This window comes from Pelobates fuscus, chromosome 3, assembly GCF_036172605.1.
Source record: "Pelobates fuscus isolate aPelFus1 chromosome 3, aPelFus1.pri, whole genome shotgun sequence".
In the NCBI taxonomy this organism is placed as follows: domain Eukaryota; kingdom Metazoa; phylum Chordata; class Amphibia; order Anura; family Pelobatidae; genus Pelobates; species Pelobates fuscus.
In genome coordinates this window covers 88984670-89128848 of record NC_086319.1, presented here as the reverse complement: position 1 = coordinate 89128848, position 144179 = coordinate 88984670, and the positions used below count along the sequence as shown (strand labels likewise).

The following is a 144179-nucleotide window of genomic DNA, read 5'->3' as shown; positions in this document are numbered from 1 at the left end:
AATTGTATGCCCTCCGGTCTTAAAGGGTTAAAAAAATGTGCAAGTTCTATCAAATGTCCTATATGTGTTTATGTGCTTTGTAAGCTCTCCTGCTTGTTACCTGCTTTTGGGGCATGACAAGCGTGTCTGAAACAATATGCACAGCTAAATAAAAAAAAATAAAAAGTAATGTACTTTTGTTGAATGTATTTAACGACATTCCATATATTTTCTGTGCTTTTGCCAGTAAATAATTCCTGCCAGTTAATTTGTTGTAAAGATGCCCTTATCCTGTTGAATGTAGCCTTTTTAAATGAAGTACATTTGTACAGCATATATAAAAAAAATAGTTTTAGTTAATCTCTAATTATATCATATTATGGTCACTGTTTCCCAAGAGCTCTCTTACTTGTATATTTAAAAATAAGTCAACATTATTACCTTGGTAAACTTATCAGCTCCTTTGGCTTCCGTTATCATTTTTATGAGGATGACACTCAAATCTACCTGTCCTCTCCTGATCTCTCTCCGCCCATCTTGACTCGTGTCTCTGACTGCCTCTCTTCGATTTCCAAATAGATGGCCGCTCACTTCCTTAAACTCAACCTGTCCAAAACAGAACTTCTGGTCTTTTCTCCCTCAAGTGTTAACACTCTCGTGTCTGTCTCCCTCCAAGTTAACGGCACTACCATCACCTCTACCTTGTAGGCTCGCTGCCTGGGTGTTCTTTTTGACTCCAACCTTCATGTCCAATCAATCGCCAAATCCTGTCGCTTCCATCTCAAAAACATAGCGCGCATCCGCCCCTATTTAACCCCGGATGCCGCTAAGGTGCTGGTCCATGCTCTTGTTCTCTCTCGCCTGGACTACTGCAATACCCTTCTCAGTGGTCTTATGTGTTCCCAGATTGTATCGTTGCAATCTATAATGAATGCAGCGGCGAGGCTCATTTTCCTATCCGCTCGCACCTCCCCGCTCTGTCAGACCCTATATTGGTTTCCAGTTAGATATAGGGCTCAATTTAAAATTCTGGTGCTTGCTAACAAGTCCCTACATAATGCTGCTCAAACCTACCTATCCTCCTTAATACACAAGTATGTCCCGTCGAGGCCCCTACGCTCTGCCAAAGACCTACGTATATCCTCTGTCTGTACTCCCACCTGGCCTCCAAGATTTCTCCAGGGCTGCACCCCTTCTGTGGAACTCCCTTCCCTTCTCCGTAAGAATTTAACCCAGTCTCCACTCATTCACTAAATCATTGAAAACTCACTTCTTCAAGAAAGCATATCAATTAAACTGTTAGCAGGTTTTTATCCCCCACTGATGGCGCTATATAAATAATAAAATAATAATAATAATAATAGTATGACAAGATCCAGACAAGCATCTATTCAAGTTAGCTCTTCTGCTAATCAAGACATTATTTATCATTTATCAGGTCCTAAACCCTGTTTCCCTTAACTGTGCTGCTGGTCCTTCTGGCGCAATCAATGTCTGGATAATTAAAATCTCCCACGATTAACAAATTACCCAGTTGTGCAGCCTTATTCATTTTAGGTAGCAATTGTTCTTTCCCATCAGGGTTAATGTTTGGGGGCTTGTAACATATTCCTTCTATTAATGGGTATCCCAGGTTTCCCCCATGCATATTTCTACCAGTAAGTCTTCCACATCCTTGCCTGTATCATCACAATTTCGTTAGCAATTAACTTCAAATCAGGTTTAATTAAAGAGATGTTGCGTAAATGCTCTTTGCTGCCATCTAAAGGGCATTAACAGTAAGGTACATATAACTGCACTAAATCCTAATCGCCTGTTACTTTAGCAGACGATAGTGGAATAACTCTGAAAACAACAATTATACATAGATATCTATGTCCAAGCACAGTAATTATTGTTTATAGTTTAGAAAAGTGTTTATTTTTGAGACATAGAGATTTGAGCCCCTTAATGAAGAAGCCAAGTATCACAAAGGGATTTAAATGATAAACCATGGCATGTATAATTTTAAAAAAAGCAAAAACTAAATTAGTTACAAAGATTTTCTAGTACTTTTTTTTTTTTTTAATATTAACCCTTTATAGATAACACTATGATATAAGAATACCATGATATAACAGCATGTGCCTAACTGTATGAAGAGGTTTATTTATCGCTACCCTTTTTCTTGGCAGAAAAAAAAAATCGAAGAAAGTAAATGAAAGTAAGAAAATAAGAAATTGGTAATGTGGAAGCAGCTGTAATCTATCGCAAAAATATAAAGTACATTGGCATATTCTTTTATATCATTGAATTGCCAAGAAGATTTCGTCTAAGGCAAAGGAAAGGTTTTTTTACTGTAATAACAATCAGGATGTGGAATTCTCTGCCTGAAGAAGTGGTTTTATCAGAGTCCATACATATGTTCAAACAGCTACTAAATGCATACTTGCAAAAACAGAACAAGGATATAATCTTTCAATGTAGGGTAATAGCTGCTTGATCCATGGATAAAGCTGACTGCCATTCTGGGGTCAAGAAGGAATTTTTTTCCTAGCTTGTTGCAAAATTGGAAGTGCTTCAAACTAGGTTTTTTGCCTTCTTTTGGATCAACAGAAAAAAACAAATGTAAAAAGGGCTGAACTTGATGGACACAAGTCTCTTTTCAGCTATGTAACTATGTAACTGTAACTATGTAATAATACATTGACATCTTCTGTATGAGGACTTATTTTAAACACAATGAATTGTTAAATAAGTTATTTTAAGGAGACATTTATCCATATTGTAAAATGTCTGAAATGTGTTATTTGTATTTGTTGCAAAGCCGGGAACATCAATCTGTAAGTAAAAGCTGGGGACATGCACTTAGAGCTTCTAAATGCCGCTATAAATTCCTACATCCAAATATAACACACACGCATAATGGTCATCTTTTTGGACCAGACCAAGTTATTTTTTCCACAGCACATTACAATTATACATTTATCATAACGACTACAAGTAACACTCAAGGATAAGCTTATTATCTATATATACTTGATTGTTGCTTACACAGTTATCTTGATAGAAAGCCAGTGTGGTTAGAAACATCATTTGTCATGTCTGTGTGTTATTCTTAGATGTTGCTAAATTTATATTGATGCTGAAACAGGGGTTAAAGCAACAACGAGACATAATAGAGAGGTCTAATCAAGGCAGGCAATGAAAATGCGGAAAGGAAAAACACACAGACGCCATTCTTTCAGAGGGTCGTAAATATATTTATAAAGAATGGTAGTCTGAGAAAAACAAGAGTCAGTGGAAGAGAGAGCAGTTTAAAATGCACAATGAATAAGCATGTGTGTTCACATAATGAAACGTATAAGCATATGAATGGGTTCATTTTGTTTAGAAATGTCTAAGACTTGATAAAGGGAGAACACTGGAAAACACCATCATAGTTATTTGCTATCAATAAAGACTTGTTGGAAAATTTCAGACCATAATAGCTGGCTTGGAATAGTTTTCCAACTTAGAACTTCTCCAACTTTTCCAACCCATTTCTTTAGGACTAAAACGTGCAGTTGTGTGGACAATTTTTAGGAATTCCTGATTTAGCAAATATGCTTGTGAGAATTTAATCCCAATAGAAAATGTCTAAAGGGTTTATTCACAAAACAGTAAATTGGAGTGAATTAAAAACAGACAAGGTAATTCACTAAACTTTTACTGGCACAATATCAAATGGGGTAAAACGAGCTAGTGCTGTCCATTGTTGATTTTATCTAATGATGTCCAGATTTTGAAGAGAATGTTCTAAATTGTCTGATTTTTAGCTCCCGTACTCCCGTACTCCGACTGAGGACCTCTGCAAGGCAGCTTCCTTGCTGCCACCAGGGAACTTTGGAGCACTTCAGACCCAGTCACTGAAGCTTGACTGGGGTCTCTGAGGACCACTTTCACCGGACCAGGATGCAGCTCTCTCACTCCAGGCAGGTATTGTTGCCTCTGCCTTTGCCTCTTCTGTTCCACTGCAAAGACAGGTATCGACACCTCTGCCTGCCCTGCCTCCAACTATTGCCTTTACAAAGGCACTTGTGACTCTCAGACCTAGCTCTTTCTTAACTCATCCCAGGGATCAGGGACCAGTGCAGCTAGCTAGGAGGTCCAAAAACTCTATGTAATGGAACTCCCCGTACCTTCCGTTGATGGACACTTCCTAGCTTGCGCCAAGGGCCACAAGCACCGCACCGGACACCACAACCACCTCAGACTCCACAACCGCCGTAGCTCAACTGGAGTCCTGCCGTCTTCTGTCCACCCTGGATAAGCGTCTGTCCTCCAGGATCGTGTGGGGAAGACTTCTCCTCCAGGAGAGCGTATCAGGAACAAGCTCTTGAAAGAGCTAAGTGATTAAAGCTCAGGGGAGCATAGCAATCCCCCGTGTGAGTATAGCTGTCCCCTCCAATCACTAGACAAGACTATGTGCTGAGGTTCAAGGAGAACTGTTGTACTTGGCACCAAAGGGCCTTCTTTTATGCAGGTTTTACAGATACAGTACCGCCCACAGGGTTTTGTAAAATAACCAATAAAGCAAGTAACATACAGTAAAACCACACCCATTCACTCCCACAAAATCCCCCCCTCTGGCAGGAAAAATATACTTTTTACACATACACTGTGACTTTAAAAATATACATCACAAAACATAAATTTTCAGAACCAGCATACTTTAAATATAAACACTTTCAAAAATCATACAAATCCCTCCAGTACTTAAAAAGTTAGCTGGAAGTCCTTTATGACCGACCGCAAGCACATTTTCCTGCCCAAAACAGTTCCATAGATTTGGGCTGTGCGGTCGGTCTATTTTACACAGAAAAATGACTAGGTCCCATTCGAATGCACGAATGGGGCCGCTTGTGCATTTAGCTTAGTATAGCAGTGAGTTCACAGGACCTAGTCTCTGTAGCTGAAAATTGAGTGTAGGAGAAGGTAGGGGTCAGCTGTGTTCATTGAAATGTATAGCCGATTTCAGTTCCATAGATTTGGCTACACATACCGCTGACCTCGTTCGAATGAACAAAGATGGCCGCCACCACGTTTTCGTTTGCACGAACTGCGGCCACCCAGCGGTCGGCAATTTACCTACAGCAGGCTCCCAGCCTGGAAGGTAAATTGCCTGCACACTTCCATTTCTGGGTGGTCCGCCTGTGTGGTACTTGGTTCAGTAAGCCCCATCTACTGAACCAAGTGTAAAGAAGCCAAGAATAAAGTACTTTAACCAAGTCTGGGGACACTGGGGACACAGGCTTAAAGGGGCAGTGTCCCAAACACGTCTGGGGACACCGTCTTAAAGGGGCATTGTCCCAATTTTCCCCATGACCCAAAAATGTTCTTAAAGGGCCATACACAGTCCAATACAATTCCATAGGGCCAAATAGCATTCTTAAAGGGCCATACACCCCAGGGCCATAGTCACAGGGGAGAAGGCTGGCAAGCAAGCTTCTCCAGGACCAAGTGGCGAAGGGCACTTCGTCACACTCTGCTACTTAGATCTCTGAACAAATGGACTCCAACTGAGTGCCCCCACCAAATCAGCTTACTCGCTGCCACCAGGGAACTCTGGAGTGCTTGAGACCCAGAAGGGCAGAACTTATATAGTCCCAGTGATGGTGTGACTACTGCCACAGGGACATAAAGGAGGTCAACAATCTCCTTTACAGTAGTGAAGTGAAGGTAGGGAAGGCTTGTCCATAGTAGTGTTTGAGGCAGTGTGCAACCAGTTTTCATGTGGGGAAACAAAATATTAGCAGTATTTTAGAAACACTTTAATACAATTATCATAGCAGTTTACATTTTGTAAGGGAGAGCTAAGAGAGGGCTAGGGAGAGAGAAAAAGAGAGAGAGAGAACACGAAAGAGAGAATTAAAGCATTTTACAGAGATGTACTGTGTGGGAATCTCTGTATTGCAGCTCTGTGCAATCCATCTCTGTGATTCTGGCTGTGTGGGATATTATTATTATTGCCATTTATATAGCGTCAACAGATTCCATAGCGCTTTACAATATTATGAGAAGGGGGGATTTAACTATAAATAGGCCAATTAGAAGAAAACTTACAGGAACCATAGGGTGAAGAGGACCCTGCTCAAACAAGCTTACCGTCTATAGGAGGTGTGTATAAAACACATTAGGACAGGAAATAGCAATCATATAAGGTGGGAGTGAAGCAGAGCTGGAGGAGAGAGTAAAGTGCTGCCTTTAGGACAGAGCAAGAGACAGGTATGTGAGGTAGCGGTTACTCTGGGAGGGCATAAGCTTTCCTAAAGAGATGGGTTTTAAGGCACTTCTTAAACGATTGAAGACTAGGGGAGAATCTGATGCTGGTAAGCAGGCTATTCCATAGGGAGGGAGTCGCACGCGAGAAGTCCTGCAAGCGTGAGTTGGCCATACAGGAGCGAGCAGTGGACAGGAGGAGTTCACGGGCAGAGCGGAGAGACTGAGAAGGGGCATACCTATGGATCTGTGAAGAGATATAAAAGGGGTTCAAATTGTTCAGTGCTTTATAGGTATGGGCTAGTACTATGATAGTTAAAGGATAGTTATGAATGTCTCCTTATTGTGCCCAGCTATGCATTTACTCAACTCTACTTGTTGCATGGGTATCTCTGTAGTCTAACCACCTCTATATATTGTATACTATTGTACTCAGCTCTATGCATATTGCAGATATCATTATGTTGTGTCCAGCTTGTTTTATTGTAGAAACTCTTCTGTATTATAACATAGAAACAAATCTGTGCAGTGAGAACGTTTATATAGATACAGTGTATCAAGTTGTTATTAAAAATCAAGCTGCTTCCACACTGAATGTGTAATTCTCCCCAAACACACAAATCCGTGAAATATAAAGTTTGAAACAGTGGAGCGCTTATATATTAACCCAGTGTTATATTGTGCACCAAAATGTAATATTATAGCACTTAGCTGGGATTTTTTCGGTAATTATATTGGTATCTTCTGTACCTTTAAAAACAAGATTGCATATAGTGTGATATTGTTATTTTTGTAAAGGTATAATGGAGAAAAATTGGAAAACTCACATATTCCAGAGCTAATATGACCTGGCTCTGGTATGGACTGCTTTTAGGTCCAAAAAACAATAAAGGTATAAAAATACAAATACCAAATGTAGAAAAAAGTCTATCAATAAAGAAACGCGTTTCACCGTTCAATTCGGCCTCCTCAGTCTTCTAATTATGACTTTGTTGGTCTCCGCTTTTTAAATATTTTCTCTGTCCGTTTATCAGCAGCTGTCGCTCGTTTGTTTCTTTTTTCGCGCTGTATTTGCGGTCCACGCCTCAATTCCGGCATGAGTACGTGAGCCGCATGATGTCATTACGTAGAGGTGAAAGTTCGTGGGGCACCTGATATGTTGCGAGAGGACGTGTTATATCGCTCCTCCCTCCTTCCTGAAATCTGCGTTCCATTATGCGTAATAAAGATAATTTATAAAGATTATATAAGATCAATTCATTATTTAAAACGTTTTTATGATGAAAAAAGAAAGAGTATCCCTCTTATAAAGTGCATTATATGCAAGAAAAGAGAAAAGAAAATAAATACTGTTATATACATTGTATAATCAATCAAACATCACTATACTTAATATTATATTTTCTTATTACAACATATATTTCATAAAGATTTGATTCACGTATTCTTTTATCTATATTTTAACCAAATGGGTAGATTTAACACATTACCTAGAGTACATTTTTTCTCTCTTATATTATTTAGGCATAGTAAGTGTCCTTTATATTCTAATTTATGTGATTTGTAGGACATAACTTCGATTAAATAAATATCGATATCAAATCAATACTTATTTAATTTCCTAAAGTTAAGAATTGAAAATTACAGTAGGAGATAAACTCAATAAAAAATAAAATTTTTCCATACTTCTTCATTCATTGGAAGATCTGTAGTTAAGTTAAAAAGTCTAATATTTAATCATTCCTAAAAAATTGATTATAATCTTTTTCATTTTAGGAAATGGCAGATCTCGAAATCATTATTTAGTCCATATGGGATCATTGTGTTTAGCGTAAGGATCGATTCCATCTCTGCTTTCCCTATAGTCTCATTAAAATCCCCTCCTTTCCAATCTGTCCGAACTTTTTTTATGCCTACAAATTTCATACCTATAGGATTTTTTTGATGACAAATTCCAAAGTGAGACGAAACACTGTGGTTCTCGTAACCCTTTAAAATGTTCCTAGAATGTTCCTCTATACGTGTATGTAGTGCTCTTGTTGTTCTCCCTACATACTTAAGCCCACACGGGCATTCTAGTAGATATATTATGTTCTTTGTATAGCATGTAATGAATTCTTTGATTTTGTAGGTTTTCTTATCTGAGTTAAATTCTTTAATTATTCTTCTATGGTTACCCGTTCTCTTACACGCCATACATTGTCCACAACCATAGAATCCTATGCTGTTGTCTAACCTAGATGGAATTTTAGTTTCTCTTAAATGGCTTCTTACTAGACTACTTTTAATATTCCTAACACCCCTATGGACTATTCTTGGTTTTTCTGTCAAGATTTCTTTCAGAGTGGGATCTTGCAACAGGATATGCCAATTTCTCTGTATTATGTTTCTCACTTTCCTATTTTGATTACTAAAGTTGCATATGAAGGGGATACTGCTTGGATATGCATTTTTTATTAGTTTTTATTTGCTTTTGATTTATACTTTAATATATCCTCTCTATTTCTTGATTTTATTTCTGTTCTCGCCTGTTCCAATTTGTCTTCCTCGTATCCTTTTTGTAAAAAATCATTTTTTATCCTAAGAGATTGTTATTCATATATTTTCTGATCTGTACAATTCCTCCTTATGCGGAGAAATTGTCCTTTAGGGGCATTCTCCAGCCACGGGGAATAGTGCCAACTATCCCTCTCAATGAAACTGTTAGTATCTACTGGCTTGAAGTGGTTTTTTGTTTTGATCTTACCTTCCTCTATGTAAATAACCAAATCTAGAAAAATTATATCTGTCTTACTCCAAACACTGTTTAATTCTATGCCCCATGTGTTATTGTTAAGGAATGTTAGGAAAGTTGACAACTTTTCCTCCGTACCCTTCCATATGAAAAAAATATCATCTATATAACGGCCATATGATACCAAGTCTGCCTCCCAGTCATGCTGCCCATATATAAAAATCTTCTGTATTATGTTCAGCTCTGTATATCGTATTAGTATTTCTGTAATGTATAGGGAGGGGTAAAATTCTGGTGAAGGAGTCTGGTGCACCACCATCTTAAAACTTCACCATCCACCACTTAAAATATTTTTAATGGGGCAGCCAGCTGCCACATAGTTAATCCTTGAGCTGTCATTGTTTTTTTTTTTCAAACTCTTTAACAGCTTCCAGTGCTGCTAGCAAATAGTACTTCAAATTATAGCTCATTTGCAAAACGCAAGTGAACGATAATTTGCGAATATGCTTTTGATCCTAATTTGTTTTTTAGATAGGTGCTTTGAAAATATTTAGAATTCTATACTTTGTATAGGGTTTGGATGTGAAAAGCATTTTTTTTTTTAATTGGGACATTGAATGCACTCATTGGTGCAGTTTTGGTCGGGCTGGCCGAATTACGTGCTTTAGTATTTATGAGAATCACCATTCTGGTCTGAATTTGGCCATTTTTGTCTGATTTTGTTAGAATGTTTAGTTGTGTTAGGGGTAAAAGAAGGCCGTACAAAGAGATAACGAGCATGCAAAGAGTAGCATAATATAGGAAGAGAAAAAATCGGTTTTGGTGTGTCCCGGAACCGACGATGCAGTCATCCTGTAAATAAAAGGCAGTTAGTCCATGATCAGACTCTGAAACGTAGGGGCGGAAGTGGCTATAAGAGAGGCCATAGGCAAAGCTTGGTGGAATGCCTGTAATTTAAACCAAGACAATCTGTCAGCAGCATTATTAGTAACACCTGGTACATGAATACAGATCAGAAAAAATTGATTACTAGCTGCCAACCAGGTTAACCTCCTAAGGAACCTCATAATAACTAGTGATGAAGAACGCCCTTTATTAATGATGTGGCACGTGACTTGGTTGTCAGAGAACCTGCGTACCGGACAACCTGACCAAGAACGACCCAAGGCCACAGCAGCTGCTACAATTGGGTAATTTTCGAAAAGAGCAGAGGTAGTGGAAAAACCTTAAATGCTCAGGACTTCGGCAGGCCAATCGCCCCATAGCCATTCGTTGCCGTAAATGGCTGCAAAGCCGGCAATAGCTGCTGCATCTGTCCATATCGTGGGTGAATTTGCTGAGATTTCCGGAAGGAACATACTTTTCCCATTCCATGAGAGTAAAAACCTGTGCCACATGAGCAGATCTGCTGTGGCCTGGTCATCCAGTGTGATACGGCTGTGATCGTTAGGATGGTCGGGAAAAAGGCATAGTAACCTTGATAGAAAAACCCGGCCTTGAGAAATTATCCTCATAGCAAAATTCAAGGACCCCAACAAAGATTGTAATTCCTTCTGACAGCATGACCTGTTTTGTATATATAGATCAATGCATGAGAGAATGTGATCTATTTTACCTCTGGGCAGACTGGCCTGCATGGTAAGAGAATCGAGCTGTATACCCAAAAAAGTAATAAAGGTATCTGGACCCTCCGTCTTTTAGGGTGACACTGGTACTCCTATTAATTGGAAAAGATCAAAACCTTCTTTAAGGCTACGTGGGGGAAAGGTGTTATCTTCAATTATAAGGAAATCGTCTAAATAATGTATGACCGTGGGACATCTATTAATATTAAGGAACAACCAGCACAATGTCTCTGCAAAATTATTAAACTGTTTTGGGCTACTTTTAGAACCAGAGGTAAGTCGGGAGAAGAAATAATATAGGCCCTTCCATTTAATACCATGCAGATGCCAGAGTGTAGAGTGTATCGGTAATAGCTTGAAGGCATTAACAATATCCGTTTTACTAAGCCAAGCACCTACACCAGCTTTAATGACAGCTGTGATGGCGTTGCCAATTGTGGAATATTGCAGCAAAAATTCCTTGGATAGAATCAGGGAATTCAAACTAGGAATTTCCGACAAATGAGGGGCAGATAGGTCGATAATCAACTTCAGTTTCATGGAGCTTTTTCCGGGGACAATACCAATAGGGTTTGTCCTCCATGACGTGAAAGGTGGAGCTGTAAAAGAACCTAAAAGAAAACTTTCAGTGACCTTCTGTTGTACGAGAGTGTCAACCAAGCAAGTTATTATACTCTAAGGTACCTGTCGGCATATGTATAAAGCCTGCATGAAAACCCTCAGAAAAACTAGGAAATCAATCAAACATTAACAGAGGTTAAGTACGGTTTGGGAAACATTTTATTGGGGCACATAGTTATAGCATGTGCACGGAAACACTTTGAACAAACGTGTAAGAGCCTGCATGCGCTAAATCTGCAGGTACCAGTATTAAAATTATTACAGACCTGGGACTTCCCCAGAAAGAGTATAGGGCAACCCAATTTATCCTTGATGACCTTGTCAGGCTGCGATGGAGGGGAGGGAACAACAAGGCCGGAGAAACCCACGGCTGTGTTGGGATAAAGATTTGTAGAACTGCACAAGCCGGAGTTCTTAGACCCGCAAGGTTCCTGCAGAATAGTTCCGTGTCCAGTTTACTCCAATTTAACTAAACACTGAACTGAGTGAGTGCTGCAGAAACCTTAGCAGAGAAGGACTGGTGGTAATCGTAAAAAGATGTACTGCAGTATTTGTGTCCCAAGTCCACCAGCTTGTGCATGTACAGGGCCAACTCCTGCTTCCTGGCAGTATAGACCGAGCACAAAACATCCCTGTATAACCCAAATGCCAGGACAAACTCCAGGATGGAGAGTTTCCTGTTAAGTCTAGGTTCCCTAGCCTTGATCACAACCGACAAGTCACCATTGGTGTAATTTTTATTATCAACAATATCCTGAAAGGCGAAACCAGGTTTACGTCCTTGCCCTCCAGGATATCCTTTCTAATATTAGCCGGGACCATATGGGCCAGACCGATATCATGCGGTGTATCTATGCTGGACAACAAATTACCCAGTAGAGCCACAGCAGGAATTCCTTGAATGAGAGCGGGAAGTCTGGCTGGTGACTTAGCCAGAGTGGCAGTTTCCAATTTCTCCAACCTCTGATTGATCTGCCCCATAGAGGCCATGAGTGAAGACAACATGGAGTGAACATTGGAGGAGTTAGAACCACTCAGCGTTATGCGTGGAGGTATGCAGTAACATGAGGAGTTCAGCTTTCCTGGCGGCTGCAGGGAACAGAATTTGTCGCCTCCTGAGTATCTTACAAGTCAGAAGAACACCCCTGTTCCGTAGAGCCGGAACAGGCTGGAGCATCAATGACAACAGGAAAGCCGACTTCAAACCCAAAAATGACTGCAGACAAGTGGAACAGCGGCAGACAGCAGGCCAGGTAGTGAGACCATGAGGAGACCAGGTAAATTTGCAACTGGACCGGAACTAGCAACATGCAAATTGTTAAAGCACAAACAAGACAGTGGAAGGTGAGTAGTTGATTTAAATTGAGAAACATGCCCTGCCACAACTGCAGGCATTTAATAAATTCTGAAAATGATAAGACTTAGGCGAAAATAGTTAATTTGGGGGGGAAATCTCCATCGCCATAATTACAGCTTGATTAAGTTTTGGATTCACATTTTTCTAAATTGACCTTAATTCACAAGATGGGTGGATGTACCAGCGCTAATTTGGAGAATCACAATATACACCAATTGGTTACAATATCATACAATTGTAGCTGCTTAAACACCAAAATCTTATCTTAACATCAAGGAATACAATCTAGGGAAATGGTGAAGCGCTATATTTATATATAAGATAAGGAAAATACAGAGAATCTTTGGGAATAAGTGGATATACCTTAAATATCCTTTTTCTCTCTCTTTTGAGATCTTAACCTTGATATACGGTTCCTTAAAAGTATAAACACAAAGAATATATCATAGTATAACACTGTAAGGTATATTTTCAAGTATGTATATAAGATTATTCCCACTCACACTTTAAAGAGCCAAAATGTTTTAGCTCAGTTCATGCGCTTATAGGGTCCGTAAAGGCGACCCTCTCCCTTCTTGGGCGGCTTTTGTTCTTCCTTTTTCCAATCTAGGAAATAAAGTGCATATAGTGTAGTACCTTTGGTAAATGGCTTATATAAGTGTAATTCAGAATGGGGTACTCACAAAACCAGAGCCTTCAACTAGGCTCAATGGTACAGCATATGTGGTTAAGGACCACAATCCTTCTTTTTGGTAGCAGGAACGAGATTTTGCCAGATAGTGTCTCAGTAAAAATAGTATTTTATTATCGCTTTTTAAAAAATATATCAGTATAAAAGTATCAAACAGTAAATATAAAAACACACTATAAAGGCAAAAAATAAAAAGTCCAATAGTTACAGTCTTTTCCAGGACGCGTTTCGCCAAATAGGCTTCCTCAGCTGGATAAAAAGTCTTTGCAATATTCTTTGGACAGGTTCCTGCTTTATATACCTTCTTCTTACTTGAATAATTGGTGTGCGGGCTTTTTAATTCTCGCGGGCTATTGCCATGGTAACGGCAATGCTCTGCGTGTCAAGCCTCTTTCGTAGTTGTACTTCCGTGTACGTCACTTCCGGTTTTGCTTATATCCGGTTTTCATGCGTTCCACTTGCGGTTCAGCTCGTGGATGCATCCGAATCGGCACAAATATAGAGGAAGAGAGGGAGAATACATCCCATCAAAGTTCGATCGTGTTTTTCTTTTTATGCCTTATAACTTTATACACATAAAACTTTGCTCTAAATTCGTAACATAACCAGATACTGGAGTTTTTATTCCACTTAAGGATCTGTCCGGTTGGTACTTAAGTGTGTGCTGTATAAATAAAATATAAGTTTTCTAATATTGTGTATCTTCTTTATAACTCATAAGAGACCAGATTATGTATATTAAGGGGATTACAATCAATCGCTTTCATTGCTTAGAATTAATATGATATGATATAAAAATTAGTGTAGAAAACAAAGAGGAAATGCTTTAAGGTGCTGAAAGAAAGTTCCTTCTATGTATACAGAGTTATCAATATCCTTATAAAAACGAATCAATTAGGTGCTAGGTATTAGGTCTGATGCTACAAGAGAATCAGTCGTAGGCATAGAGGTGGTCAAAAATCCATATAAGTCAAAAAAGGTAAAAATCTTAAAAAGGTAAATATAGAACATGTATAAAATCAACCACTATAAAGTGCTAAAGTAATATGTATTAGATAAAATAAACCACTTAAGGTGCTGTGTGTAAATATAATGTAGCAAGGGACTAGTATGAGGCATAAAATGAGTTAGAAATAAAAGGATAAAATAAACCACTTAAGGTGCTGAATTTGTGATGCTTTAGGGCAGGTAGGTGTGACACATATATGAGATAAAATAAACCACTTAAGGTGCTAGGTGTAAGGGAAAAATGCTGACATACAATAAAGTCAGAGGATGGATAAGATTCCTATCTAAAAACTGAATTTATAATAGGAATCTCTATGTATAGGTAATAAGAAGTCTAGAAGGTTATACCACGCTTGAAATATAAGTTCATCTATGTATATTTCCATAAAAAAACGTCTATAAAGAATAGGGTCAAGACACCTAGATTCTATATGTGTAGCGCAGGGAAAGGAGGGGGAGCGGAACAATGTTTAATCTATTTAAGAAAGTGAGGTAATTTTGATGCAAAAATGAGTAAACAAGAAATGGAGTGGATTTTTAAATTAAATACTCTTATTCCGAATGGGCTGAACGCAGATTTCGAGATGTGTCACTTTCTTAAATAGATTAAACATTGCTCCGCTCCCCCTCCTTTCCCTGCGCTACACATATAGAATCTAGGTGTCTTGACCCTATTCTTTATAGACGTTTTTTTATGGAAATATACATAGATGAACTTATATTTCAAGCGTGGTATAACCTTCTAGACTTCTTATATAAATATGGATTTTTGACCACCTCTATGCCTACGACTGATTCTCTTGTAGCCTCAGACCTAATACCTAGCACCTAATTGATTCGTTTTTATAAGGATATTGATAACTCTGTATACATAGAAGGAACTTTCTTTCAGCACCTTAAAGCATTTCCTCTTTGTTTTCTACACTAATTTTTATATCATATCATATTAATTCTAAGCAATGAAAGCGATTGATTGTAATCCCCTTAATATACATAATCTGGTCTCTTATGGGTTATAAAGAAGATACACAATATTAGAAAACTTATATTTTATTTATACAGCACACACTTAAGTACCAACCGGACAGATCCTTAAGTGGAATAAAAACTCCAGTATCTGGTTATGTTACGAATTTAGAGCAAAGTTTTATGTGTATAAAGTTATAAGGCATAAAAAGAAAAACACGATCGAACTTTGATGGGATGTATTCTCCCTCTCTTCCTCTATATTTGTGCCGATTCGGATGCATCCACGAGCTGAACCGCAAGTGGAACGCATGAAAACCGGATATAAGCAAAACCGGAAGTGACGTACACGGAAGTACAACTACGAAAGAGGCTTGACACGCAGAGCATTGCCGTTACCATGGCAATAGCCCGCGAGAATTAAAAAGCCCGCACACCAATTATTCAAGTAAGAAGAAGGTATATAAAGCAGGAACCTGTCCAAAGAATATTGCAAAGACTTTTTATCCAGCTGAGGAAGCCTATTTGGCGAAACGCGTCCTGGAAAAGACTGTAACTATTGGACTTTTTATTTTTTGCCTTTATAGTGTGTTTTTATATTTACTGTTTGATACTTTTATACTGATATATTTTTTAAAAAGCGATAATAAAATACTATTTTTACTGAGACACTATCTGGCAAAATCTCGTTCCTGCTACCAAAAAGAAGGATTGTGGTCCTTAACCACATATGCTGTACCATTGAGCCTAGTTGAAGGCTCTGGTTTTGTGAGTACCCCATTCTGAATTACACTTATATAAGCCATTTACCAAAGGTACTACACTATATGCACTTTATGTCCTAGATTGGAAAAAGGAAGAACAAAAGCCGCCCAAGAAGGGAGAGGGTCGCCTTTACGGACCCTATAAGCGCATGAACTGAGCTAAAACATTTTGGCTCTTTAAAGTGTGAGTGGGAATGACCTTAATTCACGCCTAATACATTAATAAACATACCAATTATGTAATTTGTTTCTAGAAGCAAGACTGTAGATAATTTGGCAGTGAAGAGATATATAATATTTTTGTGATCAATAGTATTGGTGAGTATTAGTATTAGTTAGATATTAGAAAGGGACTCACAGCTCCATCAACAATGTACATATGGTTTTGTACATAATTAAAAAAAAATGCAATTAACTCAATGTATATTAATGGTAACAACATATTGATAGATACAATTCTTAAGTTAAACGTTGACACAGCAACACTATATTTAAAAAAAAGATAGCATGCTGTCAAAAAAGGATAATTAATATATTCATGTGTAGCTCATACTTAGCCTAAAACATCATTATCTTCAGTCAAATCTTTATTTTCTGTAGATAATGATAATTTTAGTTGGTTTTCTGTGTACAAATTGCACTGACTGTCATGGAGAGAACATTGAAGCAAATACATGAAGAATGCCAATCTTAAAAACACATTCCATCCTATCAGTGGACACTTGGCTATCACTTCTTCCTATATATTACAATCTGATGTACTCAAACAAAAACTACTGTATGAGAAGAGGTCAAATATATTTTACAAAAAACAACAAAACAAAAAAAAAATGTAATTACTTAAAGGGACACTCTATGGCCCAAATACAAAATATATACAAATCACTGTTTAGTAGATAGACCCCAAATTAAAACTTGTATGCATTTGATTATTATTGGATATATCCAAAACAGGTTGCAAAACCTGTAGTTCTCTCGTCTACTGCCTTTGCAAGTCCTCCCATTCTAATCCTGCCCAGGCTTCCTGTAGCTGTCCGATCACAGACTTCTCAATGCAGCTCACTGAGAAGTCTGTGCAACGCAGATGCTCTGGGCAATTGCTGATTCTTTAGTGTAGCCCCACTGAGCTAAACAAACCAGAAAGCAACAAGACCTGCTGTCTGCTTGAAAGACAGGTGGCGTAACCAGGCTAATTTGTAAAAGTGTCAATTTTATAACATGACAGGAGGCTTCGTATTTGCTTAAGACTTTCTGTACTTAAGCTTCACAGCAGCACTTTTTTACTTAGTAACAAGGTAACCAATCAGAAAAAAGGGATAACAAGGTATATAAGTCCCTCCCAGGGATGTCATTTCCTCTTTCTTTGCTGCTTCACACCAGTACAGGTCAGAGTGCGACTGTCTCCTACTCCTGTGGGTTTCTGTGGTTTATCTATTATTTTATCTGTCATCTGCTTTCTTCATATTTTTACTGTTATTTATTTACATATTCTACTTATGCTTTGAGCTTACTACCTACTTTCCTAAACTCATCTTTTATTTATATATATTTCTTTCCTTAAATATTATTTCGTTAGTATTTCCTTATTTATTCTGTAAAGTTTGTTACTGTTATTCCATTTAATTTCGTTTCACCTTCACTCCAGCCCGGTTTTATTCGGCGGCATTCTCGCCCCGTTTTCCCGGGCTTTTCGGACTGTGGAGAACGCCCCCAACGGTCCTCAGTGCGCATGGCGGCCATCTTGGATCTTGCGCTCCCCCGCGGGATCCAAACGGCTTCCTCTCTAGTGCGCACGCGCGAGGTCGCGGCGGCCATTTTCTTGGAGCCGCGATCTGCTTTTTCCTCTGGCCGTGCGGCGCCCATTATACCGCTTTACACAGCAGTCAGATTCTATTATACAAGTATAAATGCATCATATTATTAATCTATATTATTAAGGTCATATATTTTTTCCCTGTATATATTACCCTCACTAAAGAAGGAAGTTTATCATTACTAATACTAGTACATCTTTACCTCTGTCTACCTCCCCCTAGAGGAGAAATTTATACTGCATCTGTTTTACTTGGATTTAAACCCATTATATTCCTATATATAACTGGAATCATATTTCTCCAATATTTATTTTGAACAATTCCACATATATAATTTATGATTGATACATCTCAAATTTACACAATTCATGTGTATAAGGTTGATGAACTAATTAAATATGATTGCTGTCATTTTATACAGCCCATGATTGGCCCGCTTTGTCTGTGCCACTATACCTCTATACGGGTGTGAAAAAGTATTCCCTGAGGTGATTTATACTGGGTGACCCCCAATTTCAGCTTGCAATGTGGAATTATAACAAACTGTAATATTCAGTGACGGCCTTAAAATACATTCTAACACTGGCCTATTTTGCCCCATAGGTTTCAACACTGTTGCTATGGAGGCTTCAAATCAAGACCAAAATTTGCAAGCAATTATTAATGCAGCTGTAGCTGCTTCACTAGAAAAGGCCCTGGCTCGGGTGCTGCCCGTGGATTAAAAAGAGCCAAAAATTTCAGAAACCCCGCATTCTGATGAAGATGCGGAGGATTCCGACTCCATAAATAGAAACCCTTCCAAACCCAGTAAACGTTATTGGAAAGGGAATGGGCCTGAACCACTCAAACGTAAGGGGAAAGAGCCGGCAAAACGCCCTAAACAGGCAGATGTTAGAGAGAAACACTCCATCCAGCCTACTCTGTCGGAAGAGGAGGAAGACTCTTTCGACTTACACCCCTTAGCCATCTTGGATGAATGGCAGGCTGACCACTCCTCAGACGAAGAGGAAGACTGGCCCGAGGCATCCTTTAAAGGAGCACCTCTCCCTCAATCTATCATGGGAGATCTCCCAACTGAAAGTGCGATGCCCGGATCGAATCCATCTGGGGACACTGAATCTTTTCTGGATGCGCTTGGCCAACCTCTGTTTGACCCGAATTAGATATCCCCGATCATCTGAATGGTCACTACCAGACCATCTTGCCCAGTATATTCATTTCTGGATCAGAAGACCCCTAGAGCGGGATATCCGTAAAAAACTACGAGCAGAATGCCCTAGACCCACTCTACCGGATAGAGTCGCGGTGACCCCGGAGTTTGATACGCTGCTCTACACATATCTGGCCAGATCGGGCCGTGATCCAAAGAAGGGCATTGAGCGCAGCCTACGCCTGACCCAAGATAAAATGCTAGATATCCTAGGACCACTAGCTAAAATTCTTCTACTGGCTGATGAAGCCCTATCTAATGAAGGCCCTCTAGACCCATCTGTGATTAGAGAATGGGCACTACGCTCTATTTGCCTGCTGGACAATGCTAATACATCTCTCTGTACTGAGCGTAGAAAAGCAGTGCTGCTGCGTATGGATGCCAAGCTGGCTGACTTGGGAACCAAAGAATTGGGCCCCAAAGCAAAGGGTCTATTGTTTGGAGAACCATATATTAAAGAACTACATAAGCATGTAAACCTATACGCCACGCTAAACAAGGCGCAGTCATCCATGAAAAGGGTATTTCATTATCAACCCTCACGGGTTTTTGGCAGGGCTGGCCGTACAAGGGGTCGTACAGTCAGCCATTTCTGGACCACAAACCAACGCCAGAGAACCCCAACTTCATCATCATTTTTCCCCAACTATCAAACAAGAGGCTCTTACACCCTAAGGGCAGATAGAGGAAGAGGATACAGATCCCGTGGACGCAACAGATACCCAACAGGTGAGATTTCCTACCCTTCACCTTTTTACTGTTTATCATGTGGGCAGGTTGCCACACTGTGTAGACATGTGGAAGACTCTGTCTTCAGATACCTGGGTCCTGAACACAGTTCAAGGTTATTCCTCCATTTGCGATGATTCCCAGAACCCTCCTCCAGATTCGCAGACAACAGATCACTCTTGTATTACTCACACCGCTCTGGCGGGGCCAAGCATGGTTTCCGGATCTTCTGGACCTCTCCTGCCAAGATCCCCTCCTTCTGCCTCCATGGCCCAATCTCCTAGAAGACCCTCAAGGGAACCCTCATCCAATGATAACGCAAGGCCACCTCCACCTTGTAGCCTGGACTCTTTCAGGGGTACCTGGCACTTCGGAGAACTATCACAGAGATCTAAGGAACTCCTCTGGGATTCATGGGCCCCTGGAACTAGAAGATGCTATCTTTCTTCCTGGAACACTTGGTGCAATTGGTGCCTGGAACGGAATACCGATCCCCTTACGGCCCCTAGACAGTACATTTTGAACTTCCTCTCTCATCTATTCGATCTAGGCCGCTCCTACAGATCCATCAACGTTTCTCGTTCAGCCATCTCGGCAGCCCATGTTCCTCTAGACGGAGTTCCAGTGGGCCAGGACCACCTGGTTTGTAGACTATTGCGGGGCATCAAACTAGCTCGCCCCCCTAAACCGAAATACTCCCATCTGTGGGACGTTAATGTCATGATCAGTTTCCTTGAGACTTGGCCGGACAACGAAGATCTATCCCTCCGTCAACTCTCGGCAAAACTCACCCTATTACTTTGCTTAGTGTCCTTCCGACGAATATCGGATGTTCGAGCATTTGACCATGACGCTATCAATTTCTCCCCAGAGGGTGTCACATTCTCCGTGTCCAGACGGACAAAATCGAACTCCTCTTCTATATTTTACCCTTACTTTCCTAACCACCCAAAACTGTGTGTGGTGTCTCTTCTTTCTCGTTATTTATTACTCACCTCCTCGCTTCGTTCTACGTCTTCCAGCCAACTATTGGTCTCATACGTCCAGCCACATAATCCAGTGTCATCCACAACTCTGGCCTGATGGGTTAGGTGGTTACTCTCCCTAGCCGGGATTGAAGCCTCCTTCGGAGCCCACTCCATCAGAGGGGCGGCGGCATCGGGGGCATTCAACGCGGGAGCCTCGCTTCGAGACATTCTTCAATCCGCAGACTGGTCCCGAGAACAGACGTTCCGCAACTTCTACTTTCGTCCGGCTGTGCACGCTTCCTTGGCCCTCCTTGGGGAGTGTTAAAACAGCAAATACGAAGCCTCCCTTCATGTTATAAAATTGTAGATTATGCTAGCTTTAGTGTACCTATAATCTTAATTTTATTAATGACAGGAGGCGAGTATTTCCCACCACTTTTCACCACTTTTACCTTCGGTCTTTTCCCACCCTAGGGTCGCCCCTGTAGGTAAGTTTCTAAGGCAAGAACGAACACACTATACCTTACTACCAGGGGGTCAGCTATTATTTTCTATGATGTATAGCTTAACTGTTCTAGCAAATTATAACATATGTTGCATAACAACATGATTTCCAAGTCCAATTCACGGATTAATCCTTGGTTTCGACTCTGCTCTCTTGTTTCAGCGTAAAACTCCCTTAAGAGGTCAAGGCTAGTTGCTGTTCCTTCACAAGCTTCACTTCTACTCTTCAAGAACGCAAGTCTACGTTCCTGTTTCCCTCTCAAGCATCTCTCTTTTCGTCTGACATCATGAATTCCTCATCTGGTTCCTTCAGTTCCGGTTCCTATTTGTTCGCAGCAAGAAAGAGGAAATTACATCACTGGGAGGGACTTATATACCTTGTTATCCCTTTTTTCTGATTGGTTACCTTGTTACTAAGTAAAAAAGTGCTGCTTTGAAGCTTAAGTAAAGAAAGTCTTAAGCAAATACTCGCCTCCTGTCATTAATGAAATTAACATTATAGGTACACTAAAGCTGGCATAAACTACAATTTCTATCTACAATTCTAGACATCTACAATTTAGCAAAATGGGAAAAATAGGGCACTCTAGGGCTTTAAAATTATATACTGATTCTTAGTTCTATAACCAGTCAACCTATAACAGCAATACTATAGTGTGTAACAAACATTACATAATATAAATGTTTTTAACAAGCCATAAATTATTTAGTATAACAAGTTGATGTTAAAATCCATGTATATTGTAATTAGATCCTTCCTGTGAATAAATGAGGTAGCAATTGAATTACAAACCTTTTTTTAACAATCAACCCTAGTTCATTGTTTTTTGTGAAACCAAGTAAGTTAAAACAATGCACATAATCAGATAAAACTAGTTAATTGCAATGGTTAGGTTGGACAAATCAGTTTGTGTTGCTCTCAGTGCATCTGAATGTAAACTACATATTGAACTGTCCCTGGTGCTTTCATACATTGGCGAAGTGGAGGAATAAAATAAGTCACATATTGCTTACAAAGATAACTTATACGTGTTACATAATACATTTACTCAAGCTGTATAGTACATGCTCATACATGCTCATACAGGCACACACAGGCACACACTGTATAGTACATGCTCATCATGTTAGATTCTTGCTTGTAACAGTAACAGAAGTGGACAATTGCAGATTTCCTAAACTGGGATGTAATTTGTACAGTTCTATGAAGCTGATTTCCCGTCATCTGATACCAGAATACATTATGAGTCATGGGACTTGGTGGTGTAACATTAAAGGTTACAGGGTAATTTGTAGCTGTGATATCCTTGTATCCCCTGTCTTTAATTATTGTGTGTGAGTTCCAGTGAGATTTCTTTTAACCTCTATGGAGATTATATACTTAACTTTGATATAAAAAATAAATAAAATACAAACAAACTGGTGTCAGTTGGCTATTTAGACTTCACTTCAAGTCTCATCTATATTTCCTAAACTTTGAATTGTAATGCGAAAACGAAATGACAACATTTAGACAAAAAAAAGGCAATTTGTCACAATAACTGCACCGGAGAATGTTTCCATTATATCACATACATTTGCCCAAATTTTGGATTTTAATTCGCTATAATTTGTAGTCCACAGAATAAACTTGTTGTCTCTCTTTCAATGAAATAGTCAGAAGTGTTGGTGATTTAGTAGATGGTTTTCCTCACCCAGCACAAATCATCAATCGCATTTCCTGTCATTTGATACCATAATGCATTGTGTGTCATGTGATTTAGTGGTTTAACATTCAAGATTACATAGGGCTTTGTAGCTGTAACAACCATATATCCCTTTTCTCTGGTGATCACGTGTGAAGGTACACTTGTATCTATTTCCACCCTTGCTGGATGCACAAAGTAAATGTAGATGTAATAGATTGGTGTGAAACAACGTTCTAGACCAGAGGTTGGCAAACTTTGGCACTACCGAAGTTGTTGACTACATCTCCCTTAAAGGGACACCTGCCCCCTCCTCTTAGCCCTGTTAGTCAAAACACTGCGGTTTCAGAGAAACCGCAGTGTTTTGATTACAGGGCTAATCCAACTTCTAGTTGCTGTCTCTCAGATAGCTGCTAGATGTTGTATCCATGTTCTTAGAGCACGAAAAGTGTTTTAAATGATGTGCGACATCCCCATGCTCTGCCATTGCCGCACATGCACATTAGGTCTCCTTCAGTGCCGCGGGAGGGGGCCTTGACAAAAGGGGAAGCTATAGTGCCAGGAAAACGAGTGGCACTTTAGTTTCCCTTTAATGTTTTTACAGCCATCATAGCAAATGTAGTCCACAGCATCTGTAGTGCCAAAGGTTGCCTACCACTGCGTCTAGATCTATCTGTAATCAACTATCCTGCTGCTGCCACAAGAACAACACATTGAAATTGTTAATAAGCAGGGGAGTCCAGATGCAGTCTTAGGTTGAGAGGTAGAACAGTTTCCTAATGTGGGGCTCTTGTCTTACCCTCCAGATTTTTGAGCAAGAAGCAGGGATGTTAGAGGGGGGTTTAAAATAGCCTATATATTAGGGGAGTAAGGCATGGGGGGCAGCCTATATATTAGGGGAGAAAGGCATGGGGGGGCAGCCTATATATTAGGAGAGTAAGGCATGGGGGGGGCAGCCTATATATTAGGGGAGTAAGGCATGGGGGGGCAGCCTATAGATTAGGGGAGTAAGGCATGGGGGGCAGCCTATATATTAGGGGAGTAAGGCATGGGGGGGCAGCCTATAGATTAGGGGAGTAAGGCATGGGGGGCAGCCTATATATTAGGGGAGTAAGGCATGGGGGGCAGCCTATATATTAGGAGAGTAAGGCATGGGGGCAGCCTATATATTAGGGGAGTAAGGCATGGGGGGCAGCCTATATATTAGGGGAGTAAAGCATGGGGGCAGCCTATATATTAGGAGAGTAAGGCATGGGGGGCAGCCTATAGATTAGGCCAGTGAGGCATGGGGGGCAGCCTATAGATTAGGCAAGTGAGGCATGGGGGGGCAGCCTATAGATTAGGCAAGTGAGGCGTGGGGGGGCAGCCTATAGATTAGGCAAGTGAGGCATAGGGGGTGCCTAAATGAAGAGTCAGCAAGGAGCAGGAAAGGTCTGCAAGGAGCAGGAAGGGTCTGCAAGGAGCAGGGGCAGCAAGGAGCAGGAAGGGTCTTTAAGGAGCAGAAAGGGACAGAAGGAGCACAAAGGTAAAGGAGCAGAAAGAATCAGAAGGAGCACAAAGCTAAAGTAGGAGAAGGGGCAGAAAGGGTCTGCAAGAAGCAGAAAGGAATCAGAATGAGAAAGGAGCAGAAGGGCGCAAAATAAGCAGAAAGGAGCAGAAAGGTGAAGGAGCCAAATATAGAAGACAGTGTCAGAAGAAAAAGAAGACTGTCAAATAAAGGAGAAGAAAAGGAGATTGGAGCAGGAAGGACAAATGAAGTGAACCCTCCACTTTATTCTGTACACCACATCATAAGGCTTTGGTACCTGGGCCTGGCAGGGAAACTCTGGACCTTCTCATCTCCACAGGTAAAAAAAAATATCAGTGTTAATGTGTTCACTTTTATTTACTGAGTGTCAGGAAGCACAGAGTGCCTCTGGGTAGGGGTGTTGCTGATTGGCTAGAGCGGTCAGCTGGCACTCTAAGCCAATCAGTAGCTCCCCATTCATAAAAAAGTTTTAAAAAATTATGAAGCGGGAAGGATTTGCTTAGAGCGTCAACTGTCAACTCTAGCCAATCAGCTGCACCCATGCCTGACGTCAATCTGCACTTCCTGACACTCCATTTCAGATGCCAAATACCACTGAGGGACCTGGAGCTGGAGGAAGCCTTTGGGGTTAAACCATTTGAGAGTGGTTTAACCCCTTAAAGGAAAGAGCACCCAGGGGCTTCCTGGCATCATAGCATTTTCATTTAGATGAAGTTGTTATGGTGACCAGAATGTTCCTTTAATTTGCTTAAAGGAACACTACAATGTCAGGAATACAAACATGGATTCCTGACACCATAGTTGTGAAAACGCTATTCACCCTCCCTTTATGTGATAATGACTATGCTCCTCCCCTTCATGACACTGTCAAAAAGGGGCCAAGCATAGATGTCATTACAATTATGCCCCCCCCCCCTGGAAAAATTCCTGCGGACGCCCATGTATACAGGATAGTTTAGGGTATGTAAGGACAAAACTGTGATAACAACAAAATGTACCATTTGCTGCTTTAGGAGGTTAAGGTTGTCCAGTGTCTAAGTCACTGCACTTAATGACGTTACACCCATCAAATAAAGAACATAGGAAACAATGTCTGGCTCAAAATGTATAACAACTAATAACTTATTTTACAGCTAAATGTACTCTAATCTAGTTTGTAATCGAGCAAATAAGCAACTCAGCACCACCCTTTTTTATGATTATCATTAAAAGTTATATTTTATTTGTCATTTTGTGATAGTTTACAGAGTTTATTCCCTAAAGAGAAGATCATTTACTAATTAGTATCAGACATCTGTTCTCCCCCTTTTTAATTAGTACAGACTAAGAGAAATGCATTTAATTTAAAATACTTCTATAAGGTATTGGGTAAATCTACCCTCTTTGCTAAATTACATGTTACTCTGGTGTATAAATTATTCAAATCAAATAAATTAAAAATCACTGACTGTGTTAATCTCTGCACGGCATCTGCTAACATATAGTCTACTGGCTATAAAAACAACCTATTCATAACATACAATACCTCCAAAACTCTTACATTTTGCACCTTAGAAATACAATAAAAGAGAATGGGTTGTAACCTACTTCCAGCAACTGTTTATACAATATTTAGGGCATTTGACTGAAAGGAAGCTCATTGCAGTTGTTATGGTGAGTATAGTCAGACCCTGCAAGCATTTTCATGCAAACACTTTTCAGAGAAAGGCAGTGTTTACATTGCAGCCTGGGGACACCTCCAGTGGCCACTCCTCAGATACAAGAGGCTACTAGAGGTCAGTGGCGTACACACAAACCATGGGGCCCCGGTGCGAAAACTGATCCGTGGGCCCCCCCCGCGCTCACTCTGTGCGGGCTGGGGCCGCAAGACATGGCGACGGGCACCTGGTCGCAGGGCTGCGACCCCTGCAACTGCGGTATGTACGCCAGTGCATGCAGATACACATACACTTAACCCCTTAAGGACATATGACATGTGTGACATGTCATGATCCCCTTTTATTCCAGAAGTTTGGTCCTTAAGGGGTTAAATGACTACTACAGACACCCAGATCACATCAGCTCAATGAAGTAGTCTGGGTGCCTGGTCCCTCTAGTTTTAACCCTGCAGCTGAAAACATAGCAGTTTCAGAGAAGGAAATACAACCATTGAGCAAAAGGTTAAGATGTGTTAACACAAAATTGGGAATTTCAGCTGGGCTATTTCTTCTCTTCTCTTCCACTAATTCAGAGAACAATCAGGAAAATCTGGAAGGAGAGAGTAGGAGCTAGAAAAAGGATTGCGTCTTAGCTCCCTGGAGGTTCAATTATCTGCCTTCTCAGTCATATCTAATGTCCGATGGGCTCTAGACCCTACAATCAAGTGTGGGTCATCATCCCTGTGACGGACCGCCATCACTGAGTACCATGTACTTTTTATTCATGTGTTTTCCCCTGTGTAATGTATGGTTCCACATGTATTTAGTGTATTTTGTGTTATATACTCCATTGACCGTTCTGGAGCGCTCAAGCGAACAGAACCCGTTTTTGTCTCCTGAACGCGGACCACCCTGGTACCCCATTAGAATGTTTACTCTAATCAATCAGAATATTCGTGTCGAAAACATAAGTGTAAAACTGCAAGGGAAGTAATTAATAAGTTCTCCCCTGGGTGGCCGCCATTCATAAAGGCGAACGCCACCCAGGGTGAGAACTTATTAATTACTTCCCTTGTGGTTTTACACTTATGTTTTCGGATTTCAGATTTTTTTCATTTTTCATGTTTTTAATATTTTTTCAGGACTGTCATTGAACGAAAAAAAAAAGTTTTCCTGCAACATTTAATCATTTTTGTATTTTTCTAGAGACTGCTATCATTTTAGGCAGGACCATCTATATTCTTCATAAATAGTACAGAGTATGGTTATTATTATTATTATTATTATTATTATTTTATTATTTATATAGCGCCAACAAATTCCGTAGTGCTGTACAATGGGTGGACTAACAGACACATAATTGAGATCAGACCACAGGTTGGACGTATCTCAAGCATATTTCACTAAGCTTTGATCTGTGATATGCCTACGGTTCAGGTCTTATGAACTTTTTATCATTAAAAAAAATGTTGATTTTTTTCTGATTTATGTATATGATTTTTTCTTGATCAAGTTTTCCTGATTAATTATTATTGTTTTTTTTATTTATGTATATGATGTACAGAATATGAATTCAATTTGTACAGTAATAGTGTACATAACATGAATTCAGGTTTCCTACTAATGAAATATTTGTGTAAATAGATGAATTTCCATGTAAAGTGATGCACTAATTGAGTACCTTTATTTTTTTTTGTTTACACTATTAAATACCTTTTTGATTTTTTGAGCAACAATTTGGAGTTTTTTGTATATATTCATGTTGGGGTTAATATAGGTGGGTAACCCCAATACCAGCACCCATTTATATTTTATGTTAGTTTAATCCAATAGTTTTGCAGTCAAAGTACAATACATGCTCAGCTCCTTTTATATTAAAGCAAGTCAGCTTTTCTTCTTGATAATTACAACTTAAGCATGGTGATTTTTCTATTTTAGATGTTACAGGGTCAATAGGTAGATGAGGACCCTGCTCAAATGAGCTTACAGTCTAGAGGAGGTGGGGTATAAAACACAATAGGAAGGGTATTGAGGCAGACAGCAAATAAACATGGGAGAGTAGCAGAACTGGAGGTGAGAGTGGAGTGTGGCCCTATAGGAGAGAGCAAGAGGCAGGTGTGTGAGATAAAATTTACTGTGTAAGGGTAAGTAAGGGTAAGTAAGGGTCCCGGCTTGAGCCTGCTCCAGTCTGCTCCTGATGCGCACCAAGGTCCCCCGCTTCCGTCACTCCTCCTAGGCCAACCCCGCCGACCGCAGGGGCCTGCGATCCGAGCGCAGCTCCCCCAGTTTCCAGGGCCGCGCTGTCTGTCAGTGATGAGCCTGCCACTGCACCAGAGCTCCGCCCCCACCGCCGAGCTCCAACGGATGCCGGTAAATCATGCGCACCATCACCTGCACTGGCACCCGCTAGGCCGACCGCGGCCACACCCGACCCGGTCCCGGCACTCCCCACATCCACGGGTCCCGGGCTCAAACGTTGCAGCGGTCTCCTCTGCCGTACCGGACGGCGGCCCCCCACGGCCATCTTGACCCGCCGTCTCCAGCACTGCACCGAGTTGCTCACGCAGCCAGTCCATCCCTCTGTCCCTGGCAGCATCCTGGATCCCTGCCATCAGCTCCTCCAGTGTCTGCTCAGCCATCTGCAAAAGAAAAAAAAAAACTTACCAGGCCCAGATACAAAAGCACCAATTCAGCCTGGTAAGTCAATTAGTAATGAGGTGTTATAAAATGGCCGACATTTATATCAGCCTACCCAGAATCCTGATCTGTCAATCACGACCTAAGCCCGCCTCCTAGCCCTGTCAAGGCCCCCTTTGCTAAGCTGCGCTTTTTTCTTGAGGATACATTTAAGATGAAAATGATCACACATTTCAACACCAGAAATTAAGGACTTAATGTAGATTCTGGCTTTCTCACACACTACCAACATTTCTATAGACACACATCTTAATGTCTTATATAGTTCCTTTCAATATTCTCGCTTCACCTTTATTGGATCAATTTATATACATACATATATGCAACTCTATACGTGCATGCCCTGCACTGCTGTTTTCTTGTTTGTTTTTTTTTCAACTGGCTTATTGACTCTCCTCTGTTTATTTACTTTTTTTTCTGGCCATTCTCAGCCAACCTCCACCTTTCACTTTCAGGCACATCTTCTGCTATTTATGACATAGATGCAGGGCCGGACTGGCCCACCGGGATACCGGGAAATTTCCCGGTGGGCCACGACACCTGGGGGCTGCATTGAGCATGTATGTGCCACCGGGTGGCCGGTCCGGTGGCACACACTCTGAGGGGGCCGGCCGGCGGCCGCATTCCACACTGGAGCCGCCGGACCGGGTGGCAGCCTCGCCGATCCCGCGGCACTCCTGTCACTAATGCTGACTTGCTGGGGGCTGAAGGAGGAGGGAGGAGCATGTCTCTGTACCATGCTCCCTCGCGGTTCCCACAATTCCCAGCACAGGATTCGCGAGGGAGCATGGTACAGAGACATGCTCCTCCCTCCTTCTTCAGCCCCCAGTGACAGCCTGACAGGAGTGCCGCCGGACCGGCGAGGCTGCCACCCGGTCTGGCGGCTCCAACGTGGAATGCGGCCTGCCCCACTCACTACTCGCAGGTAAATGGGAGGGGGGAAATAAAACAGGGGCACAGGGAAAGGATGGGGGAAAGAGACAGAGGGGGGAGAGGGAGAAAAAGGAGGAATAGAGATATGGTGGAGGGAGGGAAAAGACAGAGGGGGAGAGAGAGAGGAAGAGGGAGGGAGAGAGAGAGGAAGGGGGAGGGAGAGAGAGAGGAAGGGGGAGGGAGAGAGAGACAGAGGGAACGGAGAGATGTGGGGAGAGAGACAGAGGGGACGAGAGATGTGTGGAGAGAGACAGAGGGGACGAGAGATGTGGGGAGAGAGACAGAGGGGACGAGAGATGTGGGGAGAGAGACAGAGGGGACGAGAGATGTGGGGAGAGAGACAGAGTTGAAGAGAGATGTGGGAAGAGAGACACAGGGAAAGGGGGGAGAAAGAGACAGAGGGGAAGAGAGATGTGGGGGAGAAAGAGACAGAGGGGAAGAGAGATGTGGGGGACAGAGAGACACAGGGAAAGGGGGGAGAAAGAGACAGAGGGGAAGAGAGAGACAGAGGGAGAAAGGAGAGAGACACACAAGGGGAGGGGAAGAAAGAGGCAGAGGGGGAAGAGAGAGACTGGAAAGGAGAGCCGATCTCCCTCCCCGTTCCACAGGCACCGTGCGGGCAGCCGGCAGGGGAGGGAGGAAGAGAGGACCCGGGAGCTCAGCATGCAGCTCCTCTGCGTCCTTCTCGCACGAGCACAGAGCGTTGCCGTGGTTACCACAGCAATGCTCCGGCTCTCACGAGAGTGAACTCTAGCCCTGGAGCTATGGGCTAGAGTTCACTCTCACCACTGCGACCACCATGAATTCCTGGTGGTCGCAGTGTTGAGAGTGAACTCTAGCCCCATAGACACACTGCCCCCACACACACACCACATGTGTGTATATATATATATATATATGTATGCCTATTATATTTACACATATATTAATGTACATTTATATATGCATAATACACAGAGAAATGTCATTAATATGTACCATATGTAATGAGCAGATATTGTCCGAGTCTTGTTGCTAGGTGCATACTCCAGCACAATAACATATTTAAAGTGAAGAGCGCACCCACAGGACTTCAAAATAAACAAGATAACGTTATTTTTTACAGTTGTGCCCTACATACATTCACCATTTCAGTCCCATTACAAAGCTTTCCTTAATATGTCATGGTAGTTGGACTGAAACATTGATTACATGCAAAGGCACGTCTGCTTAAAATAAATCAGCACTTTTGTTTATTTTGAAGCCTACGAGTGCTTTTTTTACGTTGGAGTAATAATTTTTAAGTTTAAGTTCTCTTTTCTAACTGTATCTGCACACTATGCTGGCGCGATGCATTATGGGGCTGGTAAATATTTTTTTCCAGGGCTGCTTTTAACCTCTTAAGACCGCAGGACGTACTATGCCGTCCTTATTTTGGTGGCTCTAAAAGCCGCAGGACGGCATAGTACGTCCTGCGATCTTATGTACTTACCCGGTCGCCGGCGATCCCACGCCGGCGATCGCGGTATGGAGGACTTACCTGGGAGCCCAGGGAGTCCCCCTGCGTCCTCTTCAGCCGCCCAGGGCCATGTGATCGCGAGGTCCTTGCGAGGACCCCGCGATCACATGGACGGCATAGCCGTCCAAGGCATTGCCAGCAGGGGGAGTGCCTGTAATGACAGGTACTCCCCCTGCTGTCTGAAAAAAAAATAAAAAATGTTAAAACAGTGTAAAAATAAATTATATATACTTAGATCATATATATATTTATTATATATATGATCTAAGTATATATATACACACATATACACACATACACATAAATATGCATACACTGTCTACGTGTATTTTAATATTAATATATACATAATTATATATATATATATTAATATCAAAATACACGTACAATGATATTGATTAAATATATATATAATTTTCATTATATATATATTTATATATAATAAAAAATAAATAAATATATAAATACGTTAAAAAAATAAATAAAAAAATAATAAAAAAATAATAAAAAAAAAGATAAAAAATATATAAACATGCGTAATTTCGTTCTAACTGTATTTTAAAATTAATATATATATATTGATATCAAAATACATGTAGAACGAAATAATATATATATCTATATACATAAGCATATACGTATATATCACTATGTATATACCTATATATAAATAAAAATAATTAAAAAAAATTATATACATATATATACACACATATATATATACACACATATATATATATAATAATTCTACGCATATATTTATGTAATAATTTTACATAATTAGGTCATTTTATTAATTACAATTTGCAGGACCTGCCTGCCAACCCAGGCCAAAAGTTCAGGGAATTACATTGTCTAGCACTATATTTAACTCTGTAACTTTCCAAGACACCATGAAACCTGTACATGGGGGGTACTGTTTTACTCGGAAGACTTCGCTGAACACAAATATTAGTGTTTCAAAACAGTAAAATATATTACAACGACGATATCGTCAGTGACAGTGACATTTTTTGCATTTTTCACACACAAATGGCACTTACACTGACGATATAATTGTTGTGATACGTTTTACTGTTTTGAAACACTAATATTTGTGTTCAGCGAAGTCTCCTGAGTATAACAGTACCCCTCATGTACAGGTTTTATGGTGTTTTCAAAAGTTACAGAGTCAAATATAAGGTTTGCGTTTCAGTTTTTTCACATTAAAATTCGCCAGGTTGCCTTTGAGACCGTATGGTAGCCCAGGAATGAAAATTATCCCCATGATGGCATACCATTTGCAATAGTAGACAACCCAGGGTATTGCAAATAGGGTATGTTCAGTTTTTTTAGTAGCCACTTAGTCACAAACACTGGCCAAAATTTGCGTTCAAATTAGTTTTTTGCATTTTCAAATATTAACACTAACTTTGGCCAGTGTTTGTGACCAAGTGGCTACTAAAAAAGACTGGACATACTCAATTTGCAATACCTTAGGTTGTCTACTTTTGCAAATGGCATGCCATCATGGGGGTAATTCTTATTTCTGGGCTACCATATGGTCTCAAAGGCAACGTAACCAATCTGGCGAATTTCAATGTAAAAAAACTGAAATATGTAACACGCTATATTTGACCCTGTAACTTCCCAAAACACCATAAAACCTGTACATAGGGGGTACTGTTTTACACGCGAGACATCGCTGAATACAAATATGTGTATTGTATTGCAGTAAAAGCAAACAGTATTATGACATTCACAGTTAGAATGTCACGTAGAACTAAAAAAATTTAAAAAATTCTTATTTTCTCCCATTTTTAAAATATTTTTTTCATATTAAATTATGTTCCATACCTAAATATTTGATGTTAAACGAAAGCCCCGTTTCCCCTGAATAAAATGATATATAATAATGGGGGGTGCATTTAATATGAAAGAGGTGAATTATGGTTGGACAGACATTTAGCGCAAATGCCAGGTTTTGTTTACGTTTTTTTGGATCACAACTTGTACATTTGGCTGCGGTCTTAAGGGGTTAATTCCCAGTCCGGCCCTGTATAGATGTAAACAACTGATAACATTTGTATCTTGTAATACCTTTTTTATTGGACTAACAGAATTTTTTAATGACAAGCTTTCGGGAGAACCTCTCTTTCTCAAGTCTGACTTTCTCAAGTCACTGGACTAATACGGCTACAATCTCTACATATATATATATATACACTAACTTGTTAAAAACATTCCCATTTGAGTGTACAATAAAACTTTTAGTTATGAAAAAGCATCCATGCCCTCTTGGCTTCCAGCACATCTTTCATATATTATTTTTTTAAAATACCGTTAAGCAGGAACTATAATATACTGTCCTGCACGAGTTTACAGGATATGCTGAAGAGCAGACTTCTACAGAAAGTTATAGCAGCATATTGATGGCTGAGCTATTTCCTGGTTTGGTCAATGGTCAAATGCTAGGGAACTTTGTTTTTTTTGTTTCATTACTGTTTTTTGTCAATCTTTCTTTTATTAAAGGCATATGAGATGGGGTACAGAAGAAAAACAAGGGGAGAGTACGAGAGATTTACAGCATAGGGTGGATACATCGTTTAGCAATAGTAAGGTACATTTCCAGAGTAGCGATGCCTCATTTTAAAAAAATATTATGGTTGTTAAACTATACGTTGAAGATACAAGCTATGGATCATAAGGTCCTGTTAATTAAAGGCACATCAAGCGGAGAAACTGATTGTTAAACAAGCAGAGGTACCTACTGTGTATGTTAATAGATTTAAACAATATGCTATACCAAAGGGATCTGTATATTAACATGCTAGGCTCGAACAATATTCTAAATATGTAGAAGAAGGGCATACAGTCATGTGTAGCAACCTCAAGCCAGAGCTGTCTATGCACAGAGTAGGTTAAACATCAAGGTTCAAGATATACTGAAACAGTTTCCTAGTCTGATGTGTATCTTGACTCATTAGTTTGAAAATACAAGCTATGGATCACATGATCCAGTTGGTAACATGCTAGCTAAGTAACGCAGCCAAAAAACAAAAATAAAAATATTATTGCATAGTTGTAAGCTTATACAGTTAAACGTATTACAGGCTGATTTAGCATGTCAGAGGTGGTAAGGCACGTTAGAACATCAGGCTTGTGTCAGTAAACATACATGCCCACTCAAGTGCAGTAAGGCAAGTTGTCACGTTATAAGGTATATCAATGATCAGGCCTTGCATAGATACTTAAGTTGCATTTCAGGCTATTTGCCACCATGGGACTCATAAAGTGTGCTGTGGATTTCCGCAGGTATGAGAGTCTCTGGCCGGTGCTGGATTGAGTCATACAGCGTTAGTTCTGTGGTAGTGTCCATTTATGCGGGTCTAACAGTGTTCAGCAGCGGCGGCTCGATTCTCCTCAGGTGCCGGTCCGGGTGGAAGGCACATTCCCAGACCCCTTCTTGAGTCATGGCCAGTGTCTTCAGCCGATCCCCTCTCATGGCAATGTAGTGGCTGGTACCTGGATGGTCTTTGGAGTGTGGGTACGCTGCGAGGACAGTGAGGCTTTCCTTTGGCCCCGTGCCTTGTGTGGGGTCTGCATCCTGATGCCACAAGCTCGGGTACTCATGGAGGACGAGCTTTTCCCTGCTGGGGTGCCGTGATGGGCCCTGGTGGTCTGCCGCCGCCCGCGGCGGTTGGGCATCCGGCGGTGTGGTCGATGCTGCGGAGTTGATCTCCTGACGACCCTCGGCCCGGGTGGGCAGGCGGTGCGTTGTGCTGGCGCTGGAGGGCGTGCCTCAAAATGTCAAGGAGGGCCTTGTGAGGAGTCATTCCAGCTTATCCCAAAATTGCTGGAATATAAGGTCCAGGCTTGTGGGTTGCAGTTGTGAGGGTTTAGGTCCTGCGGACCGTGATGTCCCCGCCATGTGGCTGGGCCCGGAGCATCCGGAGTCCAGTCTTGGGTGGGGAGCTGCAATCCCTGCTTTTACGTTTGTCCAGTTGGTGGGAACCGGGATAAGCCCCGCCGGTCCATAGGGGGGGGAATGGAGGCACAAACTTTGTCTCGTAGCTTGCTGCAGCGGCGGGAGAGCGGCCGTATCCCCCACCGCCGCCATGCTTGTAGACCGCAACCTCGGGCGGGTCGGAACCGGTGCAAAGATCGCCCTGCTTGGTGTCTACACGTAGTTCTCGGTAGCCCCAGTCGTTTGGGAGGCACAAGAAGGTGGTTTACAGCCTCAGTTTGTCGATAATCGGCAGTGTGCACGTTTAAAAGCTGGAGCAGCAGCGACATGCGACTGCTCCGCTCTGTGGTCAAGCCCCGCCCTTATTTACTGTTTTATGCATTGCAGGGGAGCGACTTGTCAAGCCCACCTTGGAGTGTTCCTATAAAAAATATTTTCACAGTTCAGTCGTACTACAAGTATCAAGTTTCACCTATTCTATTTAATAATGGGTAGGTGCTCTTATCTGCACAATACTCTGTTTCCTGCTTTGTCATGGTTACATGCCTGATGGAATACAGCATTAACCTGTACTGTTCCATGTTCTTGCTATTTTGTTTGTCATGATGATGTTTCTATAACATGGATTATTTTTTGTAGAACACATATTTAGGGTTATCTATACAAACTGAGGTATTCAAGTTTTCTCCAGGTTTTAGTGCATGTGCCATTTTCTCATGTAAAAATTGTTACTTCATACATTGTTAAAAGAAAATTATGCAATTTCTCTAATATGCCACCATTTTCCTCCACTTTTTATTCCTCTTTCAGATTTTTTTATTCCTTTTTTTTCCTGATTAATTAAGGCACTCTTACATCTCTTCTTTTATTCAATGACAGCCGCGCTATTTCTGTCCGATTAAAATTACAAAAAAATAGACAGAGTAGGAACAGCAACATGATCCAGGAACTCAAGGCTGACAAGTTGGCAGATTTATTAAAGAATCAGAGTATGACGTTACAACAGCAACGTTTCGACCTCAAATGAGGTCTTCATCAAGCCGTTATCAATTAGACAACATGAAAACAAGTGCTCCACTTTTTATAAATCATTAACCCTGCATCACCATTACCTGGAAGCCACAGTAATAATTGAGGAGTTTATATAGGTAATAGAAGATGATATATCTCTGGTAACTGTATAACAAACTTCCATTAGATGTCAATGGGAGTACTGCTATTTAGTTCCCAGAGTTAATTTTATCTCTTGTAATATAATCCAGTCCTATATTTGGACTTCTCTGTTTACCAACATTCTTCTCACCATTACTAAGGGAAATGTCACCTTTAACAACTCATGACTTCTCTGCAGTTTTTTCTGTATATATAGACTGCATATATTGACTGCCTCTAACAATATACCTGTTATATCCATGTATTTACCTGTTCCGAAAGCTAGTTCTTTGCATAATGTGAATGCTTGGAGGGTGTCTTGCACACATGCTTTTCTCATCTTTGTGACAGTATACTGACCCATTCTTTAAAGCGACACTGTCATGCTGAACTTAACTTTCTCTAATCACTTCCTCTTCTCTCCCTCTCTCAGGATCTATTCTTTTTTTCCTGTCTAATCTAGTTTTCTTTACAACATAAGACAAAGTAGGGATTACTTTGTCATATGTATTTTTCCTATGCTTGACTAGCTTGACCCACTTGACTAGCTTGACCTGCCAATCATGAGTGAGGGCTGGGGGAGGACAATAGATCATCCCCCCATTGTCTTTTAGGGCCTCCATCCACCTCTCATAAGTGGGGGCCGGTGGGGACAACAGGTCCCCCCCTATTGTCATTTAGGGCCCCCACCCACCTCTCATGGGTGGGGGCTGGGGTACTAGGTCACCCCTTATTGTCATTTAGGGCACCCATGACCACTCATGGGTGGGGGTTAAGGGAGACAAAAGGTCCCCCTATTGTCATTTAGGGCCTCCACCTGCTGCTCGTGGGTAGGGGTGGGGGTGGCACTAGGTCTCCTTCTTATTGTAATTTAGGGCCCCTACCCGCCATTCATGGGTGGGGGCCAGGGGGAACCTTATGTCCCCTCTTTAGTTGAATAGCCCCTTGTGGGGCACGGGTGGATGCTCGAGGGAGAACACTATGTCCCACCTGCTAGTTAATAGATGCCCCACCATAGGGTCATTTATTAGAAGGGGGCGGGGTTTACAGGCCACAGGCTGCTCACTCTTTAGTAGACATGCCCCTACTCACGGCAAAGAAGATTTAAATCTCCCTTATGCTAATATGGGGGTCATATTCTATTTTTACATATTACATATATTTACATAAATTACATATTTTTACATATCAGAAGGACGTACCTGCGAGCTAAACAGAACAAACGAACAACGACATTCGGTGTTTATTTGTTCGTCTAAAATTTCTATTCATTCATTCGTCTTTCTGACGATTTCATAACGCTATCTAGTGTGGGCAGATGACATGTCCCCCCTGGCCTGAGGTTACTTTTTAATTATTTCTGGACCAAAAGGCAAACATAGTATTTTAAAGTAACGATCAAAGGTCTTCTTCATCATTTCCATTTTATGCCCTAGTTCATTTTTCAAACCGACATTTCATGTGAAAGGGAGTGGAGAGATAAAGATAATTAATCACCATCTTGTATGCCCAGCCCTAATAAAACAATTAGTTAAAATAAAGAGGTGTATAATAAGGTCCACGGATTTCAATGTGCAAGAGAGACTTGTGCACGGTGAGTAAATTGGGTTTGTCTAAATCGATTTTTCTGACAAATTATTTGTGCAAACTGAAATCTGTTAATGGGGCATTTATGCACAAACCAAAACACCTCAGTGCCATGAGGTTAATCTTGTGGGTTGTTACAAAAACTGTTACAAAAACCTTATTGCACTGTGTACCTTTAAATGCTATTTTCGCCTTTCTGACTTATGTGCAGTCGTTGGTATGGTTCAGCACGAATCCTTTGTGTAAGCGTATAGGTGGCCGCCATTTCGGGACTTTGCACGTGTTCGCGGCCATCTTACGTACGAACAGCGGTGTTTGCCAGCAATCGTCTGGAACTAAAAACGGAAACGCACCCAGGCGAACACCGCTGAGACCTCCAGGATAGCATAACTTCGTGCTGGACCTACCGAACAGTCCACCGTTCGGTAGGACGATTACTCTCCGCATGGGGAGTACAGCGACCTCCAGGATAACTATGGATGACCATGGGTTCGTGGAGTTTTCCCGTACGAACGGAGACCGACCGCAAGGCCTAAACGTGTGGAACTATTTTCGGCCAGAAAGTCTGTGCGGTCGGTCAAAACTTTGAAAACCCCTAACTCCTGAACCGTTCATCCGAACGGGTTGGTTTTCGGATATGTTGCTCCCCTGAACAAGACCTGTACAGCGGTGTAGGATTTAAAGGGGTACCCCCTGGTTTCGGGGTACATCCAGAACTTGGTTGAAAATATGTACTGTATAATTGGGTTAACTGTTTATCTGAGGGGAGGAGATGTGTGGGAGGTACCCAATATGTGATTGGTGATTTTATGCCTCCCCCTGGGAGTATCCTGTTTACATGTAACCACAATAAAAAGCAGGCTGGTCAACCCAGTCCTCAGTTCTTACTTGACCCTCAAATCGCTGCTTTGACTCGTTTTGTGGGTAGAAAAGGTATCCTAGCTATGCTATAGCTAGTGGGATGATTCCACACTTACAGGACTCGTATGGAATACTATGGAACTCGGCTCTCCCCTCTTCAGCAACTAGGAATCCAGACAACTAAACGGTCCAGCTCTCAGCTAGCCTAAGGGTAACCGTAACATTTGGTGGCAGCGGTGGGATGATTCTGGATATCCTAGGAGAGGCACGGAACGGATGGAGAGCACCTACGCAAAATTGAAACGTACAACCCTGAAAGATTTATTGGAAAGCAGAGGAAGGCACGCCAGCAACCGGCCAAAGAGGGAACTGAACGCAGAATTGACAGAACTGGATCAAAGCTCCACAATGGCGGAAACACCAATCACGGATGATGATGCAAAGGCAAGAATTGTTCGGGGGAGGCTTCCCTTATACGGGCCAAACCCATCTATAGAACTGATACAACAATTGATGGTGGAGGCAGACGCGGATTTACAAAAGACCCGAGCCTACAACGTTGAAATGGCCAACGCACAACGCACTGCTGAAGCCCCACAAGTAATCGTTCCTGTTGAAACTGCTGGGAAGCCTAAAATACCCTTTGCGGCATTCCGATCCTTCCTGGAGAGCGAGACAGGAATTGATGAGTACTTGGCAGACTTCGAAAGGCAATGCGCCCTGCACCAGATTCCCACCAGAGAGTGGCCCACGATCTTGTCTGGGAAGCTATCCGGGCGAGCCCTGGAAGCTTTTCGTACCTTGGGTGCTGAGGAAGTGACACAGTATGAACGAGTTAAAGAGACTCTGCTAAAAAGATACGCGGTGACTCCAGACACGTATCGCCGGCAGTTTCGGGGCACGAAAAAGAAGCCTAACGATACACATATGGAATGGGCGCACCGAATGCGGAGAGCGGTAAATCACTGGATGAGCGGAAGTAAAGCTGTGACTGGTGAGGAAATTTTACAATTATTCCTCTTAGAACATTTTTACGATGGCATGGAACAAAAAGGGAAGGAGTGGCTGCGAGACAGGCGACCTTCCACTCTAGAAGAAGCGGCCAAATTAGCTGATGAACATTATGATTCACGTCTTCACGAGTCCACAAACTACCGGGCTCCAGCACGGGTTGAGCCCAGAGAGGTTTACCGTGCACCTCCTCGTACGGAGTTCCGGGCCCCAGTACCCGCCGGACCCCCCAGACACTCAGGGTCATCCAATAACAATTTTGATCGTCCTAGGCCCACTTGCCACCGATGCAAGCAACCAGGACATTTCATGGCCAACTGCCCGCTTGGCACACACCAGACGCCCAGGAATTACAATTACCCCTCTGGGCCCTACCGTCCTGCCCGAGCCCTCTGTGTTAACCAGGAGACCCCTATGGAGGAATATTTGGGGCCGCTTCACGAGGCAGACCCGGTATATGCGGCTTCGGATAACCGACAGCACCATCGGCAGAAGGTATGGCTCGAAGGGCGATCTACCGAGGGGTTGAGAGACACAGGGGCTACCATAACACTGGTACAAAGTCATTTGGTGCCAGAACACAAGCGGTCAGGGCAGACCGTAGCCGTTAGAGTGGCGGGAGGGGATGTGTACAAAGTCCCGACCGCTAAAGTACATCTTGATTGGGGAGCGGGGAAAGGAGCTGTGAACGTGGGTATAATGGACCATTTACCTGCTGAAGTACTACTGGGCAACGATTTGGGCCCCATGACTTCTGCCTATGCACCAGTATATAACAATGAAGCGAACCCAGTGACTACACGAGCACAAGCCCGGACGGACCGAGAACCCTCACCAGTGCGGGAGACCCAGGTAAGACCAACCCCGACTTCTCTTGACCTGTTAGACCCCATACCCTGGGACACCCCAGTTACCTTTGAGACCGAGTCTAGGACTGACCCGACCTTACAAAAATACCGGGAACGAGCAGAGACAGGGGGGAGCGGGGCAGATAACGAAACTTTTCTATGGGAAAAAGGGAAACTATACCGCTTGACAGAGAAAAAGGGACAACGTAGGCGACAGCTGGTAGTACCCCACAAATACCGTCGGGAAATCCTCAAAATAGGACACGACATCCCCTTGGCAGGTCACTTAGCTATAACACGTACGCTACACCGCATTACCCACACATTCTTTTGGCCAGGAGTACACGCTGACGTTAAGAATTACTGTAATACTTGCGATGTATGTCAACGAGTGGGAAGGCGAGGCGATCACCCTAAAGCGCATCTAGTCAATATGCCCATTGTAGAGGAACCCTTTAGCAGGGTTGCTATTGACCTAGTAGGACCACTGGCCACCCCTAGTCCCTCCGGTAAGCGCTACATCCTTACCGTAGTAGACTACGCTACCCGGTACCCCGAGGTAGTCGCCCTGTCCAACATCCAAGCGGATACGGTAGCGACTGCCCTGGTACAAGTGTTCTCCCGGGTAGGATTTCCAAAAGAAATTCTATCCGACCGGGGCACCCAATTCACAGCAGAATTGACCCAACAACTCTGGCAGGTGTGCAAAATTAAATCCCTCCTGAGTTCACCCTATCACCCCCAAACGAACGGACTTTGTGAGAGGTTTAACGGAACCCTCAAGCAAATGCTCAAAACGTTCACACAGGAGTACCGAGATTGGGAACGCTTTCTGCCGCATCTCCTATTTGCGTATCGGGAGGTGCCCCAGGAAACGACAGGGTTCTCTCCCTTTGAGTTGCTCTACGGACGAAAGGTACGGGGCCCCCTAAACCTGATCCGAGAACACTGGGAAGGAGAGACGGAAACGGACGGTGTCCCTATTGTGCCATACGTATTGGAACTCAGGGACCGCATGGAGCAGCTAGCCAAATCAGTGCAGGCTAACCTCCAGTCGGCCCAGAAAAGACAGAAGGTATGGTACGATAGGGGGGCCCGAAGGAGAATCTTCACCGTAGGACAAAAGGTGTTAGTACTTAAGCCGGTAAAGACCGACAAGTTACAAGCATCATGGCAGGGCCCATACCAGATCGTAGAAAAAAGGGGCGACACCACTTATGTTATAGCCAGTTGTCACGACAACAACCTCAGGAAGACATTCCATGTAAACATGCTCAAGGAATACTTGGAGCGACCCGAGAACGTGACCGCCGTATGTTGTCCTCCCCAGGAAGACCCCGACAGTCTACCCATTCCCGACTTACTGGAAAAGAGTCCACCCACAGGGGTAGTGACCCAGGTTCAGATAGGAGACCGACTTAGCCCCACTGAAAGGGAGCAGCTCAATACACTCCTCCAGGCCAAGCACCTCACGTTCTCCCAGAAACCAGGGTACACCACCTTAACTACCCACCAGGTCGATACCCCCGGACAAACACCCTTACGCCAACCCCCGTATCGCATCCCCGAGGCAGTTAGAGCCGGAATGAAGAAGGAGATAGATGAGATGCTCCAACTCAGGGTGATTGAGCCCTCTGATAGTCCCTGGGCCTCCCCGGTTGTCCTGGTACCCAAGAAAGATGGGACAACCCGGTTCTGTGTAGACTATAGGAGACTCAATGAAAAAACAGTAACAGACGCCTACCCTATGCCCAGGGTAGACGAGCTACTTGATCGCATAGCCAGGGGAAATTACCTGACCACTATCGACCTCTGTAAGGGTTACTGGCAGATTCCCCTGGCCCCGGAGGCTATCCCCAAGTCGGCCTTCGTCACCCCCTTCGGCCTATACCAGTTTAAGGTAATGCCGTTTGGGATGAAGAACGCCCCCGCTACATTCCAGCGCTTGGTGGATAGACTCCTGGATGGCTTCCAGGGTTTTGCCTGTGCATACCTGGACGACATAGCGATTCACAGTGAGTCCTGGGAGGACCACTTAGCTCACGTAGGAATGGTTCTGGATCAGATCCGGGCGGCTGGCCTGACTCTGAAACCAGAAAAATGTCACTTTGGGATGGCCGAGGTACAGTACCTGGGTCATCGGGTGGGGTGCGGAAAACAGCGACCAGAGCCGGCCAAGATAGAAGCTGTTGCCAACTGGCCCACCCCCATCACAAAAACCCAGGTTTTAGCCTTTCTGGGCACAGCAGGGTACTATAGACGATTTGTACCCGACTACAGCACACTTGCCAAACCCTTGACTGACTTGACCAAGAAAAACTTACCTCGACAGGTCTTGTGGTCTCCCCACTGTGAAACGGCTTTTCAGGCCCTCAAAAATGCTTTGGTTAATGCTCCTGTCTTGGCGGCCCCAGCCCTTAACAAACGTTTTATCGTCCATACAGACGCTTCCATGTTCGGGCTGGGAGCCGTCCTTAGCCAAGTAGGTGAAGATGGAGGGGAGCACCCAGTGGCCTACATCAGCCGGAAGCTCCTGCCCCGCGAAGTCAGCTATGCAGCGATTGAAAAGGAGTGTTTGGCCTTGGTGTGGGCATTAAAGAAATTGACTCCCTATTTATATGGACAAGAGTTCACTCTGGTCACCGACCATAACCCGTTGGTGTGGCTAAACCGGGTCTCTGGAGATAACGGCAGGTTATTACGTTGGAGCTTATCATTACAACCCTTCAATTTCACCATTTCCTACCGACCCGGGAAACAGAATGGCAATGCGGACGGGTTGTCCAGACAAACGGACCTCAGCCCAGCATAACCAGCGGTCTGGACAGCCTTAGTCTGCCCCGAAAAGGGGTCAGACGGTGTCTGCCAGAGTGTTCCACAAAAAGGGAGCACTGTTACAAAAACTGTTACAAAAACCTTATTGCACTGTGTACCTTTAAATGCTATTTTCGCCTTTCTGACTTATGTGCAGTCGTTGGTATGGTTCAGCACGAATCCTTTGTGTAAGCGTATAGGTGGCCGCCATTTCGGGACTTTGCACGTGTTCGCGGCCATCTTACGTACGAACAGCGGTGTTTGCCAGCAATCGTCTGGAACTAAAAACGGAAACGCACCCAGGCGAACACCGCTGAGACCTCCAGGATAGCATAACTTCGTGCTGGACCTACCGAACAGTCCACCGTTCGGTAGGACGATTACTCTCCGCATGGGGAGTACAGCGACCTCCAGGATAACTATGGATGACCATGGGTTCGTGGAGTTTTCCCGTACGAACGGAGACCGACCGCAAGGCCTAAACGTGTGGAACTATTTTCGGCCAGAAAGTCTGTGCGGTCGGTCAAAACTTTGAAAACCCCTAACTCCTGAACCGTTCATCCGAACGGGTTGGTTTTCGGATATGTTGCTCCCCTGAACAAGACCTGTACAGCGGTGTAGGATTTAAAGGGGTACCCCCTGGTTTCGGGGTACATCCAGAACTTGGTTGAAAATATGTACTGTATAATTGGGTTAACTGTTTATCTGAGGGGAGGAGATGTGTGGGAGGTACCCAATATGTGATTGGTGATTTTATGCCTCCCCCTGGGAGTATCCTGTTTACATGTAACCACAATAAAAAGCAGGCTGGTCAACCCAGTCCTCAGTTCTTACTTGACCCTCAAATCGCTGCTTTGACTCGTTTTGTGGGTAGAAAAGGTATCCTAGCTATGCTATAGCTAGTGGGATGATTCCACACTTACAGGACTCGTATGGAATACTATGGAACTCGGCTCTCCCCTCTTCAGCAACTAGGAATCCAGACAACTAAACGGTCCAGCTCTCAGCTAGCCTAAGGGTAACCGTAACATGGGTGCTGGTCAGTAACTGCTAGTTAGCTGCCACGTGAAAATATAAAAAAAAAAAAAAACCCTGTGGAGGTCAACATGACCCCTATATTTGTATAAAAGATCGTTGACAAAAAGTCACTTTTTTCAAGTCTAATATTTTCATCTTTTTATATATGTCTTTATATATATATATATATATATTTAACTATTTGCCCACTGACTGCTAGTACTTCCAGTGGACAAATAGTTCGGATTTTTAACTCCAAATCACGAAACAAACAAAATGTTTTGTCCATTGATCGTTTCATGTGTTTTATGATATGTCCACATAGCATTTTGGGGTTCAGTATTTTGGATTAATTGCTGATCGCCCAAAATTCATATGAATTGCAATGCATCTGAAACTGAATGCAGAAGGCTAAATATATAAATAATGTATTGTGCTTAATTGGTCTAGTGTTTAACCTCTTAAGGAACAGATTGTTTTGGCCATGTTGTACGTTAAGGACCAGGGCTGTTTTAACACTTTTGTGATGCTTTATAGTCCCTATTACATGTTAGACAATACTTGGCTACACTGTAGATCTTTAAGCATAAACTAAAGGGTGGAAGGAAATGGAATCTTCTCGTGAGCTGGAAACCTGTCTAATTGTATTCAAGACATTTTTATTACCAAAACCATGGCTGCATTAAACATGCAAGCAATACATATTCTGGCACTATACAAATATTAATCATACAGAAGCCAGATAAAATAACCTTAGAGGAAGAGTTATTGAGGAAACACCATACTCTACAGCATATAGGCACACCTCTCAACTGGTCCTATTTGGGAGGAACAGCTACTGTTTTGGGCCCACATCCCTCTGTCCCTCTTTTATAACCTCATGTCCTTGTTTTCTAGGAGCTCCCTATTGTTGATGTATCTACATGTATAAGAGTTCCACAGCAATAATATTCCAAGTAATGAGACTCTAAACTACAATAAATGTGTTTAGAACTCACTCTGTGTAAATACGATACATTGCTCTTGTTCTACATTACATTTTAGTTGCATAAATTATTAGTAAGTAATTTATCAGAACAGCCCTGCCCCTTGCCTACTCACAGCCTTAAAATGAATTAAAGTGTCCCTCTTTGTCCATTTCAAATGTTATGAGATATGTAATAGCAGCTTTATTGACATACGTGAGGCAGACACAAGGAACTGCACCACAGGTGGTGCTAAAAACCAACAACTTAGAAGTCCTTACTCATTTGTATATTGCTAAAATTATACTAAAATATGTTTTGAAAAATATACATTTTAGATTTGAGCTTAAAGGGGATATGTCAATTTACACCATTGAATAAAACATTAAAAAATGAACGTGATAATCTCTTTTAATAAGAGGCTCCGTTTTATTTTACATTTACGTTAAAGGAACACAGGAATACAAACACTATAGCTATAATAAATATATTTAGGTCCTCAGCCAGGGGTCAGCAAGGTAAAAGGTGAGTTTTGCACCTTTTTTCCAGCAACTTGCGGGTCTCCTTGTGGCTGGCCCCTCCACCGTTTTGCTTCCTTGGTTGAGATCTGTAAACACGACGATCTTAGCCAATCCAATTCTTTCCCATAGGAAAGCATTGGGAAGCTGTTGCGCATGTGTGGCAAAACGCTGCGCTGTGTCAATCAACATCTCTTCATAGAGATGCATTGAATCAATCAATCATGGAGATGCTCAACATCAGTGCTGCAAATTGTGCATTAATGACCCAGGAAACACCTCTAGTATTATGGTGTAGTTGTTCTGGTGACTATAGTTCACTTTGAAGATTTGGTAACATCATAATCCAGTTCAAACAAGTGACAGCAATAGCAAACACTGCAAATGAAGAGGAGAAAGACAAACATTGTAAAATGTATCCCTTTCTCTGTATATTTTCTCTATGCTGACTGCCAGCTGCAGTGTGCTAAAATGCCATCTCCATTTTAAAATGGTGTGGATTTCTACATTAAATTTAATTTGTAATACTTCACAAATGCATATTTTTTTTAACTATATGGATAAGTAAACATATTATTGAAAAACCTAATAAGTGACAGTTCCATTTTAAGTTTACAAAGGAGAAGAATAACTATACCATTCTAGCAAGCATAAACTATACAATACACATATATTCCATCTTCTACATAATGCATTAAATACATGATTTTATACAATCAAAGATTCACATGAGTAACAAGAAAATAAATGTATTTTTCCATTTTTTTTTCTTTCTTTCTTTTTTTTTTTTTAAATCCCCTTCACCTGTCATCCACACCTCCTTTTTCTGAAATGTCTGCTTTTTCATGGTTCAATCCAGACTGATGATAAAAATAAACAAGATCTTGCAGAAAATAACCAGTACTAAGGGAACTAAACTAAATACAATGTATATGTATCATACTTATAAACAATAAAATGGGAAGGACAAAGTACAGCCCTGAAACATATAGACAGCCTAAACAGATAATTAACATTTGGCAATTGGCATTTGGCAAAGGAGTAAAACTTTCATTTCATTTTCCAGACAGATTGCTTTTAAGTATTACAAACAAACATGGTGTCATTGTGCTTTTTCCACACAATTCTTGTCCCATTTCAGTACTTATTTGATTATAATCCTAAACTATGAAGTATATTCACTAAACAAAGAACTGGGGTAAACAGAGGTCAGACAGGAAGATATATGGAGAAACACTGACCAGACAAGCCCCCCTCCCCCCTCCAAATTATAATTTGAAAAAAAGAAATATTTTCAGTTCTGTTGTTTTTTTGGACTAAATGTGCAATTCCATGCAATGTCTGCACAATATGTAGTTTAACAAATAAACTACAAACATATCTACAAAAACATTGTAAATAAAAGTAAAATAGGTAGCTGTAGGCGTGTTATATTTGTATGAAATACATATTACCAGATTAGAACTTTATAATAAGGAGCATGGTACAACAAATATTTTATCAGTACACACATATGCTGTAAAGATAAACTTTGTAAATATAGATCCTGACAGTGAGAGATTATTTAGATTGGGTGGGGTGTACCAAAATCATCTGTGTTAAAGCCACAGAGTATTCCAATTAGAGCTAGCTTTCGAAAACCATGTTTGAAAATGTTGTATTTAGTGATATTGAAATCTGGCAACATCTTAAATATGTTAATACGAAAAACCTTCAAATGTAGGGTAACACCAAAAGTAGACTGCTAAATACCAAAAGGTAGTAGGAGAAAATTAGTAACATACATTTTACTCATTCACTATGTTAAAAAAAAGTTTTCAAAATGCATTAAAGAAGAAGTATGTTTTGTATGCGTATGTATGTCAAATATCAAAGACAGGGACAATGCTCCTAGCTATATTTCTATCTAGTAAAAGTATGCAAAGCTAAATCTGAGCTGTACCCCAACGCATATTTCGCAAAGCTCCTCAGGGGTTGTTGATGAAAATGGTGAAACGCGCATTAGGAGCTTTGTCTTTTTCTAGTCTAAGCTTGATCTATTTCCTTTACTTAATTTTGAAGTCTTTCCAACTGTCTATATTTCCACTACAACATTATCCCTTAGATAAAGACTCAGATTTGATGACGGGGTATTTATTATTATAACTCACTTAAGAGTTTCATGTATTTAGAACTTAACGCACATTTTTGGGATCCTTGCGTTCTGATAAGCAGTTATCTCTCATGTGCATAGATTATATGATATGCACTGATCGTTTAGTATATATTTAATGGGATTAAACAATTTTGATTCACAGTTAAATCATCATTATTGCAGCTCCCCAGTACCACGTTAAAATACTCCCTCTTTCATGCATTTTGGAAACTTTAACATAGAGCATGATTAAAGATTATGTTTACTTATTTTCTCCTCTGACCTTTTGGTATTTAGCATGACCACTTCTAGAAGCAGAAGTGGTCATGGTGGTTAAAGAGGTAACCCTTTAAAAGACTGCATCCAATTTAGCTATTTTGGTCTAAACTATTAAATTCCCTTCTGAATTTCTCTTCAATTGCCATTTCAAAAAACATTCTTACCTGTTTCCAGCCATTGAATTAAAAACTAGAATTGTGATTTTTTTTCAACATTTGTGTTTTTGCAGTGCCTAATGGTACATACAAGTTAGCATTTTCCCAACAGTAAAAGCAGCCATATCAAAGTACACAGTAGTACCGCTGTGTGGCATTCATGAGTAAAACACTGTTTTTAAAATTTAACATATTCCGGATAATGTAAAACTAATGCTATTAGATGGATGGAACGTTCAGATACAATAGTATAGTTGTTTGAGGAAAGAAAATAAAAAAACAGGCTTCTCGTCTATATACGGATGATGCAGCCTGCTAGAATGAAATACAGTTTATAGAGATCCTTTCCTAATCACTACTCCACCTCCTCCCTCTTTCCTGGTTGCATGAAAACAGCCTTACTTTATGTGCCTCCCATCAGATTTTGTACAGCACAGGAAGAAGTTGCTGAGATACTGAACTTAATCTTGGTGGAGTAACCCTTTATCCCCAGGTATGGACTAGCTTTGGATCAGAGAAATAAAAGTGAGTTATTTTATGTGGATATCATTTAGCATTGCTTTGCAATGAAAACATAAACTTAACTCAGAATACACATGGTTGAAAGGGGGGCGTTTTAAATATAAAACATTTGCACAGTTTTGATTGGCTGGCATTTCTTTATTTAAAGGAACACTATAGACACCCAGATTACTTTACCTCAATGAAGTGGTCTGTGTGCAGTGTCCCTGTCCTTTTTAAGAAAGAGTTTTTGAGAAACTGCAAGGACAGTAATACTCAGTCACGTGAAGTGGAAGCTTTACTATGAGGATTTAATGCTTTCCTATGGGGGAAGTTTGCATGTGTGCACTTCTCTATGAGAAGCATTGGATTGGCCATGCCTCCTTCATGACATTGTGGGACTTGGCGAGGTGAGCAGGGCTGAGGGAGCATTATTGCTGGAAAAGGAAAGTAAATCTTTAATATTTTTGAAATGTTACTGCACCTGGTGGTGTTTCTTAAAGATATAAACTTTCATATGAGAATTGTGCTTATGCATTTCATTATCAAGTACATTTGAAGAAAGGTATTAATGTAATCAGTATACAAATGTATTGATTTTTATTCTATACTAATTTAGTATTTTGCTTGATTCATCTAGTGAAAGAAATGGCAAATTCATGTATGTACTCATGTTAAAGGAACTTTATACAATGCAGTATTTGCAACACTATAGTGTCCCTCTTCCCCCGCGGCACTCATTGTGTTAAAAAACTCTTAAAAACACTCACCCAATGTTTTCATTGCAGTGTTAAGACTATCCCTAGTGGCTGTCTTCGAGATAGCCACTAGATGAGCATGTCTCCCAGTTTCCCCATACCATTAATATTTATTGTATCTGTTGAAATATATAATTTTGGGTAAGGTCAACGGCCACAACTTTATTATTAACTTCAAAAGGCCAGCAACCTAACTCTGTCAGCTGTTGGGATGTTTCACCAACAGACTGCTCTATCAGTATAAACCAATTGTCCAGAGCAGCTTGCCCCGGCATCAGCACTCAGCTGGCTGCAACTTCCCAAGCTGACTCGGCACCTTCTTCCACTTCTACCTGCGCTGGCCAGGAATACCACCACCAAGTTGACAACCTAATTGTCTACCCTGCTTGGTACTGCACTCTCCGCATACAGCGCAACCTCAATGCCAGCCTGAAGACCTGTTTGAAGATATCCAACCCTATCAACGACAGATGAACCCCATTGTTCCGCATGAGATTAGAGTTGTCCCCTTCTAACTCTGAAGTGGCGAGCAAATTTCCCTATCGTAACATTAAGCTTGCGCCGACTACGTTCAATACCCCGTAAATGCGGAAAATCGCGCCAACAAGGTCTGGGGACTATTTTGGAATAGATGAAGGTCAACTCTCGAAACAAAGCAAAACAGCGGACCAAATTGTGTCTAATAAGGTCCACTGAACTAACTTGCCCTATGTTGTTCCCACCTGCATGAATTATCAGAGTTACCGGGCTTAACACAAACCTATGTAATGCCACACACTCCGGATAAATGTGCTGCCATAGAAGGCACCTAATGCCCCTTCATCTAACCCTGGCTACCTCATATGGGAAACTCAAATTCCTTCCGTATGTGCGCTCCTCTGCACAGCCCAATAAACAAATAAGTTCCCCAAAATCCAGATACAGCAAGGACCTGAACCTATGAGGAAACACACTATACAACAAGTGAGGCCTCACATATGACTGGTAATGACTAGAGCCACACCTACCCAGGCACCTAATCGCTCCTGCAGAGTAACCCAACATACTAGCCTGAGTAGCTGCTCCAACGCGAAAAGAATGAGCTGAGTATTCCCGAGCACCCCAACCACATGCCACCAGTGCCCTACAAAACATTGTAGTGAACTGGTAATGTGTAAGAGGAGACCTGTCCCTATGAACACAACTTAAATAGTTGCTTGTATGCCTAACTAGCTACTCACACACTTGCCATATTGCTTTTTCAAGGGATTACTTGAAGTTAAAAGCACAGAACATCTTTTAGAAGAAAAATTGGGAATATGTTGTCAGCCCTTGCATCATCCAGGGAGTATCTCATAACATTTTTAATTTTAACACATTGTGACCAAGACCTAGAGACAATTGAATTTATTCCAGGACAGGATAAATTGTAGTTTAGCAAATGCTTGTGGGCTACTTGTTAGTTTCACCTCCAGTGTAGGGATTATGTAATGTAACTCTCTCATTGTATATTTCTAGTATTTCTAGTATATTTTCTAGTGGATCTGACATGAATATGCCATTTATTTCAGGAGCAAGCAGCTCTTCTTAGGATCTATCATTGGCCTGCAAGAGGTTTATTTGAGTTGATCTCTGTGTGTGAATCTGTGTATGTGTAATCTGTTTGTGAATCTGTGAGTGTATGTGTATCTGTGTCAGGGCTGTCTTTAACGTGGGGCAAAAGTGACAGCTGCCTCGGGCCCAGTTATTCCTAGGGGGCCCAAAACAGCTGCCCCTTGAGCCCACCGGCTGCTGTGTGGCTGCATGATTAGGGCCACCCGATGGCAATGAGTCTGTTGGGGCCCGGTCAGCGCTGCAGCACTTTAACAGCGTGAACGGGCCCCCTGTTAGGAGGAAGTGCAGTCACTTCCTCCTAGCTAACACAGAGAGTGCTGTGTGGGAGGGAGAAATGGAGGGGGAGCGTGGACTGGTAGAGAGCCTGACTCCCAACAACCTCGGCCAGCCACTGGACCCCAGGGAAGTAAAATTTATATTTTCCATTTGTGTCTGTTTGTGTGTGTATATCTGTCTGTATGTGTATCTTTCTTGTGTCTGTATGTGCGTATCTGTCTGTATGTGTATCTGTGTGTCTGTATGTGTGTTTCTGTGTGTATATCTTTCTGTGTGTATATGCATGTGTGTCTGTGTATCTGTGTGTGTATCTGTCTATATGCGTATCTGTGGGTCTGTCTGTGTCTCTGTCTTTATGTGTATCTGTGTGTGTGTATCTGTCTGTGTGTCAGTGTTTGCCCCTCTGTATCTGTGTGTGTATCTCTTGGTATGTGTGCCTGTGTATCTGCATGTGTGTCAGTGTGTGCCCTGTGTATCTGTGTGTCTGTGTACCTGTATGTGTGTCTGTGCATCTGTATGTGTTTGTGTGTGTCTGTGTAACTGCATGTGTGTCTGTGTATGTATCTGCATGTGTGATATTGTGTATATCTGCCTATATTTCAGGTTGTCTTTGTCTGTTTATCTGTATGTGTGTTTGTCTGTGTCTGCATGTTTGTCAATGAGTGTATCTGTGCCTGTACGTGTGCCAGTGTGTATCTGTTTATGAACATATGTATCTGTCTCTGTATGTCTGTGTATTTGGATGTCTGTAGCTGTGCATGTCTAAACCTGTGTATGTGTGCATCTGTATTTGTGTCAGTTTTTGCATCTGTATGTGTGTCAGTGTGTGTATCTTCTCTAGGTGAAAAATAAGTGTGGCTAAGTCTACGATGTATGTGTGTGGTTTTTTTGTGTTTTCATTATGTCTCTCTTTGGGTGGAAGGCGTGATTGCATGCTAGAAGGTGGGAAGGAGGGGATCAGGGGGCCTAAGCAAATGCTTAACCAGTGTCCAATCAACATTAAAGACGGCCCTGATCTGTGTGAGATTGTGTGTGAATCGAGAATGTGAGCGAATCTGTGTGTGGATCTGTAAGCAGAGCCAGACTTTGAAAGAAAATCAGCCCACTGGGAAGGGGCAGGGTCAGAGGGAGGGTGTTGTGTCACAACCATGCACAGATCCATGCTGTAGAGCTCTTGCATGAATAAAAGGCAATGTATTTGTCTCTGAGGTCTCCGTGAGTGGGATAACAGTAGACAAAAAGACCATGAAAGTGGATTGTGCATATGTTTGGAGGCTTCTTGTGGGATTGTGTGTGTCCAGAGTGAGCCTGATTGTGGTGGGGTGTTTAGAGTAAATAGGTGTGTGTGTGGAGGGGTGGAGTATGTGTCAAAAGGTAAAGTGTGTGAAGGGTGCAGTGAGTGTGAATTCCTGCCCAGTGAATTCCTCTGTATACTGAGGAATTCAGTATATATAAGAATATGTGTTTGCAGAGTGAGCTGATTGTGGTGGTGTGTTTAGTGTACATAGATGTGTGTAAAGAGGTACAGTGTGTGTGAAGGATGCAGTGTGAGTGTGTAGGGTGTAGTGTGGGTAGGGGTGCAGTGTGTGAGTGGTGCACTATGTGTAGGGGTGCCCTGTGTGAGGGGTGCAGTGTGTGTAGTGGTGCAGTCTTTGTGAGGGGTGCTGTCTATGTGAGGGGTGCAGTCTGTAGTGGAGAAGTGTAAGGGTGCAAAGCATGAGGGGTGCAGTTTGGTGGTATAAGGCCTATGTTGTGTGCAAATATATAGATTTTTTTAAATTTAAAAATCCTCCTGGGTCCTTCTCTCCCCTTGCTCTCCAGTAGTAAAGAGGCAGTAAGCCGGTGAGGGAGACTGTTGCTCTTCCCACTAGCCCTTGAAGGCACAGAGCAAAGATGATGGTTCGATAGTGAATTCCTGCCCAGTGAATTCCTCTGTATAATTTTGTTTTTCCCTATGGCACAGCAGTCAATGGAACTCATTGGGTGGAATTTGTCAATCGTGATTACTGTGTATTTTTGTAAAATAAAAATAAAGAAATTGAAAGGATTATTCACTAAACATTATGTTTTACCAAAGTAGATATGAATGGCAAAATTAAAGGAACACTATAGTCATCTAAATGACTTTAGCTAAATAAAGCAGTGTTAGTGTATAGATCATCCCCTTGCAATTTCACTGCTCAATTCACTGTCATTTAGGAGTTAAATCACTTTGTTTCTGTTTATGCAGCCCTAGCCAGACCTCCCCTGGCTATGATTGACAGAGCCTGCATGAAAAAAACAAACTGGTTTCACTTTCAAACAGATGTAATTTACCTTAAATAATTGTATCTCAATCTCTAAATTGAACTTTAATCACATACAGGAGGCTCTTGCAGGGTCTAGCAAGCTATTAACATAGCAGGGGATAAGAAAATCGTAATTAAACAGAACTTGCAATAAAGAAAGCCTAAATAGGGCTCTCTTTACAGGAAGTGTTTATGGAAGGCTGTGCAAGTCACATGCAGGGAGGTGTGACTAGGGTTCATAAACAAAGGGATTTAACTCCTAAATGGCAGAGGATTGAGCAGTGAGGCTGCAGGGGCATGTTCTATACACCAAAACTGCTTCATTAAGCTAAAGTTGTTCAGGTGACTATAGTGTCCCTTTAAGTATAACATGGAAAAAAGAAATGACCAACTCAGCTATGGTAAAAGCTTGGCTATTTTAACCTCAGATTCGCTATTTGGATGTTGCTCACTAAAGTTTTGTGTTTAGTTAATAATCCTCTTGCTCACAATCAATCTTTATCATAGGCATTTCTAATGTCGGGGCAAATTGTCTTCCGTGTATCCTGTTTAGGTCTCTTGGCCAATTTGTATGAATTTGGGCTACCTTGCTATTTTTTTAACATTTGTGTTTTGTACTTTTTAATTAATTAATTTTTTACAAATAAATATTTAAGTACAGTTTAGATAGTATCTTACTTTATATGCACACCCTACAGACGCCTAAGATCAAGCTTGTGCATGTATTGCTTTTAATCAAATGACTACTATAATTATAGTCTAATTCTAGTTTTAATATTGTATATTTTGAACCCCTTTGTCACTGCATAGTTATGCCAGAGGGAACATATATTATCAGTATTTTTATTGATATACTGATATATGTAAAATGAGCTTCTGCTATAACTTAAAAATAAATTAAAAATATTCAAGTGTTAGAAGTAAACCTATGTGGCATTAGTAACTTGGAGTTTTACTTGACTACTTACCCCCAAAAAACTCATATGCCTGATACCCAATAAGCACAGGAGACCTAGATGCATTGGGTAAGGGCAACTACCACATCTTTATTTAGAATAATAAATATTTTGAACCTCTCGGCAGCTGGGATGTTTCTCAAACAGACAGATCTAATCTGGAATCCAAGAGTCCAGGGCAGCCTGCCTACCACCATCAACTCTTAGCAGGCTGCGACTCCCCAAGCCGATTTGGTACTTTCTTCCACAATTTCTGCGCTGGCCAGGAATACCACGAGCTATGACAAAACAAGAACACAAACAGAGACACATAACCACAACTCCAAAAACAACCTGACCTACAAATATGGGCAGGAGGGCAGGAAAGGTGTGGAAACGTCCCATCCCTACTCATCCCTTTTTATCTTGTCCCCAATTTGAAACAAATGTATCCCCTAAGGATCAATCGGCTAGCTCGGGCAGCAGTCATGTTCTTCCTTCCTTATAGTCCAGTGAGACCCTTGTAGACAAATTTGAGTTACTTCTTACACTGATACAGTATCATAACAATTTAAAAAAAAACCAAATGTATTCTTTATTTATGAGTAGACAGGCACGTAGCGACACAGTCACTTTGTAAGGTCAGATGTTATACATCATCTATTATATGCAAAGTCACATACATGCACTTATAACATGGTATTGGAGTCTTATCACAGTTTCTGGTAATACAGTATATCAATTGGTAAGCTCTGCATCAGGAAATATTCAGAATCATCCAATCATAACCTCTGTGTTCTCTATTCTAGTCAGTTTTAATATTTAAGTGAAAAAAGATTGTGTAGACTAATGAACTAGAGAGGATATAAAGTAAGAGTAAAGGATAAGACTGTTCAGTCTCCTGTAATACAGGGTGTAGGACAGGCCCGGACTGGCCATCGGGCACACCGGGCAAATGCAGGGTCCCATGATCTCCCCTGCCGGTCTATGCAGGGCCGGCACTATCTGAGCGCCGGGCCCGCTGTTTTCCATGACGGGCCGGTGGGGAGATCAAAGATCTCCCTCACCGGCCCATTTAAATAGACCTGCGGCTGGGGAGGGAGGGAGAGGACCCGGCGGAGCTCTATCTTGCAGCTCCGCCGGGTTCCTCTCGCGAGATTGGGGGCGTTGCCATGGCAACGACCGGATCTCGCAAGAGTGAACTCTAGCCCCACAGGCTAGAGTTCACTCACCGCTGGACCACCAGGGATGGTGTGCGACTGCGAGTGCCGGTCCCCCCAGCACTCTCACACAGCACTCTCACACACAGCACACACAGCACTCTCACACACAGCACTCACACACAGCACTCACACACAGCACACACAGCACTCTCACACACATCACACACAGCACTCTCACACACATCACACACAGCTCTCACACACAGCACTCTCACACACAGCACACACAGCACTCTCACACACATCACACACAGCTGTCACACAGCACACTCACACACAGCACTCACACACAGCACACACTGCACTCGCACACACTGCACTCGCACACACAGCACTCTCACACACAGCACTCTCACACACAGCACTCTCACCCACATCACACACAGCACTCTCACCCACATCACACACAGCACTCTCACCCACAGCACACACAGCACTCTCACACACATCACCCACAGCACTCTCACCCACAGCACTCTCACACACATCACACACAGACCTCTCACCCACAGCACTCTCACCCACAGCACTCTCACACACACATACTGCACCCTTCACATACACACTACACCCCTCACACATACACACAGAACCCCAACACACTGCACCAAACACACACACACACACACACACAATACTTCCAAACATAATTATATTATATATATATATATATATATATATATATATATATATATATATATATACACATACATATACACACACACTACAGCACCCCTCACACACATACTACACCCCTAAACACATTACATTCCAGACACACACTAGATCGCTTACCCAACTCTGGATCATATACACACACTAGATCCCTATATACACTCTGATTCCATTATATACACACACTCACTAAATCTCCTACACATTCTGGGTCCTTCAAACACACACACACACACACACTACATTCCTAACATACACACTCTGGATCCCTTATACATACACTAGATTAATTGTAAACAAACACATGCTACACCCCTAAACACACACTCTCTACAACCCCTACAAACACTACATCACCTATATATATATACACACACACACACACACACACACACACTATAGCCTGTATGCACACACTTACTACATCCCCTATACACACATTCTCTACAGCCCCTAGCCACATATGCATTACATTACACCACAAACACAACACAACTAAAACCGACCTTATTACACAATACCACACCACAATCAGCTCACTCTACACACACGCAATACCACAAGCAGGCTCCAAACACACGCACAATACTCTTTCCTGGCCCTTTTGTCTCCTGGTATCCATTTATAGAGACACCAGAGACAAGTTGCAAGGAAACACAGTGCAAGCATGTTATTAAACTTGCTTGCACTGTGCAGAACAAATACAGGACATTTTTTCTCATGCTAGAGCTCTTTAGCAGAGCTCTGCCCTGGAAGAGCATTGACCCAACGCTCACTTTGAGACGGGGAGTGTTTGTCATTGGTGATAACGAAACACACCCTCTCTGCCCCGCCCCCTTCTTAGTGGGCCGCTGTGCTCAAAAAATGCCCGGGCCGAATTTTTCTCCCAGTCCGGCCCTGGTGTAGGATGTTCTGCAATTCATATGCATGTTATCAGGAGGTAATGCTGATCTGCACCGCTGGGATTGACTAATATACACTGTGACAAGAGGTGCCGCATCCTCTTACTGGGGGTTCTAGAGTTAAATCAATAGATATCCAAGGATATAGTAGACTGGAGGAAAAATAACCAAAGAGAAAAAAGAAGAAATGTGCATAGTGAAAATTAGTTTCGTGCCATAAGTAAACTTTCTTACTCTCCCCTCCAAACTCCTTCAGGCGTAGCAGGTGGTTAGCTATCTATGGCTCCCATAGATCCAAAACTTTAGCTAAGTTGGCCATTGTGTTTCATACCTGTGCCGTTAGTTTGTCCATAAGGTAGTTATCTCACAATTTAGTCAATATTAAGGAAATTGTAGGCGTCTCCTGGCTTAACCATTTCTGAGCTAGTGCCCTCTGGGCAGCTAAGTATATTATATTTAAACATTTTTGTTCGTGTTTAGTCAGTCCATCTGTGGGTCTTGATAGCAGACAGGCCCATGAGTCTAGGTCTAGTTTCTGCTTTAGGATCTGCAAGCTAAGATCTATTAACTTGTGCCAGAAGTCAGCCACTACAGGTCACAACCGCCACATGTGAATGTAAGTAACTTTGTCCCCGCACATGTGCCAACACATGCTAGTAGAATTCAGTTTCATGTAATATTGTTTTACAGGGGTCATATACCACCAATATAATGTTTTGTAGGACTGCTCTTGTTGAAATCAAAAGTGGTTATAAAGTAATGCAATTAATTTAGTCTGAGATGTGTCATTGGAACTCATTTTTAAAAAATAAAGTAATTTGTTTGTTTGGGAACTCTGACTCCCATCAGGCTGAGCCATTGGACCCCAGGGAAAGGTATGTGTGTCTGTATGAATCTCTGTATGTGTGTGTATGTCTGTCTGTGTGTATGTATGTCTGTGTGCCTGTATGTATGTATGTGTGTGTGTGTGTGTGTGTGTGTGTGTGTATGTATGTATGTGTGTATCTGTCTGTGTGTCTGTATGTATGTATGTCCTTCTATTCAGCATTTTTTTAGTTTTTATGCTAAAGAAAAGTGCCCATGAGTCCATCTCCTCTGTGCTGTTTGTGTGTATGTCTGTATGTATGTGTTTGTGTGTGTGTGTATGTCTGTATGTGTGTCTGTATGTATGTGTATGTCTGTCTGTCTATCTGTATGTATGTGTGTGTATGTCTGGCTTTGTCTGTATGTATGTGTCTCTGTGTGTGTATGTATGTGTGTGTGTTTGTATGTAGGTGTGTGTATGTGTGTGTCTCTGTATATGTATGTGTCTGCATGTGTATCTGTATGTGTGAGGGAAGGGGGGAACGTATGGGAGGGGGACGGTAGATGTATGGGGGGAGGGTGGTGGGTGGGGTAGACGTACTAGCGGGGGTGGTGTGTGGGGGGGGGGGGGAGCAATTTTTGCTGTGGTTTCTAGTTACGCCTCTGCCTGTAAACAATATTCCCTGTTCACCAGAGCAATGTAATGTGAAAAAATTTAATGCAGCTGTAGATAATTTAGGTATGCATTTTATTTTAATTTAGATCCCATTGTGCTGTCCACTTTGCTGCATATCACAACAATATGGTACGCTTACTGCTTTGGACATGCAGAAACACAATAATTCATCTGAGCCATAAATGTAACATTATCAAACAAATTAAGCCTGTAATAACAAAATCTTATCTTATGATGAAGTCATGTTTTGTTTTTGTTTATTTTTTTACAAACCTTTTTTTTTTTTTTAATCATTCAGCAGTAATGGTAAATTTAGGGCTGCCCTTTCTGAGTGACTATAAGCTAAATGTTATTTAAGGTCAGGAATTTGTTATAATTTTCCTTTCAATGTGCAATCAAAGCTTGTTTTTGTAAAGTCAATAAGCATCATTTACACACCTATCATTGGCATATTATGCCATATTAATTGTGCCATAACCTTGCTTATGCAGCAGCCTTGATTATATTATCCAGTGCTGGTCTTCATTTAATTTGGAAACCGGAAACACCCAGCCCATTTACCTTTAGAAACAATAAGCTGTACAGTGTAAATATTTTAGGTTAATATTGCATAACCATAGCAAGATTCCTTAGTGAGCAATGCCGATCCTACTAAACCAGAACATCCTGTACAGATGTAATATGCTGGCCCAACAATGTGTAATTATAGCATTGTTAGACTCCTGAAATTCAATATCCTTATTTAAATATCCAATTCAGATCACCTAAATTTAAACTTTAAACAGTTTACAAGAGCCTCTGGACATCGCCACTTATTCCTTGTGCCCTTAGCTTTTTACTGATGTCCGGGTTCAATAAAATTTAAATTGATCATTTGGAAATGCAAAGTTCAGTTGAAGAGGTGTCTGTGGTTGACCAAGACAGCTCTTGTTTTGTCGAACTACTACCAAATGATTTGAAAAAGTATTGTGAGAGTGCTCATAGTTATATTGCTTAGAGTGCCTCTTGAAACTAAAAAAAACATTTGGATTAATTTCTTGTGTTAATGATAACTCCTATTTTTTCTAAAATTGTCTTCAAAGTTTCAAATTGCTACTTTCTCTGTTAAGTTTTAAAAGTATAATTTTGGGCCGTTAGAATATCACCTATAGACAAACGGTCGCACTCTTCTAGAGCTCCGAGGCCCAAGCGAGCAAAAACTGACAAAAATCCACTCAAACGGCTACAGAACCACGGCAACTGCCCCAGGCCCACATCGTAACAAGATGGGTCGCAAAACCGCCAAAAAAAACCCGGGGAAAAACAACCCTGGACTCACCATCGGAGACATGTGGCGGCAGGCCCGAGGCGCAACCGAAGCTAACATGGCGGCGCTCCACGGAGGTTGTTCGGACTTCTCCGACGACCTCTCAGGGGAGGAATATCTACCAAACCACACAGCTAGACGACCCTCACCGCCGCCTAACGCCACCCAGGACTCCGCACCGGTAACAGTGGCAATCCTCAGGCAGATGCTGTCGGATCACCACAACGATATCCACAAGGAGATCACAGCGCTGAGGGGGGACCTTAGGGGAGTTACAAGCCGCCTAACTACAGTGGAGACCCTCACCAACACGAATATTGAGGACATTAGAGAACTTAAAAGCACTGTCCTAGAGCTCCAACTACAGCAACGTTCTCAAGAACACCGCATGGCCGAGAACGAAGACGCCAGACGGCGTAACAACCTGAAGCTAAGGGGGCTCCCAGAGAACACAACGGAGGCAGACCTCCCACAGGTCGTCAACCGCTTACTCAAAACGATATTACCGCCGACACAGGCAGAGACCATCCACCCGGAAACCATATTCAGGGTCCCCAAGTCTCCTAAGGCACCTGCCGGGTCCACCAGGGACACCATACTCGTTTTCCGGAACAGCACTGACAAAAAGGCGCTACTGGACGCCCTAAGGGGCAAAACGCCCCCGCAGTTCGACGGAAGGGCTCTGAGCTTCTATGCGGACCTCTCCAACGGCACCCTGGCCTGGAGAAGATCCCTTCAGCCACTGACCACTCTCATCCGTCAAAGAGGCCTTAGTTACCGCTGGCGGCCATCCCACACCCTAATGGTCCAACAAGGTACTGACTTACACCAGATACGAGAACCGAGCGACGCAGTCCCACTCTTACAATCTCTAGGCCTAACGCTGGACTCCCTCACGCCACAAAGCCAGACGAGCCAAGTTTCCCCGCGACACGGGTGGGACCCAACCAGGACTGTCCCATTTGTCCCACAAGGCCTCACACCAGACCCTTACGCTACTATCACCACCTGAACTGACCCGCGACTGGCGGCCGCATGACTCACCGGTCCCGAAGGCAGGCATGGACATGCGGAACTCCCAGCATATCAAACCACTGCTGCAGTCGGGTCAGTCACTAAACAGCCTATCACAACCTACCTGAACTGTGTTTTATGCTCCCAACGTCTGGGGCCACATCGCAAGTTACACGAGGATGTCATGTCTAACTCCGAACACCGCTATTGACCAGCGCTCACTGCTGCAACTCCCCAATCCCTGGAAATGTATTTAACCAGTCCTCTGGACTGCAGGCAGCTCCCCACTCGGGACGACGGCTGTACAGCCCACATGAACGACACTTACCAACTGCCAGGCGACCTCCGATCACCACACGGACAAAGCATCAGACGACCGGGTAAGAGGCCTTGGACTGTCGCTGGGCATTGACATAGGGGACACCGCTGCCCCGGCCTCACCTAACGGACAATGCCAGAGCCAGCTACGGCTAAAGCGTCAAAGAACTAGACAGACTGGCCTAGAATAACCCTCAACTGTTTTCACCTTGTACAGCACAATTATGTTTTCATTATGTGCAGTTTACGTTACGCGAGCCATCATGGGCCCCCGCCGAGGTCATATCACCCTGTAACTCAGGGATGGGACTGCACTTCATCTTTATTTTCAGTTATGATTATTGCCCTGATTTATAATGTGACTATGGTAACTGTGAATCTAACGTCCCTCAGTCCCCCTGCTTTACTTTAAGTGCCTCTGTAGATGATCTATGGGTATGCCTGAGGTTATCTTTTCTTTTCACATCTACATAGGTCCCACGAGTTAAATGTGGGATTAATCCCTAATAGTTAATTTTTTATTTTTATTTGTTCTTATCCTATGATCTAATTTTATGCATTGTGCCAGCCGTCAAGCGACTATTACCTGCTCCTCCTAGTATTAACACAGATAGATACTCTTGTTTATTATATTTCATTGTTGTGTCTTGCAATCTTACTAAGCAAAGTTCATTATCACTGTTTAGCTACTATAACATTAATCAAAGCGACCACCTAATTTTGATAATATGACAGTTAATTTGCGCTCGAGAGTACATGTAACCACTTTATGTGATAACGATGCTTAACATATACCTACATTATTAGCCTGTTTATAGCTACTGAAGTTATAACGCTGCTTGATTTACCACTTAAGTCTAACCACTTTCTTTTACTACTACGCTACACTTACCAGAACTACTATACTCTTCTTAATATAAAATGAGGCTGAAAGTTACTCAGAGATGATATGATCTGCTTTGTACTATACCCGTTATGTATGAACCTTTATCGCCTCCCCTCTTTTATTCTGTATCCCATATAATTTTCTGCCTCAATAAAAAAGAGATTGACAAAAAAAAAAAAAAAAAAAAAAAAAAAAAAGTATAATTTTGGAATCATTCATATGAGTATAGCATAAAAAAAATACATATACTGTATTTATATATGTTCTACCACCTAACACAATACTATACTTTTCCTCTGTAACTTCACTGGATGTTTGATGTGAATAGTTTTCTACTGTACAAACTTAAATATCAGTTTGTGTTATAGATGTGTACTGGGTTAATGGACAGAGTATATGTGAGAAGATGGATATCTCACAAACATTTCATCCCATACCTTATATTTAGGATCAGTTTCCAAAATGGGAAAAATAGGCAACTGGCCACTATTGTAACATTGTAACTTCTTCGACTCATTTCATGTGTTTGTAGCGTCTGGAGTCTCTCGGCGCTGTCCTATTCAGCATTTTTTTTTATGTTTTCATGCTAAAGAAAAGTGCCCATAAGTCCATCTCCTCTGAGCTGTTTGTGCTAGGAAGGAATCATTAGCCTCAATAGTGGTGGTGGTTGTAATTGTCTGTTAGTGTCAGCTGAATGGTTTTAGCCTATTACAGTGTACGTTGCTGGTATGGTATTAGTGATGTCATGAACATAAAATGTTCGGTTTGCGAACGGCGAACGCAAACTTCCGCAAATATTCGCGAACGGGCGAACCGGGCAAACCGCCATAGACTTCAATGGGCAGCCGAATTTTAAAACCCACAGGGACTCTTTTTTTTTTTTTAATTCTTTATTTTATTGAGGCATGTGATTATGGTGGTACAGAAAAAAAAGGGGAGACTTGCAAGAGTTGTACATATTAGGGTCACTATAACAGATTACAGAGATCTCCTATGATTATCAACCTCATTTTATATTATATCAACAAGCGTAGACCATAGATGGTTAACAGGTATAGTATTTGCTAGGCAATGCATGTTTCCTGGCAAATTAGGCTTATAGTTAAAATTACGTGCAGGTAACATTCTGTTCACTGTTTATGTGATGCATGCTTTAAGTACTTGCACTAATGGCATGTTTAAGCAATAGTGATAGCAGGTTCAACGTTTTAGGCAGATAAGCTAGTGTAAACAGTATTGTCTTGAAAGGCATAACAGGGCCTTCGTGTGGAACTGACATTGTTTAAGATTTAAACATACAATTATGTAGCGCATATAAACTGGATCGATAGATTATCATGTCTTAGCTATATATCTGACATTTATTGAGTATACTTGTTAGCAATGGCAATAAGAGTGTCCCAAGTCCTGTTGTGTATCCAGGCTGGTAGCTGGGCAACGGGTATTTGTAAGTCCTCACCCGATGCCGCTGGTGTGCTTCAGGGGATAATCCTGCATGATGGTTCGCGGTGGGCACCGACCCTTCCGTTCCTCACCATGTGGTTTGCGCCAGGCTGGGGTGAGGGCTGAGGTCTTGCTGTTCCGGCGGTTGGCGCGGCTGCGAACGATAGACCGCTCTGAGCTTGCCGTGGCTTGGAGGCTGCGGTGTTCGGAGGATGCTAGTGCTGCTGAGTGGTAAGTGGGTCGGGTTTGCCTGGCGGTCCCGCTTAGTTGTGTGCGAGGGTGAGTGATGGTGCTTGTGGAGTTTGCCTCCTCTTCCCGCCATCCGGCTCTCCGGCACAGTCTCCGTCTGGCTGCTGCTCTGGGGGCGCGATTTGAGTGTCTACACAAGCGGCGCCGGGTGGCAGGGCAGATCCATGCCGCCATCTCCTTCACTACTAGTTGGAATGACGACCCTTGTTGCGATATTGTGCCCATAGGTGGGTGCAGAGCCTCTGATAAAATTCTTGGACATGTTTAGGTGGCTTTGTGAGGATGCTTTGTGTCGCGGGTCTCGTTCGGGCCGCCATCTTGCTTGGGCCCTGACAGGCTTGGTTGACCGCTGGTTTCGTTGCTTGGTTAAGCCGAGTGGCTGGGGTAGTTGTCCCCAGCGAGGACCGGGATATCCCCCGCCGGTCCAGAGGGGGGGGGGTTGCGGGGCAGTGTCTGCTTCTTGTCTGCTAGCAGTACCCACGCTGGGAGATCGGCCGCCTCCCCCATGCTCCAGGCTCTGCACCTGTGTAGGCCGCATGGCCGGTTCGGACGTTCGCTTTGTTTGTCGGTGCTTGACCGGCATTAATCCGTTCCTCATGTTGTTCTGCCTCATTCTCTGGCCTCCGTGTGCTGCTGGCTGCATTTGATCGTACAGAATCGTTGTTTCTGTGCCCGCTGGTGTGGGAGCTCTCAGAGAGTGCCCCGCCCCCCCCACAGGGACTCTTTCTGGCCACAATAGTGATGGAAAAGTTGTTTCAAGGGGACTAACACCTGGACTGTGGCATGCCGGAGGGGGATCCATGGCAAAACTCCCATGGAAAATTACATGGTTGATGCAGAGTCTGGTTTTAATCCATAAAGGGCATAAATCACCTAACATTCCTAAATTGTTTGGAATAACGTGCTTTAAAACATCAGGTATGATATTGTATCGATCAGGTAGTGTTACGCCCGCTTTACAGTGACAAACCAAACTCCCCGTTTAACGCACCGCAAACAACCTCAAACAGTCCATTTGCACAACTGCAAACTCCCCATTTGCACAAGGTTGGATACCAAGCTAGCCATGTCCCATTCCTTGTCCTCACTGATGTCATTGAAGGTCTCTTCCTCCACCCAGCCATGTACAACACCAAGGGTCCCCGAAAGGTGACAACAAGCCCCCTGGGACGCCTGCTGTGTTTGGTCTTCCACCTCCTCAAAGCCACCTTCCTCCTCTGACTCCTCTTCTTCAGACTCCTCTCTCTGCGTTGCCTCTCTCTGCGTTATTATAAGGTGTGTTAAGTAGTACTATTCCTATCAGTTTAATCCCTGTTATGTCCCCTATCAGGGGACGTGTATATAAGGCATTGATTTTAGGAAGCGGGAGATGGAAAAAGATGCTTGGTCGGTCCTCCTACCTTAAATTTGGGGCACTGCGCGTGCAATCTAATGTGCCACCAGATAGGAGTGGTGTGTTAAGTAGTACTGTTCCTATCAGTTTAATCCCTGTTACGTCCCCTATCAGGGGACGTGTATATAAGGCATCGATTTTAGGAAGCGGGATATGGAAAAACATGCTTGGTCGGTCCTCCTACTTCAAATTTGGGGCACTGCGCGTGCAATCTAATGTGCCACCAGATAGGAGTGGTGTGTTAAGTAGTCCCCCTCATCAGGCCTTTTTTAGTCGAATGTATCGCCCACTGTCAGTCCCTTCAGGATCCATCCCTCATTCATCTTAATAAAGGTGAGGTAATCTAGACTTTTTTGACCTAGGCGACTTCTCTTCTCAGTGACAATACCTCCTGCTGCACTGAAGGTCCTTTATGACAGGACACTTGAAGCGGGGCAGGCCAGAAGTTCTATTGCAAATTGGGATAGCTCAGGTCACAGGTCAAGCCTGCACACCCAGTAGTCAAGGGGTTCATCGCTCCTCAGAGTGTCGATATCTGCAGTTAAGCGAGGTAGTCTGCTACCTGTCGGTCGAGTCGTTCTCTGAGGGTGGACCCCGAAGGGCTGTGGCGATGCGTAGGACTTAAAAAGCTCTGCATGTCCTCCATCAACAACACGTCTTTAAAGCGTCCTGTCCTTGCCGGCGTGGTCGTGGGAGGAGGAGGATTACTTTCACCTCTTCCCCTGTTAGATTCCCGTTGTGCTGTGACATCACCCTTATACGCTGTGTAAAGCATACTTTTTAATTGATTTTGGAACTGCTGCATCCTTTCCGACTTGCCATAATTCGGTAACATTTCAGGCACTTTCTGCTTATACCTGGGGTCTAGTAGCGTGGACACCCAGTACAGGTCGTTCTCCTTCAGCCTTTTTATACGAGGGTCCCTCAACAGGCACGACAGCATGAAAGACCCCATTTGCACAAGGTTGGATGCTGAGCTACTTATGTCCCGTTACTCGTCCTCAGTGATCTCTCTGAAGGTATGTTCTTCCCCGCAGCCATGTACAACACCACGGGTACCAGATAGGTGACAACGAGCACCCTGGGATGCCTGTTGTGGTTGGTCTTCCTCCTCCTCCTCCTCAAAGCCACATTCCTCCTCTGACTCCTCTTCCTCACAATCCTCTTCCAGCGTTGCCGCAGGTCCAACAAGCGATGCTGATAAGGCTGTTTCTGGTGGTGATGGTGACCACAACTCTTCCTCTTCACGCTCATCTATGGCCTGATCCAGCACTCTTCGCAGGGCACGCTCCAGGAAGAAAACAAATGGTATGATGTCGCTGATGGTGCCTTAGGTGCAACTGACTAGGTTTGTCACCTCCTCAAAAGGACGCATGAGCCTACAGGCATTGCGCATGAGCGTCCAGTAACGTGGCAAAAAAAATCCCAGCTCCGCAGAGGCTGTCCTAGCACCCCGGTCATACAAATACTCGTTAATGGCTTTTTCTTGTTGGAGCAGGCGGTCGAACATTAGGAGTGTTGAATTCCAACGTGTCGGGCTTTCACAAATCAAGCGCCTCACTGGCATGTTGTTTCGCCGCTGGATATCGGAAAAGTGCGCCATGGCCGTGTAGGAACGCCTGAAATGGCCACACACCTTCCTGGCCTGCTTAAGGACGTCCTGTAAGCCTGGGTACTTATGCACAAAGCGTTGTACGATCAGATTACACACATGTGCCATGCACGCCACATGTGTCAACTTGCCGAAATGCAATGCCGCCAACAAATTTCTTCCGTTGTCACAAACCACTTTGCCGATCTCCAGTTGGTGCGGAGTCAGCCACTGGTCCACCTGTGTGTTCAGGGCAGACAGGAGTGCTGGTCCGGTGTGACTCTCTGCTTTCAGGCAAGTCAACCCCAAGACGGCGTGACACTGCCGTATCCGGGATGTGGAATAGTACCTGGGGAGCTGGGGGGGTGCCGTTGATGTGGAGCAAGACGCAACAGCAGAAGAGGACTCAGCCGAGGAGGTTATGGAAGAGGATGGAGTAGGAGGAGTAGAGGAGGTGGCAGCAGGCCTGCCTGGAATTCGTGGCGGTGTCACCAACTCCTCTGCAGAGCCACGCATTCCATGCTTGGCAGCCGTCAGCAGGTTTACCCAATGTGCAGTGTAGGTGATATACCTACCCTGACCATGCTTTGGAGACCAGGTATCAGTGGTCAGATGGACCCTTGCCCCAACACTGTGTGCCAGACATGCCATTACTTCCTTTTGCACAATCGAGTACAGGTTGGGGATTGCCTTTTGTGCAAAGAAATTTCATCCTGGTACCTTCCACTGCGGTGTCCCAAGAGCTACAAATTTTTTGAACGCCTCAGACTCCACCAGCTTGTATGGTAAAAGCTGGCGGGCTAAGAGTTCAGTCAAGCCAGCTGTCAGACGCCGGGCAAGGGGGTGACTTTGTGACATTGGCTTCTTACGCTCAAACATGTCCTTGACAGACACCTGACTGTGGGCAGATGAGCAGGAACTGCTCAAGGCGAGAGACGGAGGGGCAGATGGTTGGGAGGGGGCAAGGAGGAAAGCAGTGGTTAACGTGGATGAAGATGGTGGACCAGGAGGAGGATGGCGGCTTTGAGTTTGTGTGCTGCTTGTACTCATGTGTTGATCCCATAGGCGTTTGTGATGTGTGATCATGTGCCTCCGCAAAGCAGTTGTACCTAGGTGGGTGTTGTACTTCCCACGACTCAGTTTCTTTTGGCACAGGTTGCAAATGGCATCGCTGTTGTCAGAGGCAGACACACAAAAAAAATGCCACACTGCTGAGCTCTGCAATGACGGCATTCTGGTGGTGGCAACAGCATGCGTTGATTGGCGTGCTGTCTGGCTGACCCCGAGTGCCGATGCATGCTGTCTGACTGTGCCACTAGCTCCTTGCGACGACCTCCCCCTGCTTCCAACTCGTCTCCTCCTCCTCCTCTCTGTCTCCCAATCTGAACTTTCCCCCTGTTCTTCTTCTCTTCTAGCGGGCACCCACGTGACATCCACGGACGCATCGTCATCATCAACTGCTTCACTTGTATCTGACAACTCAGCAAAGGAAGCAGCAGTGGGTACAACATCATCATCATCACAGCGTACATGTGTAATGCTGCCTAACTGAGACATATCCCTGTTATCTACATCCTCTGGCAATAATGGTTGCGCATCACTCATTTCTTCCAACTGATGTGTAAATAACTCCTCTGACATACCAAGTGAAGCGGCTGTGGTGGTAGTGTTGGTGGTGGCGGCAGGTGGGCGAGTGGTAACTTGAGAGGTGCCCGAAGCTAAGCTGGAGGAGGATGGTGCGTCGAGGTTCCGAGCGGAAGCTGTAGAAGATTGGGTTCCTGTGTTAGCCAGTCAACTATGTCCTCAGAACTTTTCAAGTTCAGGGTACGTGGCCTCTGAACACTGGGCATTATTCTAGGGCAAAAGGGAATCACAGAACCACGACCATGATGGCCCCTGCGGGGTGGCCTGCCTCTGCCTGTCATTTTTTTTTTCGATTAGTGGTACTATGCGTGCAAGCTACTGTGACAACAGGTATGAGTGGCACTGGTGTGACACTGTGCCCTGGCAGGCCCTGAAACGCACACTGGTGAAGGAAACTGACTGCTCTTATATTACAGTCCAAAAATTTTATTTTTTATTCAATGCAAGCTATTGGGACACCAGATATGAGTGAGTAGTGGCACTGGGCAGGCCCTGAAACGCACACTTGTGAAGGAAACTGACTGCTATTATATTACAGTCCAAAAAGTTTTTTTTTGTTAAATGCAAGCTATTGTGACACCAGTGAGTGAGTGGTGGCACTGGGCAAGTGGGCACAGTATACGCTGTGAGCCTGACACACACGCTGGCAGACAACTAACTGCTATTCAATCTATTACAGTCAAAATTGTATTTGTTTTTTTTAAATGTACACTACTGTTACACCAGATATGAGTTGCACTGGTGTGACACTGTGCCCTGGCATGCCCTGAAGCGCACACTCGTGAAGGAAACTGACTGCTATTATATAACAGTCCAAAAAGCTCAGTTTTTATAAATGCAAGCTATTGGGACACCAGATATAAGTGAGTGGTGGCACTGGGCAGGCTCTGAAACGCACACTCGTGAAGGAAACTGACTGCTATTATATTACAGTCCAAAAAGTTTTTTTTTGTTAAATGCAAGCTATTGTGACACCAGTGAGTGAGTGGTGGCACTGGGCAAGTGGGCACAGTATACGCTGTGAGCCTGACACACACGCTGGCAGACAACTAACTGCTATTCAATCTATTACAGTCAAAATTGTATTCGTTTTTTAAAAATGTACACTACTGTTACACCAGATATGAGTTGCACTGGTGTGACACTGTGCCCTGGCAGGCCCTGAAATGCACACGCGTGAAGGAAACCGACTGTTATTATTTCACAGTCAAAAAAGTGTTGTTTTTTTTAAATGCAAGCTATTGTGACACCAGTGAGTGAGTGGTGGCACTGGGCAAGTGGGAACAGTATATGCTGTGAGCCTGACACACAGGCTGGCTGGCAGGCAGGCAGGCAACTGCAATTACATTACACAGAAAAAAAAAAAGCAGACTGATGTTCTAGCCCTAAAACGGGCTTTTTTGGGGTGCTGTCCTTACAGCAGAGATCAGATGAGTCCTTCAGGACTGTAGTGGACACTGAGTACACTAGCCTAGCTATCAATTTCCCTATCAAATCAGCAGCAGCTACACTGTCCCTACTCTCACTAAGAATGCAGCTTGACAATGAATGTAAAATGGATGCTGTCCAGGAGGTGGGAGGGTCTGCTGCTGAATGGCTGGAATGTGTCTGCTGACTGTGAGGTACAGGCCAGGGTCAAAGTTTGCTCAATGATGACGAATAGGGGGCGGACCGAACAGCGCATGTGTTCGCCATATGTGGCGAACGCAAACAAGCGATGTTCGCCAGGAACTATTCGCCAGCGAACAGTTCGGAACATCACTATTTGGTATGGCTAAAAAGATGTATGTACTCTTTGCCTAAGCCATACCTCCAGTAGGAGCCAGGCATAAATAATAATAATTAAAAAAAAAACTCACATACAGCTATTTGTTATAGTCATACTCAATGTTTCTCAAGTTTAGTGAATATATCCTGTCAGCTGAGTTCTTTAACTAAAGTCTGCTAGATTCTAAGCATCTCTGAGCAGGGCCCAATTCAAATCTTGTTTATGTTTGCATACTTTGCCCGCAATATGCTATTTTATGTTCCACATTAATGTATGTATTCAAGGGGTGTGCCCTAATGACAGATCAAATTGTCCTTCATGGCACCAATTTGGATTAGCTTGTTCTGTTTTTGAAGACAGAATTGTGACTATGTCTGTATACATTTATTATCTTTAGAGCCAACATATGTTTTGCATCCTAACTTAAAAATAAATTAGGATTTTTGTAAGTAAAGCTTACATGGTAAAAACATACAACATTAAACCCTGTGCTTAAACTCCCACTACTCCTGGGCAGCAGCAATTCGCCCCAATACTGTACATACATTAGCCCCAATTTATACAATAAAAAACAAAGAAAAAAAGTTACTTCACATTATCTCTGTCTTATTAGAGATGTTACCTTATTGCCGAAGACAGCAAGGTGACTTGATAACATAGGACCTAAGGGGTTTGCCTTGACGTGGCAGATAAGCTTACACTTAAATGGCTACTGGAGTGATGCTAAAACAACTCCAGTTATTTAAATGTGCACAGGGATTTGGGATAGCGCGAGAGTAACTTCTTTCTTTGTTTTTTAAAGTTTATATTGTATTTTATATAGTAATTTTTTCCTTACTGTGCACCCAAATTCAGCGTGCTTTGTCCTTTTACACAAAATCAAACTGCAACACACTTCAGAATATGTGCTCTATAAATAATATTAGTAATAATAATAATAATAAAATACACAGATATGGTATTTCATTAAAATTTAAATCTTTACGGCTTTGGTGAATATGTTGGTATTAAATAATAATAATAATGTAAATTTTCCTTCTAGTTATAGTTTATAGCCAGCACAGCCCCAAGCGTCATTTCAGTGTCAGTAACCGGTTTAAATGTCAGCATTGTCACAGTATGCAGGGTGAGAAGAGTCCCAAATTTTCATGTCAATGACTCCTAGCACCTTAGCCCACGTACACAGCCCTGGCAGCTCCCATGCTGCTCCTCCCATAGAGGGTGCCTGCCAAAACGTCACCAGCTGGGGGAATTCTCCGCCTCATTAGTGGGCGGTGGATTCATAACTCTAGCTACCTCCTTGCCAGTTAGACTCTGTAAGGAGTGAAAGGGAGAGGTTTGGCTGCAGAAAGTCCTGAAAGGTCAATAAACCATCCCTGCTTATCTCTCTTGCATGTAAAATATTTCTTCTGAAAAAAGCAGGACGTTTCTTTATTGTCCCTTGCAATTCTAAAACTAACAAATGTGGATTTTTTTTTCATTCGTTTTTCCCTACGCATATTTTCTCATTATATCAAGTGTGTCGATTAACCCTTTTAGTCCCCCAGAAATCACCAGGAGTATTACTCTAAAAGAGTTAATGTATACATATGGTAGTGAAAACATGAATATTCTAACCCTCGCTGATCCAGAGATGTCATGTGTAATGTTATATATTAAAGGGTTACTATAAGCTTCATAACCACTACGATCTACTGTAGTGGTTATTATATCAGGAGTACCGAGCTTGGTTTAGTAATGGATTAGTAATGTTTTGCCTTCTTACCTGAATACCCCGCCATAATCTGAGGCGATTTTCTTCTAGATAATGCAACCCAGTTGCCATTCATTGGCCGAGAGCGTCAGCTGATCCACACAAAAGTGACATTACACCTTCAGCAACAAAGGGATTAAACTGGACATGCGCAGCATTTTACAGAACAACTCTACAAAATCCAAGTTCCATGACCGCTATAAATCACTGAAGTGATCATGGTGCTTGGAGTAAGCCGCTATACTTTCCAGTCCTATGGGGATGATACATTATGATGATTCATGTGGGACTCAAAAGATACACATCAGGGCATATATCATTAGTATCAGATCCAGAGTTGTTTAAATGTGGAACCAGAGATGGCATGTGAATTGGTCATATATAGTAAACCTTTCAGTCCTATGGGGATGATAAACTATGATTATTTATGTGGGACTCGAGAGATACACATCAGTGCATATATTATTAGTTTCAATTCTAAAGTTGTTAAAATGTGGTAACTCTTAACCCTTTCAGTTCCAGAGATGGCATGTGAATTGGTCATATATAGTAAACCTTCCGGTCCTATGGGGATAATAAACAGTGATGATCCATGTGGGACTGAAAGGTTTAATGAAGATACCCATAAGTGAAAGCGTGTGTGTAACCCTTTCAGTCCCATGGGGAGGGGGGCGGTAGAAGGCGGTGATATATGCGGGACTGAAAGCGTAATATGTGAGGTAGGGAAATGTTTTTTGCAGGTGTTTATAAAAGGAGAGCATAATAAAGCAGACTGATCCCTATATGTTCTTAAAGAAAAAGCGGACTTTTTTATATAATTAATTGTAAGAGGCATGTGTGACATGTCATGATTCCCTTTTATTCCTGAAGTTTGGTCCTCAAGGGGTTAAAGGGATTGCCTGCTTTCTACAAGAGAACATATTATGAAAATTAAAATGTAATTCTATCTGCAGGGTAAATAAAGAGGTATGGATGGTTTATGGCCCTTTCAGGACAGCGTGCCTCCTTCTCTCCTCCCTCCTCACACAGCCTGCATGCAAGTTGACAGAGATGTGGTAACACATCTTTACAAGGAACCAAGTTGAGCACCACAGGTGTCACCTACAGAGAAAGGGACCAGTCTGCTGCAGGGAGCCTAGTGAGTACCCAGGTCTGTACCAGAGACTGCTGCCTGGCAGAGGGCATGCGTTTCAGATTGAAAGTGGCACGGCTAGTCTCACACACCCACCGGTGACACACGGATTGGGCTGGTAGTGCATGTGACATGTAACAGTGGGGTCTTTGTCACATACCTTTTCGCAGCATCTTTACCAACACTTTATAGAATCATGCTGCTTGTGAGGACATGAACCTCTTGTCTCCAGGAGGCTTGCGGCATGTGTCAACAGAGCAGCTGGAAAGTAAATACAAAGTTGCTCTGAGAATGCAGAACTTATCTTACCGACAGATCACTAAGAACATGTGACAGCAGACCATGCGCATGCAATTTAAAACGTATTTATTTTTTCCTTTCTGTTTTTAACAGCACTGTTTGATACAGTATAATTGTTACAGATTGTCTGATTGATGGGTTGCTGTTAATGTTTCTGTCCAAATTAATATTATTATTATTATTGGTTTTTATATAGCGCCAACTTACTACGCAGCGAATTACAATATTATAAAAGGTGGAAATTTTACAATAAATGAGACAATTACAAAATGTTGATGAGGACTCTGCTCAAATGAGCTTGCAGTCTAGCGTGTAAGCCAAAACGTGTAGCCTTCAGACCCGTTTTTGTGACGTTGACTGTTAGGGTGAAGGAGCACTATCTGTGTGCACACATTTTTAAAGATTTTAAGTTGAATGAACTGAAGAATTGTTTGCTTTGCTCTTGAACCAACTGTACTTGTGAACTACAGGAATTACAATAGTCATTATTAACCTTTATTTCTAAATATATCAATAGAGATGAACACAGCTGCAGACAGGGCTGTCTGCGGATATTGGTCATGTCACTTCTACTCTGTCACATTGTCAGTGACAGAGTGCCACATAGGGCAGCCCTTCACCCCACACAGAAATTAATTTCTCCAACAGGCTTCTCATATTTCCTTTCTGTGTTAATCCTTCTGTTACACCTAATCCCTGCCTCCAAATTGAATGCCAGCTATATTGTACATTTTATTCTGAACTATTATATGCAACACCTTAAAGGGCTCTGTTGCTTTATATGCATCATTCAAATGTATTCCTATTATTCTGCATGATTACACAATACTCCTTTAATTCTAATGCCAAACAGGTACCACCCATTCCATATGTGTATGTATTAGTTATATGTATCCATATATAAGGTGGATTGCTGTGCAAGCTGCATGTGTCCTCATCAGTGCTTCTTTAGAAGGAGCAACAGAATGCACAGAACTCATCACAACTAATCATCTCACAGACATGGATAAGGATGCAGGGAGCAGATTAACGTGGTTAATTTTTATTGCTGTTTTATTTTTTTTAATGAGGGAAAGTAATCTAAACTTATTGAAGAACAAATCTGACTTTAAAAAAAATATATATATATATTTGTTCAGGTCGTAAAATTTCAAGTTCTTCAATGCCAGCCTGGTAGGGCCAAGACACACTTACCAGGGGTGACTTTCTACATACCAGGACAGAATTTTCACTTGCCAATGGCTGAGATATTTATTTTCAAAGTTAGAGTGTTACTTTAATCTTGAATATAATCACAGCTGCGATATTATTGACAATTTTTGTCCACAAGGCAATTACAACTTGCTTATCTACTGTAGAGGTTTTTAGGAGTGAACTATCAATCAGGCAGTATGGTTGGAAAAGGTACTGACACTTCTGGTCCTTTAGATTGTGAGCTCATTTGGGCAGGTGCCCCTTCACCTCCTGTTCCGTATACTCGTTTTCTTAGAATTAAATGTTTGTCCCATTTTCTATTGTACAGCACTGTGGTATACGTTGGTGCAATCTAAATACGTCATTGTAATTGAATTTGTGAGTGTACTGGCCACCACCAAGCCCAATATTTATTTCTCTCATTTTCAAAAGGCTGCCATGTAAATGTTAGCGCTTGTGACATCTAAATAGCCACGGCGGTGCTCAGTTGAAAAGGAAAAGGCAGTCTAGTCAAACTGAAATTTTGGAAACTCATAAGTGACTCATGACAACACTAAATAATCAAGTAGGGCAAACAGTGTGTACTGCAGACCTTGAACTAAGATTCATTAATAAGCCTTGTTTTCACAACCAGGAAAGTCATAACAGTAATTTTAGAGAATTGTAGCCTAACTCGTTTTTTTTTTTACTCTCAGCTGCTTTGGAAAAAAAAATTAAAATTGCATAAATAATCCAAAAAAATTCCAATTTAGTGAGTAAACATTTTCGTTTTATTCTTAACCCAAATAGATTAGTAAATTGAATACACAGTGTTTATTCTACATCTGTATGTGTGTAACTGATAAATAAAATTCATGTTACGTCAATGCTGACATCATATGTTGAACTCAGCCTTTACGCACAAACGGAGCGCAATGGCTATATACGTGCTTAGTAAATGTCCTTATATTTGACTAGTTATAACTTTCTAGCAGGGGTGGTATCAGAGAGGTAGGAAGAGAAAATATGTGTGATATATAGGTATTGTCATGTGATGTCAGTAGGCTTTCTGTATATGTTTTTGGAGAGGGTTGCCCATGTGATTTACACTGCCTTCCTTCACCTGTCATTTTAAAGATTGGGAGTGTGCTTGACCATATATATAACTAAAGTAGACTGGAAGCTCAGTGATTAGTCCATCAAGAAAACAAAAAACACAATGCAGAGGATTGTAAATCTTTCAAATGTCATCTTTTCCATTGAACTACCTAGAAACGTCATGTTGGAATCTTTGATGGATCATGCGAGAACATTTTTAATAGCTGTATAATTTCTTGCTTAATACCTGATTTTTCCCAGTTTAATAAATAACTCTAACCTCCATATTTCAATAAATACACAGTATACACAAATGCATACCTGTTCATCAATATCCGCATTTTTTTAAAATCAAATATAAAACCCCATGTGTTGGTTTGGTAGCGCCTCTAGTGGCTGTCAGGAAGGCAGCCACTAGTGGCGTGCTTAACCCTTTAAATGTAGTTATTGTTTTACATTAAAGGAACACTATAGTCACCTAAATTACTTTAGCTAAATAAAGCAGTTTTAGTCTATAGATCATTCCCCTGCAATTTTACTGCTCAATTCACTGTCATTTAGGAGTTAAATCACTTTGTTTCTGTTTATGCAACCCTAGCCACACCTCCCCTGGCTATGATTGACAGAGCCTGCATGAAAAACAGATGAATTTACCTTAAATAATTGTATCTCAATCTCTAAATTGAACTTTAATCACATACAGGAGGCTCTTTCAGGGTCTAGCAAGCTATTAACATAGCAGGGGATAAGAAAATCTTAATTAAACAGAACTTGAAATAAAGAAAGCCTAAATATGGCTCTCTTTACAGGAAGTGTTTATGGAAGGCTGTGCAAGTCACATGCTGGGAGGTGTGACTAGGGTTCATAAACAAAGGGATTTAACTCCTAAATGGCAGAGGATTGAGCAGTGAGGCTGCAGGGGCATGTTCTATACACCAAAACTGCTTAATTAAGCTAAAGTTGTTCAGGTGACTATAGTGTCCCTTTAAACGTTTAAAAATACAGGACCCCTGAACCCAAAACACTTCAATGAGCCAAAACACTTCAATGAGATGGAGTGGTCTAGGACAACATGACTTAAGTGGCCCATTAACAATTAAGTTTTAAAATGTCCTTATTTGCTAAGTGTTCTCTGATTATTTAAGTATTGTATCTGTAGTCACAAAATCACGTTTTGTTTTCAATTTTAGATTGTTTTCTTCAGCACATTGCGTAAGCTTAGGGAGCACCGTTTCCTTCTGGCAAACATCCAAAAATACAGCTAATACTTATTTTGTAGTATTTTGTAGTATTTTGTAATAGCTGGAAAAATAATTTGGAACAACTCATTTTCAAATGTTTCCTAAATTTGTGTTAGCATATTTATTGCATAATTTTCAAGTGTCCAAAATGTTAGGATTTTATATTTTGGGCCCAATCCCTCTGTCCCTCTTTTCTATCTAAGTGTCCAGTTTTTCTAGGAGCTCCCTATTGCTCGTGTGTCTGAATGTATAACAGAGCTCCACAGCAATAATAATGATATTAATGTGTCGTTGAAATACAATAAACGTTTTTAGAAATCGGTCTTTGTAAATAAGATGCATTGTATTGTAATATACCTTTTTATTATATTCAATTATTATAAAATTTCTCAGAATAGCCCCACCCACACATTTAAAGGGGCACTATAGCCACCAAAACCACTGCATCTTTATGTAGTGCTTCTGGTGTCCATAGCCTGTCCTTGTGCGTTTTTTAATGTAAACACTGCCTTTTCAGAGAAAAAAAAGTTTACATTGCTGCCTAGGAGGACCACTGGTGGCAGTAACTCAGACGGCCACTAGAGGTGCTTCCTGAGTCAGTGCTGCACAATGTGCAGCACTGGCATTCAACGTCTCTACACTCTGCATGCAGGCACTGAGCTTTCCCTAGAGATGCAGTGTTTGATGCGTAATAGCCTCCCAATGCTTTCCTATGGAAAAGCATTGGATTGGCTGAGATCATCATGTTTGATGACCTCAGCCATGGAGACAGATGTAGCTGCAGTGCGGGAAAAAAGGTAAGTTTAAACACCTTTTTACAGCAAATAGAGGGGGATGGAAATCTAAATAATTAGTTTAACACTATACTGTCATGAAGACATGACACTATATTTATGTATTAGGAGCCGTATACACTTGAGCATAAGTTTTTCGGCACATTTTTTGTGCTGAAAAAGCCCCACTCGAGTCAGTGTCTGTATTATGGCAACTTACATTGCCATAATACAGACCTGGACCGCCAGGCTCATTACGAGCCCGGCAGTCCTGTTGGGGGCTGGCAGCAATCTGTTACTTACCTTTGTAGCAGCTCCGGTCAGCTCCCTTCACCTCCGCTCCGTTCAGCTCACTGTCTAAATCTCGCGAGACCCACGGCCATCAGAGCGCTGTCATGGGTTACCGTGGCAACGCTCCGCGCGGCACGCAGACCGCGAGATTTAGACAGTGAGCTGAATGGAGCGGAAGTGTAGGGAGCAGACCGGAGCTGACAGTGAGCGGAAGGGAACAGAGGTGAAGGGAGCTGACCGGAGCTGACCGGAGCTGCTACAAAGGTAAGTAACAGATTGCTGCCAGCCCCCCCAAAATATTAAAGTAATTATATTAAAATCTAAAAAATAATATTACAATAAAAAAATATTAAAAATAATACGAATGCCCTCCCCCCACCCAGTTTACACACACCCTACACAAACACACACACACTCTGCATCATATACACACAGAGTGTGTGTGTATATAAGGCAGAGTGTGTGTGTATAATGCAGAAATACAAACAGTATATATATATATGTATGATACCTTAGAGTGAGTAACAATGGTATCTAAATATACTTATACTTATCTGATAAAGTCAAAACAGCCTCTCAAGGTCGTGGCCCAGTTCCCGACCTTTTACAACATATACATAGGCACAGAAGAGAAATGAGATACGGCTGTATATAATCTAGAACAGGAACAGAAAAAGATACATAGTGTGATACAGTAAAACACAAAGTAATGCGCCAATATAATAATGCACTCACGAGATCAAAGTGAATAATGCGCCTGAACAGGTGCCTGCCCCGATAAATTTGGGCGGCTGAGCGTCTCCACTTTCCTCTGGAACTCCAAGCGGACCAAAAAATGGACTGAGACTTCAGTAGAGGTAGGTAAAATAAATATGCAGATTTATTGTAGAAAAAAAGGGCTACAGATGATAGCCGCATTCAATAGAAAGTAAAAACAAAGGGAAGGTCCTACGCGTTTCGTTCCTGTGCAAAGGAACTTCCTCAGGGACCAAAATTCAAATAAAATCAATAGAAAGTAAAAACAAAGGGAAGGTCCTACGCGTTTCGTTCCTGTGCAAAGGAACTTCCTCAGGGACCAAAATTCAAATAAAATCAAATGATTGATTTTATTTGAATTTTGGTCCCTGAGGAAGTTCCTTTGCACAGGAACGAAACGCGTAGGACCTTCACTTTGTTTTTACTTTCTATTGAATGCGGCTATCATCTGTAGCCCTTTTTTTCTACAATAAATCTGCATATTTATTTTACCTACCTCTACTGAAGTCTCAGTCCATTTTTTGGTCCGCTTGGAGTTCCAGTGGAAAGTGGAGACGCTCAGCCGCCCAAATTTATCGGGGCAGGCACCTGTTCAGGCGCATTATTCACTTTGATCTCGTGAGTGCATTATTATATTGGCGCATTACTTTGTGTTTTACTGTATCACACTATGTATCTTTTTCTGTTCCTGTTCTAGATTATATACAGCCGTATCTCATTTCTCTTCTGTGCCTATGTGTGTGTATAATGCAGTGTGTGTTTGTATAAATGCAGTGTGTATATAATGCACACACTCTGCATTATATACACACACTGCATTCACACAAACACACACATTCTGCATTCATTATATACACACACTACACACAAACACACTCTGCATTCATTATATACACACTCTGTAAATAAATATTCAATTAATGTAATTTTATTGGGAACTCATTTTATTTAGAAATCTACCAGTAGCTGCTGCATTTCCCACCCTAGGCTTGTTCTCGAGTCAATAAGTTTTCCCAGTTTTTTTGTGGTAAAATTAGGTGCCTCGGCTTATATTCAGGTCGACTTATACTCGAGTACCGTATTTTTCGCTCCATAAGACGCACTTTTTTTCCCCTCAAAAGTGAGGGGAAATGTCTGTGCGACTTATCGAGCGAATATGAAGCTTTACTTACCTGTCTTGCAGCGTTGGCCGGCAGCACAGGGCGCACCGCGGTAGTGGAACTTGAATTTCATGTTCCGGTTTCCGGCGGGACTGAAAGGAAGTGTGCACAAGCTGAGTGCGCACTTCCTTTCAGTCCCGCCGGAAACCGGAACATGAAATTCAAGTTCCACTACCGCGGTGCGCCCTGTGCTGCCGGCCAACGCTACAAGACAGGTAAGTAATTATGGGACAAGGGGAGGGGGACAGTATGGGAGAGAAGAATATGGGGAGGGGGTTGAAGTCTATGGGGAGGGGGGGGATGAAGTCTATGGGGAGGGGGGGATGAAGTCTATGGGGAGGGGGGGAGATGAAGTCTATGGGGAGGGGGGGGAGATGAAGTCTATGGGGAGGGGGGGGAGATGAAGTCTATGGGGAGGGGGGAGATGAAGTCTATGGGGAGGGGGGAGATGAAGTCTATGGGGAGGGGGGGGAGATGAAGTCTGTGGGGAGGGGGGGGAGATGAAGTCTGTGGGGAGGGGGGGAGATGAAGTCTGTGGGGAGGGGGGGAGATGAAGTCTGTGGGGAGGGGGGGGAGATGAAGTCTGTGGGGAGGGGGGGGAGATGAAGTCTGTGGGGAGGGGGGAGATGAAGTCTGTGGGGAGGGGGTGAGTGAAGACTATGGGAGGGGGGGACACCATGGGACAGGGGAGAAAAAAATGTTCTGTACAAACTGTCCCATAGTAAGAAACACTATGGGTCAGTTTGTTCAGAATGTTTTTTTTCTGTGTTTCTTCCTCTAAAAACTAGGTGCGTCTTATGGTGAGGTGCGTCTTATGGAGCTAAAAATACGGTATATACGGTACTCTGTTTAAACTGTTCTGTTTTTTTCTGGATTAAGTATTCTGATGTATGTAATAGCTGTTTGAGCTTTTGGGTAACTTAATTTTGTGTAATTTTTATATTTAGTTATTTGGATGGTCCTTTCATTACCAATATGAGTACTTATATATTTTCTAATAATTTGTGTATATTTTGTACATTGGTGAGCTCCTGTGTGATATTGTGTTGTACTGGTTTTCTCTTGTAGGAAACATGGTGGTTATAGTGAGCACCTCTTACCTTTAGTTCACGTATACTCATGGTGTGTGCCATCCAGTATATCAGTTGTCACCTATCATGCACTTTAACATATACACTTTTTCCATACCATGACTCATCTTATTAAGAGGTAATTAACATTTATATCCAGATGATCCATTCATACCCGGTAACATCAGAATATGGAATAAGCCAGCACCCACACTAAATACTTGAAAGATATCAGTTGCTGGCTAGTCTTTTCCACTGCAATCCAGATAAAATTTACAAAATACCGAGACACGATTAAAGAGTGGTTAGCTAACTGAAGATTTGTTATGTGAATAATAGCCATAGATCAGTTATGTATACAAAATGCAAAGTGTACAAACCAAAATAAGGGAATTATGTTTTATTTGTGAGGTTTTTTTAGCGTGTTCCCTTGATTGGTTTTGTAGCATTGTGAGGTAAAATTTTGCTCATATGCTCATTTTTCTAGAACATATTCAAATTAGTTTGAGCGTCACCATAACTACACCTTTGTTTATTTATTTATTTTTGGGGGTATACACATACACTGATCAGCCACAACATTAAACCCACAGACAGGTAAAGTTAATTACCGTATATAATCGAGTATAAGCCGACCCGAATATAAGCCGAGGCCCCTAATTTTAACCCAAAAAACTGGGAAAACTTAATGACTCGAGTATAAGACTAGGGTGAGAAATGCAGCAGCTACTGGTAAATTTCTAAATAAAATTAGATCCCCAAAAAATTATATTAATTGAATATTTATTTACAGTGTGTGTATATAATGAATGCAGTGTGTGTGTATGAATGCAGTGTGTGTGTGCATGAATGCAGTGTGTGTGTATGAATGCAGTGTGTATATGTATGAGTGCAGTGTGTGTGTATGAATGCAGTGTGTGTGTGTATGAATGCAGTGATTGTGTATGAGTGCAGTGTGTATGAATGCAGTGTATGTATGAATGCAGTGTGTGTATGTATGAGTGCAGTGTGTGTGTATGAATGCAGTGTGTGTATGTATGAGTGCAGTGTGTGTGTATGAGTGCAGTGTGTGTATGAGTGCAATGTGTGTATGTATGAATGCAGTGTATGTATGAGTGCAGTGTGTGTGTATGAGTGCAGTGTGTGTGTATGAATGCAGTGTGTGTGTGTGTGTGTGTGTGTGTATGAATACAGTGTGTATATGAATGCAGTGTGTGTGTGTGTATGAATGCAGTGTGTATATGAATGCAGTGTGTGTGTATGAGTGCAGTGTGTGTTTGTGTATGTGTTGCAGAGCCTTGGTGGGGGGTGGGCATTTTTATTATTATTTTTTTATTATTATTTTAATAAATTGTTTTGTTATATTAATATTTTTTATTTTATTATTATTTAAATATTATTATTTTATTATTATGTATATATATATATATATTATTTTTTTCGTCCCCCCTCCCTGCTTGATACATGGCAGGGAGGGGGGCTCTCACTCCCTGGTGGTCCAGTGGCATTGGCAGTTCAGTGGAGGGGGCTGGCAAGAAGCACTTACCTCTCCTGCAGCTTTTGTCAGCTCCCTCCTCCTCCGCGCCGGTCCGGTCAGCTCCCTCTGCAAGTCCCACTGTAAGTCTCGCGAGAGCCGCGCTGTGACCCCGCGGCTCTCGCGAGACTTACACTGGGAGCTGACAGAGGAGCTGACCGGACCGGGGCGGAGGAGAAGGGGGCTGACAAAAGCTGCAGGAGAGGTAAGTAACAGATAGCTGCCAGCCCCCACAGCCCCCTGTCTGTATTATGGCAATGTAAATTGCCATAATACACACTAAATTGCCATAATACAGACAGTGACTCGAGTATAAGCCGAGTTGGGGTTTTTCAGCACAAAAAATGTGCTGAAAAACTCGACTTATACTCGAGTGTATACGGTACATTGGTTATATAATTACAATGGCACCTGTCAATGGGTGGGATATATTTGGCAACTTGAACATTTAGTTCTGAAATTTCATGTGTTGGATGTAAGGAAAATGGGCAAGCAAAAATATCTGAGTGACTTTGACAAGAGCAAAATAGTTATGGCTAGACAGGGGATCCAGTCGCTTCTCTTTGCTCCAGCAGAGATGCCAGCGGGGAGATCGGCCGCTTCTAACTCACCTGCCTCCGCAAGTAGACCGCAACTGGTATTGTGGGCCAAGGTCACAGTTTGTGTGGCAGAATGCTTCCAGGTGCGTTGCAGTATGCTCTACAATGTCTCCTGCATAAGCAGGTCTGATATATTCAGCTGGAAGGTCACTATAATTTCCCTTTTCTGGCTTTCCTTGTCAGAGCTCACATGAAATGCGGCTTTCCAGTATGGCGATCAGGCCCCGGCCCCCATGAAATTCACTTTGAATTCTCTTTGAATTCCTGAAATTCTCCCTTTAGTGATTACCCTGAATATATTATTATCATTATTTATCTATTTTTTGTTTCACTTTATGTCATGACTGTTAATCTGCATTCTTGAAGGGCTTAAAGCAGTGTTATGCTCCAAGCAAGTGTAAATGCTTTAGTTGTGTTTCAGAAGCAGACATATGTTTAACTCTACAATGGCATGACCCACTTGGAATGTTGTCAAACATTTACGTCAATATTAATAAAGGCTCATCAATATATCAAACAGGCCAGCATCTTCCAGCCAGAGAACAAATAAATTAACCTAACTGAACTTTGTCTCAGGAGGAAAAGTATTTTAAAAATGCAGAAACGTTGTGACATTTTGCTGTATGACATATTAAAATTAAGTTCTAGTTAGATCTGAGGTTTCTGCTTCAGAATTTGAAAACATATTTATTAACCCCTTAAGGACTAATGACAGAATCATTCCATCATAGCAGGCCGTGCCAAAAAGACCCATGATGGAATAATTCTGTCATGTACTAAAATGAATAGCGACGATCATGGGGTTAATGCTATTGCTGAGTGCCTTGATGCCCGTGGCAGATCAGCAACAGCAAATGACGCTGTCTCAGCACACGCTGTCTCAGCCAGTTGGATCGGACAGTTATTTTGTGTGCTGCTAGTTATTAAATTATATCAATAAAATTAAAACTCCTTTAAGCCATCTAAACCCAAATGTAACCATTTCCCTGCCCTTTTCTCACTGTGTGCAGCGATCAGAATACAGATCACAGTACTTTACTGTGATCTGTTTTTTGTTGTTTTTTTAATGGAAATATCTGGAGAAACCACCTACCACACGTATCCCAGGAGTGGGGATCATTACACTTCACACTATACACACCAGAGCTGGATATAGCTCTGGTAAATGTGAGTAGAATAGAACCTATACAATTTCATATACATATCTCATTATTTACTGCACCATTGGAGTCTTTTTTCTTGTGTCTTGCATGTACTTCTGGAACGACAAGAACCCAACCCTCCAATTTGGTTACAGTCATAGTTCAGCTGTGTTTGCTTAAACTTTGGAATTTGGTTTTCAACTCACTGCAATTCAGAGTTTAGTGAATCAATCTCTGTGAGATTGTATTTGCTTACATGAGGGGGCGGCAAAATGGATCTTTGCCTAGGGTGGCAGCGGCCCTGACCTCTCCACAGTGCTGGACTGTGCTCTGCCCATGTATGTACGTAGCGGGGAATGTGGTGCGACTAAAAGAAAGAGACTACCCACTCATCCCCCCAATAACGACAGACAATGCATATTGGATGAAACAGGCCACGGCATTTATTAAAACTTACAACTGTAGGACTCATCCAAATTTAATTATTTTCCTTGAATTCAAATATAAATAAACACACATATATATATATATATATATATATATATATATATATATATAAATACCATAATTAACATATAAATTAACACTTATTGCCCTACAGCCTTCAACTCAAATAACCGTCCTTGCCAACGAACCTAACCAGGTGCCTATGCACCAACAACTTTACCCACTGATGTCTCGCCTCCCCCCTCGTCCAAACCAAATTCCCATCATCTTAAATGCTCTAACCACCAGACGGCTCTTAGCTTGTTGGGCACGTCCAATACGGTAACTTGAAAGTTTACCTTACAGAGCAGGGGAGGTTGAGACCCACCTTGTCCATCTCCTGACATGCCATCTGCTCCCCAACCCTGTTGGCAAGGACACGCTCCCCGCTAGCTGTGACGAAACAAAACAAAACAAACAAAATAAACAAATAAATAAATAAAAAAATTAGGGTGGGAGGGAGGGAAGTTGTTTGCTGGCCAGAATCCAAACAGGCACTGAGGTAAGATGATTCCTGCCCCACTACCAACACATAACCACTCCCTTAAACACATACAGACAATCACTAGCACCATCCCCACACTCATACATGTGCCCTTGTCCGTTTAGCTGTGCTGACTCCCCAGGGCCTTGGCGGGCATAGTATGAAGGGACTTAGCTACAAAGCACTTGTGGTCACTCACCCTTGCATTACTCTGGTGCAACCTTGCCTGCTTTCTGTATTTTACTTTTGATCTCATGTCTCAGTCTGAACTTGCCTGATTTTTCCTGCTCTCCTTACCTTGATTATTGGGGGGCTTCCTGGGGAAATAAGCTTGATATACTCCTATGCCTTGTTTATAAAAAGTGTGCAGGCTCTTATGTTATACCAATGCTTTACTGTATCTGATCTGGAAGTGCTTGTTCTTGCTGTCATGGCAGTACAAGCTTCTCTGTTATTATATGCACAGCAAAAAATAAATCAAAAAATACTAGGTTGGGATTTGAGTCTACACAAAAATAATTGAAAGAAATCCTGTTGTACTTGACTTACGTTATTTTCTAACTTCAGTCTTTAGATTTTACTTGACCATCAAAGAAGGAAATGTGTATTTTTTGTGGAATATCTGACAGTTGTAGTTTGAAAGCAAACATTATTTCGAGCAATCCTTAATTACCATATGTAACATATGTCAGCTAAGTTGCATTTAAACAACTTACAGTGTAACTGTATCTATTGGTTAATAATATCATTAGAATAATAGCATTCATGCAGTTCTGAAATTATTTGACAAGGGCTAATTCTATACTCTCATGTAAATTTAAACTTGAATTAATTTAATTTAAAAAAATATATGTTCATTAAATGACAGGTGTCACCGGAATTAGTTTTTTTTTTTTATCATAAAAATCTTTGCAGCTTGTAAGATATGCATTTTTTTAAATCAAGTATATGTAAAAATACCTGAATTTTTTTTTTTTAGAAGATTAATCAAAGATATGAAGAGACCTATTAAAATAATAAAATAAAAGCCATGAATCAATGGCAAAGAAACCTAGATATCTTAATTGACAAAGAAGATTGGATCTATTTGTTTAGCTACCGTATATACTCGAGTATAAGCCGACCCGAATATAAGCCGAGGCCCCTAATTTTACCCCCAAAAAGTGGGAAAACGTATTGACTCGAGTATAAGACTAGGGTGGGAAACGCAGCAGCTACTGGTAAATTTCTAAATAAAATTAAATCCTATAAAAATTATATTAATTGAATATTTATTTACAGTGTGTGTGTATATAATGAATGCTGTGTGTGTGTGTGTGTATGAGTGCAGCGTGTGTATGAGTGCAGCGTGTGTGTGTATGGATGCGTGTGTGTGTGTGTGTGTGTTGCAGAGCCTTGGTGGGGGGTGGGCTTTTTTTTTTTTTAATTATTTTAATAATTTTTCTATTATTATTTCTTATTATATTTAATTATTTTTTATTTTTATTGTATTTTATTATTTTTTTATTATTTATTTTATTTTATTATTTGTTTTTTTTCGTCCCCCCTCCCTGCTTGATACATGGCAGGGAGGGGGGCTCTCCTTCCCTGGTGGTCCAGTGTCATTGGTGGTTCAGAGAGGGGGGGAATATGTAAGTGTTTGTGAACTGTTTATATGACTGTAGCAGGTGTCTTTTGTAGCATGTCGTTTTTAAAATTTGATTTTGTGAACATTAGCTTTGACAAACTAAATGTGAAGATTATGTGTATTAGTTTTCATTCTTTTTAAATTAAAAAAAATCGTTGTCAGTCAAAGACAGTGCCAGGTCTGTTGATGGAATTGAAGTCATCCAATTAAATTGCATTGAGTGTTGGGGGGGGAGAGGGGGCTGGCAGAGATGTTACTTACCTCTGCTGCAGCTCCTGTCAGCTCCCTTCTCCTCCGCTGCGGTCCGGTCAGCTCCCTCTCTCAGCTCACAGTGTAAGTCTCGCGGCCGCACTATGACCCCGCGGCTCTCGCGAGACTTACACTGGGAGCTGACCGAGGTGCTGAACGGACGGCGCGGAGGAGGAGGGAGCTGCAGGAGAGGTAAGTAAGATCTCTGCAGCCCCCACAGCCCCATTGTCTGTATTATGGCAATGCAAATTGCCATAATACAGACATTGACTCGAGTATAAGCCGAGTTGGGGTTTTTCAGCACAAAAAATGTGCTGAAAAACTCGGCTTATACTCGAGTATATACGGTATATTAATAAGGTAATACACTGTTTAAATCTAGTCGAAACACACGCGACAGTCTCAGCCAATCCGGCATTGTGATTTGCTCAGAACACTTTTGATGATGTCAGCCAAGCAGGCAGATCAGGTGCAGACTTGGACAAAAGTAAGATTTTGCTATATTTAGGGAGGCACGGGTAGGCAGTGGAGCTAGATGGTGGTTTTAACACTATAGGGTCAGGAATACATATTTGTGTTCCTGGCCATATAGTATACCTTTTAATTTAGCTGTAAATTGTAGATTCATGGATTAACCCGTTAACGCCGTTACGGCGTTCCATGCCGTCCCCATTATAATGGGCTTTAAAGCCGTTGCGGCGGCATGGAACGCCGTAACGGCTTTGAGCCCCAGGAGGTAAGTTATACTTACCTCCGCCGCGATCCTCTTCTGGGGGGCTGCCTGACAGCCCAGGCTGCCCTCCCACGGCAAATGAGGCCCCCGGGGGCCATGTGATCGCTCTCAAAGAGCGATCACATGGCCCCCTATAGCTGGCTATGGATCTGCCTGCAGGGGGACTGTCTAAAATATCAGACAGTCCCCCTGCTGGTAAGAAAGTATAAAAAAAGAAATTAAACATGTTAAAAAATAAATTGAAAATATTTTTATATATATATAATATGTATATATATTATATATATAATATATATACATATTATATATATGTAACGTCATACAAAGTGTATTTTAATACTAATATAAGTATATATATTAGCATTAAAATACACTTAGAATGATGTTACATATATATAATATGTATATATATTATATATATAATAGATGTACATATATATATTATATATATATACGTATAATTAAAATAATAAATAAATAAAATAATAAAATAAATAAATAAAATATTGAAACAAAATTTAATATAAATTATATATTCATATGTAATTTCATTCTAACTGTATTTTGTTATTAATATATATATATTGGAAACAGAATACACTTAGAATGACATTCTATATATATCTATATATATATAAAATACAAATAACCGCAAATATATATATATAGATAAATACATATAATTACATACAAGATTACATTAGTATACACGTAGAATTTAAATACATATATATGTATATATATTAAAATTCTACATGTATATTTAAATAATCTTTTAACATAATTATGTGATTTGATTAATTAAAATTTGATTGACATGCCTGACAACACAGGGAGAAAGTGCAGAGAATTTAATTTGCAAGCACTATATTTGACCCTGTAATACTCCACGACACCATAAAACCTGTACATAGGGGGTACTGTTTTACTCGGGAGACTTCGCTGAACTCAAATATTAGTGTTTCAAACTGGTAAATTGTATTACAACGATGATATTTTAAGTAAAAGTGACGTTTTTTGCATTTTTTACAAACAAATGGCACTTTTATGGACTATATTATTGTTGTAATATGTTTTACTGTTTTAAAACACTAATATTTGTGTTTAGTGAAGTCTCCCGAGAATAACAGTACCCCCCATGTACAGGTTTTATGGTGTTTTGGAAAGTTAGAGAGTCACATATAAGGCTTGCGTTTCATTTTTTTCACATTGAAATTTGCTAGATTGGTTATGTTGCCTTTGAGAGCGTATGGTAGCCCAGGAATGAGAATTACCCCCATGATGGCATACAATTTGCAAAAGTAGACAACCCGATGTATTGCAAGTGGGGTATGTCCAGTCTTTCTTAGTAGCCACTTAGTCACAAACACTGGCCAAATATTCGTTTTTTGCTTTTTTCACACAAAAACAAATATGAACGCTAACTTTGGCCAGTGTTTGTGACTAAGTGGCTACTAACAAAGACTAAACATACCCCACTTTCAATACCTTGGCTTGTCTACTTTTTCAAATGGTATGCCATTATGGGGGTAATTCTCATTCCTGGGCTACCACACCGTCTCAAAGGTAACATTACTAATCTGGCAAATTTCAATTTGAAAATGGAACGTTCTATATTTGACCCTGTAACTTTCCAAAACAACATAAAACCTGTTAATGGGGGGTACTGTTGTACTCGTGAGACATCGCTGATTACAAATATGTGCATTTTGTTGCAGTAAAACCTAACAGTATTATGACATTTACAGCTAAAATGTGAGGCGGAACTACACATTTTTAAAAAATAAATAAATTTCTCACAGTTTTTTTTATTTTATTCATAATAAATTATATTCCATATATGAATAGTTAATGGTAAATTAAAGCCCTGTTTCTCCTGAACAAAATGATATATAATAAGTGTGGGTGCATATAATATGAAAGAGGGGAACTACGGGTGAACAGACATATAGCGCAAATTCCAGTTTTTGTTTACGTTTTGTTTTGATCAGAACGTGCACTATTGACTCCGTCCTGAAGGGGTTAAAGTAATGCATTTAAAAAAAAAATAAAAAAAATACACTAAATACATACGCAGCAGAGAAAGAGGTAACCGTGTATTAGATTATAAACAGGTGGTATAGCGTCCCTACCTTTTTGTCTAAAATATACCCAAATCTATCAAACACCTGTTGGAGATGTGGCTTAAATAGAGGAGATTTCTTGCATATATGCTGGCTATGTCCACCTATATATGTAGTTTGGGAAATAAGGAACAAAATAGTATTTTATGAAGAAAAGAATCTCAATTTACTCCCAGAAACAGCTACATATGGGGTTAGGTAAATAGCCAAAACATAATTTTGCTATACACGTTATGATGGCGGCAAAGTGCGTAATCGCCAGACATTGGAGGACAGTTGACTCCCCATTTTGGCAGGAAGTGGAGACTGGAGAACCAGTTGATATACAAACTAAAGATGGAGAGAGGCCTATGGATTTAAAAAAATAATTATTTATCATCATTCTTGGATAAATTAGGCCACAGCAGATGAGGATAAAATGATCAAAACATTTGTTCTGATTTCAAGAATTGAGCAGATCTTCCTAATCGACAGCAGAGAGGTGGGGGTAGGTGGGTGGGTTCTTTTTTATTTTCCCTTGTATAAAGTATATTACAGTATTGAATTTCTAACATAATTTATGTATATAATAATATGTAGGAACTAATACAAAGGGGATTCATATGTATTAATATGTATTAAATATTATAAAGAAAATTATAAAAATAAAAGTAATTAAAAGAAACAACCTGAAAATCTGGCCCCTACTTTCGCAGAACACAAGATCCCTCTGCCATATACATAAACCTTTGGTCGGACTAAGGTACGAGTCTGAACGCTAGGCTCCTGCTTCACTCCCTGCACAGAGTGGTGATGTCATCAGTCATTGTCCTGTGTGCTTTGCCTGTCTCATATTTACTATAGCCAAATTGAGTCCGACCGATTCTGTAAAATTCAGATGAGGAAATCACAGTTTTTTCAGAACTTATCCTGACCAGCCAAAAGCACTCTATTGTAGCAAAATAGATTTTTACTTACTTAAATATTTGATTTACTATGTTTTTTTTGTTTATTTTTTCCATGTGGTGGCTGGCTAACAAGCACTGCCTAGCCGTTATATACATAACCCTCACGCTGGCAAGGATTATTAGCTAGGACTGTTAGTGGGTAAACAGTTCTTCAAATTATCATTTACTTGCTTTTCATTGCATGCTACATTAAAAAATTAATAATTCTGATGACAGTTGTCCTTTAAATGTATTATATATAAATTATAAATACTTGCTATATGCTTAAAGGAGTAGGTACTATAGGGTAAGTGGCACTATAGGGTCATTAGGTCCCCCCCACCCTCATGGCCCCCCTCCCGCTGGGCCGAAGGGGTTAAAACCCCTTCAGCCACTTACCTTTCTCCAGTGCCAGGTACCATCGACGCTGGGGAACTCTCCCCCTCCTGCCGACGTCAGCGCCGAATGCGCATGCACGACAAGAGCCGCACGCACATTCAAACCGCCCATAGGAAAGCACTACTCAATGCTTTCCTATGGACGTCAGCGTCTACTCACTGTGATTTTCACTGAGAATCGTGGAAGCGGCCTCTAGTGAATGTCAGTGAGACAGCCACTAGAGGCTGGATTAACCATCAGTGTAACCATATGGTTTCAGCTGCAGGGTTAAAACTAGAGGGACCTGGCACCCAGACCACTTCATTGAGCTGAAGTGGTCTGAGTGCCTATAGTGGTCCTTTAATGATGTTGTAACAGATCGCCTGGCACCCCGACTGGGTACCTCTGTTAATGGATGCTCCTAGCGTTTCCTGAGGACTCCAAGCACTCTGGCAGACACCACAATCACCGAACTGAAGAAGCATATAAATCCTCTCAAGCATATGAATGCTGTAGACAGTTGAATAGGAAACCATACAAATAGGTTTACACTCCTAGCAGTCAAACTGGAACAGCATACAATAAATCCTCCCCCAAGAATGAGACGACACTTCACTTTGAGGGTTAAAACAGGAACTCTCGTTTATTAACACAACTGGCTTATAAAGGATTCTCCCATGCAAGGGAGGGATTTACAGTCATTACCCGATGCACCAATCACACATGAATTACCTCCCACACATCTCCTCCCCTCAGCATGACACATAATCCCCTTAATCATGTACATTATTTCCCCACTTTCTGGATGTACCCCAAATACCTAGAGTACACTCCTAAATAGGGGATCCACTGATAGCCCTGATCTGGGTGAGCAACATACTAAAAAAATCACCCAGATCAGACTAGGGGTTCAGGAGCTATGGAGGTTTAAAGTTTTGACCGACCGCACAGGCAAAGTAACCGAAAATAGTTCCATGAGGTTTGGCCTTGCGGTCGGTCTCTGTTAACGTATTAAAAAGTACCGAACGGCTTGCCATCCGTGGGTTTCCTTGTGTTCGTTAGACTCCCCATGCGAACATTAGTCTTTCTACTGAACGGCGGCTCGTTCGGTAGTTGCGGCACAAATCCACGGAAGTCTGGAGGTCTCAGCGGTGTTTGCCTAGTCGAGTGTCCGATTTTAGTTCCAGACACTCAACGGCAAAACACCGCTGTTTGGGAGTTTAAGATGGCCGCCGCCACGTGTTTGTTTCCCGAATGGCGGCCACCAAGAGGACAAAGAACACATACATAGATTGCCAATGACCCGTTTGCAACATTGTTGCAACCGGTAATTGGAGGCACACTTATTCCTGGGTGGTCTGGTTGTTCAGTAGTTTCACTCAATATAATGAATGGAGTGATTCTACCGAACAATCAGTTGAATGCTGCATACACATATACAATTTAACCGAACACATAATAACATACATAATATTTAAGACAGCCTGAATGCAATCTGCTACACAGTCTTAAAGGGGCATTGTTCCTAAAAGTCATAATATGTCCACGGATGGCCCTTAAAGGGCCAGTAGCAGCAATATAAAATACCACATGCCCAAATATTGCATTCAAACGTACAAATTTACCAAGGGCCATAGTCAGCAGGTAGGAGGCGGGCAGCCAGGCCTCTCCACTGCCCAGTGGCGAGGCGGGTTCCGCCACAGATGTATTCTAATTTATATTATTATATAAAGAAATGAACACCATCTGCACCTGTTGTACTTTTTCTTATAACGCGTGGACTCATATTTCCAGGAATTAGCGAATAGTACTACGATAAATGGCAAATAAGCTTCCATCCCATTGACATACAAACACTGAGATAAAAGATTACCTTCTCACTGACATATAGGGAGGCAAACAACACACATTTCCTGTATACCTAGCAGGTCAACGATACAAGTGTTGGGCTGTTTACAATGCGTTAATGATAAGATTTTGGACACTTAGGGACACCATTGGTGTCGTTGTATGTACCTTTGTTATAATATATAAGTGTAGTTGTCTTGGGAAGATAAATACTGACTCTACCCTAATTATATGGTAGTCTGGAAAACAGAAGAATGAAATAGTGTCAAACAATATTAGTTCCTCCAGGAGAAGAGACAACAAACATAACACACATACCATGCTTAATGACATGTATTTAGAAAAGTAGGGAAAACTGTCATTTATATTTTTGTGCCATTAATACCTTTAGTGTTGCTAATATATTTAAAGAAGTACTTTGTGTCAAGTGTATTATTCTTCTTAGGGATGTTTTGGGTGTTGAAATGTTTCTGTTCTTGCTGTTTGGGCTGGAAAGTTCCACAAGGTATTTAATGCTTTCAGAAAATTTTCTTTGTTAACTAGAGATGCATTTTGCGGCACAAGCTAATTTAGATGTAAGTAGAGTTTAAATGCTGCTACCAGAGGCGTACCTAGATTATCTGGTAACCTGGGCGTAGACATAAATTGGTCCCCCAATGGTATATTTTTTGTCTCTCTTCAATGCTCCTAATGCCCTTTTGTAAGGGAAATTACAAACACACCCCCTCAAATTTACATGCACACACATACTCACTCACAAATACATTCTCCCATTCATACACACATGCGCTTATACACGCATGCCCACATTCATATACACTTATTCAAATTCATGTATACATACAAACACATATTCACACATATTCACACATATTCACACACACACACGCACACTCTCTTAGCGCCGCCATCAGGGGAGTACAGCCCTTACATCTTCAAGGGACACAGTCCCTATATTCTGAATATATATATAGTAATTATAGATACTCTCAGCTTTCACGCATATTGCATCCACTATACACACACTGCATCCCTTTCACATACGTTACACACCCTACAAACACACACAACATCACCTACACACTTGATTCCCTAAACACACACAACATCCCTTGTACCCACACACACACTTGCTACATCTCCTACACCCACACAACATACATCCCATCATGCAGGACAGGGACGGCACTGTGCAGCAGACTCAGTGATCTGATTCTGATGGCAGACCTGCACACACTCACATTTATACATACGCACACACACACTTACATTATATACACACATATTCATATAAATACGCACATACTCAAACACACATACTTTATACACTCACGCACATTTCATTTTTATTTAGATCCCTAATGTTAAGTGACTTACTCTTCAGTCTGCGTACTGAACGCACAGCTCTGTGCAGCTCCTACCAGTGGTGTCTCCAGGATTCATATTTGGAGGGGGCATATGAGGGTCCAGGGACAAAAGTAAGTGGGCAGTTATTAAACATGTATATGTGTGTGTACAGTGAGGGGAAAAAGTATTTGATCGCCTGCTGATTTTGAACATCTGCCCACTGGCAAAGAAATGATCAGTCTATAATTTTAATGGTAGGTGTATTTTAACAGTGAGAGACACAATAACAAAAAAAAAACGCATGTTAAAAAGTTAGAAATTGATTTGCATGTCAATGAGTGAAATAAGTATTTGACCCCTTCGACTTAGTACTAGGTGGCAAAACACTTGTTGGCAATCACAGAGGTCAGATGTTTCTTGTAGTTGGCCACCAGGTTTGCACACATCTCAGGAGGGATTTTGTCCCACTCTTCTTTGCAGATCCTCTCCAAGTCATTAATGTTTTGAGGCGGACGTTTGGCAACTAGAACCTTCAGCTCCCTCCACGGCCGGACTGGGGATACAAAGCAGCCCTGGAAAAAAGTCTATGCCAGCCGCATAAGTCATTGTGCTATGTAGTGTGTGTGTTTTAATATATATATTTATATGTATTAAGGCCGTTAGGCCTGTATTTGTGGGAGGGGCTTAAATTAATTCACTCCCCTATATAAGGTACAACCCTTACCTGACTCCACACCGATCAAGGTCAGCGTCTGAATGACCCTCCCACCCACTCCTCTTTTACAACACTTTCTTTTTCATTTCTATCTTCTTACTTTCATTACTTCTTGGTGGGCCCTCTTTATTTACAGGCCTACCGTATCGTCGGTATCGGCACACCACAACCGACTTTGCTCTTTAATTCTATCCTACGTTCTCACTTGAACCTTACTCCATATACGGCTACTTGCCCCTTACACAAATATATATATATTTATATTATTTTGAATTAGAATTAGAAATTAATTACCCTGAAAAGACTAATATTTAGAAATTCATATATATATAGTAAAAATGAAAATCCAGCTCACTCCCTTATCTACTAAACAGCTACTTTGGTGCTGACAGATTTTGCTAGTTTTATTAAAAACACCTATACTAGGTAAAAAATAATGGGGCTTTAGTTACATTATATGATCATACATTTCATAAGCCTGCCACAACGTCAATGTACCCCATCTTTGGCAGGTCCTACTCTTGCAACCAACTGTCTACTAAATGAGCTACTCACTTGGGGAAATTCTTCCACCTCGAGTTCTCTGCAGTACAAGGATAAATAGGGTCCTGAGATGAGGCACCTGTGACAGGGAGGGGTGCAAAACCAAGGAGCTGGATAGACTCCTAAATATATATATGAGAAAACAAGGGGCTGGCTGCACTCACCTGAAAATACTTAAATGGAATTTAAAATATATATATATATATATATATATATATATATATATATATATATATATATATATATATATTATTGGTATATTTATTTTTCTAATTCAAAATATTAGTCCTTTCAGGGTAATTAAATTATACAGTAAAGCATGCTCACATGCAGACACAGACAATCTTACTGACACAAGTTCATTGATACACAGGCTCACTGACTGACAATCTCAATGACACACACAGACAAGCTCACTGACACACAAATGCTAACTAGAGACAAGCTCACTGACACACACACACATGGTCACTACAGACACGCTCACGGTCACAACATGCTTACTAAAGACAAGCTCACTGCACACACATGCTCACCACAGACAAGCTTACTGACACACAAACGCTCTCTACAGACAATCTTAGACACACTCATGCTCCCTACAGACAAGCTCACTAACACACACTCACACGATCCCCACAGAAAAGCTCACTGACACACATACAAGCTCCCTCACTAGCACACACACACACACACAAGCTCTCAATGAGTGAAATAAGTATTTGACCCCTTCGACTTAGTACTTGGTGGCAATCACAGAGGTCAGAAGTTTCTTGTAGTTGGCCACCAGGTTTGCACACATCTCAGGAGGGATTTTGTCCCACTCTTCTTTGCAGATCCTCTCTAAGTCATTAATGTTTCGAGGCAGACGTTTGGCAACTAGAACCTTCAGCTCCCTCCAGGGCCGGACTGGGGATGCAAAGCAGCCCTGGAAAAAAACCTATGCCAGCCGCACATAAGTCATTGTGCTATGTAGTGTGTGTGTTTTAATATATATATATATATATATATATATATTATTTTGAATTAGAATAAGAATTTAATTACCCTGAAAGGACTGATATTTAGAATTATATATATATATATATATACCCCCCCCCTGAGACAAGAACAGTGACCACCTAGCCTGCCTGGAAGACAATCTTTTAGCTTCGCTATGGTAGGATAGGTTCTTATGATCCGTAAATATGAGGATAGGATCCTTAGTGCCCTCTAACAAATGTCTCCATTCTTTGAGTGCTAAAATGATAGCAAGGAGTTCGCGATTACCCACATCATAATTCTTTTCTGCTTTGGACATTTGTTTAGAAAAGAAGCCACAAGGATGCAATGGCTTGTCAGGAGACTCTCGTTGGGATAAGACAGCACCTACCCCTATATCGGAAGCATCAACCTCAAGTATATATGGCAATGAGGGGACAGGATGCTGTAAAAAAGGTGCAGAGGCGAACGTAGTCTTAAGAAAGTCAAAAGCCTGAAGTGCCTCGGTAGACCAGGCACGTGTATTGCCATCCTTTTTAGTCATACGAGTAATAGGTGCTACAATAGACGAAAAACCTTTGATAAAACGTCTATAATAATTAGAGAAACCCAGAAAACGCTGGATGGCTTTCAGACCTTGCGGCAGAGGCCATTCTATGACCGCAGCGAGCTTCTGGGTATCCATCCGAAAACCCTTAGCGGAAATCAAATACCCCAAAAACTGGACTTCGGATTGGTCGAATAGACCTTTTTCTAGTTTGCAATAAAGACCATTAGCAAGAAGGGTCTTCAGAACTGTCGTAACATGTCTGTGATGAGTGTGTAAGTCTGTAGAATATATTAAAATGTCATCCAAGTACACAATAACAAATGAGTGAATAAAGTCCCTTAAGACATCATTAATAAATTCTTGGAATACTGCTGGGGCATTGCACAGCCCAAATGGCATGACGGTATACTCATAATGACCTGACCTAGTGTTAAAGGCTGTCTTCCATTCGTGGTCCTTTTTTATACGTATCAAATTGTATGCTCCTCTAAGATCTAATTTGGTGAATACCGTAGCATGTTTGAGCCTGTCAAACAATTCTGTTATTAATGGTATAGGGTAAGCATTTTTGATGGTGATTTTATTAAGACCTCTATAATCAATGCAAGGTCTTAAATCACCTTCTTTTTTTGATACAAAGAAGAACCCCGCTCCAGCCAGAGAAGAGGATCTCCTAATAAATCCCTTGTCTAATGATTCTTTAATGTATTCCTCCATGACACGGTTTTCTTGAACCGATAGAGGGTACACCCTGCCCTTTGGAGGTATAGTGCCAGGCAACAAGTCAATAGCACAATCGTAGGGTCTGTGAGGCGGTAATTTGTCAGCCTCTCTTTTATCAAAGACAGTCTTTAAAGATAAATACTGAGAGGGTATAACCGTAGACAAAGGAGGAATGGTAGGAACATTAATAGAATTCACAGGCGTGACTTCAATAGTACATGACTCATGGCAGGCTTCACTCCATGATTTTATCTGCCCTGTCTCCCAGTCAAAAATGGGATTGTGGGTACGTAACCATGGATACCCCAACACTAACTGTGAAGAGGGAGAGGTGATGACCTGGAACCGAATGGTTTCATAGTGTAAAACCCCCGTGTACATGTGTAACGGTGCAGTCTCATGAGTAACAACTGGAGATATCAATGGTCTACCATCTATGGCCTCAACGGCCAAGGGTATCTCCTTCTCCCTGATGGGAATGTTGTTTTTCTTTACAAAACTAGAGTCTATAAAATTCTCAGCTGCCCCAGAGTCAAACAGAGCATATATATTTTCAACGATACAACTCTCTCCCATATGTAAAGAAACAGGGAGAAGCAGTCGGTTAGGAGGCAATGTAGGAGACTTAGAAATCACACCCAAGGCCAGTCCCCTATAAGGTCTTAGGTGCGAGAGTTTTACGGGAGCAAAGGACATCCCTTTACCATATGGTCTCTCCTACCACAATATAGGCAGAGTCCATCCCTTCTCCTATGTAATTTTTCATTATCAGAGAGTTTGGCAACCCCTAAGGTTCCTCTTCAGATACTTTTACATTCTCCGGTGTATCAACTCTGGGGTGAATAGGTGTAACAAAACGTCTATTTCTGTTCTTGGTATAGAGCCTGTCACAAATCCTATTATCTATATCAATGAGGTAGTCAATAAGGTCCTCTAAAGCAACAGGAAGCTCCTTAGCTGCTACCTCATCCAATATAGTGTCTGATAAGCCTTCCATGAAGGCAGTAGTTAACCCATTGTTGGTCCAATCTACCTGTGAGGCAAGAGTACGAAACTGAATAGCGTAATCAGCCACAGACCTAGAACCCTGTTTAACTCTCATTAATGCTCTTGCGGCATTTTTAGACCTTTTCATAGTGTCAAAAGTTCTGCGAAATGCTGTAAGAAAACTGTGAAAGTCATGCACCATAGGTCCATTAGCTTCCCAAATAGGATTCGCCCATTCAAGTGCTTTGTCGGTAAGTTGGTGCATAAAGAACCCAACTTTAGACCTCTCTGTGGGAAACGAACGTGGATACATCTCAAAATGAAACTCTATTTGGTTAATGAACCCTCTGCATGTCTTAGAATCCCCTCCATACGTAGGAGGAGGTGTTAAATGGGCCGAAGAAGTAGGTGTAAAATGTCGTTTGGAATCGTCACAGTTAAATCTTCTTAATTACTTCTTGTCTTCAGTTGATTGATATATATACGTCTTTTGTATATATAGTCTTGGGCCAAATGCTCGCCACAATAATATATGTCTATATTATTGAAAAGTAATAATATGCAATCTGACTTACGGTTTCTTCAGGTTTATTCTTAGTTACGGATACATAATAAAACAACAAATGATGTTACAGGATAATGGACATTCAACAGCAGATGGTAATTGCTGGACTTCTTTAAACCCTTACATCTTTACATCGAGAGAGAGCCAGAGAGAGCCAGAGAGAGCCCAGAGAGAGACCAGAGCCTAGAGCGAAGAGAGACAGACCTCGTGTCCCTCCGTTACTATATAGAAGTGCCCATACTGACGTCAGAGCATACTCTTGCCATATAAGGACAAGACCCCGAAATCCACATTCCAGAGCTCTCAGACAAAGAAACCCTTGTGACTTATTGATACCATCTGTTTCTTATGTCAATCCACACATCCATATATATAATCAATAGAAACATAGAATATGCAATATTCTACAGTAGGCAAAGTGGATACTTCAGGAAGCAAGGGTGTAGGAGGGTTAGGTGTGGTTGCTGGAATGGTTCTAGCTAAGAGCGTCTGGAGCGCCTGAGCTATCTGATCCATACGGTGATCCTGCTCTACAAATCTAGCCTCATGGGACGCCATCTGTTGAGCTAAATCTGCGGGGTCCATGGCCCTATCGTAATGTAACGAGAATATACCCCTACACGCAGGATCCAGCCAAACAGAAGACAGCACAGAGGAGAGATACGTCTACCGGACCTTAGAGTGGCCAGACTCGACGTAATAGGAGAAGTACAGAGTCAGGAACGATCCGAGGTCAAGGGCACAAAGAGACAGCGTAAACGAGAACTAGCCGGGGTCTGGTACACAGGAATCAGCAAGCCGGCAAACAGAACAGACAAGGATAAAGCGAAAACGAAGTCAGAATACAAAGCCAAGGTCAAATACGGAGAAACACAACTGAATACAACAAGCACTAAATGGAACTGTAGCAGAAACCACGATAGGGCAAGGAACTAAGGGAAAAGGGTAAGTATAAGTAGCCTTCAAACTAATGTGATTGGCTCCTGTCACTTCCACACCCCCAAAAGGTAAGTGTATGGGGTGATTGGCATGACAGGAGCCAATGGGAGCCTTTTTGCAATTTAGGCTCCCACTGTCTCTTTAAGAGCGCGCCCGAGACTCGCGGCGCGCTCTTAGTTGCAGGCGGGACATGTGACCGCATCTCGCGGTCACTGCCCGTCTTCCTGTTAGGAGAGTCGGATGAGCCGCGCGCGGCTCGTGCAGCCGCAGGACCGCGCGCGGCTTGAAGAGAGGACCGCGGCCGGCCCCCGGATAAGGTAAGTAACGCTACAGAGACAAAATGCAGATGAGATACGAGGGAATAGAATCGAGGGAACAGGTGGTGGGGCGGGAGGACTGGAGCAGAGCAGAAACCACTTCTGCTGTAGCAGGTGCGAATGAGTGTAGAATGGTGGAGGGAGTGGGGTTGGGTGATGTATTGGTAGGGAAAGGAGAGAAATTAGCAATCTCTTCTCTGATTGTAGAGATCTTCTCAGTGAAGTGAGATGCAAAGTTTGTGGTGGACAATGTGGTAGAAGGAGGGGGAGTAAAAGGGCGAAGAAGAGCATCAAAAATGTGAAATAGATGTTTGGGTTGATGGGACAGTGTACTTATGAGGGTGTTTAATGGAATACTCCAAGCCGTAACCATTACAGCCTGCTTTTGTGTATGTGGTTTTAGCAATGCCCTGGCATGTTAACAGAGTAATATGTCAAATCATTTAAGAACACTTTGGCAATTTACCTTGGTTCCATGGGTGCCTGCACCTCATCTTTCTATCTATGGAGGAGAAGCAGGATGTTTCCCCTGAGCTATGCACAGTCCTCTACAAGGACATTGTCCATGACTGAGAGCACTCAGCTCATGTTCACTAATTTTGAATGTGGGAAACAAGGGAGCAGACGTAAAATGTATTAAATTTGCTTTATTGCTATTATTATTATTATTAATATGTATTTCACCAAATCACCCATCTGGCACTAATACCCTGCCAAATTAAAACCAGATTATTATATATCGGTTTAAATTGTAAATGCAGAGTCTAGTGTATATCTGTGCTTATCAGTATTAGCAAATATTTACAATGCCGTAACATTTTTTTTTCTCCTTTCCAAATGCATGCACTATCTATCCTCCCATCCTCCATTCTAATTACACCATTTGTGAGTTCACTGGAGGATACATTCTGTAATATAGATGATGACTTGTATGTGAAGCACTTCATGTGCGGAAGCCAATATATGAATGGAAAACATTCTGGGTAATTTAATAAAGAAGTGACTTTTTGTCACTTAGAAATGTAAGTACAAAGCCAAGTCCTAATACAATGCTTTATAATTTCTGTATCTAGTCATAAAATACTTTCCTTCTAACAACATAGATATGCAAGTGTTTTTCTATAGAGTATGTCTGTCCAAATAAACCCCTGAACAAGATGTATTTAGCAAGATCATTTTCTATGTGCCCAACAGGGGAGGATCCAGAGCCCAAACTCGGAAGGGGCACTGCTAGTATTGGTGAGTAATTACATAAGATGGACACATACTAGGGATGCACCGAAATGAAAATTCTGTGCCGAAACCAAAAACGAAAATTCAAGATGCCCTTGGCCGAAAACTGAAAATTACTTTTTTTCCCCAAGTGATTTTAATATAGTTTTTTTTTCACAGTGTGGGAGGTGGTGACTGGTGACAGAGTGATGGGGTGACCGATGTCAGAGTGAGGGAGGGAGGAGGTGACTGGTGACAGTGAGTGAGGGAAGGGGTGATTGGTGACAGTGACTGAGGAAGGAGGTAACAGAGTGACTGAGGAAGAGGGTGACTGGTGACTGACTGAGGGAGGGGGTGACAAAGTGACTGATGGAGGGGGTGACAAAGTGACTGAGGGAGTGGGTGACTGGTGATTGACTGAGGGAGGGGGTGACAAAGTGACTGATGGAGGGGATGACAAAGTGACTGAGGGAGTGGGTGATTGGTGAGAATGACTGAGGGAGGGGTTGACAGAGTGAATGAGGGAGTGGGTGACTGGTGACAATGACTGATGGAGGGAGTGACTGGTGACAGTGACTGATGGAGAGCGTGACTGGTGACAGAATGAGGGTGTTATAAATACCATAGCGTCTATCTATCTCCATTACTGACAATGAAGGAGGTGCTCGGTTCCAGAAAGTTGCTGAATACAACAATGTGGATTTTAACATTTCATTTTATTTCACAGCCATTACAAACACAGCTCTGTTAAATTAAGAATACTACAGGGCAGCACTTTTCCTGTGGGGTCCACCCTCTATGTAGCGGTGATATGTGTCCATGAAAATTGGCGCATTTAGCAATCCTAAAGCTAGCCCCTGCTTCCTTCCTCCTGGTCTAGAATGCCAGTTGAGGAAGTGTGGGCCTCTGCGAAACATGGAAGATTCCATTCACGAAAAGTGGGTATTTTTTTTAACTTGGATTTGTAGCTGATCTATGGTTTCCTGGAACCACGCTCCCTCTCCCCCCAGCCCCGCTGCCGGCCGCACACATTGCTGGTAGAAGAGGCCACCCTGTGGGCGTGTCTGAGAGCTGAGTTCCCGCACCCTGCTCCCCGCCGGTATCCTGGCCAATCAGCATCTGCTCATAAAGATGCATTGAATCAATGAATCTCTATGAGGAAAGTTCAGCATCTCCATGCAGAGGGTGGAGACACTGAATGTCAGTGCTGCACGTGCCCCAGAAAGCACCTCTAGTAGCCATCTGAGGAGTGTCCAGTGGAGGTATTCCTAGGCTGTAATGTAAACACAGCCTTTCCTCTGAAAAGACAGTGTTTACTGCAAAAAAAGCCTGAAGGTACGGATTATACTCAAGAACAAATACAATAAGCTGTAGCTTTTCTGGTGAATATGCTGTCCTTCTAATGTCTAAATGAATCCGGAGCTGTAATTAGGCCAAGGAGTGTAAGATAAGTCCTGGCATCCAGTACAGTTTGTTAGTCCCTTAAATAGGTGTAAAATGAATCTCCCTGTAGGCTTTTATTTCATTTGTCAACTTCCATAAAAAAATAAATTCCAACTTCATAACTGCAGTAACCTTCTTTTAAACTGCTTTACATTTTATTCCAACTTGACTTGCTACATTGATATAATTGTACTGGATACATTTCAAGTAATGGAAGAAGACTTTTAGTAAAAGGGTTTTTTATTTCTATTTTAGTTAGTCCTGTGCAAAAGGGCCTTAGTTCGTATGAGTGAATTTCTTATGCAGTTGATGAAAAAAAGCACATCAATTGACTCATTTATAGCATCGCTCAAGTTGTGGTGAGCCAACAAACATAGTCAGTCATACTGAATTTGCTGAAATTGGCAACTAGAAAAGTCATCTAAAAAGAAATACTTGGGGCCATAAGGATCACTACTAATCAACTTCCAGGTTGCTCTGGTTCATAATAATACATATGGGGAGGAAAAATCAAATATAAAAGAGGGGAAAATGCAAAAAATACACATTAAAAAGCTAGCAGGCTGAAAGCTAGGGGAAGGTAAGAACAAGTAACTATTGCATAGTGGTACTCCTAGAAACAGACTCACTGCAGGAATTATAAGCATAGTGTTATTTTGACCTTAGGAAAGGTTTGTATTATTCACAGCAATTCCAAGAAAATGTGTTTCCACAATTCTCCCAGAATTCTCAGCTCAACATGCAAATGAGCACACATTTTACTTCAGGCTTCATCCCGCACCATTAGCAATGGAAGATTGTTTTAAACACCACTTTTTAAACCCAAGAATGGATTGTGACTGAGCACCATGCTGACAAAACCCAGAAAAGTTAAATTGTACAGTACATTATTGGTTTCAGGTCATTGAACTTTCTACACAACCCATGCTTTGGGTCTTGAATAAAAGGGAATCATGACATGTCACACATGTCATGTGTCCTTAAGGGGTTAAAAAGCTGTGTTTAAAATAGTGTTCTCGTTGCTGAGGGTGGCTGTAGAAATGTCTGTGCTCATTTGCATTTCAACCTTGATGCAAAAAAAATATACTAACAATTCCAACTGCGATTTCCAGCTGGATGGCTGCTCACTTCCTTAAACTCAACCTCAACGGCGCTACCATCACCTCTACCTCGCAGGCTTGCTGCCTGGGTGTTCTTTTTGACTCCCAACTTCTCCTTCACCCCTCATGTCCAATCAATCACCAAATCCTGTCACTTCCATCTAAAAAACATAGCGCGCATCCGCCCCTATTTAACGCCGGATGCAGCTAAGGTGCTGGTCCATGCTGTTGTTCTCTCTCGCCTTGACTACTGCAATCCCCTTCTCAGTGGTCTTACGTGTTCCCAGATTGCACCGCTGCAATCTATAATGAATACGGCGGCGAGGCTCATTTTCCTGTCCGCTTGCACCTTCCACCCCTCCCCGCTCTGTCAGTCCCTGCATTGACTTCCAGTTAGATATAGGGCTCAATTTAAAATTCTGGTGCTTGCTTACAAGTCCCTACATAATGCTGCTCCAACCTACCTATCCTCCCTAATATACAAGTATGTCCCGTCGAGGCCCCTGCGCTCTGCCAAAGACCTACGTCTATCCTCTGTTCCTCTGTCCGTACTCCCACCTCTGATCCTCGCCTCCAATAATTCTCCAGGGCTGCACCTCTTCTGTGGAACTCCCTTCCCTTCTCCGTAAGACTTTCACCCAGTCTCCACTCATTTAAAAAAAATCATTGAAAACTCACTCCTTCAAGAAAGCATATCAATTAAACTGTTAGCAGGTTTTTATCCCCCACCCCCATGACTCCTCTCCTGCAACTGTCAAAAATTACCTACTAAGCCCTCAGTGAATACTTTTCTAACAACCTACTTTGCACCCCTACTTTTACCCTTTGTGTCACTATACCCCACTCGCTCTAGCATGTAAGCTTTTTGAGAAGCCCCCCCTCTGTTCGTCCAGTTGTCTGGTTACAGACTGCCTATCCCTGCAGTCCTGCCTCACCCTGGTCTAGGGATATTGCCATGGCCCTGTGTCAGGTGAGATATTAGTGTGAGCAATAGCAAAGAAAAGAATAGCAATGAAAGTGAGAGCAATAGCAGTCGTAGAGGAAAATCACAATGGAAGACTGGAAAACAGAGCAAGAGGGTAAATCAATGGTGTGGGAAAAGAATAATGGAAAAGATAGATAGAAACAGCAAGGGAAGAGATGCAAGAATTGTGAGCAATATCTGCTGTCATTTTAATAATGGACAAAATTGTCAATAAGTGATGACATGTACAATCCTGATTGTTAAATGTGTGCCTGATCATGTGCCAAATGTTGTGGATATTATTTCCTACTAATAATATTTTGCATGTATGTTCATAACCTTACTAGTAATGATATATATGTGTAATATTATACAAAGAATATACATATGTTTCAAAACTTACAGTTTTTAATATTGTGTTTTTTGGGGTTTTTTTTTCCAATGAAACACATTTGTTGAGGCATAATGATATTGTGCATTGTTTCATAATATTCCTTATGATGATGTTAATCAAATTTCTGATTCTCGTCAAAAGGAAGATCAATGACATACACGGTTATTGCCTATATTTTCTTGTGGAGCACACATAAATCAGCTTATTTTTAAACTGGATTTAGTGTTTTTTGGGGGAGCATATTTAATATAGAACCCTTAAATAGTTTTTACAGAATCTAAAATTGACATGCATGCATATGATCCCATAAACAGATTAATTCTTAGACCAAAACCCTGACCTTTAATCCATTTAAGTAGACTCTGCCCAGGATGTTACATACAGATCAGCTGTAAAAATAAATGAAAAACAAAAGAAAAGCTGATCCATACAAAGGGGTGGGTGGGCAGGAAGTTGGAACAGAAGTTTGAACAGTTTGACAGACAGAAATTGAAGAAGTAGACAATTCAACATTTTTTATAGACAGCAAATGTTGAATGCTTATATGTATCCCTTGAAATCAACATTAATATGCTCTATGTCAAGCATGAGACAGTCATAGACAATTTTCTTAAAGCAGTCTGTATGGGAAAACTATTTTGAGTTTGTTTGAATAAATATTGACATAGTTACTTACTAACGTTAGAATTGAAAAAGAATTGCAAGTGATTTTCAAATTTAAGACCAGACTCGCTGAACTACAGGCATAGATGACTTAGAGAATTTTTCTAGTTTGGCTATTTTTAACTTAAATTTTTAACTTCAATTCAGAGTTTAGTGAATAACCATGTTAGTTCTGAGGAGTTGCAAAATTCAAGTGAGTATATTTTCCAACTCTATATTTTCTTTTGTTATGTTTAAATGCAAACCATTATTTATTTCTATTTTTTTGTATTGTGACTATCTCTGGTAACAATCAATTTTTCCTTGTCCTTTTAGGAGACTTAAAGGAATCAGGCATGAGTCAGGAGAGTCATGAACACCCCAAATCCAGTGTCGGTGTTCTCCCACCTGGCACTATACTTTTGGAAGAGAAGGAGAAAAAAAACATCAAACTGAAGACCCGCTTAGCTGAGAAGATAAAAAAGAACTGCACCTGTTCTCCAGTCAAAGCCAAAGATACGCTTTTCAGTTTTTTTCCTGTCCTACAATGGCTGCCTAAATACAATCTTAAAGAATGTTTATTAGGTGATTTAATGTCTGGACTTATTGTGGGGATTCTTCTGGTCCCTCAATCTATTGCATATTCACTTTTAGCAGGCCAGGAACCCATATATGGTCTTTACACCTCTTTTTTCGCCTGCATAATCTATTTCCTCATGGGAACTTCTCGACATATTCATGTCGGAATCTTTGGTGTGCTGTGTCTGATGGTTGGGGAGGTGGTGGATCGAGAGCTGGAGGCTGCTGGGTTTGATGAAAACAGCACACACAGTGCCTTCGCTATAAATGTGACTGAAGCGTTGACATGTGACAGAAGCTGTTATGCCATCACAGTTGGTGCGACTGTTACTTTTATGGCAGGAGTGTATCAGGTATGATTTAAATAAGTATTAAAAAAAATTCACCTTGTTGATCATTAGACTGGCTCTTAATATTGTATTTTGAAAAAAATCTGGAATCATACGTCAAAGTCCATTGCGATCAAGGAAATGCAAGGCATCAGAAGTGCTGTGGAATCATGCATGTATGCTAAATAATGATAATAATAGTTGCAGGACCTGTGAAACTAATTACAAAGCTTATCACCCATTGTTGAGAGTTAAAGGGTTATTCCAAGCACCATGACCACTTCAGTAATTTGAAATGCTCATTGTGTTTGGAGTTTGTATGCAAATGCAGATATATCTGAGGTTGCTGCAGAAGGGGTAAAGCTGATGTAGAATATTACTGTCGTCAGCAAATAGCATAGCATACTAGCAATGGAAATCCAATAGATGCACAGTTCCTCCTTTAGTGCCACCCTCAGCCTTGCCTCCTTGGCATATCCTCGCTCTCTCCACAGAGGCATAGGGCTGCTGGAAGGACTTGGCATCAGGGCAGTACCGGACTGGGAAAATAATTTGACCCAGGCATTTTGTAATCACAGCGGCCCACTGATAAGTTGGTGGGACCAGATAGGGGGTGTTTTGTCATCATCAATGACAAACACATCCCCCCTCAAAGTGAGCATGTTTGTTCAATGCTTTTCCAGGGGATCCCATGCACAGGGCTCTACTGAAGCTCTCTCGCATGAGGAAAAGGCCCTGTATTTGTTCTGTGCAGTGCAAGCAAATTTATTAACATGCTTGCACTGTGTTTGCTTGTGACTTGTCTCTGAGATACCAGAGGATAAAAGGACCAGGACAGCACATTGTGCATGTGTTTGGAGCTTGTGGGATTAAGTGTGTGTAGAGTGAGCGATCCGCTTCGGGGGACTGCCTTATATTACTAATATATATTGTAGTTCCATCCTCACTGTATTTTAATAAGAATCAAAAGGTTGAAATAATATATCTAAATGTATAAATACAAATACAAAAAAATATATATACATTTCATTGCATTAAGAATTACATAAATATACACGTAGAATTTAAATTCATTCAGTGCCGCGGGAGAGTGCCTTGACAGAGAGGGAAGCTATAGTGCCAGGAGAATGGGCTTGTTTTCCTGGCACTATAGTTTCCCTTTAAAGCCTTGCAAAGACTTCTCATTGAGCTGCATGAGGAAGTCTGTGATTGGACAGACACTGAAATTCTGGGCTAGAAGAGGCATGCTTGCAAAGTCTACAGACAAGGGATCTGCAGCTTTATCAAGCTGTACAGAGGTATAACCCAAGTGAAACATGCATAATTAAATGAATGCATATTTTCATTGAGTGTATATATACCAAACAGTGATTTATAATTAGGATTCAGCTTTTCATAATTTGCTGCTTTGTTCCTGCAAACAGCTGTTACAAAATTATAGCTTTATTACATTTACATTTTTTAGACGTAACACTGTCATTTTTATGTTTCACTTTTAAAATAACTTGTTTGTGTAGTCTTGGGGGGAGGAGATAAAAACATTACATATTGTTTTAAGTGCGACAACAAATAAATACAGTATAATAAAACAAAACTGTATTACAAGATTGCACCAGAAGATGGAGCCCTTAGACATGGAAATTGTGGGATGCAGATAAAAGGAATAAGTGTATATGCATTTTTTTTGTCTCCTCGCTGTAAAGCAGTGGTGGGGAACCTTTTTTCTGCCAATGGTCATTTGGATATATATAACATAATTTCGCGGGCCATACAAAATTATCAACTTAAAAAGGAGACTGCTATATTTGGTCAAACATTTTATTAACTCACCCCTAATATTAATACTTGTCTTTGGTGATGAATGTGATGTTAGCTGGTATTGACGATGTTGCTACTCGCATCTGCTTCCTACTGGCGACCCACGATCACGTAATAGCACCCACTATTAAGCTGCCTGCAGTGCCTGTTGTGAGAGACTGTGTGTTGTGTCTGCCGCCACTCTTGTCATGTCGCCCTCACACACCCCAAAAGCGGGCACAATATAATAGGCCCCTGGGCAAAGCAGTGCTCTTCATACACATCCACTCACAGAAATAAAAATTTAATTATCGATAAATTTAAGCTTAAATGTATTGGTACCTCCAATGCAATACATACATACAATACATACATACAGAATGCTGAATACATTTACAAACTGCTGAATGCATTCACACACACACACAGACTGCTGAATATATTCACACACAGACTGCTGAATACATTCTCTCACACAGACTGCTGAATAAACACACAGACTGCTGAATACATATACTACTAAATACACACACAGACTGCTCAATAAGTACACACGGACTGCTGCATGCATACAGACTGTGAATACACACACGCAGACTGCTGAATACACATGCAATACATACATACAATTCACACACACACACACACTGCTGAATATACAGACTGCTAAATACACACACAGACTGCTAAATACTCACTCACAGACTGCTGAACACACACACAGACTGCAGTGAGGGGAGCAGTGTATGTGTGAGGGATGTCGTGTGTATGTGAGGGGCGTAGTGTGTGTGTGTGACGGGGTGCAGTGTGTGTGTGAAGAGTGTAGTGTGTGTGTGTGAGGAGGGGCAGTGTATGTGTGACGGGGTGCAGTGTGTGTGTGAGGAGTGCAGTGTGAGTGTGAGGAAGGGCAGCGTGTGTGTGTGTGTGAGAGGTGGAGTCTATGGGGGGACGATCAAGGAAAAAATGTATAATTTTTACTTTTTAATAAAAGCTTTATGCCTCCCCCTCCTTCTTACCTTTGTCCTGGAAAGAGGGGAAATAAGGCTGCAATCCGTGGTGGTCCAGTGGTGGAGCGTGAAAAGATTAAAGTCAGCCTGCAGCCGGAGAAGTTGCAGGCTGACTACTCTTTTCTTCCTGCGAGCACAGCGCTGTGTTGGAGCGTTGCCATGTTAATGTGCTGCAACGCTCCAACCTGCATGTTCGCGGGATGAACACAGCCTCCTCTAATTTCCGTGTGACATTAATAATAAATACCTCTTTCATGTGGATATTAGAAAAGCACACAACTATCAGAGCATTTGAATATATTCACAAAAAAAATTCTTCTGCTGTCTTGTGCTGCCCACAATTTAAATGCCCTAACAATTCATTTTTCTCATGGAACTTTCATGATATATGCAGTGCAGCTGATGATTAGTGATTGTCTTGACAGGATGTCCATGTCATATTCTCTTAGTGATCTCTACTTGTTGCTACAACGGCAAATCTTTCCCTGTAAGTAGTATATTGCCAGGGAACCTATTTCTATTCTACTTAGTCTTAATAAGTAATCAGTAATCCTTCTCTAGCCCCTTGGTGACCTCGCAGTTAAAGCTGCCTATCTCTGACCCAGCATTCATTATTACCGGCAGATGCAAATACCGTGCTTTGCTGCTATTTGAGTACTTGTTTCACCAGCGTAATCCAGTGCTTACTGAAATAACCCAAAAAAAAACAGGGAACCATAGTCTGGTGACTGGATTTAAAAGTTCGTCATATGTTGAATTACTTGTTGTGAAGTGAAAAAAAAAAATCATAATCTACAGATATTTAGATTAAAGCACAGATGTCTAAAGGAGGCAATTTTGTTAAATTAAGTTCTACCTGCTGCCTAGAAACTTAGTTCACAACAGTTTGTAGATGTGACTAGCATATATATATATATATATATATATATATATATATATATATATATATATATATATATATACACGGTTCATGGGAGGTATAGAGCAGGACTTGACAAATCCCAGATGTCAGATTGCCATGGTGACATGATTTTGTCTTGGTGCCTGGGTGTTTGTCAGCCCGTTCATGGAGGGAGGCGGCCGGCTGAATGAAAATTGAGGCCGGAAGCTGTAATCTTCGAGTTGTTCTTGCTCTGCTCGGGGTTATGACGTCACTCCGACTGCGGCATTACGAAACAGTGCAGGATGGAGCAGAGCAAAAAGAGCTTAAAGATTACAGGATCAATTCAACCCCACTGAACCCCAGGGAAGGGATCCACTCCAGCTCTCCTAAAGGTAGGCTGGGTAGACTGAAAAAAACCCCCAAAAAACTATTTGCAAGTGTGTGAGACAATGTGTGTGTGTGTGTGTCTGTCAGTGAGTGTGTGTGTCTGTCAGTGAGTGTGTTTATCTGTCAGTGAATGTATGTATGTGTGTGTCGGTAAGTATGTGTGTCTGCCAGTGTGTGTGCCAAATCAGTGAGTTTGTGTCTGTCAGAGAGTGTGTGTGTGTATGTTTGTCTGTCAGTGAGTGTATTTGTTTAGGTGATCTTCCCTACTCTGATCACATGGGAAAAGTGTTTTGACTCACATTTTTTGACAAACTATGCAGTTCTTGCTATGTTCTTGCTGTCCCCATGGCTGTTATAATCAATCTTGATAATCTCAGCCAAGCCAATGCTTTCCCAGCTTTAGCATGTGCTAATCAGCATCTCCTCGTAGAGATGCATTGAATCAATGGGGAACATTTAGCGCCAACATGCAAAGCACGGAGACGTTGAACATAAGTGTTGCACTCTGTGCAACTAGGAATCACCTCTAGTGGCTTTCTAAGTGACTGTCACTAGAGGTGTTAGCAGGCAGCAATGTAAACACTGCCTTTTCTCCATGTTTACATTGAAATGTCTGCAGGGACAGACTGTAGACATACGGGCGTCCACAGGAATTTTTCCAAGGGGGGGCATAATTGTAATGACATCCATGCTCGGACCCTTTTTGCAGGGATGGACTGGGGATACAAAGCAGAAAAATTAATTACACAGTAAGCATACATTGATACACAAAAGCTCATTGTCATAAACACACAAGCTCAGTCACTGACACACACAATTAGGCTCACTAACAGACTAACAATAATCTCACTGACACATATACACATGCTCACTACAGACACGCTCCCTGACACACACATGCTTACTGCAGATAAGCTAGTTGACACACAAGCTCGCTTACACATAAACTCACTGACACACACATGCTCCATACAGAAAAACTCACTGACACACATGCTCGTTAGAGACAAACTCACCGACACACAAGCTTACTACAGACAATCTCACTGACACACACACAAGCTCATTGACACACATACACATGCTCCCTACAGAAAAGCTTACTGACACACAGATGCTCACTACAAACTCACTGAAACATACACACTAGAGACAAGCTCATTGTCACACACACATGCTCACTACAGACAAGCTCACTGTTACACACAAATGCTTGCTACAGAAAAGCTCCCCGACACACACATGCTCACTTACAGACAAGCTCACTGACACATATACACATGCTCACTATAGACATGCCGAATGACACACACTACAGAAAAGATAGCTGACACACACAAGCTCGCTTACACATAAGCTCACTGACACACACACACAAGTTCATTGACACACATACACATGCTTACTACAGACAGCCTTGCTGACACACACATGCTCACTACAAGCTCACTGACACACACACATGCTCACTACAGACAAGCTAACTGACACAAATGCTCACTACAGACAAGCTCACTGACGCACACATGGTCACGACAAACTCACTGACACACACACACACATACAAGCTCACTCACTGGCAGGCACATACACACACAATCACTATCATGGGCTGAAGCTTACCTGTCACAAAAGGCTGTGTGAGACTGGTAGCAATGGAAGGTGGTCCTTTGTCAGAAGCGTGAGTGCGGGAGTTGAGCTTGTGAGGGGCGGGGCTTGCATGCAGGAGGCAGAGTCTGAATCGGGGGAAGAGCACAGAGGCACAAAAATGGTGGGGATTTAGAAGGGGGCCTCACAGTGCTCCCTCTGGCCCCCTGGCAGCCTTAATGCGGTCCCCAGCATGTCCCTTCAGCACCTCCCTTCTTCTTTCCCTCTGACTGAGCTGTCACAGTCCTAGGGAAAATTGCCTGTGGGGAGGGGACATGTTGAAAAAGCCAGTGTGGGGCAAGTACCCCCTGCCCTTGCTTTCCCCTGCGTACGCCCATGTGTAGACACCAGAACCACTACATTAAAATGTATTGGTTCTGGTGACTATAGTGTCCCTTTAAAAAGTTTATTTTGTTGTGGAACATTAAAGGAACACTATAGTCACCTAAATTACTTTAGCTAAATAAAGCAGTTTAGTGTATAGTTCATTCCCCTGCAATTTCACTGCTCAATTCACTGTGATTTAGGAGTTAAATCACTTTGTTTCTGTTTATGCAGCCCTAGCCACACCTCCCCTGGCTATGATTGACAGAGCCTGCATGAAAAAAAAACTGGAGTGCCCAAGGTTGCCTACCCCTGCTCTAGAATATGAGTTAATTTATATGTCGGCATCATCCAGCTCCGTGTAGGTCTGGTCGTGGTTGACCCCACCCACGCAGCTGCGCCAATCAGCATCTCCTCGTAGAAATGCATTAAATCAATGCATCTCTATAGGGAAAAGTTATGTGCCTACATGCAGTGTGTGGAGACGCTCAACATCAGCGCTGCACAACCTAGAAAGCCTTTTTAGAGGCCGCCTGAGTGACTGCCACTGGAGGTGTCCCTAGGCAGTAATGGAAAAAAACAAGGCAGCGTTTACATGAAAATGCATGCAGTGACAGGGAGGGCCGGTGCAAGGATTTTTAAGTACATAGGCGAGGATGCGTTTTTTTACCGCCCCCCCCCAAAAAATAACAACTTCACCTGTGTGCCTCTTAACCTCCCTTTTGTGTTTCTTATCCCCTCTTTTAAATGTTTTACTCCCTTTAGTGTATCGTATCTCCTATTTGACTTACACCTCCCTTGTGTGTCTCTTACAACCCCCCTTGTCTTATCTCCCCTCTTTGTATGACTCTTACATCCCCCCACATTTTGTGTGTCTTACTACTCACAGCCCCTTTGTGTGACTTCTTCTTTGTGTCTTTTACTCTTCACAGTTTCTTTTGCGTGTGTGTCTTTCACCCCCAGCCCATCTGTCTCCCCCCAAGCCTCTCTGTGTGTCTCTTGTTCCCCTTTTCAAGCCTGTGTGTTTCTTTCACATCCAGCCACTCTCCCCACACCGTCCCTCAGTGGCCCCCTACCTTCCCTGTCCCTTAGTGTTCCTCTCCACTCCCCCCTCTTTTCTCTGTTCTTTAGTGTTTCTCTCCCCTCCCTTTCCCTTGATGCACCCCCACCCCCTTATTGGTCCCCTCCCCTTCCTGGTGTGCCTTATACCTCTCTTGTAGCGTGGCCTAACGGAACGGACCGCGGTACAGGAGCTTCAGTTTCCTGTGCCCGGCCGGACTGACAGAAAGTGCTCTCTCAGTGAGCACTTCCTGTCACTCAGGCCGGGTACAGGAAACAGAAGCTCCTGTAACGCGGTGCAATCCGATCGGCCACGCTTCACTCAGTGGTGTATACACACTGACAGTCAGACACACTGAATGACAAAAACACAGACATCACTGACAGACACAGACTCCCTGATTTGACACACACATATTCCCCAACAGACACACACTGGCAGATATGCACTGACAGTTACACACACACACTCAATGACAAACACACAGACATCACTGACAGACACAGACTCGCTGATCTGTCACACACTCGTTCATTGACAGACACACGCACACTAACAGACACACATTGATAGTCACACACAGACTCAATGACTAACAGACTCTCACTGATTTGACAGACACTCACAAACACACACTGAAAGACACACTCACATGCACATACACACTCACAGACACACTCATTCACTCACTTACTCACTCACTCACTCACAAACACACACACACACACATACACTCACAGACACAAACATACACACACACATATACTCACTAATTATTAAAGGGACACTATAGTCACCTAAACAACTTTAGCTTCATAAAGCAGTTTTAGTGTATAGATCATGCATCTCAGGTTTTACTGCTCAATTCACTGCCATTTAGGAATTAAATCACTTTGTTTCTGTTTATGCAGCGATTGCCACACCTCCCCTTGCTCTGATTGACACAGCCTGCATGAAAAAAAAATGGTTTTACTTTCAATCAGATGTAATTTACCTTAGACAATTGTATCTCTTGCTCTGTAATTTGAACTTTAATCACAAACAAGAGGCTCTTGCAAGGTCTAACAAGCTGTTAACATAACAGGGGATAAGAAAATCTAAATTAAACAGACTGTGCAATAAAGGAAGGATAAACATTATATGACTCTTTACAGCAAGTGTTTATGAAAGCTGTGCAAGTCACATGTGCAAGTCACATGCAGGGAGGTGTGACTAGGGTTCATAAACCAAGTATTCTAACTCCTAAATAGCAGAGAATTGAGCAGTGTGACTGCAGTGGCATGATCTATACACCAAAACTGTTTTATTAAGCTAAAATTGTTTTGGTGACTATAGTGTCCCTTTAATATTATTATAATTACACATTTTCAAACCCAGCCACCCTACCTGGAGAGCCGGCATGAATCTGTCCCTGGGGGTCCAGTGGGGCTGCTGTGAGGCATGCGGCTGAATTGTCATGAGTGGCAGCGATGGAGCTCTGGTTGCCCTGCTCTGCTCCCTTGCGCCTCGCAGGCTGTCTACTGATGCCGGGAGCTGGAATGAAGTCATATTCCGGCTCCCGCGGCATCAGAAGCAGTGCGGCGAGGGAGCAGAGCAGGGAGATGAGAGCTCCCTCGCCGCCTCTCATGCCAACTCAGCCGCACGCTGCTCCGTGGGGGTTCAGAAGGTGGCTTGGTAGGAGGGAGCGCTTCCCTCCTGCTGTCACCGGAACATTGCGCCCCCTTGAGGCGGTTTGCCCTAAGGCGGCCGCCTGTGCCGCCTTATGGAAGTTCTGGCCCTGGTGACAGGCTATAGGCACCAGAACAACAACATTACACTGTGACTATAGTGTCCCTTTAAAGTCAGAATAGTGAAACTGGAAAATGTATCCTAGTCAGCTATTATACTAGTTCTGGGAACTTTGACTTTTAATTTTGAATTAATTCCCAACAATTGTCACTAAAGTGAAAACACTGAAAGTCTATGTCACTGTTGTTCTCTTGCACATGTGGAATCCTCAATAGACAATGCCTTTTCCCTACAGCCATCACTAGTGACAGCTGGAGTAAATGACACAACTTGACTACAATATAAAATTCACATTTTATAAGGGGGTTGGCCAAGCCGCTTTGAAACAGTTGTGCAGACAGATAGTGCAAGTCCTTATGGGGTAATTGAAACGAGTCAGAACATCTTGGCATTCTCAAATTTAATCTTGCTCAGCTACTTTACTGTTATTTTCAGGGGACAAATAATTTATGTTATATGTTTGCTATGCTTGATTTCAGCCCACAAGGCACAGAAGATATGCCATTATGTGAAACCTTTCAAATATGAGTCCAATTTTTATTTAACATTTCTAATGAATAAAATTAAACATCTCGGTGAATGTTCCTTAATTTAATTCTTATAACAGTGTAAATAGCCAGACCATTAAGCAGATTGCTTGAAAACGTTTTATTTTTATTGATTAGAGTATCAGGTATAATATTCTTATCCCATAAAATTTTACATAAAGTGTACATTTGGGAGTTCAAAATGAATTGTGAACTTTATGGGTGATTAGCTTTGTAGGAATGCAAATTAACAGAGCAGTTTTATCACCACCCTACCTATTACGTAGCTGTGTATTGCTACTTGTTCATTTCATTTCTTTATAGGATTACATATACTTCCTTGCACTTTATTCATCCAGTACTTTTTATTATAGTCCTTCTCGGGAATGAGCACAGATGGTTCTTAATGGATTCTTACATTTAAAAATGAGAATATATATATATATATATATATATATATATATATATATATATATATATATATATATATATATAAAGGGTATTACAAGATACACATTTTATCAAATGTTATAATGTTATATATGGGACCTCTGTCCATATTATGTACAAGAAACCTGACATCACTATCGGATAATACCACAAAACCAATAGAAAAAGCATAACCCCAGTCAGGTCAAAAATGAAACATTATTTTTACTTTGAACAATTGTATAAAACAATATAAAATATAAAAAAAAATCTAACTTTTTTTTTTATTTTATTTAATTTTTTTGTATCATATGGTAGTAACCCCTTAAAACTGTTTGGAGGGGTAAGTGTTTGTGTTTTTTTCGTGATATTTTCCCACCTCTTTACTGTTTAACCAATCATTGCATTTTTCTCTTTAATATATATATTCTGGATCTTCATGCAGACATATTACATATCTGAATCTATTTTGTATTACTCTTAGTAATGTAGTTTAGTTTACTTATATGGAAACTTCCCTTGAATAAATAAATAAAAAAAAATACTATTTGAATATGTGTTGATGATAAAGCCAGTTTTGCTTAAATACTAAAATCACTCAATACATTATTCTAGCAAATTTAGTGTACAATGTGTTATACTAACCTAAAGTTTGTCGTTTGCATTGTGTTTTGTGCTGCAGGTGAGTTTGAATGCCCTTTCAATACTAAACATGAAATCCGAAATTTAAATATAATTTTTACTTTTAGGCTGACCACATAGAAGTATAAATTACACTCTTAATAATTGTTATCTGTATATTTCTGCTATAAAATATTTTACTTATTATTATTTTTTATTTTTTTTATGCAGGTTGCAATGGGATTTCTCCAGGTTGGTTTTGTTTCAGTGTACCTCTCTGATTCATTGCTCAGTGGATTTGCCACAGGTGCCTCCATCACTATTCTTACATCCCAAGTAAAATATTTATTAGGGTTAAGTATACCACGTGCCAATGGGATAGGGTCTTCAATCTACACATGGATTTACATTTTTCAAAACATTCACATGACTAATATTTGTGATCTTGTTACAAGCATTGTGTGCCTTCTCGTTCTGATTCCAGCCAAAGAAATCAATGAATGTTACAAGTCTAAGCTCAAGGCCCCGATTCCCATTGAACTGTTTGTAGTTGTTGGTGCAACTCTTGCATCTCATTTTGGTCATCTGCATGAAAATTATGGCTCCAGCATTGCAGGCACAATCCCCACTGGATTTCTGATGCCAAAATCACCAGACTGGAGTCTTATTCCTAGCATTGCACTGGGAGCACTGTCGATTGCTATTATTGGATTTGCAATAACAGTCTCTCTGTCTGAGATGTTTGCTAAGAAGCATGGCTATGAGGTGAAGGCCAATCAAGAAATGTATGCCATTGGATTTTGCAACATCATTCCAGCTTTTTTCCACTGTTTTACCACAAGTGCAGCTCTTGCAAAAACTCTAGTTAAAGAATCTACAGGATGTAGAACCCAAGTCTCAGGGGTTATGACCTCTTTGATCATTTTGTTGGTGTTACTAGTGATTGCCCCTTTATTCTTTTCTCTTCAGAAATGTGTTCTTGGAGTCATAACCATTGTCAATCTTAGAGGTGCTCTGAAGAAGTATTTTGATTTGCCGAAAATGTGGAAGGTAAATAAAGTAGATACAGCCATCTGGCTGGTAACCATGTTTTCCTCTGCATTAATTAGTACAGAACTTGGTCTGTTGATTGGCATTGCATTTTCAATGGTTTGTGTCATCGTAAGATCACAGAAACCGGGGGCAACTTTGCTTGGCAGGGTGGAAAATTCAGATGTTTTTGAGTCCATGGTTGTCTACAAGAACCTTAAATCTACACCAGGCATCAAGATCTTTCGCTTTGAAGCTCCCCTTTATTACGTGAACAAACAATGCTTTAAATCAGCTTTGTACAAGACATCTGGCGTTGACCCGGTTTTAGTTGCAACAGAGCAAAAGAAAAAAGAGAAAAAGAAAGAAAAGCTACAAAAGAAGGATAGAGTTGTTGATGCCAAGGTTACTCAGGTGGACACCATACAGCAGCTCTACAAAGAACCTTTGCCGTTTCATACTTTAGTTATCGACTGTAGTGTCATTCAGTTTATAGACACTGCAGGAGTGAATACCTTGAAAGAGGTCCTAAATGATTATAAAAACATTGGCATTTGTGTGCTACTGGCTCAGTGTAATATTTCAGTAAGAAATTCCCTTCGGAATGGAGACTATTTTAAAAGGGAAGAGAGCTGCATGGTGTTCTACAGTGTACAACAAGCCGTGCAGTTTGCACTATATGAGCAAGAACAAGAAGATGCCTGCATTAATGGTTCTTTAGTCTAGCAAAGCGTGCTATTTTTTATACTCTAATAACCCTTAGTGCTGCTGTGAAGCTGCAGAGTGTGTCTGAGAGTGTTTGTAAGCTACATTAACTTATACTCTAACAGGAGAGATAACTAGAATACTGTACTGGTTGACGTTCACGTGCCTTTATTAAATACCATATGAGTTTAATCATGTGGTCAGTGATAGAAATAATTGTTTTCCCAATTGGAAAGCAAGATTCTGATACCTACATTAAAAGTTATAGTCTGAAGAACACACATTTATTTTAATTTATAGTAAATAAGCAGCTTAATAGAATGTAATTCATGCTAAATTAATTTTATTATAATTTCTAGATTGCACTTATTCCTTAAGAAATTTTATTAGGAAATAACATTTTATATAAGTTTGATTTTAAAGGAGAAATTAACTTTAAGGTTCTATCTATCTACCTATCTATCTATCTGTCTGTCTGTCTGTCTGTCTGTCATCATACTTTGCAAGCTGTGTGTTCTAGTTTTTTAATCTCTTTGCGCCAGACATTTTTTTTTTTTAGCAGTTTCTTAATTCTGCATGTGTATGTATTATTCCTGTACACTATTTTAATGGGTGAGGAATTCAGCAAGGTAGCGTGTGTGATTCAGCAGATAACCTAACAAATGATTCTGCTGTTAAATACTTTATCTAATGATTCTTTTTTCCCAAAGACTCATTCACTATGTTAATTAGCCCAGATACTAATGTCTTTATGTTTTTATTCACTATGAAATTACATAAGAGGGGCATTCAATTAACATCTTCAAGAGGCAATCCATTAATTTAAGTAATAAAGATAAAATGATATCTATAAACCTATTGAATAAAAAAATATTTGCGTTTCCACAATCATAACTGTTAAGCAGAACAAGAAAAAAAAAACAACAAATCAACAGATCGAAAAATTATATTAAAAGTGCTCAATATAACAAAACACACAACATAGTTGGTTTGAATTTTATTGAGTCACGAAGTAGGTCAGGAGCCCATTTGAAGGTTTTCTTTTACCACATCCAATTCACATGCTTCTATTTAGACATTCCTACAATAACCAACGCAACATGAAAAAACAGCAAATTGCCTTTAACATTCCAATTTTAGACTCTGGATTGAAGTTACATTTTCTGATATCACCTGCTACAAATTTAGTTGAAATCAGAGTTGCAAAGTATTTACTATTAACTGTTTTTGTGCCAAGAGACAAAAAAACAAAACATATAAATGCTGCGTACCTGTCTCTAACATTCAGAGACAGTTAAAAGCCACACGGCACATCTGCGCTATGAGGGACTCAGTGCAATATGTTTCAAGGCAGAATAACCAATTCCATTTGCCACTTCACACATTATTAGAAATAGCACCAGATGGCAAACAGAGTGTTGTTGTTTCTCATTTAATTTCACTGTGGTACGCCTGGAATGAGATTCACTTGCATATGGCTGTCATGCCTTCTTTGACTTTACAATTCTAGTTAAAAATATTCTGTATTCTGCTTGAAACAAAATCACTAATCTGACCCGAAATTGCAAATATATTTATTGTAGGAGTGTTTGTTACCATTAAGTTTATATTACATGATTGTCTGCAGTGCTGATCAGTTATATTTTACAGCGGGTACACTAGCACCTTATAATACATTAACTTAGAAAAACATTTAGTAAATTCCTGGAACATGGAAAGCTCACCAATGGGCACATCTTGGGTATCTTAGCCAAAATTCCTAAATTCTATTTTTAATTCACTACAGTGTCATGTTCAGTGAATAAACACCATAGTATTTAGTTTTATTAAGAATACAACAACAAAGCATCAGTGCTGAGTATTAACGTTTGGTTCTAACTGATTGTATAAGACCATAAAGACAAATATTATATACAGCCATACTACTCAGCAAACTAAAATATTTATTATCCACAGTATTTATATTGAATAGGCCAGAGTGTATTAAGCATTACTTCAACAATTTGGGAACATTCCCATAATGGTATTATAGATTCACCGAGTTTCCCTGTTAAATGTGATTCTCATTATATTGACACCTACTATACATTGACACTAACTATAAACAAAAACAAACAAACTAACAAACAAACAGAAGGATGATTGTGGAATATGTTCTTGCTATATTTGGTGTTCTTCGTTAGTGTCCTTTATTAAATATGAATAAAATTAATCATTATATCTTGAGTAGCTTTAGGCCATGTTTGCATTCATGTCTTCATAAAAATAATGGCAAACCTTTTGGCAGTTCTGTTCCCATTACCTGTGGCAGGTAAAATAAAGGTGTCTGAAAATAACATCACATGCATTATTTATATCATAATCTTAATAGCTATCGTTGTAAGCAGGTAACCCTCTGAGAGCCAGACTTGTGTGTGGCATACGTCTGGTTTTCAAAAGGTTAATATGATGAGTTAAGCCTCCATTGCAATGCTATGTACGCTTATTGCTTTGCTATTTTTGTATGGGTTACAGATTGATGAGTTGTTTTATTTAAACAGTTGAAAAGTTATACAAAAAAATGTTTGACATTTTGGTCTGATGAAAGAGCTGCTCGTTTGTAGCATTAAAGTTCTTCGTTTTCTTGCTTTTAACTGTTCACAAAACTTTCCTTTTATGAAGTCTCATAGACAAAACTAGTTGTAATAATATACCTTATTTTGGGGATATTAGCAAATGAAAATCAGAAGATTTCAAAATGTTACAGAAATTGTATTAGCATTGATTTTATATAGTGTTAGCAGGTTTCTTGTGTGTGCAGAGTTGAGAGGCACTCTATTTAGAACTTATAGCACCTGTTTTGCCTCGATAACTCTTCCCCTTTGGCATATGAGTTTCTCCAGGGAATGTAATAACTAGTAGTAAATAACATTTGACTAACTTTATTATGTTGAAAAAGAAAAAAAAGCTAGTAATGCTGACAACTATGCATTTATGTTAATCACTTGCTGAAAGTTTGGAATTCTATTATGAACAGTTTTATATTTTTACATTTTGTTAATTATATCACTCAGGTAATTGGTCAACACTATTTATGCTATAATTACAGTACATATGGCACTTGTGGCTTCTCTTATGATTATATATATATATATATTTTTATATATATATATATATATATATATATATATATAAAATCATAAGAGAAGCCACAATATATAATTCACGCTGGGTCCCACACTCCTGTTCCCAGTCTTGTTTATTGCCTAGGTGCCACTCCGACCTCAAAATATAAAATACCTTGTTGGAAGTGCACTCACAGGACTCGATACTGTTGCCAAAAATGTGCCATTTATTTAAGCTTCAAAAAGTTGATTACATAGTGTCAGACCTGAATAAATTGCACATTTTTGGCAACAGTATCGAGTCCTGTGAGTGCACTTCCAACAAGGTATTTTATATATATATATATATATATATATATATATATATAAAGCTAATTGTATCTATAACAGGAACATATGTAAGAGTTACTGCTCCTGAGATATTAGCACTTAAATAAATTAAAAATAAATAAATGGATGAAGAAGGCATTGAATGGGATAATGTTGAATGCACAGATATCCTTAATTAGAGCAGGCTGAGTTCTATAATATGTAAAGTTACATCAATGTACTAATAAGTGATATATTGGAGGACGTTACACTATGGTATAGTTTGATGATTGGAAATTGAAAATCCAACTGTAAAGTTTATATAATAAACAGAAAAAGGTGCTGAACTGAAAAGCCAAAAAACATGAAAAGAGTTATCCAGGTACCATGACCGCTTAGGTGAAACAGTCAGTGATTTAACTACTCTGCTAAATGTTGTAAACCCTGCTCAGAAAAGACCCGGCGTACGGCAGGAGCAAGTAAAAGAGCAAATCATTGTAAATTGGTTTGCCTCATTATTTGGTGAAGGCAGCAAGAATACTCATCATATTGTAACAACTACAGTAGGCTGTAGAGGTTGTAATGGTTTGGTAACCCTTTAAACTTAAATTGATGCAGTGCGAATATTATCCAGCCTCCATTCTTAGTAATATTCCTCAACTCACGACAATATATTGTTTATTAAATAAACCCCACTGTTTTTGAGTTCACGCTAAAGCCTCAGGAGAATTGTATATATCTACAATATTGCCCAGCTTGTATCACATTTTTGGTTCTGATATTAAGCAATGATGCTAAATTGCAAACTAATGAATTGTATACAGTTATAGCACTACTTTTAATGTTACAATATCATATCTATGTGTGTATCTGGGAACAAATAAAATGTATAAATCAAAAATTAAATTAAACTATATTTTTAAGAGTGCTGTTCTTATACTGCTGGTTAACATAAGAACAAACATTTTAAGTGCCTGGAGGGTGACAGATCCAATGCCTTGTATGTGTATAACTTTAACTTTTGCTGACATAGAGGCGTGCAGTGCTTTTGGGAATTTAGATTTAAATAAGTTTAAAATATTTTACTGAATAGAATAAAGTCTAATGTAAATATTCTAGAAAATATAGTTTATATTATATATTGTTATTATTTCAACTAAAAAAAAAGTTTATACTCTATCGAGGAGAATTATCAAAGTGTCATGGGCTGAAAATGTGCATATTTATCAAAGTGAATTTTTCAATAATGGAATATACCTTTGGATTCCATTGGTCTCCATGGTGATTAGCACACTTGGCTCCTCTTTTAGCATCACAGCAGTTTAATAATTTTCCTGCTTTATTTTTTTCAGTGAATCATATATTGTTACCATTTTTCTTTGCAAATGCACTGATAATGCTATAGTAGAATACTAACTGGTTGAATTTACTTCTTCCCTTGAGATATTCCCAAATTTATATCATAACCCGTAAAGCAGGCATCCCCAAACCCCGGCCCTCCAGATGTTGCTGACCTACCACTCCCATGATTCTATGAATTAAATAGATAGGCTGAGAATCATGGGAGTTGTAGTTCAGCAACATCTGGAGGGCCGGAGTTTGGGGAAGCCTGCCCTAAAGGGACAGGTTTCTATGCTAACATTCGCTGGGCAAAGCAATATTACTAAAAATGTCAACTCACCTAAAGTGATAACTTGATATTTAATAACATGAGTCTTAAAGAATGCAGTGACATATCTAATTATGCCAATCCAGTGCTCAAAGAGACTTATATCGAAGCATCCCATTTAAGGTTAGTGAGCTTGCTTTGATGCTCTATCTCTATCAAAGATAAAGCAAAGGAGGGGACAGTTTACAGTTTAAGCATGGAAGAACAGTGCACAATTGTAATCCATGTTGCTTGCAATACCTTTGTTACTCCCTAGATGAATAACATCTAATCCACCTGTGGTTCTACTTGAGCAATTTCTTAGTTATGAGTACCAATGTAAAGAGAGTAAAATACGAGAGAGAAGAAACTGAGAATTGGGTTGTTTTAAAGTATATGCAACATTCCTCCTTGGAAAACTATAAGACAAATATATTTTTGATAAGCAATATGCCAACTGCTGACATCTGGAAATGATTTATTTTGATATTGTAAGTGTTATTGCTCAGACATTACAAATAAGAAATTCTGCACTATGAATCTACTATATTTATTGCTGTGATTGTTTTAATGGCAAGTGTTTGTAGAAGAATAAATTTATTTTTGTTTTACCATGTACTTTACTGTGTTGTTTTATCACATTACTTTGTCAGATCACATATTATCATTATTAGTAATAGTATAATACGTTTTATGTTTTTTTTTTTTTTTTAAATGTCCAAGGATATTGTACGGGATTAAGGACCTGGAGGAAGACTAAGTGACTAGTGAAAAGATTTCCATGAGAACAATGCAGCTCTGTATTGGACTAATATAGGAGAAAAGTAGGTAGGTCCGACATGTTGTCGACAGAGTGAAGGGCTTATCGGGAGGGGCTGGGGATGACCCAGCTTTCATGGTTCATATTGGTACCAATGACAAAGTCAGAGGAAAATGGAAGGTCCTAAATAATGAGTTCAGGGAACTAGGAAGTAAGCTAAAGAAAAGGACCTCCAAGTTAATATTTTCAGAAATATTATCCGTGCTGCGCGCAACAAAATGGGGGAACTAGAGGCAATAGCATACATTAAACAATATAATATAATAGGCATAACAGAAACATGGTGGGATGAGACACATGACTGGGCAGTTAAATGGGTACACATTATTTAGGAAGGATAGGAAAAACAAGAAGGGTGGTGGGGTATGTTTGTATATCAACCATGAGTTAAAGTCAAATCTTAGGCATGTGGAGTGTGACGAGGAAAATGTGGAAGCTTTATGGGTAGATATCTTGTGGCAATTGAATGAAAACCAATTATTGGTTGGGATATGTTATAAACCTCCTAATGTAAATATTAATGAGGAAGAATAGCTGTTAGAGCAAATTGTGAAAGCTGCAAATCGGGGCAACATGTTAATTATTGGAGATTTTAATTACCAGGACATAAATTGGGATAGAGTGACTAGTAATTCAGCAAGGGGAATCAAGGTTTTGAATATGTTACATGACACCTTCATGTCAAAACTGGTACAAGCATCAACCAGAAAGTATGCTTGTCTGAATCTCGTTAACAAACAATGTTGATCTTTTGACCAACATTCAAGCTGGGGAGCATTTGGGAAATAGTGATCACAATATGGTAATCTTTGAAATAAACTCAAAAAAGCAAAAGCACATGGGGCATATTATTATTATTATTATTATGTTATTAATATAGCGCCATCAAATTCCGCAGCGCTTTACAATGGGTGGACAAACAGACATGTATTTGTAACCAGACAAGTTGGACACACAGGAACAGAGGGGTTGAGGGCCCTGCTCAATGAGCTTACATGCTAGAGGGAGTGGGGTAAAATGACACAAAAGGTAAGGATAGTATTAGACTAGTGACAGTTGCAGAAGAGGAATCAGTCGGGAGCTATTAACAGTTTAAGTGATATGCTTTTATGAAGAAGTGGATTTTTTAAGATTTTTTGAAGGAGTGGAGACTGAGTGAGCATCTAACAGAGGAGGGAAGCGAGTTCCACAGGAACGGTGCAGTCCTCGAGAAATCTTGAAGGCGAGCATCAGAGGTGGGTGTACGGACAGAAGATAGTAAGTCTTGAGCAGATCGTAAGGGCCTAGACGGGACATACTTGTGTATAAGGGAGGATAGATAGGTGGGAGCAGCATTATGTAGAGATTTGAAAGCAAGAATAAGAATTCGAAATTGAACTCTATATCTTATAGGAAGCCAATGTAGGGACTGACAGAAGGGTGAGGCGTGGGCGGTGCGGGCGGACAGGAAGATGAGCCTGGCCCCCCTAAATTCATTATGGACTGTAACGGCGCAAGCTGGGAGCACATAAGACCACTGAGAAGCGGATTACAGTAGTGAAGGCGAGAAAGGACAGTGGAATGGACCAACACCTTAGTCGCATCCGGCGATAAGTGGGGGCGGATGCGCGCAATGTTTTTGAGATGGAAATTACAGGATTTGGCAATAGACTGAACATAAGGCTTGAAGGAGAGGTCGGAGTCAAAGAGAACACCTAGGCAGCGAGCCTGCATGGTGGAGCTGATGGTAGCACCGTTGACTTGGAGGGAGACAGACAGAGGAGTAACAACACTTGAGGGAGGAAAGACCAGAATTTCAGTTTTGGTCAAGTTTAGTTTAAGGAAGTGGGCAGCCATCAAGTTAGAAATAGCAGAGATGCAGTCAGAGTCACTAGTCAAGAGGGACGGGGAGAGATCAGGAGAGGACAGGTAAATTTGCGTGTCATCTGCATAGAGATGATATTGGAAGCCAAAGGAGCTAATGAGTTTACCAAGGGAGGCAGTATAGATGGAGAACAGTAGGGGACAAGGACTGAACCTTGGGGGACACCAGCAGAGAGGAGTTGGGGAGAAGATGCAGTGCCAGGGAAAGAAACACTGAAAGAGCGCTGGGAGAGGTAGGAGAAGCACCAGGAGAGAGCAATATCTTGTAGACCGATATTGCGGAGGAAGAGAAGAAGCTGTTGATGATGAAAAGTGTCAAAAGCCGGAGACAGGTCAAGGAGAATTAGGATAGAGTAGTGACCATGAGATTTTGCAGCGAGTAGATCATTGGATACTTTGGTCAGTGCCGTTTCCACAGAGTGCTTAGCGTTAGCGCGGAAACCAGATTGAAGCGGGTCTAGCAGAGAGTTGGACTCGAGGAAGTCTGTCAATCTCGCATACACAATTCTTTCAAGGATCTTGGATGCAAAAGGCAGTAGCGAGATAGGACGATAGTTGGATGGGGAGTTAGGGTCAAGGTTGGGCTTCTTTAGAATTGGGGTTACAGTTGCATGTTTGAAGGGCAATGGAGCAATACCAGAGGAGAGAGAGAGATTGCGAATTTTAGTGAGAGGTGGAGAAAGAGAAGAAGACAGAGTACGGATGAGATGCGAGGGAATTGGATCTAAGGAGCAGGCGGGAGGACTGGAGCAGAGCAGAAACCTCTTCTAATATAGCGGGTGCGAATTAACATAGAACAGCAGAGGGATGAAGTTAGGGTAGGTATTGTAAGGGGAAGAAGAAAGATGAGAGATCTCTTCCCTGATTGTAGAGATCTTATCAATGAAGTGAGTTGCAAAGTTAGTAGGTGGAGGAGGAGGAACAGGGCGAAGAAGATAGTTAAATGTGTGAAATAGTTATTTGGGTTCGCGGGAGAGTGTGGTTATGAGGGTATTGAAGTAATTAACTTTTGCAGAGGAAAGAGCCAAGCTGTATGAGCTCAGCATAAATTTATAGTGGAGAAAGTCAGATGCACAGTGAACAGCGTTCAGCAGTTCTGGAGCATGTTTGGAGGTATCGAGTGAGCTTGGTGTGCCAGGGTTGTTGTTGGGGGCGCCTGCAGCATTTAAATGTAGAAGGTGCCATGATGTCTAGTTGACAGGAGAGGGTGGAATTGTAGAAGGAGGTTGCAGAACTAGGACAGGTGAGGTTTGAGATAGGTAAAAGGAGAGTTTGGAGATACTAAAACGTATAATTTTAAAAAAAGGCAATTTTAATGAGATGAGGACAGCTATACAACATAACAACTGGCATAAACTCCTTAGTGAAAAAACACTGAGGATAAATGGAAACTATTCAAATAAATATTAGAAAGGTACATTTCTTATTATGTACCATTGGATAATAAATATAACAAATGGAAACCAATGTGGCTTAGTAGAGAAGTAAAACCAGAGATTAAAAATAAGAAAAGAGCATTTAAAGCATTTAAATGTACAAATCAGATCACATCCTACATAGGATATAAGGAAGTCAATAATGCTTGCAAAAAGGAAATTAAAGTGGCTAAACTAGAAAATGAGAAATTGATAGCAAGACCAACCCCCAATTTTTACCTGACGGTATTCACCCACAAGTACTTAAGGAGCTAAGTGGAGAAATAGGTGAACCTAATCTTTCAAGATTCTTTTGTTTCAGGTATTGTACCGGAGGATTGGAGGAAGGCAAATGTTGTTCCTTAACAATTCTTGCCTGGAAATTATAGACCTGTGAGCTTAACTTCTGTGACTGGGAAAATATATGAAGGGCTATTAAGGCAAAATATTCAGGAATTCATTGGGAAGAACTTTGTTATTAGCAATATTCAGCATGGTTTTAAGAAAACATAGGTCATGTTAAACTAACCTGAATGCATTCTACGAAGAAGTAAGTAGAAGTATAGATCAGGGTGTTGCAGTGGATGTGATCTACTTGAATTTTGCCAAGGCATTTGATACGGTTCCTCACAATAGGTTAGTCTTAAAACTAAAAGAAATTGGTCTAGATAATATTCTTGTTCTTGGGTAAAACATTGGCTTAAGGACAGAGTACAACGGTTTGTTATTAATGATGCATTTTCAGGCTGGACAAAAGTGGTAAGTGGTGTCCCTTTTGTTCTGTTTTGGGAACCGCTTCTATTTAACATATTTATTAATGATCTTGCAATAGGCATTGAAAGCCATGTTTCTGTGTTTGTCGATGACACAAAACTGTGTAAAGTAGTAAAATGTGAGCAGGATATTGCTTTGCTGCAGAGGGATTTAGATTGTTTGGTGGACTGCGCATTACAATGGCAGATGAAATTTAATGTAGAAAAATGCAAACGTATGCACTTCGGGGTCAAGAATGTAAAAACAACTTACACCCTATATGGTGAATTAGGGATAACCACACACGAGAAGAATTTGGGAATTGTTATAGACAACAAATTAGGCAACAATATGCAAGATTAATCTGCAGTTGCTAAGGCCAGTAAGGTTTTGTCATGTATAAATAGGGGCATAAATTCTCTGGAGGAAAATATAATTTTGCCTCTTTATAAATCGCTGGTAAGACCACACCTTGAATATGCTGTGCAACTTTGGGTACCTGTTCTAAAGAAGGATATCATGGCACTAGAAAAAGTGCAGAGACGAGCTACAAAATTGATAAAAGTAATGAAGCATTTTAGTTACGAAGAAAGGTTAAAAAATGTAAATCTTTTTAGTTTGGAAAAACAGCGCCTCAAAGAGGATATGATAACATTATACAAATATATTTGGGGCCAGTACAATCCATTATCTGGAAGTCTATTCATAAACAAGGCTATACATAGGACACAAGGCCGCGCATTTAGCCTGGAAGAAAGGAGATTTCATCTAAGGCAAAGAAAATGTTTTTTTTACAGTAAGAGCAATAAGGATATGGAATTTTCAGCCTGAAGAGGGGGTTTTATAAGAGTCCATACAGATGTTTAAACAACAATTGGGTAAATACTTGCAAAAACATAACATACAGGGATCTAATTTCTAATTAGTGAGGTAATAGCTGCTTGATCCAAGGAGATATCTGCCTGCTATTTTGGGGTCAAAAATGATCAACAGCAAAAACATATGTGAGGAAGGCGGGAACTTGATGTACGCAAGTCTCTTTTCAGCTATGTAACTATGTAACATACACTGCACCCCCCACTGCAGTCTGTGTGTGTATTCAGAAATGTGTGTTTGTGTGTATTCAGCAGTCTGTGTATGTGTGTGTGTGTGTGTGTGTGTCTGTGTGTGTATAAAGTAGCCTGAGTGTATTCACCAGTCTCTTTGTGTGTGTTCAGCAGTGTGTGTATTCAGGAGTGTATGTGTGTGTATTCAGCAGTGTATGTATTCAGCAGTCTGTGTGTTCATTAAGCAATCTGCATATGTATTCAGTCTGTGTTTATTCAGCAGTCTGTGTGTGTGTGTGTATATTTAGTATACTGTGTGTATGCACTCTGTGTGTGTATTCATCAGTCTCTGTGTGTGTGTGTGTGTGTGTTTGTGTGTGTGTATTCAGTGTACTGTGTGTATGCACTATGTATGTGTGTGTATTCAGCAACCTGTGTGCATTCAGCAGTCTCTGTGTGTGTACTCAGCAGTCTGTGTGTGTGTACTCAGCAGTAGTGAAGTCGCGAACATAACATTTTCCGTTCGCAAATGGCGAACGCGAACTTCCGCAAATGTTCGCGAACGGGTGAACCGGGCGAACCGCCATAGACTTCAATAGGCAGGCGAATTTTAAAACCCACAGGGACTCTTTCTGGCCATAATAGTGATGGAAAAGTTGTTTCAAGGGGACTAACACCTGGACTGTGGCATGCCAGAGGGGGATCCATGGCAAAACTCCCATGGAAAACTACATAGTTGATGCAGAGTCTGGTTTTAATCCATAAAGGGCATATATCGCCTAACATTCCTAAATTGTTTGGAATAACGTGCTTTAAAACATCAGGTATGATGTTGTATCGATTAGGTAGTGTAAGGGTTACGCCCGCTTCACAGTGACAGACCAAACTCCCCGTTTAACGCACCGCAAACAACCGCAAACAGTCCATTTGCACAACCGCAAACTCCCCATTTGCACAAGGTTGGATACCGATCGATGGTTCGATATTCTGAGCCCTCTCTGATTTACTGTACACGACTATTCGATATTCCCACAAATTTTATATAGCATTTTATGTTTGTTTGAGACCACCTTAAAAATATTGGATATCGCTAAAAATCATGATCACTATATACTTTCTCTACAAACCTCTAAAACTAACTAAACTACTCATCCATCCGCTATACCACTTTATCCCACCTAGAACTAGTGCCCAGTTAAAATACTTGACTCTTACTTACCCACACTCAGTCATGCCACACACATTTCACCACTACTCTCACTGAATCCCTCTGACTACGGCTAAATTCATCTTCTACATCAGAACACTACTCCTAAGATTGGGTTGTATCCATGTCTCGGGTCTTTCATTTAGAATAGGGGCAGCTTCTGTCTTCTTCAACACTGACACTCCAGTGCATATTATTAAAAGATTGGGCAGATGGAAATCCTCAGTCTACAACCGATATATTCCTCATACCGAGAAAGAAATGAGGAAAGCTTTTAAAAGCTTTTAAAAGTTTGGCTTTGTAAATTTGATGCAATAAGTGTGTTTTTCTTTAATACATTTTCACCCTCTTTGCATGAACCCGATTTACATATATTACTAATATGTTTCTGAACATATATATTATATTATTCACTCACTCACTCACTCTCTGGGCCGGCCTAAGACATTATGCTGCCTAGGTCCAACGATAAATGACTATGGGGGATATAATAAACACAGGTTACTGGCTATGGGAGGATAATGTATAATAAACACAGGTTACTAGCTATGGGAGGATAATGTATAATAAACACAGGTTACTGGCTATGGGAGGATAATGTATAATAAACACAGGTTACTGGTTATGGGGTTACAGGTTACTGGTTACTGGTTACTGGTTATGGGGGGATAATGAATAATAAACACAGGTTACTGGCTATGGGGGGGATAATGTATAATAAACACAGGTTACTGGCTATGGGAGGGATAATGTATAATAAACACAGGTTACTGGCTATGGGAGGATAATGTATAATAAGCACAGGTTACTGCCTATGGGGGGATAATGTATAATAAACACAGGTTACTGGCTATGGGAGGATAATGTATAATACGCACAGGTTACTGGCTATGGGAGGATAATGTATAATAAACACAGGTTACTGGCTATGGGAGGATAATGTATAATAAACACAGGTTACTGGCTACGGGGAATAATGTATAATAAACACAGGTTACTGGCTATGGGGGATAATGTATAATAAACACAGGTTACTTCTGCTGATTGTCTGGAATGTGTCTGCTGACTGTGAGGTACAGGGTCAAAGTTTACTCAATGAAGACGAATAGGGGCGGACCGAACATGCAATGTTCGCCAGGAACTATTCGCCTGCGAACCGTTCGGGACATCACTACTCAGCAGTCTGTGTGTGCGTGTATTTAGCAGTCAGTGTGTGCCTGTATTCAGCAGTCTGTGTGTATGTATTGTATGTATGTATTGCATTTGTTGGAGGTACCATTAAATATAAGCTTATTTTTTTATGATAATACAGGTCTGTGTGCATAATATCCTGGTATAGCCAGTGCTTCCTGTATATAACTGCTCTCTGTCCCAGGATACACACATAGACCTGTATTATACAGAGAACAGCACTATACAGGAAGCACTGATTGTCCCAGGATATTATACACACATAGACCTGTATTATACAGTCAGTGCTCCCTGTATAGTGCTGCTCTCTGTATAGTACAGGTCGGTGTGTATAATATCCTGGGACAGTCAGTGCTTCCTGTATAGTGCTGCTCTCTGTCCCAGGATATTATACACACATAGACCTGTATTATACAGAGAGCAGCACTGTACAGGAAGCACACACATAGATCTGTATTATACAGTCAGTGCTACCTCTATAGCGCTGCTCTCTGTATCGTACAAGTCTTTGTGTATAATATCCTGGGACAGTTAGTGCTCCCTGTATAGTGCTGCTCTCTGTATAATACAGGTATGTGCGTATAATATCCTGGTAAAGTCAGTGCCCCTTGTATAGTGCTGCTCTCTGTATAGTACAGGTCTGTGTGTATAATATTCTAGGACAGTCAGTGCTTCCTGTATAGTGCTGCTCTCTGTATAATACTGGTCTGTGTGTATAATATCCTGGGGCAGTCAGTGCTCCCTGTATAGTGCTGCTCTCTGCATAGTACAGGTATGTGTGTATAATATTGTAGGATAGTCAGTGCTCCCTGTATAGTACTGCTCTCTGTATAATACAGGTATGTGCGTATAATATCCTGGTAAAGTCAGTGCCCCTTGTATAGTGCTGCTCTCTGTATAGTACAGGTCTGTGTGTATAATATTCTAGGACAGTCAGTGCTTCCTGTATAGTGCTGCTCTCTGTATAATACCGGTCTATGGGTGTATAATATCTGGGGAGAGTCAGTGCTCCCTGTATAGTGCTGCTCTCTGTATAATACAGGTCTGTGTCTGTATAATTTCCCAGAATAGTCAGTGCTCCCTGTATAGTGCTGCTCTCTGTATAATACAGGCCTGTGTCTGTATAATATCACAGAATAGTCAGTGCTCCTTGTATAGTGCTGCTCTCTGTATAATACAGGCCTATGGGTGTATAATATCTGGGGAGAGTTAGTGCTCCTGTATAGTGCTGCTCTCTGTATAATACAGGTTGGTGTCTGTATAATTTCCCAGAATAGTCAGTGCTCCCTTGTAACGGAACCGCTGGCACCCTGACCGGGTACCCTCGGCTGACGGATGCTCCTAGTGCTTTCCGAGGTCTCCAAGCACTCTGCCTGACACCATAACCACTGCAGACCCCACGAACCGCCGAAGCTTGGTTGGGGTCTCGCCGACTCCACCCACTCTGGACCCAAGACCAGGGTCCAGCTTCCAGTAGGTGGACCTCTCCGAATTCCAGAGAACAGGAACAGGAACAAGCTCTTAGCAGAGCTCAGCGATTATACCCTGGGGAGTATAGTGATTATAGCAATCCCCAGAGTGTAGTTCTCCAATCCCCCCAAACATGAGCCGAAACTTCATGAAGGTACAAGATGATCTGAGGTGCTAGCACACCCAGTCTGCTTTTATTTCCATCTTACACATATAAGACCGCCCACAGGGGAGGGGTAAAATAGCCAATAGCATAACGGTTGCAACCCACAGGTTCCCTCCCCTCAGATAACCAGTTAACATAATTATTACAGCCAGGGAAAATACAGTTTTTATACATGTGCTATAACTTTAAAACCGTACACCCAATCTTCATAAAAATAAAAATACATATTTGAACTCAGCACACGTCAAACATAAACACTTCAAAAAATCAGCCAAATCCCTCCAGTGGATCAAAAGTTAGCTGGAGGTCCTTTTATGACCGACCGCAAGCACATTTTCCTGCCCAAAACAGTTCCATAGATTTGGGCTGTGCGGTCGGTCAATTTCATGCCGAAAAACGACTAAGTCCCATTTCGAACGGGACAGTCTCTGGAGCTGAAAAACGAAGTGTAGGAGAAGGTAAGGGTCAGCGGTGTTCGGTAAAATGTGTAGCCGATTTCAGTTCCACAGAATCTTTAGCATACACCGCTGACCGCGTTCGACTGAACAAAGATGGCCGCCGCCACGTGCAATTAACCTGCAGTAACCTCACAGCCTGGGAGGTAAATTGCCTGCATACTTTAACTTCTGGGTGGTCTGCCTGTGGGGTACTTGGTTCAGCAAGCCCTATTTACTGAACCAAGTGGGAGAAAGCCAGGGGCAAGTTATTTTACAGGTCTGGGGACATAGTCTTAAAGGGACATTGTTCACCAAAGTTACAAGATGTCCCCAGACGGTTCTTAAAGTGCCATACAAACCCAATAAAAGTTAATACTTTTCAGGGGCCATAGTCTTAAAGGGTATTGTTACCCAAAGTCTCAATATGTCCCCAGACAGTTCTTAAAGGGCCAGCAGCAGTACAATAAAATACCATTCACTGTGCTTAAAGGGCCAGCAGTCGCACAATAAAATACAATATGCCCAAATGTTGCACCTGAAGGGCCAAATCTCCCAGGGACCATAGTCAACAGGTAAGAGGCTGGCAATCAGGCTCCTCCAACGGCCGTGGGTAAAGGGCAGCTTGTCACCAATAAATTCAGTGACGAAAGGCATTTCGTCACATCCCTGTATAGTGCTGCTCTCTGTATAATACAGGCCGGTGTCTGTATAATATCACAGAATAGTCAGTGCTCCTTGTATAGTGCTGCTCTCTGTATAGTACAGATCTGTGCGTGTAATATCCCAGGACAGTCAGTGCCGTCTGTATAGTGCTTGTGACAAACTCCCCATCCCACGTAAGTTTGCCACGGCTTGCCAGCCTCCTGCCCACAGACTATGGGCCCTGCAGGGAAACCTGTAAAATGGCTTGGTTTGTGTAATTTCCATACCGTTCGGGAACCGAACAACCGCACGAACCAGGGACCACCCGGGAGCTTGTTAACCCCTATTAACACCTTGGAACGGTTCTGACCTCAGTGTTCTAATTTTTAGTCTGGGCGGCCGCAATTTATATGAGCGACCACGAGAAGGCAGCCATCTTGTTCGCTTGAACGCAGGCAGCGGTGTTTGGTCGTCGATTTCATGGAACTAAAATCAAACAATGTAACTCCTGAAAACCGCTGGACTTCTATCATTGCCTGCATTCAGTTCTGCACATCCTAGAAGAACACTGTTTGGTGGAATTGTTCGTCTGGATGAGGGGAACAAGCTGTATGGTTCAAATAGTTTTTATGTTACCGAAGTTGACCGACCGCTAGCACTGATTTCATGGAACTATTTTGGACAGATCCCCTGAATAATAATGTACTGAAAGTGACTCACCCTCCGAACCCCTTGCTGCTAAAGTCCATGGGGGCATCAACCGAGATCCACTGTCCTGACCCAAGCACTCCGGTGCTTTGAGCCGTATTTCCCCATAAGAAGGTCTCACCCTATCTGAGGGCAACCGTTTAGATGACTTCCCAGCGTATGGTCTCACCCGATCCGTGGGCGACCGTCTTGGCGACCGTCTTGGTGACCGTCTTGGCGGCCTTACAGCACGTGATCTCACCAGATCCGTGGGCGACCGTCTTGGCAACCTGTAAGGAGAAGACATTCTGGGTAGGCTGGCCGTAGTAACTTGCCTTACTTCTGAGTGGGAACCGTGACTTAATCCCCAATGGCGTCCTGACCCCTAGGGCCGTGAGCATGTGAAGAAGCCCCTGCACCGCCCCTCTCTGGAGAACTACCGCTAGTAGATCTAGACCCACTACACTTCTGGTACTCCATCCTAACAGGGGAATCTGAAATATTCCCTCGTGCATATCCTTAAGGGGACACCCTGCCGTCGCTCTCCATCCCCTTACAATGACTGCTCCTAGACCGATACCTATCAGTCTCCCTATGGAACCTGATGTCACCCTCCTGAGTGCAGCGTTGGATGCCCACCCAGGAGGAAAGCCCCCCGAGCTGTCCCTCGGCATCATCCCTATATGCATACTCCCTGTTGCTTGCCTCCCACCTCACCCCATGTCGCCCTAACGTTATCCTGATAGGTGACACACTACGCTCCCATAACCTGTCAGGGGAAATTATGGAGCGTCGTCCGTCAGTTGAAAGAGGGGACCCAGCTGCTGTCTGTCTAGCCTTATGCCTACAGTATGCCATCCTTCTGCTGCCAACCAAACCTGCACCGGGGCCCAGTTCAGGATAAACCCTTGGACTAGCCAAAGTGGGGGCAACGGCATTGGGAGCCGACCACCTGGCTGAAGAACAGATGATGTCTTCGCTCTTCCACTCTGTGGCGAAACCAACCTCGCCACTGGGCCCTGGAGAAGCCTGTTTGCTAGCCTCCTACCTGCTGACTATGGCCCCTGGGTTATTTGGGGCATATTGTACTTTACATTGCTGCTACTGGCCCTTTAAAATCAGCGATGGACATATTGGGATTTTTGGGACTACTGGCCCTTTAAGACTGTGGAGCATATTCCAGTATACTGCCTTTAATATTACATATGTATTTATGTGTTGAGTTTAACCTGGGATATGTATGCAGCATTCAACTGATTGTTCGGTAGAATCACTCCATTCATTATATTGAGTGAAACTACCGAACAACCAGACCACCCAGGAATAAGTGTGCCTCCAATTACAGTTTGCAACAATGTTGCAAACGGGTAATTGGCAATCAGTGTAATGTGTTCTTTGTCCTCTGGGTGGCCGCCATTCGGGAAACAAACACGTGGCGGCGGCCATCTTAAACTACCGAACAGCGGTGTTTTGCCGTCGAGTGTCTGGAACTAAAATCGGACACTTGACTAGGCAAACACCGCTGAGACCTCCATACTTCCAGAAATTCGTATAGAAACTACCGAATGACCCGCCGTTCGGTAGAAAGAACCCCACAAACAAGGGAATTCATTCAAACCCTCTCCAGGCTCTATAACACAGGCAATTCGTCTGTTTTCATTCCCTTGTTTGTGACCGACCGCAGGGCCAAAATGCATGGAACTGTTTTCGGATACTTTACCCATGCGGTCGGTCAAATCTTTGGAACCCCATATCTCACGAACCGTTCATCCGAATGACTTGAATTTTGAATATGTTGTCCCCCTGAATAAGGGCTATCCAGCGATGCTGGATTTAAAGGTGTACCCCCGGGTTTTGGGGTACATCCAGAACTTGGCTGAAAAGGTGTACCGGATAATTGGGTTTAATGTTATCTGAGGGGAGGGGATGTGTGGGCTGAACCATGTATGTGATTGGTTATTTTATGCCTCCCCCTGGGTGTGGCCTGTAAGTGTACAAGTGTAATAAAAGCCAGGCTGGATGAGCCAGTCCAGAGTTCCTGTTTAACCCTCAAAGTGATGTGTCGTCTCATTATTGGGGGAAGGATTTATTGCATGCTGTTCCAGTTGACTGCTAGGAGTACAAGCCTATTCGTATGGTTCCTATTCAATGGTCTACAGCATTCATATGCTTGGGAGAATTTAAAAGGTTTCTCGGATTCGGTGATTGTGGTGTCTGCCAGAGTGCTTGGAGTCCTCAGGAAGCACTAGGAGCATCCATTAACGGAGGTACCCAGTCGGGGTGCCAGGCGATCCGTTACACACTCCAAGCAACACTTCCAGCATTACCAGATCCTGTTGCAAAGTCTGCCGTTTGTCCTGCATCATTCCTGCTGTTCACTCTGCGAATAGGTCTCTGGCCCGAATGTGGTAACCCTTCTGCTGAACGCCCAGCTGCATCTGAAACAAGAAATTCACCTCCCAAACGCTCAGCTGCATGCAAAAGGCTGCATTCATGAACCGAACGTTCGGTAGTTTTTGTACCTGTAAGTTCACGGCCTGAACATTCAGTAGTTTACATACCTCCACGTTCGTGGCCTGAACGTTTGGTAGTTCCCATACTTCCTGGTTCGTCACAAGGGAATCCTCCAGTTCATGGCCCGACCATTCAGACAGAGCCTCATTCCTGTTGCCACGATGCAAACGTGCAGCCACACGCCAACGCCTCCCACGAACTCCAACACTCATGGTTTTGAGTGGTTGCCCTGACTCCTGCTAGTCAATCCTCCATCCTGAGCTGAGAAAAACCTGCAAAGGAGACAAAAGGAAAACACTACACAAAAGCCTGTCGCAACAACAGGTAAGTGCAGCTTAATTAACCTAAAATGGCCCCTTTATATATGGCCTGCACAAAGCTATTTTTAACCAATCCCACACACCCACGTCACTATATGCCTGTCTTCTAGCAATGTCAAGGCCCACTCCCCTTAGCTGAGACTACATAATATGTTTGAGAGTTGCACAAAGAAGGGGTAGAAGAGTAGTAGTAGCTAAAAACCCTGCACCAGGAGGGGGACTCTTTATCTCCCATTGTCTTGTTAGCTGTCAGTTCTCCCCTGCCTGCTCCATGTGATGGAATTAGAAGAAACAGCTTCCATGTTACCTTGCATTCCAGAAAAAGGGTTACTGGTACCATAATTTGCATTGAAATATTTGTAAATTTGAGTCCAATTAAGTGTTGCACTTAAAAAAAGTGTTACCTTTATTTGAAAACACATCCAGATGTTTATACAATTATAAAAGACAGGCTTTTCATTCCTACAGTAAGTTATCGTACTGCATGGAAAAAGTGGAAATCAAAAACGTAACTATATATATATATATATATCCCTTGTTTTGGGGAGGGGGATACAACTGCAGTTAAAAACTGCTAATTTTGGCTTGCTATTTCCTGCATATTTTATATATGAATTAAAAAAATAAAACTGCAAGGCATTGCCATAGAAACCGTTGTCATGCAAAGATAAAACTATCAATAAACTCCAATTTGGAAATGAAAAATTACATTGTGCATTGTGCCTGGGGGATAATGAGCTATCATTATTAGAATTTGTCTCTAAATACATTTTAAACGTAAGTCTGCAATGCTTTCATAGAACTACAAGTGGAATTGATTTCAGTTTTAGGCTGACGACGTAAGTAAAATGAACCGAGAGGAAAATGCAAATGATTTATACGATCCACTTCGTGTTTCCAATATAAACACATATATTAATGACTTTCATTAAGAGGTCTCCATGTAATATTGGTTGATGAAAATCGAAGTCAGATGGTATACGATACACAATGACATTGATTAAGGTGATTTTACAACATATTTACAAGAAAGGGGGGCATAATAAAGGAATACTTAAAATGAAAGTCTGTTAAATGCCATCTCTCAGTAATTTCTTTGAAGCATTCTTAACAAAGAAATATTCAAGATAATGTTGCCAAAGCCAGTTAGAGTTACATGATCACATAACAAAAGTTGAAGCATCCTGTATTTTAAAAAACTATCCATTAATTTCCCCAATTCTTATCCAACTTCAGGACATACGTATTACTTATTTGCCAGACATACATGATTGTACGTACAAATCATATATTATATCATGTTCTGCAGCACTTTACTATGGTTACATAATTCAACAAACAGTGGCGGCTCTAGATTATGTGAGGCCCCACAAACACCCAAAGTTATAAAAAATAGGGTTTGCATTGTGTGTGTATAAGGAGCTGCAGTTAAATTGACAGATGTACTTGCAGAGCTGGATACAGAGAGTTAGTCTCAGAGACTAGTTCAGAGGCTTGAAGTGTGGCGTCTATACGCCACTGCGTTGTGAGCTCTGTAGTTATGGCATAATTTGCAAACTAAATTAATTTGCAATAAACAAATTTAATTTGCAATTATGTGAATCGTTTACACACTAGTGCGGGGTATAGTTGCTTAGCCTGGCAGTCATGTATACATAAGTGTCGATGTGAAAGGGTTACTGGCAACAAAAAAAAATCATTTGTGTTGAGCAAAAAAGCTTTTCAAATATAATTTACCAAATAATAAAGAAAATGGTGCCATAGACAATTCCCCACATATTCTATAATCCCTTTACATATATATATATATATATATATATATATATATATATATATATATATATATATATATATATATCATCCTATATAATATACAGTGGGACCTCGGTTTACAAACGCCTCAGTTAACATAATTTTCGGTTTACAAATTAAAATCCATTGAAAATAATGCCTTGGTTTACAATTTTTTTTCGCATGTGGCGTTGAGTGTGGAGGTGTTGGAGCTGCTTTTGCTCTTCTGTGGAACTCCCTTCCCTTCTCCATAAGAATTTCACTCAATCTCCACTCAATCAAAAAATCATTGAAAACTCACTCCTTCAAGAAAGCATATCAATTAAACTGTTAGCAGGTTTTTATCCTCCACCCTCCATGACTCCTCTCCTGCAACTGTAAAAAATTACCTACTAAGCCCTCAGCTTATATTTTTCTAACAACTTAATTCATACCCCTACTTTTACCCTTTGTGTCACTATACCCCACTCCCTCTAGCATGTAAGCTCATTGAGCAGGGCCCTCCACCTCTCTGTTCCTGTACGTCGAGTTGTCTGGTTACAATTAAATGTCTGTTAGTCCACCCATTGTACAGCGCTACGGAATCTGATGGCGCTATATAAATAATAAAATAATAATAACAATAATCGAGTTTTGGAGCCATTCTGGAAATTGTTTGCAGTTGTTTTGGGACATTTGGTGCATTTCTTCAGCTGTCGAAAGGTAGGGAGCTGAGCTTCGACGTTTGCATGCTTTTTATTTTGTGTTCTGCATTGTGGGTTGGTTTCCATGCCAGCTCATTTTGACTTTTTGCTGATCTCCAGAACAAATTAATTGGTTTTCAATGCATTCCTATGGGAAACCGTGTTTTGGTTTACAAATTTTTTGCAATAAGAAACGTCCCGGAGAACGCATTAAATTCATAAACTGAGGTCCCACTGTATATGCGTTGCCGCTTGTATTGTATATATTTGATATTATATATGTTGTCACTTAACCTTTGCATTGCCCATACTATACATCCCTCACAATGCAGCCATAGACACAAACACACTAATACAGTACATGCACACATATGCACATTCTGATACATGCATATGCATTCACACAAACAAACACACAGCTGCACAGAGACACAGTCAAATGCAGACATACACCCTGTGTATCTGGCAGTGTGTTGTTCTGTGTGTTTGGTAATAGACTACCTGTGTATGTGCCCAAGAGTGTGTGTTTGACAGATAATTCTTGGGTGTGAAGGTGAGCATGTGTGTTATTCCTCTGGGACCGTATGTTAGATGTGTAGCTGCTTGCAGTGTGTTGTGTGTATGGGAGGCTTGGCAAAGCTATATTTCATGACTGTGTGTCTATGATGAATGTCTTCAGCTAGTGACTATGTGAGTAAAGTGGTAACTGTGGCAGGGTGAGTGTGACTGGGCGAGGGGGTGAATAAAATAGGGTGGGGTGGTGAGTGTGAAAGAATGAGGGAGGATGAGTTTTACAGGGTTGTGAGGTGAGTGTGGCATGGTTGGAGGAGAAACTGTGACAGGGTGAGTGGAGGTAAGTATGACAGATTTAGGGGGGTTAATATGAGTGTGGCATGTTGGGATGAACATGGCATGGTTGAAACGTGAATAAATGAGGGCACATGAGTGAAACAGTATTAAAGGGGGTTAATGTGACAGGGTGAGTGTGACATGTTTGAAAGAGGGAGTGTGTTGTGCCTAATCATTAAATTCATGAAGCACCAATATCCAAAAAGTAATAATCAATTACCTAATAAGGTTTATAGCGATATTGGCGGGCACACAACCCAGTTCGGGATGAGTATCTTGGGCTATAGGAAACAGAAACCACACAGAGACCAAGTTGCAGATAAGAATTCACATCACACTTTATTGTCCACGAGGGGACCCAATACAGAGTAAGCTTAACTCTCATTAAGTAGTTGCATGCATTCACTTCAAAACAGCTTAGTATCTAGATATATCAGCTTAAGTTTACATAACCACTAGAGGGGCTTGCTTGTGTCCTCACTGCACGACTGGGAGAACTCTGTCAGTCAGGCTTGGAGGGACCCTCTCTGGGAACAGCAGAGACCAGTAACACGCGTCCGCATTACAGGTGGGTAGTTCTCCAAGTGAGTGCCAAGTTTCTCCGTCTTTTATACCTTTTACCAAGTTTGTAACTTTTCCAAGATTTCTTATCAGTGCAGCCCAGCATGCAATAAATATTATTGAAAACATGGAAAAAAATGTGGGTGTTTTCTTACATTTTTATTATGGGGGGCGGAGGGGAGATGCAACACTCAGGGTCCGCCCCGGGTGCCAAATGCTCTAGGTACGCCCCTGGTCATGACCACCCAAGGCCCATGCCAGACACATGCGGTATCTTATTCTATCTATGTCCCTACTCTTATCTTTCTACACATTGTTGGCACCAGATCCCTCTTTTCAGCACATGGGCCTTTTTGGATATTGGCCAGACATGCTATGGAATATTTTATGCAATGTTATCTTAGTTGAATTTCTTAGTGCGACACAGTTTAAGCCAAGTGCCATCTTAACTATCTAAAATAGATTAATTTGCACATTAGTGATCAATCAATCATGCTTAATTAGTTAATTGGAATTTTATCACAATTATCACAGAGTGTGACAGGATTAGCGGCACTAATGGGACACGGTGAGTG

At 41.5% G+C, this 144179-nt stretch overlaps 1 protein-coding gene across 2 annotated transcripts; it reads left to right on the top strand.

Moving 5' to 3' along the window:
• Positions 1–73497: 73497 nt before the first annotated feature.
• On the top strand, positions 73498–120509 carry SLC26A2 (solute carrier family 26 member 2). 2 transcript variants are annotated; one of them, XM_063445223.1, is made up of 4 exons: positions 73498–73609; positions 102456–102500; positions 107353–107948; positions 118626–120509. In XM_063445223.1, the coding sequence occupies exons 3-4, from the start codon at positions 107373–107375 to the stop codon at positions 120147–120149; spliced, it is 2100 nt and encodes a 699-aa protein (XP_063301293.1). In that variant the 5' UTR covers positions 73498–73609; positions 102456–102500; positions 107353–107372; the 3' UTR covers positions 120150–120509. The 2 variants fall into 2 exon arrangements, with proteins under 2 accessions (XP_063301293.1, XP_063301292.1); XM_063445222.1 differs by lacking the exon at positions 102456–102500 and having other exon boundaries at positions 73498–73621.
• The last annotated feature ends 23670 nt before the right edge of the window (positions 120510–144179 follow it).

Coding starts and splice junctions, on each gene's coding strand:
- SLC26A2 (XM_063445223.1), top strand. CDS start 107,373: ATGAGTCAGGAGAGTCATGAACACCCCAAATCCAGTGTCGGTGTTCTC. Junction 107,949..118,625: donor TTATGGCAGGAGTGTATCAG/GTATGATTTAAA, acceptor TTTTTTATGCAG/GTTGCAATGGGATTTCTCCA.